This window comes from Limanda limanda, chromosome 6, assembly GCF_963576545.1.
Source record: "Limanda limanda chromosome 6, fLimLim1.1, whole genome shotgun sequence".
Lineage (NCBI taxonomy): Eukaryota > Metazoa > Chordata > Actinopteri > Pleuronectiformes > Pleuronectidae > Limanda > Limanda limanda.
The window spans coordinates 22,578,686-22,718,502 of record NC_083641.1 but is presented as its reverse complement, the minus strand read 5'-3'; the positions used below and the strand labels follow the sequence as shown (position 1 = coordinate 22,718,502).

At 41.8% G+C, this 139,817-nt stretch overlaps 16 protein-coding genes across 19 annotated transcripts; 13 read left to right on the top strand and 3 right to left on the bottom strand.

Annotated features, from left to right (window-relative positions):
* Nucleotides 1–11,564: 11,564 nt before the first annotated feature.
* Nucleotides 11,565–15,561, top strand: LOC133002959 (odorant receptor 131-2-like). The gene is made up of 3 exons (XM_061072549.1): nt 11,565–11,586; nt 12,728–12,747; nt 14,683–15,561. The coding sequence occupies exons 1-3, from the start codon at nt 11,565–11,567 to the stop codon at nt 15,559–15,561; spliced, it is 921 nt and encodes a 306-aa protein (XP_060928532.1).
* Nucleotides 15,562–21,998: 6,437 nt separating this feature from the next.
* Nucleotides 21,999–22,871, top strand: LOC133002958 (odorant receptor 131-2-like). Its single transcript, XM_061072548.1, has one exon. The coding sequence runs from the start codon at nt 21,999–22,001 to the stop codon at nt 22,869–22,871; it is 873 nt and encodes a 290-aa protein (XP_060928531.1).
* Nucleotides 22,872–24,267: 1,396 nt separating this feature from the next.
* On the bottom strand, nt 24,268–26,507 carry LOC133003341 (diablo IAP-binding mitochondrial protein-like). 2 transcript variants are annotated; one of them, XM_061073047.1, is made up of 6 exons: nt 26,183–26,507; nt 25,916–26,036; nt 25,654–25,779; nt 25,274–25,384; nt 25,070–25,166; nt 24,268–24,861 (listed from the first exon to the last, which is right to left on the bottom strand). In XM_061073047.1, the coding sequence occupies exons 1-6, from the start codon at nt 26,302–26,304 to the stop codon at nt 24,659–24,661; spliced, it is 780 nt and encodes a 259-aa protein (XP_060929030.1). In that variant the 5' UTR covers nt 26,305–26,507; the 3' UTR covers nt 24,268–24,658. The 2 variants fall into 2 exon arrangements, with proteins under 2 accessions (XP_060929030.1, XP_060929031.1); XM_061073048.1 differs by having other exon boundaries at nt 25,916–26,033.
* Nucleotides 26,508–32,157: 5,650 nt separating this feature from the next.
* LOC133002957 (odorant receptor 131-2-like) lies at nt 32,158–33,090 on the top strand. The gene has a single exon (XM_061072546.1). It carries the CDS (start codon nt 32,158–32,160, stop codon nt 33,088–33,090), a length of 933 nt encoding a protein of 310 aa, XP_060928529.1.
* A 2,265-nt stretch (nt 33,091–35,355) lies between these two features.
* On the top strand, nt 35,356–36,288 carry LOC133004035 (odorant receptor 131-2-like). Its single transcript, XM_061073901.1, has one exon. It carries the CDS (start codon nt 35,356–35,358, stop codon nt 36,286–36,288), a length of 933 nt encoding a protein of 310 aa, XP_060929884.1.
* Nucleotides 36,289–39,631: 3,343 nt separating this feature from the next.
* LOC133004028 (odorant receptor 131-2-like) lies at nt 39,632–40,564 on the top strand. Its single transcript, XM_061073893.1, has one exon. The coding sequence runs from the start codon at nt 39,632–39,634 to the stop codon at nt 40,562–40,564; it is 933 nt and encodes a 310-aa protein (XP_060929876.1).
* Nucleotides 40,565–44,503: 3,939 nt separating this feature from the next.
* LOC133002956 (odorant receptor 131-2-like) lies at nt 44,504–45,436 on the top strand. Its single transcript, XM_061072545.1, has one exon. It carries the CDS (start codon nt 44,504–44,506, stop codon nt 45,434–45,436), a length of 933 nt encoding a protein of 310 aa, XP_060928528.1.
* A 3,366-nt stretch (nt 45,437–48,802) lies between these two features.
* Nucleotides 48,803–49,735, top strand: LOC133004030 (odorant receptor 131-2-like). The gene has a single exon (XM_061073894.1). It carries the CDS (start codon nt 48,803–48,805, stop codon nt 49,733–49,735), a length of 933 nt encoding a protein of 310 aa, XP_060929877.1.
* Nucleotides 49,736–51,556: 1,821 nt separating this feature from the next.
* On the top strand, nt 51,557–52,489 carry LOC133002955 (odorant receptor 131-2-like). The gene has a single exon (XM_061072544.1). The coding sequence runs from the start codon at nt 51,557–51,559 to the stop codon at nt 52,487–52,489; it is 933 nt and encodes a 310-aa protein (XP_060928527.1).
* A 2,164-nt stretch (nt 52,490–54,653) lies between these two features.
* On the top strand, nt 54,654–64,301 carry p4ha3 (prolyl 4-hydroxylase, alpha polypeptide III). The gene is made up of 13 exons (XM_061073672.1): nt 54,654–54,826; nt 55,521–55,675; nt 55,804–56,027; nt 58,184–58,327; nt 58,412–58,463; nt 58,742–58,899; nt 59,175–59,351; nt 61,336–61,400; nt 61,535–61,694; nt 61,936–61,998; nt 62,417–62,485; nt 63,231–63,327; nt 64,231–64,301. The coding sequence occupies exons 1-13, from the start codon at nt 54,654–54,656 to the stop codon at nt 64,299–64,301; spliced, it is 1,608 nt and encodes a 535-aa protein (XP_060929655.1).
* Nucleotides 64,302–67,241: 2,940 nt separating this feature from the next.
* c2cd3 (C2 domain containing 3 centriole elongation regulator) lies at nt 67,242–82,671 on the top strand. Of its 2 annotated transcripts, none has more exons than XM_061073542.1 (33): nt 67,242–67,434; nt 68,225–68,494; nt 68,607–68,764; nt 69,171–69,349; nt 69,441–69,604; nt 69,687–69,819; nt 69,911–70,063; nt 70,143–70,290; nt 70,372–70,481; nt 71,023–71,205; nt 71,313–71,428; nt 71,527–71,645; nt 71,959–72,090; nt 72,606–73,055; nt 73,176–73,327; nt 74,136–74,379; nt 74,564–74,747; nt 74,834–75,017; nt 75,227–75,399; nt 75,489–75,624; nt 75,817–76,085; nt 76,347–76,427; nt 76,515–77,132; nt 77,236–77,577; nt 77,656–77,794; nt 77,898–77,962; nt 78,061–78,266; nt 78,367–78,485; nt 78,582–78,719; nt 78,809–78,999; nt 79,589–80,327; nt 81,739–81,847; nt 82,504–82,671. In XM_061073542.1, the coding sequence occupies exons 1-33, from the start codon at nt 67,380–67,382 to the stop codon at nt 82,639–82,641; spliced, it is 6,597 nt and encodes a 2,198-aa protein (XP_060929525.1). In that variant the 5' UTR covers nt 67,242–67,379; the 3' UTR covers nt 82,642–82,671. The 2 variants fall into 2 exon arrangements, with proteins under 2 accessions (XP_060929525.1, XP_060929524.1); XM_061073541.1 differs by having other exon boundaries at nt 78,355–78,485.
* A 1,371-nt stretch (nt 82,672–84,042) lies between these two features.
* On the top strand, nt 84,043–86,951 carry LOC133002954 (mitochondrial uncoupling protein 2-like). The gene is made up of 6 exons (XM_061072543.1): nt 84,043–84,478; nt 84,937–85,144; nt 85,916–86,119; nt 86,277–86,378; nt 86,584–86,764; nt 86,849–86,951. Exons 1-6 carry the CDS (start codon nt 84,353–84,355, stop codon nt 86,949–86,951), a joined length of 924 nt encoding a protein of 307 aa, XP_060928526.1. The 5' UTR covers nt 84,043–84,352.
* Nucleotides 86,952–93,161: 6,210 nt separating this feature from the next.
* Nucleotides 93,162–97,436, top strand: camkk1b (calcium/calmodulin-dependent protein kinase kinase 1, alpha b). The gene is made up of 14 exons (XM_061073144.1): nt 93,162–93,416; nt 93,513–93,560; nt 93,662–93,715; nt 93,805–93,856; nt 94,043–94,173; nt 94,770–94,806; nt 94,928–94,949; nt 95,059–95,147; nt 95,444–95,643; nt 95,788–95,841; nt 95,949–96,022; nt 96,362–96,449; nt 96,539–96,667; nt 97,329–97,436. Exons 1-14 carry the CDS (start codon nt 93,162–93,164, stop codon nt 97,434–97,436), a joined length of 1,341 nt encoding a protein of 446 aa, XP_060929127.1.
* A 10,518-nt stretch (nt 97,437–107,954) lies between these two features.
* On the bottom strand, nt 107,955–113,987 carry ywhag2 (3-monooxygenase/tryptophan 5-monooxygenase activation protein, gamma polypeptide 2). 2 transcript variants are annotated; one of them, XM_061073201.1, is made up of 3 exons: nt 113,901–113,987; nt 110,088–110,733; nt 107,955–107,974 (listed from the first exon to the last, which is right to left on the bottom strand). In XM_061073201.1, exons 1-3 carry the CDS (start codon nt 113,985–113,987, stop codon nt 107,955–107,957), a joined length of 753 nt encoding a protein of 250 aa, XP_060929184.1. The 2 variants fall into 2 exon arrangements, with proteins under 2 accessions (XP_060929184.1, XP_060929183.1); XM_061073200.1 differs by lacking the exon at nt 107,955–107,974 and having other exon boundaries at nt 110,077–110,733.
* A 3,246-nt stretch (nt 113,988–117,233) lies between these two features.
* Nucleotides 117,234–119,952, top strand: si:ch211-105f12.2 (RIMS-binding protein 2-like). The gene is made up of 5 exons (XM_061072542.1): nt 117,234–117,455; nt 117,817–117,973; nt 119,107–119,228; nt 119,314–119,385; nt 119,477–119,952. Exons 1-5 carry the CDS (start codon nt 117,234–117,236, stop codon nt 119,540–119,542), a joined length of 639 nt encoding a protein of 212 aa, XP_060928525.1. The 3' UTR covers nt 119,543–119,952.
* Nucleotides 119,953–123,737: 3,785 nt separating this feature from the next.
* On the bottom strand, nt 123,738–127,079 carry ca4b (carbonic anhydrase IV b). Its single transcript, XM_061072541.1, has 8 exons — nt 127,019–127,079; nt 126,780–126,824; nt 126,517–126,681; nt 126,037–126,182; nt 125,850–125,942; nt 124,984–125,050; nt 124,596–124,759; nt 123,738–123,923 (listed from the first exon to the last, which is right to left on the bottom strand). The coding sequence occupies exons 1-8, from the start codon at nt 127,077–127,079 to the stop codon at nt 123,738–123,740; spliced, it is 927 nt and encodes a 308-aa protein (XP_060928524.1).
* Nucleotides 127,080–139,817: the final 12,738 nt, after the last annotated feature.

Here is a 139,817-nt window from a genome sequence, read left to right as displayed (position 1 = left end):
TGCACTTCCTCCTCCTCATTCAAGGCCTCAGCTCTGTGCTCTGCTTTATTCTCTCACCGTCAACATCAGCATCTCTGAGCTTCTACAAACAACACAGGGTTTCCTCTGATGAGCTGTTCATCTTTTCACATGTGGCAGGGTCACTTCAGGTCTGCCATTGGTCCACCTTACTTCCTGATCATGAGCATCACCATTGTGTTTTCCTACGCTAAGATTACATTACATTACATTGTTGCGTGCAGTCATGGGTGTGTCCTCTCACCCAGTGGGTTGATGGGAAATGTAAAGGCTGAAGCTATATATACTTCCCGTATGGGGAACATGTGCTAGTTCTTCCTGTCTGCTTAATAAACAACAGTAAACAGTACCTGCGTCTCTGCCTTTCCTTGTCCTGCCACATTGGTGACCCCGTTTTTTGGACATGTTCGAGGTAGAGGAGGATTGTGTCCCTTCCTCATCGGGAGAAGACGTGTTTTCTTCCCCGGCTCCCGTGGACCGTGTTTCCACAACGACCATGGCGCAGCAGCTTCCACGAGCGACCAGCTCCGCGGGGCACGTTAAACTGCCGGAGTTTTGGCAGAACGACCCCGCGCCGTGGTTTCAGCACATCGAGGCTCTCTTCCATCTGCGAGGAGTAACGGCAGACGACTCCAGGTATTTTTTGGTGGTCGCGGCTTTGGACCAGCAATCCATCCGGCGCGTGATGCAGCTCCTGCGAGCCCCGCCGCTGCGGGGAAAGTACACCGCCATCAAGCAGCTTCTCCTCCGGCGCTACAGCTTGTCAGCCACGGAGAGAGCGGACAAGCTACTGTCGCTTCCCGGTTTGGGTGATGGTTCGGCAGTGGACCTGATGGACGAGATGCTGTCGTTGCTGGGCTCCGAGGATGAGGGTTTCCTGTTCCCGCACATCTTTCTGCGCCAGCTCCCGCTGCAGGTGCGCGCAGCCCTCGCCAACTCTTCTTGCTTGGCGGCCGGCGACTTCCGTGGATTAGCTGAGGAGGCGGACCGGATCCTGCTGACTTCGAGGAACGTCTCCGTGCAGAGTGTGGCCGTGGAGTCCTCGCAGTCGACGTTGGAGAACGAGGTTCCGGCAGTGACGGCTGCAGTCTCCACCCGCACACAGCGCGGCCAGCTGTGTTTCTTCCATCAGCGCTTCGGCAGCAAGGCGCGCCGCTGCGTTCCTCCGTGCGCGTTCGAGGCACCGGGAAACGGAAGAGCCGGCGCTCGGTAGCAGCCGTGGGCGCTGGTGATCAAGAGGAGCTGCTGTTCGTTCGTGACTCCATATCAGGTAATCACTTCCTGGTGGACTCCGGCTCGCAGAAGAGCCTTCTCCCTCCTGCAGCTACGGACCTCTCGGCCCGTGGCAGTGGTCCGCGTCTGACAGCGGCTAACGGTTCGGCTATAGAGACGTTTGGTACCAAGTCTGTGACTGTTTCAATGGACGCAAATTTCTGTGTGATTTTGTTGTAGCCTCCATTACGGTTCCTATTATCGGAGCAGATTTTCTGTGCACTAATGGGTTGTTAGTGGATGTAACTAATCGCAGGCTCATTGATGCTGTGTCTTTTGCGTCTTTTCCGTGTCAGTCAGGGGGACCCGGGCCGTTAACACACGCTAATTTCTTACTGGCGGAATTTCCTTCGCTGACAACGCCCGCATTTTCTGCCACGGTTACTAAACACGGCGTTGAACATTTCATTCCCACTGCGGGTGCGCCCGTTTTCGCACGTTCGCGTCGCCTCGACACCGTGAAGTTAGCCACCGCGAAGGAGGAGTTTGCTACCATGGAGCGTTTGGGGATCGTTAGGCGGTCCAACAGCCCGTGGGCTTCACCGCTCCACATGGTGCCCAAGGCGGATGGTTCTTGGCGGCCGTGCGGCGACTTCCGCCGTTTAAATAACATTACGGCCCATGACCGTTACCCAATTCCGCATGTTCAGGATTTTTCGATTCGTCTGGCGGGCATGACAATTTTTTCTAAAATCGATTTGGTGCGAGCGCCTTGATGGGCATGGTCTCATTGTCAACACAGCCAAGTGCCAGTTTGGGCTGTCTGTCATAGACTTTTTGGGCCATCGCATTTTGTCGCAGGGTGCGGTTCCTTTGCCCTCGAAGGTGCATGCAGTTGCGGATTTTCCCCGTCCGGTCTCGGTCAGGTCGCTACAGGAGTTTTTGGGCATGGTAAACTTTTACAATCGTTTCTTGCCTCGTGCGGCCCAACTCCTGCAACCATTGTATGGTGCTTTGAAGCTTAAGAAAGCCAAGGACCAGGTTGACTGGACCCCTGTGAGGATCCAGGCTTTTGAGGGGGCTAAGGCTGCCCTGGCTAACGCGGCGCTTCTGGCGCACCCCGCGTCTCGGGCGCCCATCGCCCTCACGACCGATGCTTCAGATGTGGCTGTTGGTGCAGTTGTTGAACAGCGTGTTGCGGGTGCGTGGCAACCCCTTGCATTTTTGAGCCGCGGTTTGCGAGACAGTGAGCGAAAATACAGTGTGTTTGACCGGGAACTGTTAGCGTTGTACCTGGCTACGCGTCATTTCCGTTTCCTGCTGGAAGGCCGCCCTTTCACAGCCTATGTTGACCACAAACCATTGACGTTTGCTATGGCGAAGGTGACAGAGCCATGGTCTGCTCGCCAGCAGCGCCATCTAGCGGCGATCTCCGAATTCACAACGGACATCCAACATGTGGCGGGTAAAGCGAACCCGGTTGCAGACTGCCTGTCGCGGGTGCTGGTGTGCCCTGTGCATCTTGGGGTTGATTTTTCCGCACTGGCTGCCGATCAACCTGGGGACCCGGGTATCGTTGCACTGAGAGCTGCGAGTACCGGTCTGGAGCTGGAGGAGGCAGTTGTGCAAAATGGTGGGCCTGCCCTCCTTTGCGACGTCTCCACGGGCCGCCCCCGGCCGGTGGTGCCGGTTGCTTGGCGCCGTCGGGTCTTTGATATGGTGCACTCTCTTTCTCATCCGGGCGTTGGTGAAGTTGGTGTCTTCGAAGTTTGTGTGGCCTGGCCTTCGCAAAGAGGTCAAGGAGTGGGCGGCCACGTGTGTGGCGTGTCAGCGCGCTAAAGTTCACCAGCACACTAGGGCGCCCCTCGAGCCATTTTTGATTCCAGCCAGGCATTTTGATCATGTGCATATCGACCTTGTGGGGCCTCTTCCCCCTTCCCAGGGTTTTACACATCTCCTTACCATGGTAGATCGGACCACTAGGTGGCCAGAGGCGGTTCCTCTGTCTTCCACGACATCTGCGGACGTGGCACGCGCTTTTCTTTCAGCTTGGGTCTCACGTTTTGGTGCACCGTCTGATATCACCTCTGACAGAGGCCCGCAGTTCATTTCGGAGCTCTGGTCAGCGCTAGCAAAGTCTTTGGGCACACAGGTTCACCGTACCACTGCCTACCACCCCCAGGCTAACGGTTTGTGTGAACGTTTTCACCGGTCGCTTAAGGCGTCATTGCGGGCTGCGCTCTTAGATGCAAACTGGTTGGATCGGTTGCCGTGGGTGATGCTCGGGTTGCGCTCGGCTCCTAAGGCTGACCTGGATGCCTCGCCTGCAGAGTTGGTACTCGGTCAGCCGCTCCGCGTCCCAGGGGAGTTTCTGCCTCAAAGCTCGGCCCCCTTTCCGCGTCCTGCGTCACATGCCCCTTTTGCACCGGTGCCCGTGCATCATTTTTCTCCTCGGTCTTTCGTGCCAACGGATCTCGCGACCGCTCGGTTTGTTTTCGTGCGTCACGATGCTCACCGGTTTCCCCTCCAGCCCCCGTATGACGGCCCGTTTAGGGTGTTAGAGGCGGGTTCTAAAAGTTTCATTCTGGACATGGGCGGGCGCAGGGAGCGTGTTTCGTTAGACAGACTTAAGCCAGCTCATCTGTTGGCCGGCGAAGAGGTGCTACCGGCCCGGGTTCCCCGTCGTGGTCGCCCCCCTTCTAAGACCCCTGTGTTGTTTTCTCCAGTTGTGCCTCCTGATCCTGTGCCTGTTGTAAATGATGTTCCTTCTGCTTGTTCCACCCCTGCGTTTGCGGACGGGGATCGGCGTAGCCGTTATGGTCGCCTCGTTAAACCCCCTGAGACGTACTGACTTTTGTCCCATTTTGTATTTTTCCCTCTGGGTGTTCGGGGGGGGGGCTGTGTGGCGTGCACTCATGGGTGTGTCCTCTCACCCAGTGGGTTGATGGGAAATGTAAAGGCTGAAGCTATATATACTTCCCGTATGGGGAACATGTGCTAGTTCTTCCTGTCTGCTTAATAAACAACAGTAAGCAGTACCTGCGTCTCTGCCTTTCCTTGTCCTGCCACAACAATACATTTACTTTAGCTGACGCTTTTATCCAAAGCGACTTACAATAAGTGCATTCAACCCAGAGGGAACAAACCCAGAACAACAAGAATCAAGACAGTAAAATTTTTTCGAAATAAAGCAAAACTACAAAGTGCTATTGGTAAGTGCAATTTTAGTGCTACCAAAGAGTTATTTTCAAAAGTGGTTAGTGTTTTTTTTAATATTTTTTATTCAAGGTACAGTCGGAAGAGGTGTGTTTTTAGTTTTCTGCGGAAGATGTGTAAACTTTCAGATGTCCGGCTGTCGATTGGGAGCTCATTCCACCATTTAGGAGCTAGGACAGCAAACAGTCATGATTTTGATGAGTGTTTAGCTCGCAGTGAAGGAGCAACGAGCAGATTAGCCTAAGCAGAGCGGAGTGAACGTGCTGTTGTGTAAAGTTTGACCATGTCCTGAATGTAGACTGGACCTGATCCGTTCACAGCACAGTACACAAGTACTAATATTTTTAAATGGATGCGGGCAGCCACCGGTAATCAGTGAAGGGAGCGGAGGAGCGGCGTAGTATGAGTGAACTTTGGTAGGTTAAAAGGTCCCATCGTATGCCCATTTCACCACAGTTGATATGGTTCCTTAGGGTCTTAATGAAATGTCTGTAACATTTTTTGGTCAAAATACCACAAGGATCATTTAAAACAGCAGCCTTCTTACCCTGTCTAAAACAGCCCTCTTCAGATTGACCTCTTTTGAGTCCCCCCCCCCCCCCCTCTCACCGCCCTGCCCCCCTCTTACCACCCCGCCCCCCCCCTGTCAATCACACACACACACATCCACTTTCACGTCTTAAATCTCTCCTTAGCATATGTAAGGTTGTTAAAATAATTTTAAGTCACTGTCCTGCACATATTTCTGTATTTGTTTGTTGTGTTTCTTCATTGAAGCTACAATTTTAAAACTACAACACCCTCTGATAAGGATGTACATTTATTTAAATACATGCATTAGATATGTGCATACAGTATATAATTGTATCTGAGCGCTCGCACACACACACACACACACACACACAGGCACACACAGACACACACAGATAGACACAGACACACACACACACACAGGCAAAGGGATGTGGGGGCTAGCTTTGGAAGCTAACACTGCTGCAACTTTTGCGGCGAAATGCACTTAAAACCCCGGTACGAGTCTATTATAAAGCGAGCGACGGAGGCGGCAGCGAGCTGCTGGTGACCGGCACCGGTTCGTGCAGCTCGGGGTGCGTGGAGCAAATCTGTAAGAGCCACAAAAGTTATAATGCGCAGCTCTCTCCCCCCCTCCTCCTCCTGCTCCGCTTCGCCACCCGGGCGCTGAGCGAGCCCCCCGGCACCGGTACAATGCAACCGGAGACCGGGGGGGGGGGGGTCCTTGAACACGTTCCGGTGCTAGTTTCTAACAAAGACAGACACACACAGAAGCTACGAGTCGGGTTTGCCTCCGAGTGCATTGTTTTCTATGTAAACGTGCTGCCTGCCCGGGACGCCACAAACATACACACACACAAGCTAGACTCCGAGAGCTAACACCGGCACCTCCGGGAAGCGATCACCGGGACGTCCCGGAGCTAACAGCGGCACCTCCGGGGAGCGATCACCAGGACGTCCCGGACCCGACAGCGGCGGTGCACGGTGGTGCCGGTGCCGCAGCTAACGCTAGGCTAGCGTTAACGTCGCTAGCAGCAAGCTAACGTTAGCTCCCGACAAAAAGCTGTTTTGTATACATGCTGCTTCTACCGGGGCAAAACACACAGACAGAAGCCAGCGTTAGCTGCTGCTAACAACAACAACAAAGTCACAGCCAGCTGAGGCACCACAACCACAGCATCAAAACAGTGAAGCAGCTCCGAGCTCCTACCTGGAAAAAACACCAACAGCTCGCTCTCCCGGCTCCGTGCTCTCGTCTCCCGGGCTCCAGGCTCCGGGCTACGAGCTACGCGGTGGCTTCGGGCTCCAGGCTCTGGGCTACGAGCTACGCGGTGGGTCCGGGCTCCAGGCTCCAGGCTACGAGCTACGCGGTGGGTCCGGGCTCCAGGCTCCGGTGGTGGCCATCATATATGAACTCAATCCATCTCAAGCTTGTGTCTTCTGAAGCTGGAGTCACATGAAGAGCTTTGTGCTGATTTGTGCAGCCCAGCACTGAGCATCTCGGTGGTCGAATTCGTTTCATGCTGCTTGATAGCTTATCAAAGAGTTTCCAAGGCTCACAAGAATGCAATGGCGGCGCAAACCGATGGACCGTCAATAAAGTGGGTGGTTCTTAAATCTATGGTGGTTCCATCCATTGGTGGGTCGAGCGATAGGGGGAGTGGTCTATAACTGACTTGACGTAACTATTAACAATAATCCCATTGGACGCACTCAAGCTTACAGTTTCTGACAGAGAGGAACCACAAGAAATCGCGGGAGTTGTGTTTTTCCACAGTTTTTGGGACGGTAGACATGCCAGATACCCAAATTAACGTGTAGAAGCACTACAAAGGTGGCATTTTCATAATATGGGCCCTTTAAGACCAGTTGAGCTGCTCTATCCTGGATGAGCTGCAGAGGTTGGATGGCACTAGCAGGTAGACCTTCCAGGAGGGAGTTACAACAGTCTAGGCGTGAGATGACCAGGGCCTGGACCAGAACCTGCGCCGCCTTCTGAGTGAGAAGGGGGCTTATTCTCCTGATGTTGTACAGCATGAATCTACAGGAACGTGTTGTTACAGTAATGTTGGCAGTAAGGGAGAGTTGGCTGTCGAGTGTCACACCCAGGTTCCTCTGAGTGGGGGTTAACACAGAGTTGTCAAAGAGAATAGTCAGGTCGTGGGTGGGAGAGCATTTTCCCTGGTTTGAAAAGTATTTCAGTCTTGTCAAGGTTAATTTTCAGGTGGTGTGCGGTCATCCACTGAGAGATGTCAGTCAGACAGGCGGAGATTTGTGCTGCTACCTGTGTTTCAGATTGGGGAAAAAATGATAAGTTGGGTGTCATCAGCATAGCTATGGTTAGGAAAAGCCATGTGAGTGAATGGCAGAGCCGAGAGAGTTGGTGTGCAGAGAGAAGAGGAGGGGACCCAGGACTGACCCGGTGCGAGTCCTTGCGTGTCTCTGAAAATGCAGAAGCATGCGCCGGCCTTTAATGTGAAAGAGTGCAAGGCCTTTGGTACCTACGAGTAGAAATGCGCAAGGAAAGTATACACATATTCAAATAAAATTAAAGAGCAGCTTAATACTCAGCCTCCCCGGAAGCCTCCAATGATAGACTCCTTTGTCTTTATCCTCCGAGTCTTCACAGACGCTGAAGCTGACGCTACAAACAATTCCTGGTTTTTAAACCAGAGTTGATGATGGTTGGCTACATCTGTGCTGACCACACCCCCTGCTCATGAGTCAATCAGGCACCAGGTGGTAATGGCCCAGCAATAGAAACTCAGAGTTCAACACAACAGAAACTTGTCACTTTAATCAGTGATCAGGTGAGTTTCACAAAATCTCCTAATTTGCCAACAACTGATTATGGATAAGTCTATTTACCAGAAAAGGTAGTGTCACAGCCCGGCTCGCGACTGCGACAAGGAGGAGACGACACCGGTGAACTGTTGCGTTTAAACAGGATATTTATTAGCCTTGGCGACAACACACAGATCTTTTCAAGACAGACTGGAACGGCTGGGAACCCCTGGGCGAGAACTCCTCGTCCCGGAAGCAGTGAGAGACCCTGGGAGACGGATCCGCCAGGCCTTTTAAGGGCAGAGCACACCAGGCCGTGGTGTGCTCTGATTGCCCCGGACGCCCACTCCGCTGGCAGCTCCAGAAGACCAGGGGTCGTCACACCCCCTCCCTTGAGATGGGGGTCCTTCCTTGGATCCCCTAAAGGTTATTACACATTTTAATTACACACAATTAGGTTCTTAATGTCCGCTCCTCCAGGCAATCTCACCCTTAGACATCATGACTCTCCCCCCTCAGCAACTTTGTAAACTCGGAAGCAATTTAAGAGGGAAGAAAAGTCGGACTGGGCAGAATAAGATCCTGCGGGGAGAGAACACAAGTTAACTCAATCCGTCATCGCCCGGGACATGGCATCGGCCACCATATTGTCAGTTCCTCTGACATGTTGTATGTTTAGATGATATGGCTGTAAAAAAAAACACCAGCGCATAAGCCTTTGATTAGGGTTTTGGAGTGAGAGGAGAAAAGTTAGGGGATTATGGTCGGTGTACACCACCAACGGTCTAACTCCCCCCCCCCCACATAAACCTCAAAGTGTATTAACGCCAAGATGAGAGCCAGTGCTTCTTTTTCAATAATGGAGTAGTTTAGCTGGTGTGAATTGAACTTTTTAGAAAAGAAACTCACTGGGCAGTCAACACCGCTTTCCGTAGTCTGCATCAGGACAGCACCAGCTCCCACCTTACTAGCATCCGTATACAGCACGAACGGCTGGTCCATCTGTGGGGCTGCAAGGACAGGGGCAGAACACAACAACGTCTTGGCAGACTCGAAAGCTTCCTGACAAGCGAGAGACCACTCAAACTTAACCTTCGGGCTAAGGAGCGAATTGAGTGGGGTAACCACTGTGGAAAAATCTTTACAAACTCCACGGTAGTACCCCATCATACCCAAGAAACGAGAGAGCTCCTTCTTGGTTGTGGGAACAGGAAACTGATCAATTGCCAATACTTTTGCTCTTACTGGGCGCACCTGCCCTTGGCCATCTACCTTTCCCAGGTACGTTACTGTTGCCTTAGCAAACTCACACTTTGCCAGATTAATGGTCAGACGAGCCCAGGTCAGACGGTCAAACAGGGCCCCAATGCACTGAAGATGATTCTCCCAGGTGTCACTGTAAATCACCACGTCGTCCAAATACACAGCGCAGCCGACAAACCGGACACCACCTTGTTCATTAACCGCTGGAAGGTGGCTGGGGCATTACGCAACCCAAAGGGCATAACGGTGTATGAATACAAACCACTGGATGTAATGAAGGAGGCAATCTCCCTAGCTCTGGAAGTTAACGGAACCTGCCAGTAGCCTTTAAGTAGATCAAACTTACTGACAAACTTAGCAGAACCAACCTGGTCCACACAGTCCTCCATACGTGGGAGTGGAAAAGAGTCTGGCTTGGTCACCTGATTAACCTTGCAAAAATCCGTACATGGTCTAAACGTACCATCAGACTTCTTTACGAGTAAGCATGGGGAAGCCCAACTGGATGCACATGGCTCACCAATGTTATTGTCCAGCATATATTTGACCACTGCTTCTAACTGCTCTTTTTTATCTGGAGACATACGATAAAAGCGTTGTCTGACTGGCTGGGCCTCTCCCACGTCAATATCATAAACAATAAGATGAGTACGCTAAGGTGTATCTGCGAACAGGCAGGGATAACCTTTTATAAGATTCACCAACTCTGTTCCCCCTTGGTTCCGGTAAATGATTCAATAGTACATCAAGATTGGAAAGTGACTCAGAATTTTTCAGACGCCCTTTCAACATACCATCATCTGGTGTATAACACTCCTCCTCCACCTCCCCTCGCGTATCAAGAGGTGGAGCTGAAGGACCCAATGGAACCGCTGCAGCAACAGATGACAAAGACAACCCAGGACCTGGCACAGGAGGGCGTGCAAAGTAGGGTTTTAACAAATTAATGTGGCAACTCTGCACAGACTTCCTTCGGTCAGGGGTGGAGATCAAATAATTAAGGTCCGATATTTTCCGGGTCACTGTATAAGGGCCAGAGAATTTGGCCTGGAAAGGAGAGCCAACCAACGGCAGAAGTGCCAGAACCTGATCTCCAGTACTAAATTCCCGTCGTTCCGCACGCCGATCATAAAGACTCTTCATTTTATTTTGAGCTGCTTGTAAGTTCTCTTTCGCCATTCTATTTGCCTGATACAGCCGAAGTTTAAACCCGTTTACATGATCTATTAGGTTTTTGGAGGCCTCCTGGGCTTGCCAGTCACTGTGCAGGGAGGCTAATGGGCCTCGCACTGTGTGACCAAAGACCAGGTCATTGGGACTAAAACCCAAACTCTCCTGGCACACCTCTCTGGCAGCTAACATTAGCCAAGGTAAGCCCTCCTCCCAGTCACGGTCCAATTCAGTGCAATATGCACGGAGGAGGGATTTCAACGTTTGATGAAACCTCTCTAAAGCTCCCTGGCTCTGGGCATGGTATGCGCTGGACTGAGAATGTTTAACATTTAACTGGTTAAGAACTTCTGCAAACAATTTTGAAGTGAAGTTAGACCCCTGATCGGATTGAATAGTTTTTGGGATACCAAAAATAGACATAAACTGTGTCAGAGCTTTCAAAACCGACGTAGCGGTGATGTTTCTGAGGGGATAGGCAGCCGGATAGCGCGTAGCCTGACACATTACTGTGAACAAAAAGTTACTGCCAACTTTGGATCGTGGCAAGGGACCAACGCAGTCAATGATCAGATGCTCAAAGGGTTGTTCCACAACTGGTATGGGATACAGAGGGGCCGGCTTAATGATCTGATTTGGCTTCCCCGTCATTTGACATACATGGCACGTTTTGATGAAAGCAGAAGTGTCTTTTTTCAAGAGAGGCCAGTAAAAATGTCTTCTAACTTTATCATAGGTTTTTCGTACCCCTAAATGACCTGCAACGCCATCATGAGCTGTCTGAAGTACAGCGAGTCTTACACTAGAGGGCAGAACAATTTGTAACATTTCATCCCCCATAAAACATTCCCCTTGGGGAACCCATTTCCTCGCCAACATGTTGTCTTGGAGAAAATACCCCCGGGCTGCACTCTCCACCTCATCCTCCCGGAGAAGCTGCGTGTACATAGCCTGAAGTGTTGGGTCGTCTTTTTGCTGTTTCACCAGGTCACTGCAAGATACAGGCAAGGGGAAACCAGGCACAACAGATACAGACTTTTTCTTATTGGAATGTTTAACACCCGAATCCCCCCTGGCCCGGCTCATGGCACGTGTCACTGCACAGGTGGGAGCTAGTTTGGGGAACTCAGACTTTTCTACCTGGGAAGAGAGAGTGTCCACTGGCACATCAGGCCAGACTCGACCACCAGCCAGGTAATTTCCTACGATGACCTGTACTCCCCCCATAGGCAAAGAAGGACGCACTCCCATGATCACATCCCCTTGCACCAGACTTGAGACTAGAGTCAGCTTATGCTGAGGAACAGAGCAGACAGTCAGCCCCATTCCCTGCATCAGAATGCACTCTCCCGTGTCTGTGTGCTGAGAGAATGGCAGCACAGAGCTCAGAATGTATGAATTGCACGCTCCAGTATCTCGCAGGATTTTCACTGGCACCTTTACACTACTGCCTACTAAAGACACCTCACCATCAGATACAAAAGCAGAAAAATCAGAACTCTTTTGTGTAAGCTCTACTGTAGGCTTCACTTGTTCACCTGGAGCCTCAACAAACGGTAATCTGGGACTCAGTGTTCTGACAGGAGCAGACAGTACGATCGGCCTCACGTGGCCGCATCCAAAATCACTTTTAGCCTCTGATTTAATAGGGCATTCCTCTTTCCAATGTCCTCTTCCTTTACAATAATTACACACTTTATTCGGATCAAACTGCAGCTGAAAGCGCGGGGACCTCTCTGGTTTATAAGGAAGCGGGTTCTCTGCTTCTTGCCAGCGTTTACCCGCCGTGCGGAAGTTGCGCTCATCCCCTCGGAACCCAGCAGCAACAGGCCCCCTGTACTCACCGTACCCGCGGTGCGTCAGTACGTACTCATCAGCCAGAGCAGCGGCCTCTGTCGCGGTTTTTACTTTACGCTCATTTAAATACATAGCTATCTGAGAGGGTACTGTATTTGCTCTAGAACGATTAAATTACACAAATCAACATAACTGTCCACGTTCAGTGAATTACACCAACGATTGAAATGAATGTTTAGTTCTCTGGCGAACTCAATATGAGTCTGTTTACCCGATCTCTCCCATGATCTGAATCGCTGGCGATATGCTTCAGGCACCAGCTCATATGCTCTTAACACGGCAGCTTTAACCATCTCGTAGATATTACTATCAGCAATACTCAGCGCGGAGTACGCCTCCTGAGCTTTACCTGATAACACGCACTGCAGCAATAATGTTCGCTCAGTATCCGTCCAGTCTCTACTGTCCGTGACGCGCTCAAAGAGAGAGAAAAACGTGTCCACATCCCGTTCACCAAACTGCGGAATGAGGCGCAGACAACCGGCCACATCAAAAGTGCGTAACGGCACCGGAGAAACAGGGACCTGGCCCCCAGCATGAGACAAACTCAGTCTGCGAACTTCCAGTTCCATTCGCTTAATTTCCCCATGAGTCACCTCCCGCTGTAACAATAGCAGTTCTTTACGCTGTTCAAACGTTAACACAGCCTCGGAGGCAGATTGTGCAGCAGCACCAGATTCTGGAGAAACCGCAGCCGTGAATTCCGTCTTAATTACTCCCATTTCCATCAGATTATCAGGGAGGATACTCCTGACATTTTCCTTTAAACGTTTATCTCCGACATTCATGTTGTAATGATCCGCAATTTTAATTAATTGATCACGAGAACAGTGGTTTAATAACTCCTCTGACGGAGCACTCAGAAACTCCTCCACAGTAGCCATGACTGAAAAACACAGCTGACCTGCCTGTATATGAAACAACTCTGTGCAACGGTGTTCTCACTTCCCAAACCGTACACAGCAACACCTCCCTGCAGCGCTGTCCCGCTAACTGCCTAACCCGAACCTGACTAAATCTCCCCCCTAGTCTTCAGGTGCTAGTTGTGGTGGGTATTTACGCACTGAATCCCGCAAACCCGGTGAAGCAACCAACCTGGCGACTCCACCTGCAGCCTCGGACGTGCTCCCGAGACAACTGCTCTAACCACTTTCACACCACACTACCGAACCCCCCAGCGAACTCCAAAGGAAGTCCGCCCTTCAGCCTAACCGGGACAGAACAGCAGCAACACGGTGAAACTCAACAGCCAGCCAATTCACAACCGCGTCAGTTCACTTACCGGAACATCTCCTCCACAACCAAACTACGCCGCTCATTCACAAAACACGAGGCGCACAGCTGAGTTGGCGTGTGACGTCAGACAACACTCACACATTACCCGATCATTCACAAACGCTTGAGGAAAAGCGGATCCCGAACGAGCCCCCATTTGTCACAGCCCGGCTCGCGACTGCGACAAGGAGGAGACGACACCGGTGAACTGTTGCGTTTAAACAGGATATTTATTAGCCGTGGCGACAACACACAGATCTTTTCAAGACAGACTGGAACGGCTGGGAACCCCTGGGCGAGAACTCCTCGTCCCGGAAGCAGTGAGAGACCCTGGGAGACGGATCCGCCAGGCCTTTTAAGGGCAGAGCACACCTGGCCGTGGTGTGCTCTGATTGCCCCGGACGCCCACTCCGCTGGCAGCTCCAGAAGACCAGGGGTCGTCACAGTAGAAAGTAAAATAGAACTTAGTCCTTAACAGAATTGGAATACAAATCAAACACTGTAACCTTAGCTGGTTCCCTTTTAACCCCCAATCACTAGAGTGAAACTATAAACAATAAACAAAATCCTAGCTCATACATTTCAAAGTAAGACCAAACAGGACAAACTATCAATGTAGTTAACCTAAGACAGCAGATACAATAGTAATCTAGCAGAGAAGCTTATTAAAGAATATACTTTGCTTAAATCCAAGTAGTCCAGTAATATGAAACCCCAGAAGTCCAATGTACATTTAACCCAAATGTATAAAATGAGAACATGAAAAAAGTTACAATGTGACAAAAGGGTTGTTGTGATGCTACAAAGAAATTTTACATCAATCATTTAGTTTGACCCTTTATATTCAACTTATGTAATAAAGTGACATGGAAATAGTTAAAATGCATGAAGTCACTGTTTTAGGAATACTTAGTTTTTGAGTGTGAATCCCTCCAACGGACAAAGTGGGTAACTATAGTTACTGTCGCTTTTGAGGTGTGTTGTTGGCGAATGTTGTCGCTTCTGACTCTTTGGTGATTTAACGTTCATATGACGTTGCCGATATAGTTGCCGATATAAAGCCCTCACTCACAGCTCCTGCTCAGAAGGCTGCACAGAGCTCAGCTGAACACCTTCACTCCAGGGATGGTTTGGTAAACTGTGTCTTGTTCTCTTATGTCTCCTTTTAATTATTTGTCCACGCACAATGTACTAAAATAATGTGTTTTGTGTTTGATACCTATTGATTCAAAGAGAGATCATCCCTTGTTGAGTTCTGCATCTGGTTTTAGAGCTGAATGAAGTGTGGAAGTGTTTGAAGGCTTTTTACATTTGGTTGTGACAGAGACAAAGATGGCTGCTAACATCACCACAGAGTACAAGATGAATGATAAGATCTTGTTGATTCAGGTGATTGTCGTCCTTTTTCTCTGCATTAACCTTCTGCTAATTACGACCTTTTTCACCAAGGAGGTCTTCTACACCACCATGCGCTACGTCTTATTTGCTGTCACGCTAATGTCCGACTGTCTATTTTTATTCCTGGCTGACATCCTGTTCATTTTGAATTTCTATCGCTGTACAATGAAAATGTGGTTGTGCCTTGCTATTTATATCATTTCGTCGCTGTACATGTTTGTGACACCGCTCACTCTGACGGCGATGACCCTGGAGCGCTACGTGGCCATTTGCCTGCCGCTGCGTCACGCAGAGCTGTGCTCCCCACGCAGCACTCTGCACGGCATCCTCATCATCCACAGCCTCAGCTCTCTGCCCTGCATTGTTTTTCTCTCCATCTTCTTTGCATCGGCCTCCTACAGCTCCTACACCCAGGGCAGAGTGTGCACTGTGGAAATCTTCATCCTCCACAGGTGGCAGGGTCACCTCAGTTCAGCCATTAATCAGTTTTACTTCCTGATCATGTGCATCACAATCGTGTTTGCCTATGTGAAGATAACGAGAGTAGCCAAAGCTGCATCAGGAGAGGACAAAAAGTCCACATGGAGAGGACTCAGAACTGTGGGGCTTCACGCTTTCCAGCTGCTCCTGTGTCTCATCCAGCTGTGGTGTCCTTTCATAGAAGCTGCTGTGCTTCAAATCAATCTCATTTCATTTATCAATGTCAGGACCTTTAATTACATTACTTTTATTCTTGCTCCAAGATGTCTGTCTCCTCTCATTTATGGCCTCAGGGATGAAATGTTTTTTCATGCCCTGAAAAGACTTGCTCTCTGTGGTTTGCGTAAGAAACACTGATCAGATTTGTATCATTAACAAATTGTCATGATGTTATATTATGAAACGTTTTTGTTTATTAACTCTGGCTTGATTTATGTTGCTATTTTAAAATAAAGAAATGTTTTCCCAGTGATGTCAGGTATTTTCCTTGCAGAGCATTGAGTATGTGCACAGCCTGTTCACATAGAGAGAACGTGCACAGTTAACATTTAAATCAAACACCAACTATGGTGACAGAGGAGCACATAAAAAGTTTTCATGAAAATGGGCATTTCATGTACCGGAGGGGGGTTATACTCCTGGCAGGTACTACCAAGCCAGGCAGTTTTCAGGTTAGAGGCCAGTCTAAAAGCAGCAGTGCCATCACCCATTGGCAGTGGGATGATTGGATGACGATTGGGCCGATGTATTTGTCATATATATGAATGGTGTTTCTGCCTATGCAAATTAGGACATTAAATATATATTACATATTTTTAAATAAGCGTGGAGCTCATGTGCATATTCAAATTCATTTCAAAAGAAACTTGTTATACAAAAAAAGTTACTTTTCATGTATACTTTTACCATGTAAAGTTTTATAGTGGTAGGAGTAAAGGAAAAAATTAAGCCTATTTGGGTGTATTTTGGACATATTCGATTAGTGTAAAGCTCATTTGCAAAATAAAATTCATTTTCAAAGAAACTTGTAATACAAAAAATGTTACTTTTCATGGGTAATTTCATTGTGTAAAGTTTCATTTTGATAGGGTTATAAGGAAAAAAATAGCCCCATTGGGGTGTATTGTTGCCTGGCCTTATTGGGCCACATCTCGTATTGATGACAATTGCACATATTTCCTCAAGTAGGATTTCTAGTATGTTGTTCTGGACACCTCATAGAAATGATCTATGCTGACAAAAATTATTTTACAATTACGATTATTGGCTCCAAAATGAGTTACTTTGCCTGGACTACAGTCCTTCGCATTTTTTTCTCTATGTGGCCCTCGGGGAAAAAAAGTTTGCACACCGCTGTCATACAGGGACAAAGACTGGTAATATATTTATTATTGATCAACTTGTGTACGATTCTCTAACAACAATAAACACACTAATGTCAAATGTAAAGCGAAAGACAAACAGATTTAATAAGTCAGGTCCGTCGTCCGCGCTGTTATCAAACTAAACCTTCTCATTCTCATCTTGACATTTATGGCTAAAAACAACTCAGATGGAGGGAGGCATTAATTACAGATTAAATTTAGTTCAGGTTTTCATCGCACTTTTCCTTCATCAACATTTTGCTATTCACAAATCTGGTTGTGTATAATTTTCTACATGTTTTCATCTGTGTACACTCTGGTCACACGTATTTCTCTTCATCACTATGCACTTCCTCCTCCTCATTCGAGGCCTCAGCTCTGTGCTCTGCTTTATTCTCTCACCGTCAACATCAGCATCTCTGAGCTTCTACAAACAACACAGGGTTTCCTCTGATGAGCTGTTCATATTTTCACATGTGGCAGGGTCACCTCAGGTCTGCCATTGGTCCACCTTTCTTCCTGATCATGAGCATCACCATTGTGTTTTCCTACGCTAAGATAATGAAAGTGTCCGTGCAGTGTTAAATCTGTGAAAACAAGAGGAAATCAGATCAGTGCATTTGCCAACACTCACCGTGGCTATACATTACAGGATATAACCTATATTTTTACATTACATTACATTTAGCTGACACTTTTATCCAAAGCGACTTAAAATAAGTGCATTCAACCATGAGAGTACAGACCAAGAACAACAAGAGTCAAGAAAGTACAATTTCTTCTAAAAAGCAAAACTACAAAGTGCTATGAGTGAGTCCCATTTAAGTGTTACTAAATTGTTGGTTTTAAAATTGTATTCAAGGTATAGTCAGAAGAGGTGTGTTTTAGTTTGCGGCGGAGGATTTGTAAACTTTCTGCTGTCCGGATGTCGATTGGACGCTCATTCCACCATTTAGGAGCCAGGACAGCAAACAGTCAGGATTTTGATGAGTGTTTAGCTAGCAGTGAGGGAGCAACAAGCCGATTGGCTGAGGAAGAGCGGAGTGAACAGACTGGGATATAACGTTTGACCATGTCCTGAATGTAGACTGGACCTGATCCGTTCGCAGCACAGTACACAAGTACTAATATTTTGAAACGGATGCGGGCAGCCACTGGTAACCTGTGAAGGGAGCGGAGTAGTATGAGTGAACTTTGGTAGGTTAAAGACCAGTTGAGCTGCTGCATTCTGGATGAGCTGCAGAGGTCAGATGGCACTAGCAGGTAGACCTGCCAGGAGGGAGTAACAACACTCTAGGCGTGAGATGACCAGGGCCTGGACCAGAACCTGCACCGCCTTCTGAGTGAGAAGGGAGCTTAAGGCTCCATTATGCTTGTACGTATCCGTTTCACGGAGAGGGATGCACGGAGACCAGAGAGTCTTTTTGATTTATGCCTTTCCGACGACCATCCGTCTGAAAACAATTCACCGCCAAACAGTAGGTGGTGCAACGGAAGACAAGCTTGGAGAAGCCTACCTCACGAGTAATCAGAAGAAGTCTAAGCTGTTTATTTACCTACTGCCCACTTCCCTCACACACAGTGTAGGCTACGATGGCAACTAAATAAAATAAAGTGACACCCAGCAGGTCAAAATGCTGATGTAATCGCTTCCTAGCGCAGCGGTTCCCCGGTCTTGTTTTCGAACTGTGTTGCTAATTCCACAGCTTGAAGCTCCGTGTAGCTTGAAGCTACACGGAGCTAGCTAGCTTCCCCCCCAGCTTCCACACACAGTCAGCAGGGACTCCCGATACTAACTACTACCCAGTGTTTGCTTCTAACCTGACGGTGTTTGAGAAACAGTGTCATGATAGAAGTGGAATTAAAGTCGTGACAGCGGATTTTTGCACTGTTACCACCGCAGTTAGCATGGTTGCTAGCCCGCTAGCCTAGCCCGCTAGCGCCGTTTTGAAAGCACGTCATAACCGTATGTGACCGTGCACACATGCCGTCAGTGCTCGAACGAGCCACCGTCAGCCGGACAACTCCGCTGGCTTAACACACACGTCACATTAATCGTAGAATCGTAGTTGTGTTTGTGTTTATTGTGAAGCAGGAAGTTTGACCTCCGGAAATGTGAAATCTGAAAATGACGTCGTACAGAAATTATGATGTTCGCGGACCAATCACAGCCAAGGGCTGTCCGTGGGGTCTCCGAAATAAACACGGACAGTTAGAAAACTCAGAGGTGCACGAAAAGCTGTCCGAGGCGCTCGAAGAGGGCGTTCCACGGCGGATAGGGCGGTCTTATCTGACGGTTTTAGAAAAAACGGAGAAGCAAAAATCGGCCTTTATTCTCCTGATGTTGTACAGCATGAATCTACAGGAACATGTTGTTACAGTAATGTTGGCAGTAAGGGAGAGTTGGCTGTCGAGTGTCACACCCAGGTTCCTAGCGGTCTGAGTGGGGGTTAACACAGAGTTGTCAAAGAGAATAGTCAGGTCGTGGGTGGGAGAGCATTTTCCCTGGTTTGAAAAGTATTTCAGTCTTGTCAAGGTTAATTTTCAGGTGGTGTGCGGTCATCCACTGAGAGATGTCAGTCAGACAGGCGGAGATTTGTGCTGCTACCTGTGTTTCAGATTGGGGAAAAAATGATAAGTTGGGTGTCATCAGCATAGCTATGGTTAGGAAAAGCCATGTAAGTGAATGGCAGAGCCGAGAGAGTTGGTGTGCAGAGAGAAGAGGAGGGGACCCAGGACTGACCCGGTGCGAGTCCTTGCGGGTCTCTGAAAATGCAGAAGCATGCGCCGGCCTTTAGTGTGAAAGAGTGCAAGGCCTTTGGTACCTACGAGTAGAAATGCGCAAGGAAAGTATACACATATTCAAATAAAATTAAATAGCAGCTTAAAAGTCACCCTCCCTGGAAGCCTCCAATGATAGACTCCTTTGTCTTTATCCTCCGAGTCTTCACAGACGCTGAAGCTGACGCTACAAACAATTCCTGGTTTTTAAACCAGAGTTGATGATGGTTGGCTACATCTGTGCTGACCACACCCCCTGCTCATGAGTCAATCAGGCCCCAGGTGGTAATGGCCCAGCAATAGAAACTCCGAGTTCAACACAAGAGAAACTTGTCACTTTAATCAGTGATCAGGTTAGCAGGGCCGGCCCTGGCAATGTTGGCGCCCTAGGCGGGATTTCATAATGGCGCCCCCCCCAACATACATACGCAAATTGTCATGCATCCCCAAGAACTTTTGGACTGTAAACAGATGCACAAACAGGCAGACAAAATTCTAAGCTATAAAAAATAATGAAAATATATAATAAAAATATAAAAAGTCTGAACTCAGCTGTAGTGACAGCATATCATGTCATGTCGACAAAAATAAACATTAATGATGTCCACAATTGGGGTGATTCTACCTCTATATTGTTCTTTCTTCTCCTCCCCTACTTTGCTGCGCTTTCTGAATCGTGCACCTGATAATTTAATCCTTTTTTGACTCATCTTCAACTCTTACCACAGTCTAACACGCCTCCCCACACACACACACAAGAGAGTATGTGCCTGTGTGTTTCTGTCTGTTTAGACACAACTGACAAATGTGTGGATTAAGCAGTGTTTGGCAAGTTACTGAAAATTAGTAATTAGTTACAGTTACTAGTCACTTCTTTTAAAATTAATTGATTTACCCCACCAGTTACTGTATATCAAAAGTAATTAGTTACTAGGGAAAGTAACTTTTAAGTTACCTTTATGTCTGCTTTTTAATTGTAATGAATATGAACAGTACTGAACAGTAAAAATTACCGGATCTTCTGCGTTATGACTCATGCTCAAGACCCTCGTCTCGGTCACGTCACTTTTTCGCTGAACACAAACCAGCACGGTATTTGTCGGACCCATTTTTCAACAAACCAGGTTAATCCAGCAGGTCTGTTTAAGAAGAAGATCAGCTGCTGGAGATCAAAAGTGACGGCGGCCTTAAAAGTATGTTTGAGAAAACAACTCTACCGGTGTCCTGGATTAAAGTCACGGCAGAATGCCCTGAGATCGCCACAACAGCACTAACAACTCTGTTGCCATTTCCGACATCATATCTGTAGTGACATGATAGATCGTATGAAATATATCAATTTTCAGTGTGTTTTCCAGCCCGATTTGCTCGCAGCGAGCGAAAACAATAGAACAGACCCCGGAACCATCGCTGCAGATTGCGAGCCGGCCGGGGCGCTGCCGGTGCGAACAGCCCAATTATTTAACATGGGCGCGGAAAGGAGGCGGACAGCTTTCGTGGCGCTTCGCGGCGCTTCCATCTCCGGTGCGTCCCCGGGTTTAGAAGATGATGTTGTGATGTGAATGTTTTGGTTTACATTGCATGTGTCACGTCATGATAAATCAGTCCCTTGTGCCGCCCTCTCGGCATTTTGCGCCCTAGGCAACCACCTACTTCGCCTATGCCAGGAGCCGCCCCTGCAGGTTAGTTTCACAAAATCTCCTAATTTGCCAACAACTGATTATGGATAAGTCTATTTACCAGAAAAGGTAGAAAGTAAAATAGAACTTAGTCCTTAACAGAATTGGAATACTAATCAAACACTGTAACCTTAGCTGGTTCCCTTTTAACCCCCAATCACTTGAGTGAAACTATAAACAATAAACCAAATCCTAGCTCATACATTTCAAAGTAAGACCAAACAGGACAAACTATCAATGTAGTTAACCTAAGACAGCAGATACAATAGTAATCTAGCAGAGAAGCTTATTAAAGAATATACTTTGCTTAAATCCAAGTAGTCCAGTAATATGAAACCCCAGAAGTCCAATGTACATTTTAACCAAATGTATAAAATGAGAACATGAAAAAAGTTACAATGTGACAAAAGGGTTGTTTGTTGTCAATCATTTAGTTTGACCCTTTATATTCAACTTATGTAATAAAGTGACATGGAAATAGTTGAAATGCATGAAGTCACTGTTTTAGGAATACTTAGTTTTTGAGTGTGAATCCCTCCAACGGACAAAGTGAGTAACTATAGTTACTGTCGCTTATGAGGTGTGTTGTTGGCGAATGTTGTCGCTCGTGACTCTGTGGTGATTTAACGTTCATATGACGTTGCCGATATAGTTGCCGATATAAAGCCCTCACACACAGCTCCTGCTCAGAAGGCTGCACAGAGCTCAGCTGAACACCTTCACTCCAGGGATGGTTTGGTAAACTGGGTCTTTTGTTCTTATGTCTCCTTCTAATAATTTGTCCATGCATGATGTACTAAAATAATGTGTATTGTGTTTCATACCTGTTGATTCAAAGAGAGATCATCCCTTTCTGCAGAGTTCTGCATCTGGTTTTAGAGCTGAATGAAGTGTGGCAGTGTCTGAAGGCTTATTACATTTGGTTGTGACAGACAGAAAGATGGCTGCTAACATCACCATACAGTACAAGATGAATGATAAGATCATGTTGATTCAGGTCTTTGTCGTTCTTTTTCTCTGCATTAACCTTCTGCTAATTACGACCTTTTTCACCAAGGAGGTCTTCTACACCACCATGCGCTATGTCTTATTTGCTGTCACGCTAATGTCCGACTGTCTGTTTTTATTCCTGACTGACATCCTGCTCATTTCAAATTTATATAGCATTACGATACAAAGGTGGTTGTGCCTTATTATTATTATCGTTTTGTCTCTGTATGCTTTTGTGACACCAGTCACTCTGACGGCGATGACCCTGGAGCGCTACGTGGCCATTTGCCTCCCACTGCGTCACGCAGAGCTGTGCTCCCCACGCAGCACTCTGCATGGAATCCTCATCATCCACATCCTCAGCTCTCTGCCCTGCATTGTTTTTCTATCCCTCTTCTTTGCATCGGCCTCCTACGGCTCCTACACCCAGGGCAGAAGGTGCTCTGCTGAAATCTTCATCATCCACACGTGGCAGGGTCACCTCAGTTCAGCCATTAATCAGTTTTACTTCCTGATCATGTGCATCACAATCGTGTTTTCCTATGTGAAGATAACGAGAGTGGCCAAAGCTGCATCAGGAGAGGACAAAAAGTCCACATGGAGAGGACTCAGAACTGTGGGGCTTCACGCTTTGCAGCTGCTCCTGTGTCTTATCCAGCTGTGGTGTCCTTTCATAGAAGCTGCTTTGCTTAAAATCAATTTCATGTTATTTATCAATGTTAGGTACTTTAATTACATTACTTTTATTCTTGCTCCAAGATGTCTGTCTCCTCTCATTTATGGCCTCAGGGATGAAATGTTTTTTCATGCCCTGAAAAGATTAGCTCTCTGTGGTTTGCGTAAGAAACACTGATCAGATTTGTATCAATAACAAATTGTCATGATGTTATATTATGAAATGTATTTTTTTTTCGTCTCTGGCCTGATTTATATTGTTATTTTAATACAAAAATATGTAAATGAAATATTCAGTTGGATTTGACCACGAAAATGCTCCAATAAATCATATAATATTGTATTAAACTCAGCCACACAATAAAAAAACTCACCCCCCATTTCAATTGCTAAACTTCAGCATGCTTATCTAAATAACTGAATGAATGGTGTTTTTATATATCAAATATTCCTTATTTGTAACAGTTAAAGCTGGTTTGAAAATAAAACGCTGTTAAATCTATATTTTGTTTCTGTGTGCGTCATTAACAGTGCAAAGTCTGTCAGGCACCACTGCAGTGACACAACATGTGGGCATACAAGAGCACAAAATTAAACTTTAACCTTTGGATAGTGCATTAAATCCACTTTGCATATCATACAAAGCCGGACCATTATGTGTGGGAGTAGAGATAGAAAGTTAAGCATGTCAGCATTGTCATTGTGAAACTTGTTGAAATGTAGAAAACACCCTCACAAAGCTGCTCTCAGGCTGCGTCACTCTCTACCACCGACCTGAAATGACCCTCAGCCCAATATTTGCACTCAGCTGTAAATTGTCCTTGTGTCGCAACAGCGCTGACTGCCACAAAAACAACATCTGCACAGAAAATAAATGAAATCCACCTCACACACATCTCTCCATAGGACTGTTTCACCTGTTTTTACTACATAATGTTTGATCTTGCACCGAAATGTTTGAGTCCTCTCATTTATGGCCTCAGGGATGAAGTATTATTTTTAAAGCACATAACATCTCTGTATCTTTTGGCTTGTGGGAAACAAAGAAAAGAAAAATCAATAATTTCGCAACAGAAATTTCACCATTCAAGTGTGAACCAATATTTTGTTATTTAAGTTAAGTTGTTAATTTGAGGTGAATTGTAGGTTTCTGCTCTAATTTTAAATTATATTACATTGATTAAATACCCTTTAGCATTTAAACGTACAAAGCAAATATTACTTATTATGATATGACTTAAAAGGAGGATTATATTAGAATCAATGTAATTCCTGTGTCTCACATTTGTTATCGATGCCTTAAATAAATATAATAGTTGTAAAGTGTTATGAGATATTTCATGAATAATGAATCTGTTGAAATCAAAATCACCCATGCATTGTATGGACACGTTTGTATTTGTGTGTGAATTGTTCATAATGATTAACTCAAGTGACGTCTGTTCTTTTCCAATATCTGCACAGAGTGTCATAGGTTGTGTTTTGTGCAACATGTTTCTGTGTCTGTAGATTAAATCAATCTGCTTTCACACATGTCATAATCTGGTTTAAACAAGGACCCATCAACATATATATCAAATTAAATAGGTTTATTTGATTGTTTAACACCATGTGAACAGTGAGGAGACATGATACAAACAATATTTTACATATATATATATAAAAAAGACTCAACTAAAACAATACAATAAACAATGTGGGACAAGCTTCAATGACATTCTGAAGATTTGATAATCAAGCAGACAAAATCTCATATTCACTATCAAAATAAATAGTCTTAAATAATGATTAATGTAATGATAAAGAATTATTGTAATATTCATTCTGCAAAATCAGATGTTCTTTGTGTAACATGTAATCATCATTATGGAACCCTTACAATGGAAATAACACTTAGTTTAAAGCTTTGGAAGCTGAATCTGTTTGACAGGCTCTCATTGTTTTTCCTGTTCCACAATATTTCCCTCAGTCCTCTCTTAGATAAGCTTCGTGCACCTCATGCTCGTCATCATCAAAGGAAGCAGCGTATTCAGCCATCCTTTGGATCTCCTCGACTTTAGTCTCGGCCAACTTCTTCTCTGCATCCGCCGAAACTCTGCGCGCCTCCTCCACCTGCGACTGGGCCACCTGAATGTTTGTCCTCACGCTGAGGGACGCCTGCTCGGCTCCTGGAAACACACAGACGAAAACATTGGTTTTTGTGAAACTGCTGAGAAAAGTTCAAAGGTCGTCGTGATACCAGCTTGAGCTCAAAGATTTGTTGTGGTCACACAAGTGTGTTTCAATTTGGTTTCAAATAAAGCTCAGCTGAGTTTCCAGCAGATCTGATTTTAATCCTTTTTTTTTTTCTATCATGATAATAGTGGATGAACTCACCAGAAGTGTTCGCTGCCTCAGCTGCCATTTTGCACAAGTTAACAGCATTGATCCAGGATGATTCAAAACGTTTGCAGTCATCTAGTCTGTAGGTAACCTGTCAGGTCACAGAGATGAGAGAACCTCAGTATCATAAATGTATTTATATATTTATGTTACTTGAATGCTATAAGTACGTGTGTTAAGTACAAAAAATAAACTAACCTCAGCACGCATGGCATTGATCGCCTGCTTGTGCAAATCCTCCTCTGATGAGGTCAGTTTTCCCACTGAAGCCAAATACCGTCTTTGGACAGCAATGCGTGTGTGAACAGCCTGAAAGCAAACAGAAGCAAAAAAGAGCAACTTTTAAAACAACAACCTCACTGCGGGTTTTTGAAAGAAAAAAAGTTACTGAAACATGTACATGTGATCAGACGAGGGTTATAACTGTTATGGTCCTGAAGTCATTCATCACATATGTTATTCCCTCAATAATACAGTTAAGTGTGGATGAAGAGATTTTGGATAATGTCTCATGTACTGTGAGAATATTTCTTTATCGAAATTATGGATAAAGTCTTTCCCATAAGATTAAAACCCACCTTAGAATAGTGTGTCAGGGCGTCTATGAGAGCCAAAGTGGTCTGAGAGAGGAAAGTACTGGAACTGTCTGTGACGACTGAGACTGCTCTTCTGATCAAGGAGTCGTGAGTGAGTGTTTCCACTTGCTACAAACAGGAGGTGAAACAGGGGAGAAATTCACTATTTCAACTCAAACAAAACATTTTCCAAGTTTTGCACACTTGGAGTTATCGGCTGGTGCATGTACCATGTTGTATTATTTCCAGTAGGAGAGTCACTCACCTGTGTAAAAAGCCCACGGGCAACACTTAATGATGCAATGCTCATGTGTGCAGCGCTGGTCCATTCCCCTGACTTCTGGACTCCAGACTTCCTGCTAATCAAAGGGCTGCTCTCCAAGCTGCTGTTCAGATATCAGGAAATCATATTAGTTTATATAATATAACGTTTTTATTGTGCTTTGAGTTATAATTTTGAGGCTGACGGATTTCCAGGTGATGTTTGAGAAGTTAAACCTCAAAAATAACATTGTTTATTAAAATAACTCACCTGAGGTCACGGCTGCAGACGGCTCCTCTCCTGCTCGGCAGCAGTGACATGTCTGTTGGATTTCTCAGAAATCCTCCAGCAGCACGACTTGCACTCGCTGAACACTGACGAACAACTTGCATTTTGCTGATAATTCCCGTCTAAATGCTACAATTGAGGAACGTATTTGCTAGGTGCTCTATAAAATGAGTTGCTTGCTACAGGTCTTCTATTTCAAACCAATCAGCTGCTAACTCAGAGTTGCTCTGTCTTTAGTAAAATCAGACAAATAGATTTTTTTCCTGTTGCTAAGAAGCTTTCTGTCTGCTGGTCAACTGCTGACTGTCACTGCCGCTGGGTATTTGTAAGACCCCAGAAACATTTGATTGCGTAAAAGGCATTGATCTGTTGACGCTGCCTGCAAATGTGCGCAATTGGCGTTATCTGCAAAAGCCCACAGAGACAGGAACTACGTGCAGGCTGCAGAACCTGATGTGTTAGCTGTTTGGCCAACACTCGCCGTCAGGGTCACAATAATCAGAAACTCTCTTTGGTTTGACTCTCATGCACAAAATTTTGAGTAAATAGCACATTTGACCAATTGCATACAACTGATAAAGCAAGTTCGCGTATTGGAAAACTATAACAATCCAGAATGATAGTGATTGAGAATTGCTTAGCCAATTTTTTTTTCTCAACACTCAAAGTTCAGCAGTGGCACACAATTCCTAACCATGTTCTTAACATGATGAAAACCAGTGGTTGGAAGTAACAAAGTAGAAATACTTCGTTACTGTACTTAAGTAGATTTTTCACATATCTGTACTTTACTTGAGTATTTATTTTCCTGACGACCTTTAACTTTTACTTGCTACATTTGAGGACAAATATCTGTACTTTCTACTTCTTACATTCTCAAAACTGGCTCGTTACTTGAGCAGCGGAGGTTGGCGCAACGTGCACCTCTACGCACGGCGCAGCCCTCTCTCTCTCTCTCTCGCTCCTGCAGGAGCTCGGTTCAGTCTCTATTATTAGGGCCCGAGCACTGACAGGCACTGACAGACATGAGGCCCTATTGAAATTGTAAGGATTATTATTCAGGCAAATTAATTAGTTTTCCCTTTCATGCTTCGTGTCAACATCTGCACATAAATACATAGCTCGAAGCAGCAAGTGGTTAACTTTTCTTAAAGAAATATTGGAAGTAGCTGGTTTAAACAAAAACTGTTGGCAAATAGACTATCATTGGTTGGCTGTGTCTACTTAGTCTTACACGTCCACGTAAACAAAACAAACAGATTTAAAACAAGTCGACTTGGAAAAACAAACAACACAACCAATTATATAAGCAAACGCAAAAACAACTTTCAGCCAACACAACCAAAAACAAACACTGTGTCGTGGACTACTGCATATTCACGCACACAATTCAGGTTTTTTAATGGACCTCGCCAAATGGAACCCTGGGTAATCAGGCCCAGTTTTCCACTCACTATAATGCCAATATAATTTTTTCAAAGATATTATATATCTATATATTGCCAATTCCAATCCTTAGTCGCCCTTTGTGCTGACTCAACACAACTTAGAAGCTGTTGAGTCTTTATATATGTATTGTACAAACTGGCTAATGTGTACAACTTCAAGCAGGGTTGTGTCTTCACTTTGTCGTCCCTACAGGCAAGATACCCTACAGGTGTATTGTCACCCTGCTGGAAACAAATGCAAACACAAACGTAGGCCCATTCAGTGAAGATAGTCTATTGATAAATAAACAGGCTTACATGTAGATCAGGGACAAGCTGGCGGGAGGTATACAGGCAGGTAAACATCCAGGCAGTTACAAAATACAGCTAATAGACACAAAAGGTTCATTTGGTCTATTAGTGGCAGGTCTATTAGTGTTCTTAGGTAGAATCAAGAGGCACTTGTTTATTCTGTTGTGTCGATTCTTTGTTGTCTCTAGAAGTTCAGATGCAGTTGTCCAATACTATTTTAACCTTAGCATCTCGGGTTCAAAATTTGTAAAATTATACATTATATATATAATGTTGTTATAGTTTTTCAGTCAGTTGAAATAAATCCTGAACTGAACAATTTTGGGTTGTTTTGTGTCTGTATAGGCCTACTATAAAAAGCACTTTAATTTTGGTACCTGTACTTTTACTTTTGAAACTTAAGTACATTTCAACACCAGATACTTTTGATACTTAAGTACATTTAATATGAGCAACTCTAAGACTTTTACTCAAGTCATTTTCTGACGCGTGACTTTTACTTTTAAGTAAGATATCTGTACTTTTACTTTTAAGTATGGCTTTCAAGTACTTTATACACCACTGATGAAAACAAACACACAGAAAAGTCAACAACAACTGCTGGATATCACTAAAGAATTCTATATAATCATAAACTTTTCATGAAGGTCTTATTTTTACACCATCTGGACTGTAGGTAAACATAATGAGACCATATTTTCTTGGGGTTTTCTTTGTATTTTTCAGTTGCACCCTTTATTAAACCCATTCTCTTATAGCGGTTTAGTTTATTTCACTGAAAATAGTTTAATTTGTATTCCACACTTAAATAGGCCATTTTATATTTCACAGATTAGTAAGAGTATAGATTCTGTCTAATTGCCTGCAAATAACTTTTCTGCTGAGTTGACATCCTCTGGGGTTCAGAGGCAGAAAGTTTGTTTTGCACAGTTTGGTCCAATCCCCTGCAGACGTGTCCTCTGACGCAGGACGCGTGTAAATAGCGGACGAGCCCCCTCTGAGCTGTTCTCTATAGAGTCAACTTGTTTGCCAAACAAGTGAAAACTTCAGGTTACGCAATTAGACTCGGGAGCTTTACGTTAATAATCAGCCAGTCTGTTAATTACTAAACAGGGGATATGAGACTTGTCCTCTAATTGTGCTCTGGAGATATCGCGCACTGCAGCAGCTCACTCCAGTGGACAACGTGTCAGGAAACACTCTTCATGTGCTTCATCATCTTTCTGAATAACAATACTGTTAATTGACCTGTAGGTTACAATTGTGCTGTGATGACTGACATGAGTGATGTGGTTCAAGAGGCTGACACTGGAACACTGTTGAAAAAGTGGCACCAGGTTTGTTTCAGATCAGTATCATATTTATTAGTCCAAAAAGTTAATAAACTTCGTGAATCCCAAATTTGAGTTTTTACTAGTGGTATTTACTTATACTACAATAAGAATAATTCCAGGATAGTAAGAAAACCCATTTAAACAAGCAAAAATACACAGTGCTGAAATGCACAGTAATGATCTTTACAACGACTGTCAATAATATTTACCTTCTCTCATATATGCTCAACCAAAGTCAAAGGTCCTCGAACCCTGAGTTAAAGCATCTTTCTGCCGTGCACCACACTGTTACACATGTTTACCATTCGGTACTTAATTCTTATGTTTTATTCCTATTAATAGTGACAATGTAATATGGGTCATGCAAACAACATCTTCTCAAATATTTTCATATTAAAACACGTGAGATGATGATACCTTCAGTGTTTCAGGAGCAACCTTCATGATAACAGTGCATTCGGAACATGTGTCTCAAACAGGTCTCAGGCTTTAGGGCAATTTGCACCACACGGCCTGGCCTCTGTGCAGTGAACACGAAATCCACTAAGAATACATTTTTAAATGAATCAGGTAACGGCTGCATGCAAACAGGAACATTGGAGGAGTAAGTCATCGAAGTATTGACCAAGTAATATTGGACTCGGAATATTTAAGGTAGTAGAAATGTTGCGAGTGCAATTTTACATAAAAAATTCTGCAGTGATAGTAACAACACTGCACTTAATCTCTTTACAGGCATCAGTGATACCCGTTACAATTAAAAAAGTAGGAATCTCGACATCTCTCAAAGTTCTATCATGAGGCCAAGCAATCTGGATCCTGCAGTAATAGACTCATCGTGAGAGAGAGACTCACTTTCACTGACTTTCGTGACATCTACAGCTCACAGAGCGTCGCCTGCATTGACGTCAGCACTGTGGGCTGAAGTAAGAAGCACTTCTGCCAAAAACACTTTGCTCAACAGTTCACAAACTGCCCTGAACGAGTCTGACCCAGCTCACATGGAAGTGTCTGCTCAGCAGAATCCTCTCAGTGCCAGCGATCGATACGAGAGCCGCCCCCATGACAGCTGGAAACGGCTCAGTTGAGTGACAGCACTACATCAGCTGGAAATAAATAGTTAGATAAATTAATTAAAAATACTTAAACAAAATCTGTCCACGTTTTTCAACTCTGTGCTGGAGCCATCTGTTTATTTTAATAGGGAAATATGTCCTGTTGCACAAAGTCTTCATGCACCTGTCGTGTTCAGGACTTTCACCCCACAGGGCAAACAGCATGGAGAAATAATACAGCTGTTCAAACAGGTTCTCTTAATATCCTGGTTTAATTCTGATCCTCTACAAACTGGTTTACATTCAAATGTGCTACAGCTGGACAACAGAAATGCACTGCTGCAGTGACAGACAAGACTCAGTCCGATTAAAGGTCCAGTGTGTAAGATTTATGTGAAAGGGATGTATTGACAGAATTAAATATAAAATAAATAATCCTAGTGTTGTTTCATTAGCCTGTTTCATTTAAATTGTACAAATTGTCGTTTTCTATTGAAACAGTCAATTTCCATCAGGAGCGAGTCCTCTCTACATAGGCCCCCATGTTTTTTACAGTAGCCCAGACTGGACAAACTAAACATATTTTGAGTTTTTATGACAACTGAAGCTACCACAGGTTCATGTTTGGAAGGGGAGGGTGAGGTGAGGGGTTCAGCTGCAAAATGCAACTTCACCACTAGAGGTCACTAGATTCTACACAATGGAACTTTAAGTTAACATTGACAGAAATATTCCAAAATCAACCCAATTAAGACATAAGTCTGAATAAGACAGTGCCATGTAAACATCATGCTCTGATGACTCTCACCGTCATAACCAGAATAATCAATAATTAAATCAAGGCATGAGGAGTAGTCACATGATGCACATGTATACGTCTTAATTGCATTATAACGTCTTATTTGAGTTTTCACAGCATCTTGAAACATCATGTACACGACAATTACCAACTGCTTGACGTCCTAATCAGACTTTGCTCTGTAACATGCAACCACGGATATGAATGGAATATTCTATTAGCAACTCATGTGAACATCATACTTAGAATAATGTAAATCATCAGCTTATTGTAGACAATGTGGATCATCAATTATTTGAGTGGCAAACACTGTAAATGATGTTTGGAATTGCGTTACTGTAAAAGTAATTACACTGCCAAGACTGGTTTGGAGATATAACTGATAATATGATGAGTTGTAAATATAAATAATACTTTTAAAAGAATCCCGTTTTTTGACTTTGCTTTGAAGGGGTTCTGAGGGTCCTGACCAAGTTCAGTGTAACATACCTTGTGACGGGTTCGTTCTGATTTTAAGACGATATGATTTAAGAAAAGTTGTGTGTCACAACACTGTACATGTTTAGAGTTTCTTTCCATAGATCTCATCTCAGCCCGTGAGTCCAACTCCCCACTGAAATCTGTTGATGATGAAAAACATAATGCTTAATGATGAAAGCATGAAATGACTTTATCTCTGGAGGAATGAGGCCTATATCAGACACAACATATAGGAACGAGGCCAGAGATTAGAGGAAGAACGTCTCAGGAACGTTCATCGAAAAAACATCTTATGATGAGAAGAATAGAAATCTGAACTTTGTTGACAGAGGAAGACATTTGTAGGTGAATTAAGTGCTTTGTTATTATGAAAGACGGATGTTCAAACTGCTTTAAAGTCAAAGAAGCATTTACAATGCTGGAAGTTTACTGTCAGTTATCAAGTAGATTATGTTGTTGTTTTTATGTGTGTATTTATTTGACTTCTCAGTATGTACATGGAGCTTTAAGTGCTTTAACATTTGTGCTCCCCGGCCTCCACAGCTGCAAAATGCAGAATCTGACTGAACTTCCAACCAACGCAACCTCCCACAGGAGCCTGTCTGTGATCATCAAGGTGTGTGTGGTCATCCCGTTCTTCTGCGTCTTCCTGTGCTGCATCGCTGTCATGCTGCACATCTTTGCATCCCACAGGCAGTTCATGGACACGTCCCGCTACATCCTGTTCGCCACCATGCTGGTCAACGACACCCTCCAGGTCATGACCTCTGTGCTGCTCTTCCTCTTCATCATGGCTCGGGTGAACTTTGCTTTGGTATACTGTGTTCCCCTGCTCTTCATATCCACCGCCACTTTCCATAACACCCCCTTAATCCTGGCCACCATGTCACTGGAGCGTTACATTGCCATCGTCTACCCCCTGAGATGTCCGGCCTCCTGGCGCTCAGACCGTATCTGGATCATTATTCTGTCTCTCTGGTTCATCAGCTGCATCTTGCCTGTCATTGACTTCTCCATCGGGAAACGTGATCCTTCTGTGGATGTCCTCTCCACCCCTGTGATTTGCAAAACTACTGTTGTCAACCCGTCTCCAATCCAGACGTTGGTCAAAGCTGTTGTCAGTTTGCTCTTCTTTGCAGTGGTCGCTATCATCATCCTCTTTACATATGTGAGAATCCTGCTGGAGACCAGGAAGCTGAGACAGGACAGAGTGTCCGTGAGCAAAGCCATGCACACGGTGCTGCTGCACGGCTTCCAGCTGCTGCTGTGCATGCTGGCCTTCAGCAATCCCATCACTGAGTCTCTCATAGTGCTGCACGCCAACTGGCCTCCAGAAGATATTGCCTTTTTTAATTTCTTCTGTTTCATCCTGATCCCACGTTTTCTGAGTCCGCTCATCTACGGCTTCAGAGACCAGAACCTCAGGGGCTACATCGGGAAAAAGTTTGTCTGCTGCTCAAAGAAAGTCAAACCCTGGTCGTAGAATTAATAAGATTCAAGACAGAAGTCAGGAGCCCATGTGAACTTTTGAGCAGGTTTATATTCTTACTTTTCACTCTGGCCTATAAGAGACCCTTCCTAATGCACTTCCCTTGTAAGTAATGGTGACAAAACACAAAGTCCTTGTTCTTCTGGGTAAATGTATATGCCATGTGTATCTGCCATTTTACTATGATATTTATTAAAAATAAGTGGGCTAAGTTATGACAAGTCCTTTCAAAAACCAAATTGAAATTTCTTTCCTCCAAAAAGGCCTTAGAGGGTATTAAGAATGTCTTATGCAGTCATTTTGTTTATGAAACATCATTGTATCTTAATGAAACAGTTTCAATGTGCTGCAGAAGATTTATCAATCCCTTTTTGTTTTGTGTCAGTCAGCAGCATCAGATCTGCAGCAAACACTGTCACAGCTGCTGCTTTAGGACGCTCATTGTCTCATGATGAAAGATGTAAGAAGAAGCTGAAAATAAATTGCATTGCTTGATTCATTGCCCATTTCATGAAACATATCTGGATCCACTGATTGATTATTATCATTGGAAATCCCTGGTCGTAGAATTATATAAGATTAAAGACAGGAGTCAGGAGCCCATGTGAACATTGGAACAGGTTTATATTCTTACTTTTCACACACACACCCTTTTAAGAGACTCTTCTTAATGCACTTCCATTGTACGTAATGGTGACAAAACACAAAGTCCTTGTTCTTCTGGGTAAATGTTTATGCCATGTGTAGCTGCCGTTTTATTATGAAATTCAAAAACAAAATTGAAATTTATTTTCTCCAAAAGGACTTAGAGGGTATTAAGAATATCTTATACAGTAATTTTGTTTATGTGTGTTTTATGAGTCCATTTGATATGAATTAAAATATTATAAGTCCTAATGTCCCAACTAGTTTTCCGTCATACTTTCAAATATGTGCCGATGTTATTATGAAACATATTGAAAAGTATTAAATTGTTTTATATACGACTGTTAAATGTCTTAAACCTAGTTTTATGAAATCTGCAGCAACCCTGTTCTTGCATATACATAAAGGGAGTGAACATTTCAAGTTATACTGATGTAATTCAAAGAAAAATGTGATGCGGAGAGAACAGAATGTACAATCTCTGAACAAGAAATAACCAGATACTGATTAAACCTTGTTTGTCCTCAATATAAATACATTCATGCATCCGCAACCAGAGTCAATGCAGGTTTTTGACAGTTGTGAGATTGAATTTTTGTTGTTATGACACAATCTTGCAGCTGCTTCAGCCTCTCTCTCTCTCTCTCCAATTGAGCACTGCTGATCCTGCAGGATTCATGAGCAAGTCTGTGACTGAGCTTCAGACTTTGTAATGAATAATATAAAAATGTAAATACCATAAATGTTTAAACAAAGTAAAAATCCATTGGCTGAAACTTCTATTTGAATATAAAATAAAAAATTATATTATCAACATTATCATTATAAAATAATAATATAATATAAATATAATAATAATATAATATATTATTATAAAATAACAAAATAAAATAATAATGTTGGAAAGTGATTTACTGTAAAAGTAATTACACTCTGCCAAAACTTTGGTTTGGAGATAAAGCTGATGATATAACGAATTGTAAATAATAAATAATACTTTTAAAACAATCCCACTTTTATGACTTTGCTTTGAAGGGGTTCTGAGGGTCCTGACCAAGTTTAGTGGAACATCACTTGTAACGTGTTTGTTCTGATTTTAAGACGATATGATTTAACAAAAGTTTCATGTCACAACACTGTCCATGTTCAGAGCTTCCTTTCACATATCTCATCTTAGCCCGTGAGTCCAACTCCCCACTGAAATCTGTTGATGATGAAAAACATAATGCTTAATGATGAAAGCATGAAATAACTTTATCTCTGGAGGAATGAGGCCTATATCAGACACAACATATAGGAGCGTGGCCAGAGATTAGAGGGAGAACGTCTCAGGAACGTTCATCGAAGACACATCTTATGATGAGAAGAATAGAAATCTGAACTTTGTTGACAGAGGAAGACATTTGTAGGTGAATGAAATGCTTTGTTATTATGAAAGATGGATGTTCAAACTGCTTTTAAGTCAAAGGAGTATTTACAATTTTGGAAGTTTTCTGTTAGTTATCAAGAAGATTATGTTGTTGCTTTTATGTGTGTATTCATTTTTTTTCTCAGTATGTACATGGAGCTTTAACTGCTTTAACATTTGTGCTCCCCGGCCTCCACAGCTGCAAAATGCAGAATCTGACTGAACTTCCAACCAACGCAACCTCCCACAGGAGCCTGTCTGTGATCATCAAGGTGTGTGTGGTCATCCCGTTCTTCTGCGTCTTCCTGTGCTGCATCGCTGTCATGCTGCACATCTTTGCGTCCCACAGGCGGTTCATGGACACGTCCCGCTACATCCTGTTCGCCACCATGCTGGTCAACGACACCCTCCAGGTCATGACCTCTGTGCTGCTCTTCCTCTTCGTCATGGGTCGGGTGAACTTTGCTCTGGTATACTGTGTTCCCCTGCTCTTCATATCCACCGCCACTTTCCAGAACACCCCCTTAATCCTGGCCACCATGTCACTGGAGCGTTACATTTCCATTGTCTACCCCCTGCGACGCCCGGCCTCCTGGCGCTCAGACCGTATCTGGATCATTATTCTGTCTCTCTGGTTCATCAGCTGCATCTTCCCTGTCATTGACTATTTCATCGGGAAACGTGATCCTTCTGTGGATGTCCTCTCCACCCCTTTAATTTGCAAAACTATTGTTGTCAACCCGTCACCGATCCAGACGCTGTTCAAAACAATTGTCAGTTTGCTCTTCTTTGCAGTGGTCGCTGTCATCATCCTCTTTACATATGTGAGAATCCTGCTGGAGACCAGGAAGCTGAGACAGGACAGAGTGTCTGTGAGCAAAGCCATGCACACAGTGCTGCTGCACGGCTTCCAGCTGCTGCTGTGCATGCTGGCCTTCACCCATCCCATCACTGAGAATCTCATAGTGCTGCACGTCAACTGGCCTCCAGAAGACCTTGCTTTTTTTAACTACTTCTGTTTCGTCCTCGTCCCACGTTTTCTGAGTCCGCTCATCTACGGCTTCAGAGACCAGAGTCTCAGGGGCTACATCGGAAAAACGTTTGTCTGCTGCTCAAAGAAAGTCAAACCCTGGTCGTAGAATTATATAAGATTAAAGACAGGAGTCAGGAGCCCATGTGAACATTGGAACAGGTTTATATTCTTACTTTTCACACACACACCCTTTTAAGAGACTCTTCTTAATGCACTTCCATTGTACGTAATGGTGACAAAACACAAAGTCCTTGTTCTTCTGGGTAAATGTTTATGCCATGTGTAGCTGCCGTTTTATTATGAAATTCAAAAACAAAATTGAAATTTATTTTCTCCAAAAGGACTTAGAGGGTATTAAGAATATCTTATACAGTAATTTTGTTTATGAAACATCATTGTATCTTAAATAAAAACAGTTGAATGTGCTGCAGAAGCCTTATGAATCCCTTTTTGTTTTGTGTTAGTCAGCAGCATCAGATCTGCAGCAAACACTGTCACAGCTGCTGCTTTAGGATGCTCATTGTCTCATGATGGAAAATGTAAGAAGAGGCTGAAAATAATTGCATTGCTTGATTCATTGCCCATTTCATGAAACATATCTGGATCCACTGAATGATTATTAACAGTGGAAATGTGTGTTATATGAGTCCATGTGATATGAATTAAAATATTATAAGTCCTTATGTCTCAACTGGTTTTCTGTCATACTTTCAAACATGTGCCAATGTTATCATGAAACATATTTAAAAGTATTAATTTGTTTTCTATACGACTGTTCAATGTCTTAAACCTAGTTTCATGAAATCTGCAGCAACCCTGTTCTTGCATACACACAAAGGGATTGAACATTTCAAGTTGTACTGATGTAATTCAAAGATTAAATGTGATGTGGAGAGAACAGAATGTACAATCTCTGAACAAGAAATAACCAGATACTGATTGTTTGTCCTCAATATCGACACATGTATGGATCCACCCCCAGAGTCAATGCAGATTGTTGACAGTTGTGGGATTGAATTTTTGTTGTTATGACACAATCTGGCAGCTGCTTCAGCCTCTCTCTATCTCTCTCTCCAATTGAGCACTGCTGATCCTGCAGAATCTATGCGCAAGTCTGTGACTGAGCTTTAGACTTTATAATGAACATTATAAAAATTAAAGTACTATAAATGTTTAAACAACGTTAAAATCCGTGAGCTGAAACTTAAATTTGAATATAAAATCAAATAATTATATTATCAACATTATTATTATAAAATAATAACATTATTTGTGCTCTCCACCTGCAACATTATTATTATAAAATAATAATGTTGGAAATTGATTTACTGTAAAAGCAATTACACTCTGCCAAAACTTTGGTTGGGAGACATAACTGATGATATAACAAGTTTTAAATAATAAATAATACTTTTAAAACAATCCCAGTTTTATGACATTGCTGTTTTGCAATAATGGTTAGGAGTGATACCATAAGATGGTGTGGTTATCAAAAAAAAATATAAAACAATAATATTTAAAATATTAATATTAAATCATAACTTTAGTTTATCAAAGCTCTCTCGGGGCACAACCCTTCACAGAAAGGAAAAGAAAGCCAATTTATTGATTAAGATCAGTCTCATTTAGATCTAGTTCAATTAGAAATCTCAATATTTACTATTAAAGATTATATAATGAACAGTGAAGGTTTATAGAGTTCTTGACAGTGTAGAGGTTGGCAAAATTCACTTATGCAACATTAATGAAAGAACATTTGTGAAAGAAAACATTTATTATGAACATAATAAAGTATAAAAACACAAATTACTAACAAAACGTACTAACTAACGAAGATGTGTATGTGTACTGTAAATGAAGGTGTTCTCAAAATGGTGGCTGTCCAAAGTTCATATCTTGATAAGCATGCTTTTAAAATGGTGGTTTGGCCAACTAAGGTTAACAGCCCCCCACCCCCTTCCCTCAGAAGTGGTTTTACGACATTTAGCGGGGGTCTGAGCTAATGAGGTGAGGACATATGCGTGTCTGCGTGGATGCTTATCAGATAATGAAAGATTCAGGGAGAGAGAGCCTGTGAATAGCATTACAAACTAGCCTTACTTTCATTTAACTTTAACACAATATCACCACATACATCAAACTTATAAACACTACCCAGAATCAAAGAAACAGTCTTGCTTAGTCTAGTATAATAATTAATCCCAGTATGTTACCAGTCCTTAGAAAGGGAGAAAGTTGCTGTGCAGTTCGCCGTTTGTCCTTGCTTTGTGTGAAGTCTCTGGTTGGTTGTAAGGTTTCTGCTTTCGGGGTTCTGTTGAGCTGTGGGGCTCCGTTGCTTGCTCAAAGTCCTTACCTGCAGGACACAGAGTCGCTGTTAGGAGTTGGTAGAGCTTAAAAGGCAAGGAGGTTTCCTTGAGAAGGTGAGCTGGAAGCTAGACATTTGCTGCTCCTCCTGTAGATTTGAATGTGAAGAGAAGATGCCAGGCTGGAGCAGCCAGGCCCCTGCTAGGCGATGCAGGAGAGGAGAGGCTGGACAGCCTGCTGTCCTTGAAGGGGTTGATGGGAAGAGCGAGAGAATTGGACGAGACGTTCCCTTATATTGGGCCGGTGACCTCACAGGTGATGGGCCAGAGTGACCAATTGGAGTTGACCCTGGTGGCAAAAGTTTCCACCTCTTGGCATCCTGGGAGAACAATGAGACCTGTTATCCCCTGGGAGATTGAGTTTCTTGGCCTTCCAAGAACAAAAAAAACATGTTACACCCAGGAAGACTGACCTTACTCCAGAACATGCTGCATGCTTGTTTCAAGTTTTGACCACACATGTAGGCCTAGGAGGCCATGTGGTTCCACAAAGACATTGCCCAACATTGCTTTGAAAGGGTTCTGAGGGTCCTGACCGAGTTTAGTGGAACATCACTTGTTACATGTTTGTTCTGATTCTAATACGATATGATTTAAGAAAAGTTGTTTGTCACTCACAACACTGTCCATGTTCAGAGCTTCCTTTCAAATATCTCCTCTCAGCCTGTGAGTCCAACTCCCCACTGAAATCTGTTGATGATGAAAAACATAATGCTTAATGATGAAAGCATGAAATAACTTTATCTCTGGAGGAATGAGGCCTATATCAGACACAACATATAGGAACGAGGCCAGAGATTAGAGGGAGAACGTCTCAGGAACGTTCATCGAAAAAACATCTTATGATGAGAAGAATAGAAATCTGAACTTTGTTGACGGAGCTAGATATTTGTAGGTGAATGAAGTGCTTTGTTATTATGAAAGATGGATGTTCAAATTGCTTAAAGTCAATACAGTATTTGTAATGTTCTTTCTGTTGTCAATTATATTATGTTGTTTTATGTGTGTATTTATTTTACTTCTCAGTATGTACATGGAGCTTTAACTGCTTTATCATGTGTGCTCCCCGGCCTCCACAGCTGCAACATGCAGAATATGACTGAACTTCCAACCAACGCAACCTCCCACAGGAGCCTGTCTGTGATCATCAAGGTGTGTGTTGTCGTCCCGTTCTGCTGCGTCTTCCTGTGCTGCATCGCTGTCATGCTGCACATCTTTGCGTCCCACAGGCAGTTCATGGACACGTCCCGCTACATCCTGTTCGCCACCATGCTGGTCAACGACACCCTCCTGCTCATGACCTCTGTGCTGCTCTTCCTCTTCGTCATGGGTCAGGTGAACTTTGCTCTGGTATACTGTCTTCCCCTGTTCTTCATATCCTACGTCACTTTCCAGAACACCCCCTTAATCCTGGCCACCATGTCACTGGAGCGTTACATTGCCATCATCTACCCCCTGCGACGCCCGGCCTCCTGGCGCTCAGACCGTATCTGGATCATTATTCTGTCTCTCTGGTTCATCAGCTGCTTCTTACCTGTCATTGACCTCTCCATCGGGAAACGTGATCCATCTGTGGATGTCCTCTCCACCCCTGTGATTTGCAAAAATATTGTTGTCAACACATCTCCGATCCAGACGTTGGTCAAAACTATTGTCAGTTTGCTCTTCTTTGCAGTGGTCGCCGTCATCATCCTCTTTACATATGTGAGAATCCTGCTGGAGACCAGGAAGCTGAGACAGGACAGAGTGTCCGTGAGCAAAGCCATGCACACGGTGCTGCTGCACGGCTTCCAGCTGCTGCTGTGCATGCTGGCCTTCAGCAATCCCATCACTGAGTATCTCATAGTGCTGCACGCCAACTGGCCTCCAGAAGACATCGCCTTTTTTAATTTCTTCTGTTTCATCCTGATCCCACGATTTCTGAGTCCGCTCATCTACGGCTTCAGAGACCAGAGCCTCAGGGGCCACATCGGGAAAACGTTCATCTGCTGCTCAAAGAAAGTCAAACCCTGGTCGTAGAATTATATAAGATTAAAGACAGGAGTCAGGAGCCCATGTGAACATTGGAACAGGTTTATATTCTTACTTTTCACACACACACCCTTTTAAGAGACTCTTCTTAATGCACTTCCATTGTACGTAATGGTGACAAAACACAAAGTCCTTGTTCTTCTGGGTAAATGTTTATGCCATGTGTAGCTGCCGTTTTATTATGAAATTCAAAAACAAAATTGAAATTTATTTTCTCCAAAAGGACTTAGAGGGTATTAAGAATATCTTATACAGTAATTTTGTTCATGAAACATCATGTATCTTAAAGAAAACAGTTGAATGTGCTGCAGAAGCCTTATGAATCCCTTTTTGTTTTGTGTTAGTCAGCAGCATCAGATCTGCAGCAAACACTGTCACAGCTGTTGCTTTAGGACGCTCATTGTTTCATGATGGAAAATGTAAGAAGAAGCTGAAAATAATTGCATTGCTTGATTCATTGCCCATTTCTGAAACATCAGGGTCTACATCGGGAAAAAGTTTGTCTGCTGCTAAAAGAAAGTCAAACCCTGGTCGTAGAAATAAATAAGATGAAAGACAGAAGTCAGGAGCCCATGTGAACATTGTTGCAGGTTTATATTCTTACTTTTCTCTCTGGCCTATAAGAGACTCTTTTTAATGCACGTCCCTTGTAAGTAATGGTAACAAAACACAAAGTCCTTGTTCTTCTGGGTAAATGTATATGCCATGTGTATCTGCCATTTTACTATGATATTCATTAAAAATTAAGTGGGCTAAGTTATGACAGGTCCTTTCAAAAACAAAATTGATGTTTATTTTCTCCAAAAAGGCCGTAGAGGGTATAAAGAAGGTCTTATACAGTAATTGTGTTTATGAAACATCATTGTATCTTAATGAAACAGTTGAATGCGCTGCAGAAGATTTATCAATCCCTTTTTGTTTTGTGTCAGTCAGCAGCATCAGATCTGCAGCAAACACTGTCACAGCTGCTGCTTTAGGATGCTCATTGTCTCATGATGGAAAATGTAAGAAGAGGCTGAAAAAAAATTGCATTGCTTGATTCATTGCCCATTTCATGAAACATATCTGGATCCAGTGAATGATTATTAACAGTGGAAATGTGTGTTATATGAGTCCATGTGATATGAATTAAAATATTATGAGTCCTAATGTCCCAACTAGTTTTCTGTCATACTTTCAAACATGTGCCGATGTTATCATGAAACATATTTAAAAGTATTAATTTGTTTTCTATACGACTGTTCAATGTCTTAAACCTAGTTTTATTATAGCTGCAGCAACCCCGTTCTTGCATACACACAAAGGGATTGAACATTTCAAGTTGTACTGATGTAATTCAAAGATTAAATGTGATGTGGAGAGAACAGAATGTACAATCTCTGAACAAGAAATAACCAGATACTGATTGTTTGTCCTCAATATCGACACATTTATGGATCCACCACCAGAGTCAATGCAGGTTGTTGACAGTTGTGGGATTGAATTTTTGTTGTTATGACACAATCTGGCAGCTACTTCAGCCTCTCTCTCTCTCTCTCTAATTGAGCACTGCTGATCCTGCAGGATTTATGAGCAAGTCTGTGACTGAGCTTCAGACTTTATAATGAACATTATAAAAATTAAAGTACTGTAAATGTTTAAACAACGTTAAAATCCCTGAGCTGAAACTTCCATTTGAATATAAAATCAAATAATTATATTATCAACATTATTATTATAAAATAATAACATTATTTGTGCTCTCCACCTGCAACATTATTATTTTAAAATAATAATGTTGGAAATGGATTTACTGTAAAAGCAATTACACTCTGCCAAAACTTTGGTTTGGAGACATAACTGATGATAAAACAAGTTGTAAATAATAATTAATACTTTTAAAACAATCCCAGTTTTATGACATTGCTGTTGTGCAATAATGGTTAGGAGTGATACCATAAGATGGTGTGCCTTTAGGCATTCAATAAATTGGGTTATCAAAAAGAAAATATAAAACATTAATATTTAAAATATTAATATTAAATCATAACTTTAGTTTATCAAAGCTCTCTCGGGGCACAACCCTTCACAGAAGGGAAAAGAAAGCCAATTTATTGATTAAGATCAGTCTCATTTAGATCTAGTTCAATTAGAAATCTCAATATTTACTATTAAAGATTATATAACAGTGAAGGTTTATAGAGTTCTTGACAGTGTAGAGGTTGGCAAAATTCACTAATGCAACATTAATGAAAGAACACAAGAAAACATTTGTTATGAACATAATAAAGTATAAAAACACAAATTACTAACAAAACATACTAACTAACGAAGATGTGTATGTGTGTGTAAATGAAGGTGTTCTCAAAATGGTGGCTGGCCACAGTTCATATCTTGATAAGCATGGTTTCAAATTGGTGGTTTGGCCAACTAAGGTTAACAGCCCCCCACCCCCTTCCCTCAGAAGTGGTTTTACGACATTTAGCGGGGGTCTGAGCTAATGATGTGAGGAGATATGCGTGTCTGCGTGGATGCTTATCAGATAATGAAAGATTCAGGGAGAGAGAGCCTGTGAAGAGCATTACAAACTAACCTTAGTTTCATTTAATTTTAACACAATATCACCACATACATCAAACTTATAAACACCACCCAGAATCAAATAAACAGTCTTGCTTAGTCTAGTATAATAATTAAGCCCAGTATGTTACCAGTCCTTAGAAAGGGAGAAAGTTGCTGTGCAGTTCGCCGTTTGTCCTTGCTTTGTGTGAAGTCTCTGGTTGGTTGTAAGGTTTCTGCTTTTGGGGTTCTGTTGAGCTGTGGGGCTCCGTTGCTTGTTCGAAGTCCTTACCTGCATGACACAGAGTCGCTGTTAGGAGTTGGTAGAGCTTGAAGGGCGAGGAGGTTTCCTCGAGAAGGTGAGCTGGAAGCTAGACCTTTGCTCCTCCTCTTGTAGATTTGAATGTGAAGACAAGATGCCAGGCTGGAGCAGCCAGGCCCCCGCTAGGCGATGCAGGAGAGGAGAGGCTGGACAGCCTGCTGTCCTTGAAGGGGTTGATGGGAAGAGCGAGAGAATTGGATGAGACGTTCCCTTATATTTCGCCGGTGACCTCAGAGGTGATGGGCCAGAGTGACCAATTGGAGTTGACCCTGGTGGCAAAAGTTCACACCTCTTGGCATCCTGGGAGAACAATGAGACCTGTTACCCCCTGGGAGACTGAGTTTCTTGGCCTTCCAAGAACAAAGAAAACATGTTGCACCCTGGAAGACTGACTTCACTCCAGAACATGCTGCATGCTTGTTTCAAGTTTTGACCACACATGTAGGCCGAGGAGGCCATGTGGTTCCATAAAGACATTGCCCAACATTGCTTTGAAGGGGTTCTGAGGGTCCTGACCAAGTTTAGTGGAACATCACTTGTTACGTGTTTGTTCTGATTCTAATACGATATGGTTTAAGAAAAGTTGTGTGTCAAAACACTGTCCATGTTCAGACCTTCCTTTCACATGTCTCATCTCAGCCTGTGAGTCCAACTCCCCACTGAAATCTGTTGATGATGAAAAACATAATGCTTAATGATGAAAGCATGAAATTACTTTATCTCTGGAGAACTGAGGCCTATATCAGACACAACATATAGGAGCGTGGCCAGAGATTAGAGGGAGAACGTCTCAGGAACGTTCATCGAAAAAACATCTTATGATGAGTAGAATAGAAATCTGAACTTTGTTGACGGAGCTAGACATTTGTAGGTGAATGAAGTGCTTTGTTATTATGAAAGATGGATGTTCAAACTGCTTTAAGGTCAATATGGTATTTACAATGTTCTGTCTGTTATCAAGTAGGTTATGTTGTTGTTTTTATGTGTGTATTTATTTTATTTCTCAGTATGTACATGGAGCTTTAATTGCTTTAACATTTGTGCTCCCCGGCCTCCACAGCTGCAAAATGCAGAATCTGACTGAACTTTCAACCAACGCAACCTCCCACAGGAGCCTGTCTGTGATCATCAAGGTGTGTGTGGTCATCCCGTTCTTCTGCGTCTTCCTGTGCTGCATCGCTGTCATGCTGCACATCTTTGCGTCCCACAGGCAGTTCATGGACACGTCCCGCTACATCCTGTTCGCCACCATGCTGGTCAACGACACCCTCCAGCTCATGACCTCTGTGCTGCTCTTCCTCTTCGTCATGGGTCAGGTGAACATTGCTCTGGTTTACTGTGTTCCGTTGCTCTTCATATCCTACGCCACTTTCCAGAACACCCCCTTAATCCTGGCCACCATGTCACTGGAGCGTTACATTTCCATCGTCTACCCCCTGCGACGCCCGGCCTCCTGGCGCTCAGACCGTATCTGGATCATTATTCTGTCTCTCTGGTTCATCAGCTGCATCTTCCCTGTCATTGACTTTTCCATCGGGAAACATGATCCTTCTGTGGATGTCCTCTCCACCCCTGTGATTTGCAAAACTACTGTTGTCAACCCATCTCTGATCCAGACTCTGTTCAAAGCTGCTGTCAGTTTGCTCTTCTTTGCAGTGGTCGCCCTCATCATCCTCTTTACCTACGTGAGAATCCTGCTGGAGACCAGGAAGCTGAGACAGGACAGAGTGTCCGTAAGCAAAGCCATGCACACGGTGCTGCTGCACGGCTTCCAGCTGCTGCTGTGCATGCTGGCCTTCAGCAATCCCATCACTGAGTCTCTCATAGTGCTGCATGCCAACTGGCCTCCAGAAGACATTGCCTTTTTTAATTTCTTCTGTTTCATCCTGATCCCACGTTTTCTGAGTCCGCTCATCTACGGCTTCAGAGACCAGAGCCTCAGGGTCTACATCGGGAAAAAGTTTGTCTGCTGCTCAAAGAAAGTCAAACCCTGGTCGTAGAATTATATAAGATTAAAAACAGAAGTCAGGAGCCCATGTGAACATTGTTGCAGGTTTATATTCTTACTTTTCACTCTGGCATATAAGAGACTCTTCTTAATGCACGTCCCTTGTAAGTAATGGTGACAAAACACAAAGTCCTTGTTCTTCTGGGTAAATGTATATGCCATGTGTATCTGCCATTTTACTATGATATTCATTACAAATAAGTGGGCTAAGTTATGAAAAAAAAAAATTGAAGTTTCTTTTCTCCAAAAAGGCCTTAGAGGGTATTAAGAAGGTCTTATACAGTAATTGTGTTTATGAAACATCATTGTATCTTAATGAAACAGTTGAATGTGCTGCAGAAGATTTATCAATCCCTTTTTGTTTTGTGTCAGTCAGCAGCATCAGATCTGCAGCAAACACTGTCACAGCTGCTGCTTTAGGATGCTCTTTGTCTCATGATGGAAAATGTAAGAAGAGGCTGACAAAAAATAGCATTGCTTGATTCATTGCCCATTTCATGAAACATATCTGGATCCACTGAATGATTATTAACAGTGGAAATGTGTGTTATATGAGTCCATGTGATATGAATTAAAATATTATAAGTCCTTATGTCTCAACTGGTTTTCTGTCATACTTTCAAACATGTGCCAATGTTATCATGAAACATATTTAAAAGTATAAATTTGTTTTCTATACGACTGTTCAATGTCTTAAACCTAGTTTCATGAAATCTGCAGCAACCCTGTTCTTGCATACACACAAAGGGAGTGAACATTTCAAGTTGTACTGATGTAATTCAAAGATTAAATGTGATGCGGAGAGAACAGAATGTACAATCTCTGAACAAGAAATAACCAGATACTGATTGTTTGTCCTCAATATCGACACATTTATGGATCCACCACCAGAGTCAATCCAGGTTGTTTACAGTTGTGGGATTGAATTTTTGTTGTTATGACAGAATCTGGCAGCTGCTTCAGCCTCTCTCTCTCTCTCTCCAATTAAGCACTGCTGATCCTGCAGGATTCATGAGCAAGTCTGTGAGCTTCAGACTTTATAATAAATATTGTAAAAATTAAAGTACTATAAATGTTTAAACATTGTTAAAATCTGTGAGCTGAAACTTACATTTGAATATAAAATCAAATAATTATATTATCAACATTATTATTATAAAATAATAACATTATTTGTGCTCTCCACCTGTAAATAACAAATAATGTTGGAAATTGATTAACTGTAAAAGCAATTGCACTCTGCTAAAACTTTGGTTTGGAGATATAACTGATGATAAAACGAGTTGTAAATAATAAATAATACTTTTAAAACAATCCCAGTTTTATTACATTGCTGTTGTGCAATAATGGTTAGGAGTGATACCATAAGATGGTGTGCCTTTAGGCATTCAGTAAATTTGGTTATCAAAAATAAAATATAAAACATTATTATTTAAAATATTAATATTAAATCATAACTTTAGTTTATCAAAGCTCTCTCGGAACACCACCCTTCACAGAAAGGAAAAGATAGCCAATTGATTGATTAAGATCAGTCTTGTTTAGATCTAGTTCAATTAGAAATCTCAATATTTACTATTATAAGATTATATAATGAACAGTGAAGGTTTATAGAGTTCTTGACAGTATAGAGGTTGGCAAAATGTACTCATGCCACATTAATGAAAGAACATTTGTGAAAGAAAACATTTATTATGAACATAATAAAGTATAAAAACACAAATTACTAACAAAACGTACTAACTAACGAAGATGTGTATGTTTGTGTGTAAATGAAGATGTTCTCAAAATGGTGGCTGGCCACAGTTCATATCTTGATAAGCATTCTTTCAAAATGGTGGTTTGGCCAACTAAGGTTAACAGCCCCCCTTCTTCAGAAGTGGTTTTACGACATTTAGCGGGGGTCTGAGCTAATGAGGTGAGGACATATGTGTGTCTGCGTGGATGCTTATCAGATAATGAAAGATTCAGGGAGAGAGAGCCTGGGAAGAGCATAACAAACTAACCTTACTTTCATTTAACTTTCACACAATTGTACCACATACACCAAACTTATAAACACCACCCAGAATCAAATAAACAGTCTTGCTTAGTCTAGTATAATAATTAAGCCCAGTATGCTACCAGTCCTTAGAAAGGGAGAAAGTTGCTGTGCAGTTCGCCGTTAGTCCTTGCTTTGTGTGAAGTCTCTGGTTGGTTGTAAGGTTTCTGCTTTCGCGGTTCTGTTGAGCTGTGGGGCTCCGTTGCTTATTCAAAGTCCTTACCTGCAGGACACCAAGTCGCTGCTAGGAGTTGGTAGACCATGAAGGGCCAGGAGGTTTTCTTGAGAAGGTGAGCTGGAAGCTAGACCTTTGTGGTCCTCTTGTAGATTTGGATGTGAAGAGAAGATGCCAGGCTGGAGCAGCCAGACCCCCGCTAGGCGATGCAGGAGAGGAGAGGCTGGACAGCCTGCTGTCCTTGAAGGGGTTGATGGGAAGAGAGAGAGAATTGGGGGAGACGTTCCCTTATATTGGACCGGTGACCTCACAGGTCATGGGCCAGAGTGACCAATTGGAGTTGACCCTGGTGGCAAAAGTTCACACCTCTTGGCATCCTGGGAGAACAATGAGACCTGTTGCCCCCTGGGAGACTGAGTTTCTTGGCCTTCCAAGAACAAAGAAAACATGTTGCACCCAGGAAGACTGAGTTCACTACAGAACATGCGGCATGCTTGTTTCAAGTTTTGAGCACACATGTAGGCCGAGGAGGCCACGTGGTTCCACAAAGACATTGCCCAACATTGCTTTGAAGGGGTTCTGAGGGTCCTTACCAAGTTTAGTGGAACATCACTTGTTACGTGTTTGTTCTGATTTTAAGACGATATGATTTAAGAAAAGTTGTTTGTCACAACACTGTCCATGTTCAGAGCTTCCTTTCACATGTCTCATCTCAGCCTGTGAGTCCAACTCCCCACTGAAATCTGTTGATGATGAAAAACATAATGCTTAATGATGAAAGCATGAAATAACTTTATCTCTGGAGGAATGAGGCCTATATTAGACACAACATATAGGAACGAGGCCAGAGATTAGAGGGAGAACGTCTCAGGAACGTTCATCGAAAAAACATCTTATGATGAGAAGAATAGAAATCTGAACTTTGTTGACGGAGGTAGACATTTGTAGGTGAATGAAGTGCTTTGTTATTATGAAAGATGGATGTTCAAATTGCTTAAAGTCAATACAGTATTTGTAATGTTCTTTCTGTTGTCAATTATATTATGTTGTTGTTTTATGTGTGTATTTATTTTACTTCTCAGTATGTACATGGAGCTTTAACTGCTTTATCATGTGTGCTCCCCGGCCTCCACAGCTGCAACATGCAGAATATGACTGAACTTCCAACCAACGCAACCTCCCACAGGAGCCTGTCTGTGATCATCAAGGTGTGTGTGGTCGTCCCGTTCTGCTGCGTCTTCCTGTGCTGCATCGCTGTCATGCTGCACATCTTTGCGTCCCACAGGCAGTTCATGGACACGTCCCGCTACATCCTGTTCGCCACCATGCTGGTCAACGACACCCTCCAGGTCATGACCTCTGTGCTGCTCTCCCTCTTCGTCATGGGTAGGGTGAACTTTGCTCTTGTATTCTGTGTTCCCCTGTTCTTCATATCCTACGCCACTTTCCAGAACACCCCCTTAATCCTGGCCACCATGTCACTGGAGCGTTACATTTCCATTGTCTACCCCCTGCGACGCCCGGCCTCCTGGCGCTCAGACCGTATCTGGATCATTATTCTGTCTCTCTGGTTCATCAGCTGCATCTTCCCTGTCATTGACTTCTCCATCGGGAAACATGATCCTTCTGTGGATGTCCTCTCCACCCCTGTGATTTGCAATACTATTGTTGTCAACCCGTCTCCGATCCAGACTCTGTTCAAAGCTGCTGTCAGTTTGCTCTTCTTTGCAGTGGTCGCCGTCATCATCCTCTTTACATATATGAGAATCCTGCTGGAGACCAGGAAGCTGAGACAGGACAGAGTGTCTGTGAGCAAAGCCATGCACACAGTGCTGCTGCACGGCTTCCAGCTGCTGCTGTGCATGCTGGCCTTCACCCATCCCATCACTGAGAATCTCATAGTGCTGCACGTCAACTGGCCTCCAGAAGACCTTGCTTTTTTTAATTACTTCTGTTTCGTCCTTGTCCCACGTTTTCTGAGTCCGCTCATCTACGGCTTCAGAGACCAGAGTATCAGGGGCTACATCAGAAAAACGTTTGTCTGCTGCTCAAAAAAGGTCAAACCCTGGTCGTAGAATTATATAAGATTAAAGACAGGAGTCAGGAGCCCATGTGCACATTGGAGCATGTTTATATTCTTAATTTTTACACACACACGCTTTTAAGAGACCCTTCCTAATGCAAGTCCCTTGTAAGTTATGGTGACAAAACACAAAGTCCTTGTTCTTCTGGGTAAATGTATATGCCATGTGTATCTGCCGTTTTATTATGAAATTCTAAAACAATATCTAAATTTCTTTCCTCCAAAAAGGCCTTAGAGGGTATTAAGAATGTCTTATACAGTAATTTTGTTCATGAAACATCATTGTATCTTAATGAAACAGTTGAATGTGCTGCAGAAGATTTATCAATCCCTTTTTGTTTTGTGTCAGTCAGCAGCATCAGATCTGCAGCAAACACTGTCACAGCTGCTGCTTTAGGACGCTCATTGTCTCATGATGGAAAATGTAAGAAGAAGCTGAAAACAAATTGCATTGCTTGATTCATTGCCCATTTCATGAAGCATATCTGGATCCAGTGAATGATTATTAACAGTGGAAATGTGTGTTATATGAGTCCATGTGATATGAATTCAAATATTATAAGTCCTAATGTCCCAACTGGTTTTCCGTAATACTTTCTAACATGTGCTGATGTTATTACGAAATATATTTAAAAGTATTTAATTGTTTTCTATACGACTGTTAAATGTCTAAAACCTAGTTTTATGAAATCTGCAGCAACCCCGTTCTTGCATATACATAAAGGGAGTGAACATTTCAAGTTGTTCTGATGTAATCAAAGATTAAATGTGATGTGGAGAGAACAGAATGTACAATCTCTGAACAAGAAATAACCAGATACTGATTGTTTGTCCTCAATATCGACACATTTATGGATCCACCACCAGAGTCAATGCAGGTTGTTGACAGTTGTGGGATTGAATTTGAGTTGTTATGACACAACCTGGCAGCTGCTTCAGTCTCTCTCTCTCTCTCTCTCTCTCTCTCTCTCTCTCTCTCTCTCTCTCTTATAAAAATTAAAATACCATACATGTCTAAACAACGTTAAAATCAGTGGGCTGAAACTTCCGTTTGAATATAGAATAAAATAATTATATTATCAACATCTTTATTATGAAATAATAATGTTGGAAATCGATTTACTGTAAAAGTAATTATACCCTGCCAAAACTTTGGTTTGGAGATATAAATGATGATATAACGACTTGCAAATAATAAATAATACTTTTAAAACAATCCCAGTTTTATGACTTTGCTTTGAAGGGGTTTTGAGGGTCCTGACCAAGTTTAGTGGAACATCACTTGTAACGTGTTTGTTCTGATTTTAAGACGATATGATTTAACAAAAGTTTCATGTAACAACACTGTCCATGTTCAGAGCTTCCTTTCACATATCTCCTCTCAGCCTGCGAGTCCAACTCCCCACTGAAATCTGTTGATGATGAAAAACATAATGCTTAATGATGAAAGCATGAAATAACTTTATCTCTGGAGGAATGAGGCCTATATCAGACACAACATATAGGAACGAGACCAGAGATTAGAGGGAGAACGTCTCAGGGACGTTCATCGAAGACACATCTTATGATGAGAAGAATAGAAATCTGAACTTTGTTGACGGAGGAAGACATTTGTAGGTGAATTAAGTGCTTTGTTATTATGAAAGATGGTTGTTCAAACTGCTTTAAATTCAATACAGTATTTGCAATGTTCTGTCAGTTATCAAGTAGATTATGTTGTTGTTTTTATGTGTGTATTTATTTTATTTCTCAGTATGTACATGGAGCTTTAACTGCTTTAACATTTGTGCTCCCCGGCCTCCACAGCTGCAACATGCAGAATCTGACTGAACTTCCAACCAACGCAACCTCCCACAGGAGCCTGTCTGTGATCATCAAGGTGTGTGTGGTCGTCCCTTTCTTCTGCGTCTTCCTGTGCTGCATCGCTGTCATGCTGCACATATTTGCGTCCCACAGGCAGTTCATGGACACGTCCCGCTACATCCTGTTCGCCACCATGCTGGTCAACGACACCCTCCAGGTCATGACCTCTGTGCTGCTCTTCCTCTTCGTCATGGGTCAGGTGAACTTTGCTCTGGTATACTGTCTTCCCCTGTTCTTTATATCCTACGTCACTTTCCAGAACACCCCCTTAATCCTGGCCACCATGTCACTGGAGCGTTACATTGCCATCGTCTATCCCTTGCGACGCCCGGCCTCCTGGCGCTCAGACCGTATCTGGATCATTATTCTGTCTCTCTGGTTCATCAGCTGCATCTTGCCTGTCATTGACATCTCCATCGGGAAAAGTGATCCATCTGTGGATGTCCTCTCCACCCCTGTGATTTGCAAAAATATTGTTGTCCACAATTCTCTGATCCAGACGCTGTTCAAAACTATTGTCAGTTTGCTCTTCTTTGCAGTGGTCGCCATCATCATCCTCTTTACATATGTGAGAATCCTGCTGGAGACCAGGAAGCTGAGACAGGACAGAGTGTCTGTGAGCAAAGCCATGCACACGGTGCTGCTGCACGGCTTCCAGCTGCTGCTGTGCATGCTGGCCTTCAGCAATCCCATCACTGAGTCTCTCATAGTGCTGCACGCCAACTGGCCTCCAGAAGACATTGCCTTTTTTAATTTCTTCTGTTTCATCCTGATCCCACGTTTTCTGAGTCCGCTCATCTACGGCTTCAGAGACCAGAGCCTCAGGGGCTACATCGGGAAAAAGTTTGTCTGCTGCTCAAAGAAAGTCAAACCCTGGTCATAGAATTAAATAAGATTAAAGACAGAAGTCAGGAGCCCATGTAACAGGTGGAACAGGTTTATATTCTTACTTTTCACTCTGGCCTATAAGAGACCCTTCCTAATGCACGTCCCTTGTAAGTAATGGTGACAAAACACAAAGTCCTTGTTCTTCTGGGTAAATGTATATGCCATGTGTATCTGCCATTTTAGTATGATATTCATTAAAAATAGGTGGGCTAAGTTATGACAAGTCCTTTCACAAACAAAATTGAATTTTTTTTCCTCCAAAAAGGCCTTAGAGGGTATTAAGAATGTCTTATACAGTCATTTTGTTTATGAAACATCATTGTATCTTAATGAAACAATTGAATGCACTGCAGAAACCTTATGAATACCTTTTTGTTTTGTGTCAGTCAGCAGCATCAGATCTGCAGTTAACACTGTCACAGCTGCTGCTTTAGGATGCTCATTGTCTCATGATGGAAAATGTAAGAAGAAGCTGAAAATAAATTGCATTGCTTGATTCATTGCCCATTTCATGAAACATATCTGGATCAACTGAATGATTATTAACAGTGGAAATGTGTGTTATATGAGTCCATGTGATATGAATTAAAATATTATGAGTCCTAATGTCCCAACTGTTTTTTCCGTCATCATTTCAAACATGTGCCGATGTTATCACGAAACATATTTAAAAGTATTAAATTGTTTTCTATACGACTGTTTAATTTCTTAAACCTAGTTTCATGAAATCTGCAGCAACCCCGTTCTTGCATATACATAAAGGGAGTGAACATTTCAAGTATTACTGATGTAATTCAAAGATTAAATGTGATGTGGAGAGAACAGAATGTACAATCTCTGAACAAGAAATAACCAGACACTGATTAAACCCTGTTTGTCCTCAATATCAACACATTTATGGATCTGCCACCAGAGTCAATGCAGGTTGTTGACAGCTGTGGGATTGAATTTTGGTTGTTATGACACAATCTGGCGGCTACTTCAGCCTCTCTCTCTCTCTCTCTCCAATTGAACACTGCTGATCCTGATCCTCAGTCTGTGACTGAGCTTTATACTATATAATGAATGTTACAAAAATGTAAATACTGTTAATGTTTAAACAACACTAAAATAAATGGGCTGAAACTCCCATTTGAATATTTATATATTTGTATGTAAGTAGACTAAATGCAAGTTTCCCTTGATCTTGGTAAAGATGTGTCAGAATTGTGTTATAGATAAGCCAATTGTCAATAATAAATAAAAACACAAAATGGAACCCTCCAAGCCAATCTGTTCTCTGAAATACACAAATTAAACTTTATATATGTTATTTTTTGCAATGTCCATTAGAAGGGAAACTATATTGAACATATGCCCATGGGCCAGATATTACTTATATTACTCACATTTTCTTGCTTTTATTGCACATTTTGTGAATCCCTAAATTGTTTGGAGGGGGGGGTTAAAAAGTGATTAACAGTATATTTCTTGTGAACTGGTTGTTTAAGTTAAGGTTGTAAAGCACCACATGCAGTGAACATGATTAACATGTAATAATAATAATTACTAGAAAATTCCTCCTGCCGAGAAATAATAATAATAGCCTAATTACACCAATAATAGATTAATCTCTCTTTTAGTGTATGGAGCTTTATTGCAACAGATGTGTTGTTGTACAGCGCTGTCGCCTGCAGATGTCGCTGTGACTCCAAACTTAATACCCTTATGCACCTATCGTTGTGATTTATCGTCACCTAAAAACAAATAAATCAAATTAAATAAATATAATTATATATATATAGGCTATGAAAAAGGTGGCAAGTTGATCTAAGTTTATCATGAAATAAGTTGTTTGCAGGCAAACACGCTCAAATTTAATAATTTAATCAGATTAATTTGCACAAACAATCTAAATCAAAGTTTGGAATATTCCTGTTGTTGTTGTTGGAGGGGAAATAAACCAGTGTGATGAATGAACTCGTGTAAAACCATACAGTCTATGTGTAAAACCCATCTCCCCAGGCTGTGGGTGAAAGCTGATCTCACATGTGAGGAGGATCTGGAGGCAGGTTTGACTTTGACAGAGGAGCCTGCAGGAGGAGGAGGAGGAGGAGGAAGAGGAGCTCAGACTGTCGAGCTGCTGCAGGAGGAAGGACATTTAACTCTTTGCTGTGGAGATGAATCTTCTCACACGTGTGTTGTTGGGCTGTGCTGTCCTGACTGTGTCCGCAGGAGAAATGTACACGTCGCTGCTGAACGTCCGGCAGGCGATCAGCGTGGAGAGGAAGCTGATCGATGACCTGAGAACTTACATCGACCACGAGTTCGAGAGGCTGCAGGACATCAGGCGGTGAGTGATGGTGGAGGTGGATGGTTTCTGAACAAATCTCTACCTGCATGTTGGATATTCAATAAACAGAGATTCCCCCAGAGGTTTGTGACTGTGAAATCCTCACAATCAAGTCACTTACCAATAAATAATACTGACGATTGATCAGTTTCCTTGTGGGGAAAAAAATGAAAATGTGTGGAGGAGTCACTTTGACCGAGACACTGAAGCTTCAGTGATCTGTCATCATCAAACATCGATTTGAATTTCTTCTCCTGGTGTCAGAACAAAAAGCAGTTTCCTTGTAGCCCAGCTCTGAACTTTCAGAAGTTTAAAAGGTTGCTATTATAAGATGTAGAGAAGTAAAATGTAATTAAGTGAATAAAGACTACTACATAAAAGGAGATAAGTTAATAAATAAAGTGAGTGTTGGGGTTAAATCTGAGTCGCTTCGGAGTTAGGTGAACTGTTAAGTAAAAAGGTATCTCTTGATTATCTCATTATGTGATGATCTGTCTATATCCTGCGTGTTGTTTGTGTTAAGTACCACCTATCATTATGTATTTGGTATTTTCACTCTGACGAATAACAGAGGTTAGTATAACTCCTATCCTGGTTCTGCCTGAAGAACAGTTTTTAGCTCACGAGCTTCTAACCCACATCCTAATTGAGTGCTTGTCCTCTTCTTTCCCTTTATAACCACACTTTAACGCAGCTTCTACACCAAAGTGTCTGACCTGCACACTGGACTTTACAAAGGCCCGGCAGCTGCGATGGCGAACCCGCTGGTGGCCTTCACCCTGATCAAGCGGCTGCACTCAGAGTGGCTGAACGTCATCTACAGCAGCGAAGCCTCCGAGAACGCACAAGGTTGACCCACCGCCTCCTCACAGACACATCTGGTGGTGATAACTTAACACCCCCCCACCCCACTCGTCCTTCTTCTCTGCTGTCACCTCCCAACCCCCAAGCTCACCTTTTGGCCTTCTGCTGTCCAGCCCTCAGGTCCAGTTACGAGAAGGAAGAGGCTGAACTGCCCAAACTGGAAGACCTCCAGGGGGCCGCCAAGGGGCTGATGAGGCTGCAGGATGTGTATGGTCTCCAGGTGGAGAGCCTTGTCAGGGGTCGCTTCCAGAGAGTCACAAATGGAAAGCCTGCTGATATCTGCGTTCCCGCGGTCTCTGTGCCACTGTCTGGGGATGACTGCTTTCTGGTTGGAAAGGTACACAAGCCATTATTTTCCCTTTTATTTGCTCCTCATTTAAATCAAACAACCTGAGAAGTTTAAAGTGGAAATCACTCTTTGATGATATAGTCACATCCATAGACTGTAAATAAAGATGGACAACATGACAGCTGCCAAAAAGTAAAGCCAAATCTTGTTCACCCCCTGGTGGCTGGCTCATGAACCTCCTCCGTGTTAATTGATGGGATGCGGACCAAACTAAAAAGTATTTGTCTCCCATAGAGACGTGTTGTCTTTATTCATTTACAGTCTATTGTAACACCTCATCGATGTCTAACAGGTAATGAACCAAAAAAGGTTTGGAGCTTGTTCGACATCCTCATCTTCGTATTTGATTTTATAATAAACTTAAGCTTAATCTGCGAAGTCACTAGTAACTATGACTGTGCGAGTGTGCGAATGATGAGTATTAAAACGTAAAAAGTAGACTCTCTCCTTCTTAAATGTGGTGTTTAAAGGAACATAAAATGGAAATAGTACAGAACTAGAGGCTCAAAATTGTAGGCTGCTAAAGCTGAGTAGAGTTGAGTAAATCTATTTTGTTCATTCCACAACTGCTTATTTATCACTTCTGTATTCCCTGAAAGAACAGTGGTGTAAGTGTGTTGGTCTGTCTGTCCTCCTTCTGTAAGAACAAATTCAAACTGAAAAAGGCTGGATGACGTTGCTGTGAAAGTTACCCTCCCTGATTATCGGCCCCTTTCAAAACTCTGTCAGTCATCGGGTGGTGGTGAGAATTCCGACCGTCTGTCTGGAAAAAAAGTTCAACTTTTCCCATTCTGCGCCTGGGATTCCATTCCACATGACGATGAATATACATTTCTACAAGAAGAAAAATATTCCACTGTTTATGTACAGTGGTGATGAGTCGGGGCAGAGGGAGGGAGAGTCATCCAGGAGCATGGAAAATACATTATCTCACACAGCAGACAGTTCGAAGTGTTTGGGGGGGGGGGGGGACCGGCAGAGCTTGTCTTCACTCACACTGAGATTATCTGAGACTCTGTGTAAATGGAGATACTTCGTTTTAGGGTGCCGTAAGTAAAAGAGCCGCCCGCACTTGCTTTTATATGGTCGTTAAACCAACCGGGCGTGTTAACAGATACTTGAAGCTTGTCAGTATCTTTGGGAGGAATTTTTAAAGCAGTTTGAAGCTTCACTCCGGCAAAAAAATCCCCTGAGTATAAACTATCTTTAAGAAATCAATGGTTCTTCAACAGCTGCAGAGACTAACAGCTTCCACATGACAGGGTTTTATAGTGGGTAGTGTGGGTGTGAAGCTGTATAGTGGATAAGTTGGGGTTTGAGAAGTTGAATGGTGGCATGTGTGTGTGTGTTTGTGTGTGTGTGTGTTTATGGGGTCAAGTGCCATACTGGAATTTGTGTTTGTGTGCTGTCTGGAGGGGTTGTGGATATAATCTGTGGTGGGAGGAGCCTCTCTGTGTGTGGGTGCTGTCAGAGCTTCTCTCAGCACCTACTTGATTCAGTGGAGTCAGCTCGGTGAAAAAACAGGTGAAGAGTTAATCCTGTGTTCCTCACTTTCTACATGTAAAACTACTGCCGTTGTTTTACTGGATCTCCACACACGTAGCCAACGTCATCATTAGTGCATGTGAATGAGAAGCCAACATTAATTGAGCCTTTTTAAAACTAGTTATGAATGATAAATTCATTCATAACTTCTGTTCTGTTGTGTATTCTTTTGTATTACGGCCGCCTGGTGGCCTGGATTGGAACAGCATGTTGAAGCTGTTTATCCAATGTTCTCTCCATCGCGTGTCTGCATCTGTAATCAGTGAAAAATGCATTTTTTTGTAATTTAATATGGCGGCTTTGCCCTCACGCAGCCTGAATCCTGCTCGCTGGGCATATATAATTATACCAGCTGCATGACGTCGTAGATTCGGCAGAAAGAAATTGGTCTAATTCTCGATGCTGATGTCGACTCATAACAGCCTCACCGCGGCTGAATGGATGTGATTCCTAATATAAATCATCTCAAGTCTAAAATCCCCCAAAACCTCACAAGCTCTGGCAGCCGTGCACCATCTGGCTGATGTTGGGTTCTGAGACAGATTCTTATAAAGCGACCCACTATTGATGGAATGTAACCCAGGTGTTGTTGTACACAGGTGGCCTACGAGCATAAGGACTACTACCACTCGGTGCAGTGGCTGGAGGAGTCGGTGCGTCTCTTCAGAGGAGTGGAGTGGAGCCCTGAGAATGAAGGCACTTTGGAGGATGCTCTGGATCACCTGGCCTTCTCTCACTTTAAGGTATAAGAAGGACAAACTCACAAAATGCACATTGATAACACGGCCGATGCTTCGTGCTGCTCTAAGCTGCTCTCATTGTTTCAGACAGGAAACGTCTCCTACGCTCTCAGTCTCTCTCAGGAGCTGCTGCATCGCGGTAAATCTTTTTAGACACTTATCATTTGCATGTGCTGCATAAAAAAACACAACTTCTGTACCGGTTTTGTCTTTGCTTCAGTGAAAGGTGGCTCAGGAGGTAAAGAGGGTCACCCTTTAAACCTCCAGGGAGGAACTCAAAATGTCCCCCGATGGCTGAGCTGTCACTTTGTGATACTGGAGCACTATATATTGAAGAGTGTTAAATGGGTAAATTTGACTTTTGAGTAGTAGTAAGACATTTATTTAAAGTGTGATTCTACACGTGTTTCCGCTCAGATCCAAAGAATTGGAGAGTTCTGCAGAATGTTGAGAAATACGAGAAGCTGCTGGTTTCTGCGAGTCCACACAGCAGCAACGGGCTGAGGAGACCTTCATCCGATCACTTGAGGACCAGGGATACTTATGAGAATCTCTGTCGGACCCAAGGCTCTCAGGTATTCAGCACAATTCATTCTGGACATATACTGTTTCAGAAAGATATATGAAATGAATCATTGAAGAGTCAATTCAAAATCCACAGTATTTTTATAGAATACATACAAATTCATGAAAGTAAGATGTTTTTCATTCCAACGTCTCCATGTTGTTAATCAAAGATTTGACAGAGCTCTCAGATTCCATCCTTTATCCAAGACTTCATCAAGATCCAATGCTGAGATTTACAGTTTGATTTTGTTAATGGACCTCAGATGCCTGTTTCTCCTAACAGCCAATGCATTTTGAAAACCCCAGACTATTCTGCGACGACTTCACCAACGGCGACCCGGGCCTGCTGCTGAAGCCAGTGAGACGCGAGGTGCTGAGCCTGCAGCCGTACGTGGTCCTCTACCACGATTTCATCACTCGCTCGGAGGCTGAGGACATCAAGCAGGTCGCCCAGCCGGGAGTAAGTGGCAGCACTGGGCAAATTTCTCATAATTTTGCAGGGGGGTAAGACGACAAATGTGTCCAATATGACAGATTTGTAAGAATTAAGACAAAGAGCAACTTCTTAAATCCTGACAAATCTTCTTGTGTGTTTTTGGATCCCATGTTTTATAGCGTTTTCGCAATAACTACAGGAAATGTGCTGTTTCTTTCACATGGGACTCACAAAGCGGCAAAGTTGTAGTATGAGTTCAACAGATTTTGTGGAAATAAACAAGTGGATTAACATTAACGTCTTGTGATGTTGCCATGTGAACACCTTGTTGTTTGGTCTCACGTTTTGAGAATCAGATCTTATTTGTTTCACCAGTGCCAGGGTCACAGTTTTGAGAATATAATTTGTCTTTGTGGTTCCTCATAAGGAAACCACTGCAACATCTACTGGGATGGTCTTCAATACTGGGGATTCCGGGTGGTTTCCAAACACATTTTTATTTTCCTCAATCCCAGATGTTTTCTCTCCTGAGAAGCTTCATCATATTTGCAGCCTTTGAGCAGTTGTCATTTCACTTCAAGGCAATCTGACATGGAGATAATTACAAAAGTCCATGTACTAAAGTGGACTTTAACTATTTGTTGCTTTCACTTTATAGGTTAAGACCTTGTGCACGGACAGAACATTCAAATATGTTGATTAGTAATTGTCTAAATTACCAGTATATAAAAAAGTTTATATTTGCTCCACCTGGACAAACATCCCAGTTAGTGCAGCTGTTAGTGACCAGTTTGCACAGCGAGAACCTTCTTTTGATACTTTAAATACATTTTCAAACATCCCTATGGTTAAGCACATTGAACTTGAAAAGTATTTTTTTCTATCAGATGTCGATCTGAAGGCTTTTCTGGTAAATATTACTTTTGCACATATTTCCTGTTAATGCGCTCTGCTGTGGGGCTCTGCTGTGGGGCTCTGCTGGTGTCTCATTCAGCCATGTAGCTTTTCCTGCTGGACAGATCCTGGAAAGACCCTATGGAAGAAGAGTTGGTCCCGTTCCAACCATTTAGAACCATTAAAGGAATGAGGGATGCATTACTGTGAAAACTTGGCAGAGGGTCACGAAACTGTCAATGAGCTTCAGCATCTCTCTGAATGTGGACCATCGAAAAAAAACAAAGTTTAACAGCACAAGCTCCGAGCTGCTGACTCACTTAGAGAATAGTTGGTGGGCTAGCTCTGCTGCTACCCTATAGTTTCTGTGAGGCTTTGGCTCTGTTCGATGACTTTTCCATCCTGTGTTCAGATGGAAACCCCTTTACTTAGTTCATCATTATGTCAGATTGTGGCTGGATTGAAAACAGGCCCGGGACCACGGGCTCATTCACAAACCATGAGCATGGTTTACTCTGTGTTCTGTGCTGGATCCTGGAAGAACACAGGCTCTGTTTCGAGTTAACAGCTCAGCCATTGTGTCGACTTTTATGATGAACTGAAGTGTGAAGTAATTAGTCGACGTTTTAGTATTTCGCCTCTTTTGACCTGTAGCCTGGATTCACTGTTGTATAAAACACAACAGTTGATGGACCCGGTGCAAACTGGAAAACACTTATGATTTGAGTAGAACGCAGTGTGACCACTCGGCTGTACAAATAAATCTCAGGATCAGTTTTAAGAAAGAAGACTGGGTCCAAAACATCTGGACCCAGACTCCCCCCCTCACTTTGACAAACTGCGCCGGGAGACAGAATGAAACTTGACTCTGTTATCTGTGGGGAAAGCTGTGAAGTCTCTATATTCTGGTTGGTTTGCAGTCAAGAGAGATATTTTACCATGCAAAGCCAAATGGAAAGATTCAGCCTTTGCACTTTTTGTTTAGTTTTTCATTTTGAACGTGTAATTTGAAACTATTTTCGGGCCACTCACACTTTGTTTTAGCCGAATGTCAAAGCTTGGCTCCGGTAACACTCACAAACACGAGATGCTGTTTTCTGTCTTTGCTAACAAGCTGAGAAGGTCTGTGGTGGCAGCTGGAGAGAAGCAAGCGACGGCAGAATATCGCATCAGCAAGAGGTACAAAGTACTGGAAATAGTTACTGTATTAGTATTAGCAGGTTTAGACGGTTAGTCTTGCTAACACACATTTGCAGGGGTAATCAACAATAAAGTAAATGATCGATACCTTTATAAAAACGTTTTATTTCCAGTGCCTGGCTGAAGAACTCAGCCCACTCCACCATTGGGAAGCTGGACCAGAGGATCTCCATGATCACAGGCCTGAACGTACAGCATCCGTACAGCGAGTACCTCCAAGTGGTGAATTATGGGATTGGTGGCCACTATGAGCCTCACTTCGATCATGCTACAGTAAGTCGATCGTCAAAACTCTTTTCCATGGCAATTTTTATAGTTTTGATCAGATTATTCTTATCTCTTTAAGTCTACTCATTTTAATCTAATCTTTTGAATGTACCTCTTTGTATGGTAGGCTCTTTATAAATAAAATTGCCATGCCTTGACTTGTTGTACTGGTATATTATAAACCTTGTACTCTGATTACATTTCTAATGCTGCTTTCTTATACCTGTTTACATTTTCACACAACCAGTCACCTTCCAGTCCTGTGTACAAGCTGAAAACTGGGAATCGAGTGGCAACCTTCATGATATATGTGAGTGAAGTCTTCTCCTTTTGACCCTGAATGAACCAGCTAGAGGTTCCTATGAGATTAGATAAGGTCCCATGTCTAAGTTAAAAACAAAAGGTCAGTTTTCAGGACTTCGGAACCACCAGCCTGAAAATCTCAGGATGTGAAGTACATTGTTATTAATGTTGTATAATGCAACAAACCCGCAGCTAACTTAAATTCAAATTGCAGTACACAGTGTACTTATACATTTTTGCCTTTCAATGTCTTAATTGTTCTCTTTTGTATTATCATCACTTATAATCTAATATGGACATGTGAGTAAAATTGGATTGTGATAAAGAAGAGACTGGCTCTTTGTGAGGCTTTGGAAACAGTGCTTTTCTCTAACACAATCACAGACACACAAGACACTAATGTGAAGGAATGTCCTTTTCCACAGCTCAGCCCTGTCGAGGCAGGTGGCTCCACGGCCTTCATCTACGCCAACTTCAGCGCTCCTGTCGTGGAGGTAAACACAACGCGATTCACAGAGATGAGCGTCTCTTGTCTTCAAGAAATGTTTTGCCTCAAGCGAGAACGTTTTCCTATCATTCACATTCTGCGCTGCAGCTGTCAAAGTGCTGAAAGATCATCGCCACAGTACTGCGGTTGTGTAGTCGAGCCTCAGTGGAGGTTGGAGGTGTTACTGGGGCTGATAAATGAGCTACAGTGGAAGGTTTACCAGACCATTCCTGGGGTTTAACCCTTCACCTTTAATTTCACTGACACCTAACTTCCTTGCTGTTTATACAGAAAATAACTGAGGCTCGTAAACTGATAAAATGACTAATAAAATAGTTCATGCATGAAACTCAACTCTGTCTGAGATAAGTAGAATGATTCATGGCAGAAAATACACTTCTAGCTCCAAGAACATCCTCATTTACTGTTCTCTAGCTGTAATTTGATTTCATTTAATTTAACTATTAAAACAGCATTGCTCAGCCAACCTGCTGTCTATAAATTAATTCATCATTGGATAATTGATTGGTGAGGATTTCAATTTTTTACTTAACCTTTTTTTCAGTTTTTTACATTATGGTAAACTGAATATCTTTGGATTTGGTTGCATTTTGATTCATGGATTAACAAGGAAGATAATATTGAGCTTAATCAACGATTAAAATAACAGTTTGGTCCAAACTCAGTTTGGACTAAAGCACTATTTTTAAAACTCAATTCGACTTTACCTTTTTGTCTGTTTCTTATCCCAGAGAGCTGCCATCTTCTGGTGGAACCTCCACAGAAACGGTGAGGGAGACGCTGACACCCTGCACGCCGGCTGCCCCGTGCTCATTGGAGATAAATGGGGTATGACTCCGTAGATTCAGGGTGTGATGTGATGGTTGTGTCAGCGGGAGCCAAACAGTGATGGAAGAAAGTCAGAGCAGTTTATGAGACCTCATTGAGATTTTTCGCAATAATCTCTATTTTCCAAAGTCCCTGTTATACCGGAGTGAACAGCTTGACCACATCTGTGCTGCATTATGCATTTAAAGATGTGACTGTTGAGACACTGAGCTCATCTTGGAAGCTGAACATCTGCTGCTGGTTGGCCCGGGTCGTCAAACTCCCAACGCTGAAACGTGTGTCACAGACCCAGTTAAAAAAACAGGAGCATATTAATCATCACAAAGTAGCTGCAGGAGCATTCGCTGGCTGTGTTGTTTCTAGCGACTAAATATATATCTCGTCAGAATGAATGTTAATGCTTTACTAAGTGGAATAAATATTTGTCCTTTGGTTAAAGCAACAATGGTGCAATCTAGAAATAAGTCCTTCATTTAGTATTTTAGTTAAGTAAACATATTGTGGTTTTTCAGTTTTCATGCTTGTTCAGCAGACATGCCACATTTAAAGTATTTTATTATCCGGTGTAATGTTATTGGATTGTTCTTATTATTGTAGGCAGCATTTAAAGTATAGCTTTTAGAGGCTCTGCAAATTTTAACAAATGTTTACATATCGTGGATTCAGAAATATTTCCCATGGGGAATATAAAAGGTAAAACTAAGTAGAATGAAATAGAAATACTTACTTGTTTTCAAGTACATTTTATACATGTACATTTTGTACCCAGGTATTAACTGCATCAAGGTATATACTTTTGTACTTTCCAAATCCAAAAAAGAAAAACTTCATTAATCTCTATTTGCCTTGAAATATATATATATATATATATAAAGATAATTTTAATCTGTTTGTATGTTCCAGTGGCAAACAAGTGGATCCATGAGTTTGGTCAGGAGTTCCTCCATCGCTGCAGCCTGAATCCTGAAGAGTGAGATGCGTGCAGCATTAGCTGGGCCCCTCGGGGTGCAAGAGCCGGCCTCTACAATTGAGAGGCACACTTACAGGCGAAGAGAGGGAGGCAGCCAAAAAGTGAGCACACAGGCAGGGGAGCTGAGAGGCATGAAGGGGGGGGGGTGCCGCCTGTATCTGTGATTGAAGCCCCCGCACCCAGGGCCCAGGGAGCCTGGAGCGTACAGCGATCACTGCTGCAGTGCACATGGATCGCACAGCGCTGAGAGGCGGGGTGGGAGAAGAGTGGGGCGGTTGGAAGATGGGCCCCCAGAGGCCAAAAGCTGCTCCTGCAGATGGAGAGAGGCCTCTGCCTCTGCACACTGTGCTGGTTTCAGTTAACCGTGCAAAGGCTGTTTACCTCCCGCCTGCTTAAAAACTGAACTTCTCATGCAGCTCCTTTCCTACGCTGGGCCCACTCCAGGGTCTGTCATTACAAATCAGCACAGCAGAACTTTCTGGATACTCAGGATAAATGTGCATAAGCAGATGCACGAGACATTCACAAATAACTGTGTGTGTGTGATGGTGTTGACAGAAATAAAAGTCTCTTCTGGATTTAATTTTATTGCTTATGTTTTTTGTGTTTTACAGGGAACAAAAAACACTTTACGACTTATCTACGGAGAGTTTTTGTTGAGGTTTCCCTCTGGTCATCTCAGACCTCAGGACTGCAGCTCAGACTGGTGCTTAGTGAGTCATAGGAACCTTTCATTGTGAGTGTGCCTGTTAGGTCCCAGCTGACTAAGCTATGTGGTCATTGCTGCCTGTGCGAGACTCTCTCAGTTTAATTTCAAGTAACTAACTGGCTAATGGAACAAATGAACCGGATTTGTCATCCTATTACGGAGCTGCAGAGCTCAGTCGCCATTACTCATTCGTCTACACGCCCCGTGATCGCTCCGGATTTCATGTCTGGACTCACACAACCAACGCTGTGCACATACCACCCAGATATCTGTGTCTAACTAGGTCATAACACTTCTGAAAACAATGTGGGATGGGACTCCCAAAGTATTATAACTCATAGGAGCTCAAGGAAACAGCAGACATCTCTATGTTTTAATTTTTTTGCAATGGTGAAAGTCGTCACAATCACAAGTTTTCTTTCCAGCTCACTATGGTTTGCACAAACAGACACACACACACACACACACACTAACATACAGAAAATATATGCGAGGGCCATATATACATGATACACATTCCTGGGTGCAGGCGAAACAGCAGGACTTGATTATTTTCCCTCCGAACCGATGGATGAGAACGCTGCTGCTTTACTGAAACTCTTTCACATCTGTTTCGCTGCAGTTTAATGTGAGATTTGCACTGTCAAAAAAACTGTTTTTAATTATACAGTTAAGTAATTATACAAATAGACCCAGTATTGTCAACATGTTGTCTGCAACTCAACTGCCTGCAGCCACTACTTTGATTGATAGAAACACACGTTGCGGCTACAAGTCGTATAAGTGACTTTTCACAGGACCGTCTTACAATCTGAAACCTCACTTTTTCCCAGAAGTCAAAGGGCTTCATTCTGCACTCTGCCCTCAGCGGCCCTCACTGTTACCATGAAAACCACAACAAACACGGGGGACTTGTTTGCTAAGAAGGAGACGGCCGGCCTACATCACAGGTCAACCTCAGCATATTGTCAAGTACACACAGTAAACTGCACTTTAAAAAGCCTGAGTTTTTAACACTTGGTAAACTTCCAACCTTTGGAAGAAGTGACTGACGGCCAAACAGAAAAAATATCTGTAAAATATCTGTAAAATGTTAATGCAACAGGTTCAGGACTGAGAGAAAATCACTTTCTAGGAACGTCAGCAGCTTTGAAGAGTTTTAGAAAGATCAGTGCTTCCCTCTGCTGGTGACGGTAAATAAGGCTGCATGTATGAGAAATACTCACACTTTCTCACTATTCAAATACTCATGTTGCTTATGGTTTAAGTTCAAGTTTATGTGCCATTTTATTTAAGTGGATAGATGCAAAGCTCTGTGCTGTATTTTATATCTGTCATTATACAATATGGGCGCCTGAAACACTGACATTTCTTTCTATCTTTATTGGAATTGCACTCAGCCCTGACTCTTTTTATTTAATGGCCTATTTTTTCCTCTTGCCAACAAATGTTTAATAATAATAATAATAATAATAAGATACAACAAAGGTAAAATATAAACGTCTTGTGACAATGTGATTCATACAAGAGAATATATTTAAAATAACATAAGATTGTGTTAAAATACATTTAAAAGAACAGGAAATAAAAATAAATAAGGTAAATTAAATACAGAAAATACAGAACTACAGAAAAGTAGTAAAGAAGATTATTTGTGATGATTTGTAATTTCAGCAGCCAGTTTATAATTTAGAAGAAGTGAATATATAATATCATTTATATTTTAAATTGATTCACTCAACTACTGTAGTAGAATAAATCATCATTAAAATAATTGCATATCACTTTTCTTTCATTCTTCATATAGTGGGAGAGAAATTGCATTAAATTAAAATTTACTAAGAGGTTAACTTAGTTTAACCTCAGTTGTCACCAGAGTTACTTTTACTTTTACACACAACAACACACACACGCAGCTGTTTTCCTTGTAAATGAATATTAACGGTCACCGCCTATTCCAGAAAATCTCTGCACCTTAGCACTGTACGTGCCCATAACTCTCTCACTGTATATATATTGTTTCGTTTTATATTGTTTTATATATATATATATTGTTGTTTAATGTCTGATTGTTTTATGTGCACCAACCACACCAAAGCAATTTCCTGTATGTGAATATATACTTGGCAATTAAAAAAAAATTCAGATTCTGATTCTGATACTGAAAACTAACGTTAAACTCAATTTCCCACAATGCACCTGTGAGTGGCGGCGGCAGCGGAGGCGGGACGGAAGTTGTGCACAGTGTGTTTATGTGTTTTCTCTGTTAAACGGATTATAAAGTTTATTCGGAGTGAGACTGAACGATGAGCATCGACCACACGGAGGCTGCTCGGAGGAAGAGGAGGTTCAGCTCCTGAGTTCCACTGAGGGATGAAGAGCAGGAAGCAGAGAGTGACGCCAGCAGGAGGAGGAGGCAGGAAGAAAGGTAAACTGCTGTTAGCTCAGCTAGCCGCTAATGCTAATGTTGTTAAGTAGCTGCCCAACTGTCACGTTAGCCTCGTTTGTGATGTTGTGTAGATAACGTGTTGTTCGCTTTCTCCTTTGGTTTGTGTGACTGTTGTTGTAACGTGTGTTGACAACGCTGCTTGTTTGTTTGTTTGCGTCATTTTTAAACTTTGTGCCAGTTGTGTAGCAGTTTGTTTTGGCTATAGATGCTGCAACTGACTTATAACATCCTCTTCGTCTTAATAGCAAATATTTAAAAGTTACCTAGAGGCTAAAGCTAGTTTCATAAAAACACTTCCCACCCCCACAATCTAAAGTTTTAAATGTATTGTTGAAAAAGTTTTTTTTAAATCATCCCCATTGTGAGCTATTATTATTTTTATTTCTTTTATTTTGAAATTTTCAGTGGTAAAAAACAAGATAAGAAATTGTTTTTCAATTCTACTACAATTGTTTTGATCAAGTCTTTTCTTTCGATTTAATTAGTAAAGTAAAATCACAATACATTGGAATATGTTATGTAAACTCATATAATAATATACATTCACAATTTCTAGACTGTCTTTACACCGATTACTTTTTTACAATGGTGTGTTTTCAGGTATCCATCATATTGTTTCCTATGGAGTCCATAAACAATAATAAACTGTTCCCAGACCTAGTGAACAGAACAGACTGTCAACATAGAGCTCTCACCTGTTTCCTGATATGATGACTTTGCTATTTACTATGTTTTCCTTCTGGTCATGCATTGCAATTCTTTTTTGCAGTCCCCACCGATGTGTCCCCCTCCACCAGCCTCCCTCCCCTGGTGGAGGGTCAGCTGAGATGCTTCCTGCAGCTGACGATAAGCAGAATATTATGGACGGTTCACAAGCCTCCGCCCGCAACGTTCGTCAGGCTTCGCTGGTGGGGAGAGTCGACCGACGGCACCCACTTCCTCCCGAGGGACGGCTCGCAGCTCTCGCAGAAGACCGTCAAGATCACAAGTCGCTTTGCCATCCGCTGTGGTCCGAAGCAGTTCACCTCATACCTTACAGGTAACTAAGAAGAATAAATCAGGATCCAGGATTTCACATGTCATGGCGTGAAAGGCTTGATTTTACAGCTGTTTTTCTGAAGTTAAACAACTAATCTGTCATTCATGAACAGATATGGGCTCATTGGTGCTGGAAGTTCTGACAAAACAGGATCATTTGCCGATTGCACGAGCTGAGGTCGCTGGCATCTCTCGTCTTTCTCTGTCACATCCCATCAGCGGGTTTTACACCATTGTATCTCCGACGTCTGAAAAGCTGGGAGAGCTACAGGCGAGTGAAAATATGAATTTACTGCAACCTGCAAACTGCTTTTCAGTATTACCACCTGCGAATTGTGTTGGATATACTAACTTTATTACTACTGTTGTTTTTCTTTCACTTAAAACTCTGTGTGTTGCAGTGTTGGCTCACAAATCTGAAATTGTGCAAAATACAAAATTAGTTATTTCATATGTTTTTATAAGAAGTGTAAAATAAATTGTATCACTATGAAACTGTTGCGGGACAAATGAGACTATGGATGCTGCCACTGTGTTGGTAATGAATGCGAAACACCGACTGAATTCCCTTTTAAAAGTTTCACTTTGTTATTGTTTTGTACCTGCAGTAATAGATAATATTGACCAAATATATTGCTATTACTTTTTAACCACAACTTTATCTTTTACTCCCTCAGGTTTCACTTAACCTGGAGCCTCTGACTGAAGCCTATGACAGCAGCAGCTCATGTCCGCCCACAGATATCAGTGGTGAACACCCACAAGTCACCACACTGACTGTGCCCTCGAGGCCCAGATCACTCTCAGCCGGCAGCGGGAAAGAATCGGTTCGGAGCAGCAGCGGAAACACACCAAGGTCTGAACTAGATGTAATGTTGTTGCTTTTCATAATCAAGTACCTGTGTTTTGTTGTAAGATCTCACCGGTTATAGTTTTCATGTTTTCAGAGGGAAAGACCACTTATATTCCCAAAACCCCCAAAGAGATGAAGGCAAAGACGAGTTTTTGGAGAATCAGATGCCGACAACGAACAGATCTCAGGACAGTCAAAGGGCTGTGAATCCTTCAGGTCAGGAGCCTCGTGGACAAACTACCAATGATATCCTCTCAGGTTGGTCCCAGCGCTACTTTACATCAGATGTTCTTCGACAAATTTAACAATGGTTGAGCAAACAACACCTTTTTCACCTCAGTTATTTTAGAGCGTGGGAACAAGCTTAGAAACGCCATGGTGCTGTCATCTTTGACATATGACATGGATTCTGCTCCAGCTCTGAAAGACGCCCCCCTCCCGCTCCCAAAGGACAACATCCTGCCACCTTTCAAGTTAGTGTTTCAAAGGTTCACAAGAAATAAACTTCATCATTTTCTAACTATCTTAAACACAGTTTATAATAATTCATTTCTGTGTCCACAGGCCTGTGCTGTCTCCCTCTGGAATGTTTCTTCAAAATATGTTGCATGCTGACTCATCTCTTAAACCCTCTGATGACCTTGCTTTAGTCCCTGAATGTGACTATGACTATATCGCTGATATAGACAACAGAGCCATAGATATTCTCCTCGGCAGGTAGCTGTTTCTTTATTTACTTTTAAATGTGACAGAAAATGTAAAGATTTCTTTCAACATTGTAATATATATTTTTTAGCTTGAACACATCTCCTCTGCCTCTGTGGGATGGAGAATGCTTCTTGCCTGAGACTCTGTCTGGCTACAGCAGTGTTTGTCTGGATAGTGAGCTCAATGATCCCCAGTACGATACAAGCTTACTGGAAAACCTGTTCTACAAAACTCCTGTAAGTAGAAGATTCAACAAATGTTCAGTTTGCTGGGTTTTTCAGCAGAAGTTTCTTTAAAAGCTGTCTTGTCTCCTTCAGATGTCAGATACCAGACCAGATGACACAGAGCCAGAGGGTCAAGGACCAGGGTCCTTGAGTAGAAATCCGCCCACACAGCTGACACAGTCTGGACCCAAGATTAGTGGAAGGTGAGGGCCTTTACATGAGTCTTAATTTATGCTGCTTGGAGAGTGAAAATCTCCTTCTAGTGTTTTTTGTTTCCACCTGTAAAGGTCTAAATGAGATCTTAGTGACCTTGTTCTATAAGGACATGTCTTCTCCATAAGGAAATTTACCAGGTTAATCAACCAGTTGCATGTTTTGTATGAGATATGCACAGGGTACCAAAATAACATGTATATAATGGACAAAGTATACATTATATATACACACAATTAACCAATAAGTGTATATAAAGATGGTCAAACGACAGCTCCCATAAGTGAACCCAAAACATCTTGAACGCCCTCTAGTGGCTGGCTGCAGTATTGGTCATAAAATTTGCCACCTTAATGTTAGCAGATAGGACAAAGTGAAAAAACATGTACATACTAATATGTTCATGTTCATGTTCAATAGGTTTTTCTGATAACTTGCATTTAATTAGTTATTCAGTGCTATACAAATGTGATGAGTCATCATGATTAACCTTTGAGACAATTTTTTTGACCATATCTCGACTCTGTCCAGTCCAAATCCAGAAGCTGGTGAACTTCCCGGCCTGAGTGCAGAGCAGTTGTCTCTGCTGAGTTTGATCCGAGAGGCAAGAGTGACCATTGAATCCCTGACTGTACCTACACACAGCAAAACCACCTCACCCAGGAAGACGTCCAGTAAAGGGAAACCTCCTCGACCATTAACCAGCAAAAAATGGTAGGAAAAATATAGTTTTTATGACATTATGTTGATCTCATTTAAAACTGTAACTGTTCTTATGACTAACAAAAGCCTGTGACATCTTACCCTTTTATTTATTTCAGCACTTATTTTGTTGAGTACTCGTTACCGATGGCATCCACTTCCAGTCGACATGATGGTGGTAAAGCTGGAGATGGGGAGGTGATCAGAGCAGTTTCTAGTAAAGTCACAGAAGGAGGTATGACCCACTAGAATCTGCCTTTATGAAACCCACCTATCTTTTTCACTCTGTGGTTTATGGCTGTATCTGAAACATATTCTATTTTTGTTTTAAAGCGGTGAAGTTCCTTCAGCACTCTGTGTTTCCTGTCCACTTCAGCACAGCTACAGTTAAACGTTGGTGTCAAACTGATCTAATTTTCAAGATTTACTCACGAAAGAGCGACCAAAAGAAAGTAAGTAGCTCGTAACTAAACATGAGTTGTAATGTTTATCACAACACACAACACAGTCCAGAAAATCTATTACGGCAGTGTTAACACAATAACACAAACATTCAACATTAGTTGACACTGTACGTTATTTGCTGTATTTTAAAAGCCATTAGTGAATGTTTTGATTTTCAAATACCATTTCTGACATGTTTTTTTTCAGTGAGATTTCTGTGTGAAGTAAAGCTTTTCCTTTTTTCTGTGAAATGCTTAGAAACTGAGATATGCATCATAATAACCGCACCACAATATAAATGAATGACTTGTCTTGTTGCAGGCTGTTCCCATCGGTAAAGCAGTGCATCCGCTGCGTTGTCTACTGCAAAGCAAGCAGCTGAGTCAGTATGTCGTCTTACCCGTGCAGAGGCTGGAAGGAAACTTGGATTTGCAAGAGATCGGACCTCTTGTGGTAATATAGAGTTTTTTTAACCTATGAAATAAAGAGCATAATGAGAAAATGTTACTATAGAACAATAGCTTCTAAATATATGTAATGGTATATGACCTCTTGTTTAAGTGCAGAGCTGAAGTGTAGTTGGTGACTTAAACTAGTGTAATGAGTCACTGACAAAAATCTTCTTTAAGTGCTTTTTTCAAATATCCAGCAATGACATTTTTTTAATATGAAGAATTCCAAAAGAGTTTGGTGTGTTTAACAGCTCTTTTAGTTCCTGAAGCAGAGGATCATGAAGACTATAGAACTCAGTTGGGCTGTGTTTCAGTTCAGTGAGTGAGACAATGCAGCCTGAGCTCCAGTCAACTCATTGACTGATCAGATTTGGAGCATAACCAACTTAATTACAACTTGTGTCAGCAGAGGCTGCTGTTGCTCAGCAGAAGTTACCAAGGTTTTCTTTGATGTTCACAAAGCCTGATGCTTGTGACCCCAATGAATGTCAAGGTAACTGTTATTTTTCTTTTTAGGTTTCACTGGAACTTTCAGCAGGTGGCAAAGTTAACTTCTCTGGAAAAAGCAAAAGCAAGTTGCCTCGGAGAGAAATGTCACCCTCACAGACTGAACCCATCCAACAGAGAGATCCCACCTTCAGATCTAATCTTGTTCAAAGTGGCAGAGAAGAGTCACCTGCTATAGAAGAGTCCAGGTTAAATGTTTGGACTCCACAGAAACCCTCAAAAGGACCCTCCTCCCATCCTGCTGTCAACACACCACCTTATGAATCATGGCAGCAGGTGGATGAGAACCCCAAGGTTCTGCTTCATACACTACTCATGGTGCCAGATGGAAAGAACTTCAGCTGTGGGCCCATGCAGACTCCAAATGTCTACTTGAACTGTAAACTCTTTTGGTGTGATGAGATGGCGAGATCTGTTGTCAGCTGGGGTCAGACTAACCCTTCGTTCAACTTTGCTCAGGTCAGTCCTGGAGATCAGGAGTCGTCTAACGATATCTCAGTGATAAAATTAAACTATGAGGGAATGTGAATTCAGGATCTCATTGACCCCAAAAGTTCTTTTCTCCATCTTCTGTGTTAGGTGACTCCTGTGGCTTTAACTACTAAGCTGTTGGATCGCATGAAGAATAACTTGATGGTGATTGAAGTGTGGCAGAAAACAGGAAGCTCAGGGCAGGATCGACTCTTGGGCCTTGTTAAATTACCTCTTCACCAGTTCTACATGTCATTTAGGTAAGTCAGGGAAAGAGAAAATACACACGCTGCAGCCCATGAAATTCAAATACAAGTGTGATATCTTGTATCCTTTTTTATTCAACTTGCCTTCTCAGAGGGCAAAGTGTTACTTGAAGTGAAAAGGAGAACAGTCTATTATCCTCTTGATTTCCACGGCAGTGTACATTGATAGGATGTCTGTCTTTTTATAAAACAATGTCAAAGTGCTGTGCATGGTAAGAAAAACCACAACGATATTTATTTATTGATTGATTTATTGATTGATTTATTACTCTTCCTTACCTTAACTTTCCTGGAGGTAATCGACTTACTCAGGAATTCTCAATTGCTTAAACAGGTTTCCATCAATTGGACTCCAGAGATGCAATAAATGAGATCGGTGTATGTGACACTGTGAGGACAGAGGCTGAGTGATTTGGATTGTTGGTGATTTGAAAAGTTTACAGTTAGTGACTCAAAGGCAAATATTCCTCTAGACTTTCCATAGGTTTTTATGCAAAAAAGAAAATCAACAAAACCCTTTTTTGTTGATTTTCTTTTTTGCATAAAAACCTATGGAAAGTGACCATAGAGCTTTCCATTGGAGCAGGAGTCCAGCTGTATGATTTTACTATAAATATTTTCAGAGCTAATCAAATAGTTTTAATTTTCAAGTTTCTGATGCTCCAGATGGAAAGAAAATTTTGCATTCATGGGACTAATTAAACGCCAAAACTGAAAATGTTCAATGGCAAGGTCAATTAACTAAAATGCACCTGTCACAGTGAAACCGGTGACCCTTTCTTCTTCACCTCCTCCTCACCAGAGATCCAAAGATTGCCCACCTTCTTCTCCAGGCACAGTACCCTGTTCTAGGGGTCGACTGCTACATGCCGATCATGGATGTGTTCTCAGGAAGTTGTAGAGGAAACCTCAGGGTTGTTTTGGCCATGGGGGGATCAGAGCAGATAGTTGCCCTCCAGCGGACGAGGGACGACGAATACGACAATCTGTCTCATCTTGTGAAACCAGTTCATCTGCTGGATCATCAGGCACGTTCACAATCAAAGGTCCGTGTTAATATTTGCTTTGCGGTATAATGCTCTCGGTCATTTGTGTATGTTGCTGTAGCACAAACTAAAAGAAATCAGTCCTTTAAATATGCCACATTTAAGTGTGTTTGAAGAATCTCTGATCTCATTCTAATGTCATCTGAACATGATAAACAATGTCATTTAACACTTCCTCCCACAGGTGACGGCAGCAAAAGGTGAAGCTATGAGAGAGCATCTGTTTGTGATCAAAGTGGAGAAAGTCAATGGGCTGACACCGCTGCAGTCTACAGTGTGGGGAGAAGCTGACTGCTACATCCAGTACAGTTTCCCCTGTCAGGACGCTGACGCAGCTGCATCACTGGACCAGAGCATCATCGAGAGCAGTAAAGCCATTTAAAAACATACTCAAATCCCCTGAGAATCCTTTCTTCTCTGTGCATCACTATAACCTCTGTCTCATCTCTGACAGGTGTGAACCTGAAGCCGTTTCGTACCACCACCAGTCTCTGTGTCCCCGACCCGGAGTTCGGCCACACTGAGACTCATGTGCTCGTGGTCCCTGAAGGAGTTCCCATCCAGAGGCTGCTGCTGAGCTCTCTTTCCAGTCAAGGCCTCTGCGGCGGGGGAGGTGTCCAGTTCGAAGTGTGGTGCAGGTTTGTGGTTGTTACTTTTCTATGTTGAAAACACTATTACTAAAGGTTTGAATGCACGTTAATGCCAGATGATATACATTTACTGTATGGTGTAACTGCTCGATGCAACACTTCAGTGTCAAAGTTATCAATCATGTAATTTTGATTGAAATGTAATAACTACAATATTAAAATGCTTAATTCATACTTCCTAATCCGTGTTTCTGCAGATATTATTATCCAAATGTCAGAGATCAGCTTGTGGCCAAAGGTTTGCTTCCATTGTCCAAGCTGTGTGCCATGGTCACCATGCAGCGACAGCAACCTAATGAGGCCCACAGGTTCTCGTTACCCCTGATCCCCAGGACAGATGATCCCACGGGACATCAGCCCCATCCGTCAGGTACACAGACTCACACAGCAGTGGCATCATACTGTACGCACACATATTTAGTGTCTTTAATGTTGTGACTGGTCTGGTTTGTTTCTCAGGCCTCTTAGATGTTTGCATTCGGTACAAGCACCGGCCGCTGAGACGTGAAGGACAAACTGGTCGAGGAGCTGCCTCTCGTGTTGTGACACTCGTGGTTCAAGTGCACAGAGCATCCGGTTTGCAGGCAGCTGCAAGGTACATCTCCAGCACTTTATTTGTTTTACAATGTAACAATTCAGCATTCAGTTACTCTTTAAAACAGTGATATTTTAACCATCAGTTAATTTACTTTATAATTAATGTGCTGAGTCAGAGCTCTGCTGCTGTCAGAGCCTGTATCAACATTTCACTGCATCAAACTGAAAGTATTCGCATCTTCTGTTGCAGGTTGTTATCAGAACAAGATGAACGGTTCAGCTACTTTGCCGATGTGGGGGTGAACATCTATGTCACAGTCCAGCTCTCCGTCTTGCCCGAGAGTGAGAGGAGGTGCACCCGCACAGTTGCCAGGACCTTCTGCCCTGAGTTCGATCACCACATGGAGATGTCCTGTGATCTGCTTGTTCAGAGGAGCAGTGGAGAAACGTACAGCCTGGCTGAGCAGCTGGAAGAGGCTTCTGCTGTCTTCACTGTTTGGAACAGAGACAATCGCAAAGGTTCAAGAGAAGTCATCATGTCTATAAGGCACTATTACAGATTGATTAGAATGTTAAACAGACAGTTTTATTTTTTACTTCCTGATTAGTCGCTGGAGACAAAACAGTTTTATCATCAGATAATTTTTTATCACGTCATAGTTAAAAATGCCAAATTTCTTTTGGTTTAAGCGTCTCAAGTGTGAATATTGGCAGATTTTCCTAATCTTCTGTGATGTGAAAAAAACTTAAGATCTTATTTGTTTGTTTTGTGTGTTGCAGCAGTGAACATTTCCAAGCCTAAAGATGCGATGTTGGGTACTGTGAAAATACCACTAGCTGATCTCATCCATAAAAGAACAGGTATGTTGAACCCTTAGATATCGTTGACCAAGAGGATGACCATAGTTGTGTTTGTATCATAATTGTTTTTCTTCTCTGAATTTAAAGGTATTTCTGGCTGGTTTGGTGTGTACATACCTCAGGAAACCAGCTCTCAAGATGTGCACCAGCAAGTCTTGGTGGGGGGCCTCGAGATCTCTGTCAACTTTGCCCACAACTCAGACAGAGAACGAGTCATTAAAGCTGCTCAGGGTTTGGGCTGGGTACTGAACCAGAGCGATCACGAAATGCAGGATGAAGAAGAAGCGTGGGAAGAAAGCATGAAGACACTCTCCTTGACCTTTTCAATGCCCAGAGTCTGGATGCCAGTCCACTGTTTGCTGTTGCCGGGCGACAGTGATCTTCAGCGCTCCACCTACTGCTACTTCAGGTACAAGTTTTACGACCAGGAGGCCGTCTGCTCGCAGATGAAACACCCGTGTGTCGTAGAGGGGGGGGAGGACACCCAGGCCACAGTGAATTTTGAAGGAAGTGAGACTTTGGAGCTGAGGAGGACTCAACCTTTACTGTGGTATCTACGAGAGGAGAAGCTGGAGGTGCAGGTGTGGGTTGCCTTCAAGAAGGAGAAAACCAGGAGACCCACGGATACAGACCGGCTGGTGGGTTCTGCATTTGTCGATCTGTCCTCCCTTGCAAAGATGCCCAAGAAGAAGCTGACTCTCAGCGGTAAGAAATGTTGAGCTGTGTCATAATTTGACCAATAGTTACAGCTTAAATAAAAAACAGTGGTTATATTTGTTTGATTAATCACTGATTTGTGGCTTCACAGGCGTTTACCCGCTGTTCAGACGCTCTGCAGCAGATCTGCAAGGGGCAGCTCTCAGGGTTCACATCACCCTGACGGCAGCTTCCATCCCCAGGGAGGCGTCTGCTGCAGCTGACACCCAGATGGAGTCTGACAGCCAGGGGGAGCACTTTTCAGAAGAGGATATAGCGACAGATCAACCCCCTTCACTAAGTACCCCCAAAAAATCTGCACAAAGTGGACACAAGACTAAAACCTCTAGAACGACTGCGGACATCACATCTGTGCAGCACACAGAGATGAGCTTGGATGAATCTTTCCCTGTGACAGTCACAGTGGACCAGGCCATGCACCTGAACCTGGAAGGTGAGCATACAGTCCATACAGTGTTTTTACTTTGTTCCCCCTTCTTTCCGTAAAATAAAACCTGTCCCTCTCTGGCAGGCTGTCCTCTAGCAGAGCGCAGTGAAGGGACACCATGCTGCTGTGTTTCCTACATCACTGTTGACTCTACTGAACCAGTGACCACGGCTGTCATAGCGGACACTAACTCCCCCATGTGGGATCATCAACACGAGTGCAGGTTTAAATATACAACACACATTCACTTAAATCTTTAAGAGCATGTATAGTTAATTCAAAATAAAAATGTATGTATGTTTGATGTTTTCATTTAAAATCCCCAGGCTTTCAAATCAGCTACTGGTTGATCCACAACAATCTCTTGTTTTCAAAGTCTGGCACAGAGGAGGTAAAGGAGCCACTCTCTACTTTTTAAAAAAAATAATTTTTGTAACATTGATCTGATCTGTTTGATACTTAAATTCACTCTTTGTTTTGTTTCTGTAGAAACTGAGAGGGTGCTGGGATTTGCCTCCGTAGACCTTTCCCCTTTACTCTGTGGCTTCTACTCTGTGTGTGGCTGGTACAACATCACAGACTTCGGTGGTCAATGTCGCGGCCAACTCAAAGTGTCTGTCACTCCGCTGAAGGGGGTCCAAGACCTCCGAGGACAGAGGAGAGCCATGAATGAAGAAGCTGCCAAAAACCGATCTGTGAGAGAATTTATTCAGACATACACAATATCTTTCAGAATAAAATAATCACATACAATGTTAATTTATAAGATGAATGTGTAAACAGACTTTATTCCAGGGCCGACCTCTCAGCTATCACACCACAGCCACATATAGTAGCTTCCCCTCTCACATCAGCCGCTTCCCTGAGCAGAAGATCTCATCACCTGACTACACAGACAGGCTCTTTCCTAAAAGGTTTGTTGAGTACATGTTTGAATATATATTTATATGAATATTTTATACATGCATATAGATTAAATGTTTGTTTTTATGTCATTTACAACTGCCCAGCTCCAATGAGAGAGACTCTCACCTGGAGCACATGGAAAAAGTACGTCTCTACCATCAGAGTCTGCAGGAACAAGCAGCCGCTCACTCGGTCTGTAGCAACCTCAGTCCCTCCCGCTCGTTCCTGTTCTCAGCACTCAGGTATCAGTCCTCAGTTAGACGCACCAACAGCTTTGCTCTGCAGGCAATTTGCATTTTATTCATCTTATCTTTGACTGTGGCCGTTACAGGAAAAAACTCAGCGAGCTCGACAACATCCAGAGATATTTCAGTCATAAGCCTTCTGCTCCCACGCTCCCGTCTGTGACTGAGCAGGACCGTCACAACAAACATGAGGAGCAGGGGACGTCGAGGACGGACACGAATCAGCTTCTTCTGAAGTCCAACCTGTTAGTCGGAGAAGTCAACAACATCATGAGTGGTGAGCTTCTTGTCCATGCTGAAGGGGGGGTGGGGTTCACTTAGTCAGACAAGCTGCAATTCCGGCAAAATGTTACCATTAACGATCTGAAGTGAAAAGTTAATTTTGGGGATTTAAAGATCCTTCTCTGCAGGTTAACCGTGCTCTAGGTTTTTCAACCACAGCAGTTGACCCAGAGTTCACAGAGGACACAGTTAACTGTGTAGAGAGCTCACTGCTTCCATAAAAGGAGGCAGGACTAACTGTGAACTCTGAAGGACCAGCGGTGCTGAAATGTCAGCCAATGGAATAAAGTCAACGCTGCATCGCTGTCACACAGAAAGGGCTGCTGCTATTTATATCACATTATGATTCAGTACTTTCAGGCCTGTAACTTACTCTTAATTTTGTTGTCCTTTATGTTGCTGATCATTTTCTGGATTAAGCTAATTATTGTTTTGTCTAGTCGCAACGCTTAATCAATTAGTATTTTAGTAAGTCCGTTTAAAATTCCTCAGCTATACAAAATAAGTATTAAGAAAATAATGCTGATCCTCGCAAGAGCATTTTGGCTAAAATCTTCACTGTCCTCTTCACGTTGCCCTACAAGGAGATGACCTGGAAACGATTCCCTCAAACCCTCAGAGCGACTCAAGAACTTCCTCTGGTCCCGACCACAACCCTCAAACTATTCCTGAGAGTAACTCCAGGTTCACTTCTTCCCAAGAAGATGTGTCCCTTTCTCTTCAAAAGATGTCTGACGACCATCCAGACTCTGGGGCTGAAGAAGAAAATAATGGACAACACCACAAAGTTACTCAGTCGGAGGATGAAAACGAGGAAAGAACAGATGAATATGAAGATGGAACAGCCTGCGCAAGGGACGTGGGAGTTGATGATGACGAGGAGGAAGATGAAGACTATGACGAGGTTGTGGTGAAGCCGAGGCATCTCAACGAGGTGACTTCTCTAACAGACAGAACCAGTCCTTGGACCAGCATCCACTCAGACCCTGACATGGTGTCACTGGAGAGTCTGGAGGCACCAGAGGATTCCGACCGGAGCCAGGACGAGGACGACAAGGAGTCGGTGGTAAATCTGGAGACTTGTGACTCTGATAGAAAACATCAAAGCACAACACCAGAGGAAATTGAGAGTTGCAATGGATCGGGAGATTCAGACGCAGAGAGAGACGATGGAAGGACATTACAAGCTTTAAATGAGAGACGAGCAAGAGATCCCCAAAGCCCCAACAAGGAGTCAGGTGACGAAGATGCATCACCCGCGTTACAGTACACCACAGACTCCCCCGACTCTTCTCTAGACGATGAAGATTCACAGCTACAAACGTATCCTTGACCATTATTTGCTGATGTTGCCGTCTTTTGTATTAGATCTAGGGTTGCAAAGGGGCGGAAAGTTTCCGGTAAATTTTCGGACACTTTACGGAAACTTTCCGTGGGAAGTTGAGCTCGGGAATTTGGGGAATTTTGAAAAAAATAAAAAAGTAAGCTAATTAAACGCTTAGCAATAAAAACATCATACAAAACTCTTTTTTAAAGATGTATGGAATGCAGCACACGCTGCATGTTAAATTTCAACCCTCCACTGTGCTATTATAACTATTTATATCTCTGGCATTGCATCAGTGTTTTTTTCCAAACTTTTTTCTAATCATATTCTACAGAACAATTCCACGTGCACTATCTCATGTGTGGAGACATTTCACTCCATCCAATGTAGAAGGAAAGGCTGTGTACATTAGCAAATACTGTGCAAAGACCTATGTTAAGAATTACATAACGATGCAGAAGCCTATAGCCAAGTGCCAAAAGTTTCGTCAGGGTTCAAATCAGCCTATAACAAAACAAAATGTTTATATTTATGTCTGTATATGACAAGGTAAATACAGTTAGTATAAATTACCTACAACATTTCCAGTTTATTCCCATTAATTCCCGTTAATTCCCATGGAAAGTTTCAAAGTTTGAATGTTCCCGGAATTTTGGTTTAGACCAAAGATTCATGACAGAACTGGTTGAGAGTGTGAACACATGTAGAGTAGGTACACAGGATGTTTAACACAAACAGACCCATGTGGTCATATTTGCATGAATGAAAACTGTTGTTGACTTAGAACAGGGGTGTCAAAACTTTTTATCCCGAGGGCCACATACAGAAAAAAATACGAAGGTCTGGGCCACTCACGCCGCCACGCCCCCCTGCCCTGGAGCGGACTGTTGACAATCGCGTCGCTCAGGGTGGGGAGGGCATAACGGCGTTAACTGAGAAGTACAATACAGTGGGCCATAGTCCATTACATTACATTTAGCTGACGCTTTTATCCAAAGCTACTTATAATAAATGCATTCAAGGGTACCCGAGGGTACAAACCCAGAACAACAAGAATCAAGAAAGTACAATTTCTTCAAAAATATAGCAAAACTACAAGTGCTATAAGTAAGTGCCATTTAAGTGCTACTAAATTGTTAGTTTCAACAAAAACTTTTGTTATTATTATTTATTTATTTTCTTTTAATTTTGAGGCGGGCCAATTTAAAATGGATGGCGGGCCGCAGATGGCCCGCGGGCCGTAGTTTCGACACCCCTGACTAAGAAGAAACACTGCAGTGTGTTTTTAACATATTGTTTTTGCTATTTACCTGTTTCTTTTCATCAATATTTGATCTCAACTATTTGTGTCCATGAAACCATCGCGTTTTCTGTACATGTTTGTTGTCTTTAACCTTTGACCTCAAGCTCGGATCCTGTGGAGGTCCCGAATTTTTTCCTGCCCTCTCACCAAATGGAAGCGTCTATGAGAGCCATTCAACTCGCGCCGTCCTTCTCCAACCCGCCCAGTGACCCAGTGAGTTGATGTCACCGACTCAGCTTTTTCTGACCTTCACACTCACTCTTTCACTCCCTCCACCTCTTTTTCTTTTCACTCATCTCTCACTTGTTTGCTTCGATTCTCGTTAAAAATATAAAGCTGGAAAGTTGTGTCCTTTTCTTCCTGTTCACAAGCAGAATTCAGCTGAGGTGTGTGTGTGCCTGCGTGTGTGTTTGTGTGTGGAACCGTTATGTAGTCTGTGGATTGACAAGGATTAGTTATTAGACATGGTTTCTTTTTTAATGGTCTGGCTGGCTGGAACAAATGATTCATTATGGAATAACACCTACAATACTAATGCATCATTGTTGATTCATAATGGTGTCAGGGAGTGTGTGAAGGGAGCAGACGTACAGCACGTGTTGGTGTAGAAGTTTGTGGAGGGTGTGACCATTTAAATAGGTAGTTACATGATATGTAGCCTGAACCCTGTGTACTCTACCTGACAAGCCTGTTTGACACAGTGACACTTATACCCTCACTATAGAAAGGCTTGTGTTTGCGTGGTGACTCAAGCTTTACTCTGCACTTCTCTTTTGAGTACTCAGTGTTGTTGTTTGAATAACGTCTCGTAATTCCTTTATCTTCAGCATGTTCAGTACAATATGAAATAGTCTTGTTCTGCGTTCCAGGGCCGGATCTCTCCACTCCAGAACTTTCCTCGTCGCAGAGAACGTCCTCAGCGGCCCGACCTGTCGCCCTCGTCCATGAAGAAAGAGACTGAGAGAATAGCAAAAATATTCGCAGCTCACTTCGATAAGAGTCATTAGTGTGTATTTTATAGGATTGTGACTGTTTTATATTTGTAAATTTTAATTTAACATTTTTGTATTTTTATAAATAAATATTCTATGTTTTAAACACTTGAAGCCTTGTTTGTTTGTTTTTATTTTATGTCATTTTGCGTGAGATAAGTGATCCGTCCGTCCATCTGTGTGACTAGTCACTAGACTCCACAGTTTTCTTTTTACAGTGTTATGGGTATAAAGGGATTAAATTCACCTGCACAACCAATAATAAATTATCTGCTCTCCAGGATTTGTGGGCGTGATATGTGTTTTTCTTTTGTGTGTGTTTGTTTCTTGGAACTGGCCTCATGTTGAGATTTGTCCCAACTTTCTGAACCTAACGTTTGAAAGTACAAAAAACTTCACAAAAGGGGCATTTATTTAGCTTTTGTTGAACTGACTGAAGACATTTTAGTTTTAACTCGAAATATGAACACTCAGAAGTTCACTCTCCATTTCCTGTTATTGACATTTACACGTGTTCAACCTTTTTTTTTTACTGCCGCCTCTTTGACTTCCTGTTTGTTTTTGTGGCGTTTCTCCCTGAGCTTTCCGAGTCAGGAAATAGATACAGCTCTACCAGGTTAAAGTCTTGTGATCTACTTTACCAGCATAAAACTCTGCAAGGTCTTTTCTTGATTTGGATCATTGCTTTGCTGCGTGAGTTTTTTTGTATGTAATTTAATGACGTCTTCTCCCCGGCGCTTCACAGATGAGCTTGTTTGTTTTGGATCATGTCCAACTCTTTGCCTTCTCTGCGCCGGAGGCTACTCTTGTTCTCTTCAGACCAGAAAATCTCGAAACCTGTTTCTCATCCCGGCATTTCTTTGTTAATCCCAGTCTGGTCTGTCTTACTTGCATATGACCTGATGAGACAGTAACATCAGCCCTGCCCTGTGTGGGTGGGAGGTGATGCCAGGGACACTTGTTTGATATTTCTTTAATCAACTGTCTGTTGTTGTCTTTGGCCGCCATGTTCCACTTTCATAAGATCGGAGTCAACTTCATTGATGAAGGTGTCACTAAAGTCAGTCGTCCTACAAACCTGCACATACTGGCTTTAAAACAGACTTTATACTGACTGCAGTAACTTTTCTACATTAAGAAAGTATTTATTTATTTGTTTAACTTTTTTATCCATGACATTTACACTTTTCTAGACATTTCAACTTTTAATTTTCTAAATGCTTCCATACGTTTACTCTTCCATGCTACATTCCTGCTGGTCATGTAGGAGCCTCTTGACATTCCTCATAGCTGCAGCAGAGTGTTTGCTGTCATGTGTCTGCTCATGTTGGGCGGTAGAGCAGCAGCAGAGGCTGGTGTGTGTCTACACTCAGTCAGGTGTGTCAGTGGCTGAGCGGCTTCTCGAGGAGGCAGACTACTTCCTGCTTTGTTCTTGATTTCATATTTTTGTGGTGGTTTGATAGATCAGAGTTTTTTATGGCTCACCTGCGCTCCTGCTTTTCAACACACTTACTTTTCTTACCTGGGACTTGACTCTGGCTGAGGCAGCCAGCTCACCGGCATCTGATCCTGGGACAGGACGTCCTGACAGGGACGGCGTTTATATGATGCATTACAGGTGACACTGGGCTTAAGCTGCTTTATCGGATGCCGATTGATTGATCGATGGGCCTGGCTCGGTGTTGAGGTGGATTAAATTTAGTTGATCGTCTGAGCCGGGACAGTTATGGCTGGGAGAGGGACGGTGGATCTGGCCCCTTCAGCTGCTGTCAAGGTCTTCTCAGCAGGAACAGCTGGCTGCGTGGCCGACCTGGTAACTTTCCCCCTGGACACAGCCAAAGTCAGACTGCAGGTGAGCTCATCAATACCCAACCACCCCCAGTGGTATTTCAGATTAGATAACCCACATGTCTATGTTTGGACTTCTCTGAGTTAACTGTCAAACCAATTCTTTTTCTAAAAGTGTCTCTGCATTGAATCTATTTGCTGTAAAAGCACTTTACACAATCACAAAATGTAATAATCTCCTTGAACCAACATAATCCATTAAAACTCACTAATTCCTGTGTTATTGTTATTATAGAAAGTAAACACCTCCTTATGTTGTTAAACCCTGCCCTGAGCCAGGAGTATCTCACCATGTGCAGTCAAGTTACCATAGACTGTTTATCATCAATGAAAACTTACATATAAGAACAGGCTTTTAAACTTTATATGGTTGTATATGAATTGATATGATTACAGCCAGTATTTTCACTTCAATCTGAGTTGAGCAACGTAAGACTTAAATAATTTTATGGTTCATTCCAGATCCAAGGCGAATCCAAGCCCTCAGTGGGAGTCCAGAGGGCGAGATACAGGGGGGTGTTCGGCACCATCTACACCATGGTGAAGACCGAGGGCGCGAGGAGTCTGTACAGTGGACTGGTGGCCGGGCTGCAGAGGCAGATGAGCTTCGCCTCGGTGCGGATCGGCCTCTACGACACCATCAAGCAGGTCTACAGCCGAGGATCAGAGAGTGAGTCATCAAGCAGTCCAGATGTGCAGCCGCAGAAATCTGTTTCCATTCAAATCGATATCCCAGTTTGCAACAACTTTCTAATTGGACATTGTGCAAATTATTAAACCCTTTTATTGACATAGTTCAATCAATAATCCTCGACAAGTCACACTGGGTAATAACAACATGTATAGTATATCTATAGGAAAACAATAAGTTATGGATACAATTAAATAAGTTCAAAAATAGAAACGAGCCTTCGGTTGCTTCGTCAACAACAACCTGTTCGACCAGTTTACCTTCAGGCTGTTGAAGCACTTTCCCCAAATGAGAGAGAACATCACCTGCACTGGAGAAACTTAAAGACAAGTCAAGTAACTCTAATGTTTTGGTGCATAGAAAACTGACTGAAAAAAAGAGTTGCATGTGCTAAGAACTGGTTTTGCAGAAACCTGCTACAGGATGTCGGTCACAGGGCAGATTACTTTCCCGGGGGACAGATGTTTATCCCGGAGGCTCTACCTGTCAGGGAGGCTGGGAGACACATGGGAAGACAGACAGAAAAAAACGACTCTGTCAAGATAAATACAGAAATATAAAAGCAGATAGAAACACAACTGCACTATACTAGGTGCAATGATAAACTCAAATATACTACACATATACTGAATATCAATATTTCACAATTCGCATATGAGGTGGTCGATCTGGAGTAAAACAGATCTGTCTGTTAACAACACTGCCGTCTGTTAGCGTGTGCAGTCTAATGCGTGTTACTTGTTGCAACAGACGTAGGAATCGGGACTCGGCTGCTGGCGGGCTGCACCACGGGCGCCATGGCGGTAATGCTGGCTCAGCCCACTGATGTGGTCAAAGTCAGGTTCCAGGCTCAGGGGCGCCTGCCGGAGGGCAGCTCAGCGAAGAGATACAGCAGCACCATCGACGCCTACAAGACCATCGCCAGGGTGGAAGGGGTCAGAGGGCTCTGGAAAGGTGCATTAAAATGTGTAGCTAAAGTAACTGTCAATGTTATTGTTGTAAAGTTAGTGAGTTAGGCGTCTAAGATTTGAGCAGCACTGACTTACTGGATTTTGCTTATATTTATTATATTCAGGTTGAATATAATTCCTAAAAAACTTTTGTTTTTCAGGTGTTTTCCCAAATATAACTCGTAATGCCATTGTGAACTGCTCCGAGCTGGTGACCTATGACATCATCAAAGAGCTCATCCTGCAGCACAAACTGATGACAGGTGAGTTTGATCCCTCGAATACAAACCTGAACATTACAGATGTTTCCCTTCCCCTTTGTTGCTCCACACGAAAAGGGATTAAGAAAAATACAAGGCAATATAAAATAGTAGAGATTACAGTGAGTTTTCAATGCAGTGTGAGATGGTATAGTAGAAATACTTCTTTGCTCTTTGTGTCCCTGATTAAAGTTTGATATTTCCACAGACAACATGCCGTGTCACTTCACCGCAGGCTTCGCCGCAGGTTTCTGCACCACCATCGTGGCGTCCCCAGTGGACGTGGTCAAAACACGCTTCATGAACTCAGTCCCCGGGCAGTACAGCGGGGCCATGAACTGTGCCCTCACCATGCTCGTTAAAGAGGGGCCCACAGCTTTCTATAAGGGGTACGTTGCTGCAGCATAGATGCAAAGTTATATGTTGAACAAAAGTAAATAGATTTAAATGTCAATCCTTTCTAAATTCTTCAGATTTGTGCCTTCGTTTCTTCGCCTGGGTTCCTGGAACATTGTGATGTTTGTGAGCTACGAGCAGATCAAGAGAGCGGTGGTGAGGTTTCAGCAGAGCTGCTAGTTCTCGCTGGCTCCGGGCTGACAGCTGCTGAGGCACCGGAGCGATGAAGCAAGACGTTCTTAAAGAGAGAGACGATGTCTGCTGCCGGTCTGGACCTGCTCCTCCTCAGGGATGACCCTGTTCATCTGCACTGACTGTACTGTCCATGAAGAGTTCCTCGAAAAACTACAGGGATGGTTCATGAGTTTTCTCATAACATGAGCACATTGTTATACATATTAATACTTATTTTATATGTTGTTTTAGGCCGTTTCACAGAGGACATTGTAACATGCTGCAGTAATTGATTCAATGCATTTCCATTTAGCTGCTTCAGTTTCAGGGTCGGGTGTTTAGCTACGAATCAATCACCAAGATTGATTTTAAAACCTTCCTGAATTTGAGCGAGACCAAGATGGGTCTATGGCCTGCTTGAACCTGTTGTTGGCTGTTTTCATGAGCAGTTTCACCACCTATCAACAAATCAGCAGTTGTGTAATACTTTACATGTTGTAGACATGTCAGCTGGGGCGTTGCAACAGGGTATAGGCAGGTAATGGCCTTAGGGTCCTGAGAACAGCCGTTATGTAATCTATTTTCAGAAGACTGTAATGACCCCACTGTCAGAAACCTCTAATCTGGCCCCATGCCAGTAGCTTTCCATTCTTTCTTTCGTCTTGATAAGAGAACATTACAATTTAAAGTGTGAGTGAAGTCACAGGTTCTGATTGAGATTAAACATGAGGATTTCACACATCTTGCAAGTGGCTCCTCAGCTTTACTGGGACACTTGAATACAGCAGATCCGTGCTGTTAATAACTGGGCTTATCCCACTATGACAGATCAAAAGGTCAGCTGTGAAAAGGCCAATTTACTGAATCTGGTGTAGGTGAGGATAAAAGGTTTCCTCCTGTCAGCCGACTTACTACTTTTCTAGGTTTTCTTGGGGTTTTGTATCTAATGGCTGGTTTCAGGGGAAACGTTCCTGTTGAATGTGACAAGACACTGTCTGTCATACGCACATTGAGACTTTAGGTTTACTTCTGTTGATTGTTTTGTTTTACAATTAATGACTTGTAGTTGTTTATAAAAAAGGTTAAAAATGTTAATGAAAATTTCAAAAAACTTGTTTTCTTTGACTCATGTTTACCCAATATTACCTAAATATTCAATTTATTGTCACATAAGACAAAGAAAAGCAGCAAATCCTCACAACTGAGAATGTGGAACCAGGAGTTATTCTTAATTTGCATCAAAAAAAAAGTATGAATTATCATCAAAATAGTTGTGTTGTATTGATCCAGTCCTATTAGGAATGAGCCAAAGCTAAACGTTTTTATATTTGAATAATTATTTAAATACAGAAACACAGCAATTTTTTTTTTGTTATGCAAACTGTGAATTATACACGATATATGGATTTTATATTTCATGTTACGTCCTATACAAATATGCATATTTGTGTTTGTTCATTAGGTAAAATGTTACAAATTAAGCAGGACACTGAAACCACATCCATAGGATTTATTTCACATATCAAATAAAGTACCCAAAAAAATCAATTTCTGGTGTTGTTTATACCTTTTGAAAGAGCAGATTAAACAAGGGGGGGGGGGGGCATTTTCAGAGTATAGTCTTTAGTCAGCTTGTTACAATTGTAATGTTTATTCTTCAGTGTACGTTGGCTTTGCTGGAGCATTAACGAGTCTTCGCATGAGACGCTGAGGTGAATGAGGCGAGAAGCACAAAACGATGAGCTGACAGACGAGAAAATTGCCCAATTTGAGTCTTGTGGGACAAAAGCGGCTGCTGACAAAAGATGTAACTGAAGTCTGTGGTGTCACATGAACAGGCTCCGCCTTGCTCGTCATCTCCGGTCGTGCCAGCGAGGTTCCTCCATGGGTGAACTGGTATGGCGAGCTTTTCCCGGGCCATATGGCACCCTGGGTAACCTTCACCCGGAGTCCAGCTGAGTCCACCGGGAGGGAAACTTCAAAGACAGAGAACTAATGATGGATTTTACAGGATTATTGTTAGACTTAAATATGTCCAGTTACATGCGAGGATGAGGAAGGGTATTGGTCAGATTAAATAAAAGTGGAGTTAATGGTCCTTTGCCGACGTTGGCCAGACTCTGTGCTTGCTAATTACCAGAGATATCAAGTTTCTGTGAGAAGTTCAAGTTCACTGTACTGTTCAGTATTTTTCTGACACATGTTCTCACCAGTCAAGTTGTATTTTGTTCAATCAGCTGTTTACAATCCATGTTATTGTTCATTTATCAGATAGAAGCGGTTCCCTCCTTTTCGGTAGCAAAATAAATATTTACGAGAGTAGTTTAGCTGAGAAACTCTTTATGCACAAAATTATCCAAATTTGGGATTTCAGTCAATAACAGTTATTGATGGAGCACAGTCATGGACAAAGTTTTTCATCATTCATTTGGGGGCCATTGTTCATTTTACAGGTGCAGTGGAAACACAGGTATTTATGTTTTTTTTATTCAACACAAAATTCTTTCTTTAGGATTGTTGGACAGATTAGATTTTTCTATTAGTCTTATTAACATAAATATGTTGTACTGTAAATATTCTGTGTTACATAGAATGTATACTGTATGTTTAAATCCTAATTATGGTTATTTAGATGGAACTTCAATTTTTTATTTTATATTAAATGTAACTCCCTAGCCTCCTCAGTGTTACAGTAAAAGATGTATAGTTGTAGACATTTTGTATTTTAAAGAGCTTTGGTTAATGTAGAAAATCACAAATTTCAACAAGACAAAGTGATTCTAAAAATGTCTGTATCTCCAGACTTTGTGTTGGATTGGTTTGAAATTAAGACGAATAGAAATACAGTCACGTTGAATATTTCTAACCAAAACTTTCAGACTGGATCAAACATCACTGTGGGGCCTGTTGATGCCTCCTCTGCTTCACCTTCAGTGGCTCAAGACGGACGGGGACTGTCGGCCGCTTGGGGCCTCGTCCGTACTCTCCTGGACAAAAATACTGAAAACACATCGGTAAGTGTGGGATGGATAGATATCGGGCAGAGACTCCATGGTCACCGAAGGGCAGGAGAGCAGGGTGGCAGCAGGATGGTAAGAAGACAGCTGTGGTTAGACTGCACACTACAGGGAGGCAGGGGTTGTGCATCTGCTCAGGAAAGATCACTGAGAAACCCTGAGCTTCAGGGAGAAACTCCTTGAGTCTTGATGTCTCTCCACATTGAATCGATTCCTCGAGTTTCTTCACCATGATCAACCTGATGTAATGATGTCTGCGCAGGTTGAGAAAAGAATCCAAGAAATGTTCCAGCTGCATTTTCCTCTCTGCAAACCTTTGGAAGAGCAGCTGTCAGGAGACATATTTCATTATTGATCATCTAAATATTATACCTCTCATTAGCTTCTGACATTTTAATGGTCTTGGCTTAAACCTGGATGATTTTGATCTTATTTATCCGCTCCCCTGTTTCTCTGGTATTGTCATTAAACCCAAATGTTACTGCTCTTCAACCCTTTAAAGGACGGTGGTTTTGCCAGAGGGTTTAAAATCATATTACCTGAAAACAGCTGGATTTGGCAGCTTCTTCTTTGAAACAAATTAATATCAAGGCGCTTGAATACATCCTGCCATTAAGACATTATTAATATTTAAAATTACATTAGAGGCCAATATGCTGACTTTTAAAACAGAAGTGCATCCTTACCTCACACTCCTCCTCTGCATGATTTATCTTTTTCAGGAGACACAGTTGTGCATAGTAAACACTGTATTTCTCTGCTGCAGAAGGAGGAGAAACTATCTTCACAATGGCAATGCATATTCAAAACAGCCATAGGAGAACAAAATCTATCATAATACATTTAAGAACTCACCGAGTTGTTCTTGTTTGGCCTGAATGATGATTCTGCGTCTTTCTAGTTCCTTGTATTTCATCGCGAGCAGCAGCTTAGCATCTCTGAATTTTGGTTTTTGGGAAAGACTGAACTTTGCCAATCTTTGATTTGAAACCAGCGTCTTCTCCACAGCGTTCTGAAGTCCCTGAAACTGGAAACAAACACACATTCAAAACTCTTGTAAGATTTAAACACATGTGGGACCCCTGTCATTTTATATATAGTTTCTCACAATGCATATATTTACACACACATTTTCCATATATCTTTCTGGCTCTCACCTTCTCACTGCAGCTGATGATGTGATGTATTTTGTCTTCGTCCTCCAGCAGCTCCCGCAGCTCTCTGGTCCTCAAACCTCGGAGCTGAACCTGCGGCAGAGACATGATGACCCTCGGCTCTGGGAGCTCAGAGTTTGGTACCTGATGCAAGGTGAGCTGTCAATGCTGCATTCAGGGACTGTCGGAAAACTCTCAAATATAAGACCAGAGCACATAATGAGCTTCAATAGACCAAAGGTTTCTTCGTAACAAACATTACTGTTCAAAAGTTAAACACATTATTGTTGCTCAGTGTAGCTATAGTATTTTTAAAGTAGGTGTAAATTGAAAATTCTGCTTTCTGGATAACTTTAAACTTAACGACTGAAAGTTTGTGTCTCGGTCATTCTGTGTCTTTCTGTGGTTGTTTTTGTTCTTGATTTTCACATTTCTTCCAAGCTGTTCTACATCTTTCAAACTATAAATATTTACTGGCACTTCTACAGAGGAAGCAGATCAGCCACAACATAAACCACATCACACAGGCAGGTGAAAAAATAAAAGGATAAAACAAAACGTGCATCAAAACAATGTTTTTTCTTCGCCTATCTTATTTTTAAAAAATGTAATAAGAAATAATGTGTTCTCAGTGGGTTAATAAAAACATTTTCCAACTGCACATAGAAGTATTGGATTAATTCTGTCTCATCTGAAACATGCAAGCATTGGTAAATAACAGCACAGCAATTCATTAATCTGCTCATGCATTATATTGGACCATACATTTTTCAATTTAGTGATGTGTAATATCAACAACCTATAAGATGTGCTGTGTGTTGTGCTGTGTTTTTGCACTCACTGTCCTGGAAGTGTTTGTCCTTTGTGGGACAGGGTGGAGCCTGGAGGAGGGAACACAGCCTCCCTCAGAATAACTCCTGAGTCTATATGTGGCCTGAGCTAATCCTTAAGACGAGCGCTGCTGAGGTCCCTCCCGGCTCCTCAGTGAAAGTCCTGCACTGAGACATGGAGGAGTTTCCCCTCCTGAGAGCAGCAGGACGATATGCAGATTAACCCCAGCCGCCCTCGACACAGGACAACTCCACTGTGTGAGTCCAGTCAACTATCTACCTCTTATATTCAAATTGTAAGGATTAGTTTATCTGTGGCATATATGTTGAATGGGATTCAGAGGGATTGTAGGCTTTTACTGCTGATTTTTAATCGACCAAATTTAGAGCCCATTTTACTTATTGCAAAGACATGAATTTTTATACATACATATTCACACAGAAATATATATACACACACACACAGAGAGTTTACAATGTGTGTGTCTTCTGCTGTATTGTCAGTTCACTTGCCTTACCTGTAAACTCGTTCCTCTATGTGACATAAGAAGCTTTTCAATCCTGCACTCTTACGAAACAGCGAGTCGAGCTCACAAGGAGTTCATCGTGAAAATCACACATTTATTTGCAAGTTCAGCTCATGAAATGTTAATAATACTAAAGGAAAAGTGGTTTGAAGTTCTGAGACCAACAACAGTTAAAAGTCTTATAATGCCTTCATTATAGCTCCTCTTGAGCCGCAAAATATGCCATTAAACAAACCATGCATGTTTGTATTGACTTTTTCAGCTCAGACGGTGATTGTCATTCATGTTTGGCCTGAAGATGCATTTGCAGAAAGCAGAAACCTGCTTGAGACGAATCTCCAGTGATAAAAAGCTCCTAAAAAGCTTTACGTTGGCAGACAATGGTGTAAAAATAAAATATAAAGTAGAAAGAAGATATCAACTTGGTTTCTTGCATTAAAAGGTTTGGTTTATCAGGTTTAGGTGTTTGGATTTTGTCTCCACATAAGTTCACCAACAATGAAAATTACAGTAGTCAGGCAAGTGTCAGATCACTGAATCCAGCTTTGTGGTTCTGTACTTGTGAGTGTGTGTGATTTCATGTCTTCATTTCTGCTCCCACACGCCTCAGTGCAGTGATGCCTCCTCAGGTACCTCCACCAAACCACCTCAGGGCCGTTCAGCTGTAAGTGAAGGAGCATCCACCACCATGAGTGGAGACACTGCCTGCAGGGCGGAGCCGGATTCGGAGCACAACGGGGAGCTGGCCGACCTGGTGGCTGCCATGAACATGGCCTCCAGCCGGGTGACATCACCCAACGGCAACAGGGCCGGTGCTCCGAGGCCCAGCAGCTCTCAGAGACCTCGGCTCTCTGACAGGAAGATGTCTCTGCAGGAGCGTGGACCCCGCATCGCCCGGCAGCCCACCATCGAGACCAAACGTGTGTCCATCACAGATGCTGATGTGAGGAGTCCTGACCTTGCACAAGAATAATTGAACAGATTATCTATTACACCTGAAATGTGTCACTGATTGAATTCTCCCTTACAAACTCTGCAGGACTGTGTCCAGCTCAACCAGTACAAGCTGAAGAACGAGATTGGAAAGGTGATTAATAAACATGTTATATATTAGTGATCCAGATGAAACAGATGTGATGACTTACAGTTTAAACTAAGTAATGTACACTGGTTGTTTTTACTCTGCAGGGTTCATATGGAGTGGTGAAGTTAGCTTACGATGAAGATTCTGAACAGTACTACGTGAGTCCAAGCTCCTAAATTGTGCATTAACGGTCAAAGTGTTAACCCAAGAATTTGTCCAACTTTTGTCCAACAACTCGTTTGCTCAGGCGATGAAAGTCGTTTCAAAGAAGAAGCTGATGAGGCTGTGTGGATTTCTGCGTGAGTGAAAATCTCCCTCTCTACTAACATTTAAATAACTTTTCTCTGGTGATAATCTGTGTGTGTGTGTGTGTGTGTGTGTGTGTGTGTGTGTGTGTGTGTGTGTGTGTGTGTGTGTGTGTGTGTGTGTGTGTGTGTGTGTGTGTGTGTATGTGTGTGTGTGTGTGTGTGATTGTTTGTTGTCAGGCCGCCTGCCTCCTTCGAGATCAAGCTCACAGGATCCGTTGCCCAAAGCCGCGCTGTATCTGGAGAAAGTGTACAAAGAGATCGCCATCCTGAAGAAACTCGACCATCATAATGTTGTTAAACTGGTGGAGGTCAGTCACATGACTCTGAGCTCGACATACATGCTTATTTAACGTGTTCAATTAAAATCCTTCCCCTACTTAAATACTAGTCGGGTATGTTTCTGTAAGAAGATGGATATATCATGGTGATGGACTGCAGGTCAAATATGGAAGGAAAAGAAAGGGTGATATACTTACGCTAAAGGACCAATACCTTTTAAAAGGAGTGTGGAATATTCTTTCTGATCTATTTGCAGAAATGTAAAATTCTGAAATATGTTTCATCATTTCAATCTTAAACTTGTAGAGTTAGTTTTAATATAAGCTTAAAAACACATACAACAAAAGAGTCTGAACTAAAGAGATGTGCAGAGAAACATGTGTTTTGGGTTTTTTATTGGATTATATGTTGTCACCAAAACTATGAATAATGATACTGTTGAAGGTTTTCATTTAGACCCGAGAAGAGCTATCTCTGTTCAAACTAAATTAAGTCATCTGTGGAGTTTCATCACAAGTATTCATGGCCTTTAAAACCACATGATAATTCTTCCTATAGCACAAATTACGACAGGATTTGTTTAAAAAAGGCAGAACACAAGACCTGGTAATAATGTGTTTTGCAGGTGCTTGATGATCCTGATGAAGATGGACTTCACATGGGTAGGGACACATTCATCCACACTGCAGTCACTGAACTTAGCTCCTTGTGTATCGATAGGATATCAACACAATATCAGCACAAATGTAGGAAGTTGTGAAAATCTGATTATTTTTCCTCAAGCCTTCGAGTTGGTGACTAAAGGGTATGTTGTTGTTTTTTTGTGAATTCACATGTTTGTTTTTTTTCATTCCACCATGAGATAAAGTGTGAATCTTTAATTTCTCTATCTCCACCTCTCATGTTGACGTCAGCCCGGTGATGGAGGTTCCGACAGACGACCCGTTCACAGAGGAGCAGGCTCGCTTTTACTTCAGAGACATTGTCCTGGGAATAGAGTACTGTAAGTTATAATGATATTAAATATCACTTAGCAGCTTAACGTAAAGGACGCCTATTTCAGTAGTTTATAAGCCTATATTAAATTGTTTACAACCCACTATAATGTGGCTGTGTATTTATTGAATATATACAAAGTGCTTATAAATTCTAAATAGTGATGCAATAATGATTTTGTAGTCTGATGATCTGTTTTAATTTGCTGCAATGACATTTAAATTCTTTAGAAATCAGGATTCATCTTGATAATAGCGTTCAGGGGATGCTGAAAATAATATTTCTCTTGATTATTTTCTGCAGTGCATTACCACAAGATCATCCACAGGGACATCAAACCCTCCAACCTGCTGCTGGGAGACGACGGCCATGTCAAGATCGCTGACTTTGGCGTGAGCAACGAGTTTGAGGGGGCGGACGCCCTCCTGTCCAGCACGGCAGGGACCCCGGCCTTCATGGCCCCTGAGATGATGAACGAACACGAGCAGGGCTTCAGTGGAAAGGTGAGACAAACCGTCCCCTGCTGGTCGGCTGGTGACCCGACAGTGGTCGTCATCAGTGCACTACATGGGGTCTGACTGTGACTCACACTGTTGTCTCCCCCCCCTCTGAGAGCTTTTCAGTACTGACTTGCGTTTGTTTTCCAGGCGTTAGACGTGTGGGCGATGGGAGTCACACTCTACTGTTTTGTCTTCGGGAAGGTGAGTGAGTTAACAGCAAAATGCACGAAGAATAAATAATTACATAATTACATTTTAACATGTACTTATAATAATGATATCATTAAGTGTTGTTTGTCCTGTTTCAGTGTCCTTTTTATGACGAATACATCGTCGCCCTGCGAATCAAAATCAAGAACAAACCTGTGGACTTTCCAGAGACGTGAGCAAAGAGTCGACCTATTGATTCTTTACAGTCACGCTAGTCATTGAAAGTTTAAAAGTCACTTGCCTGTTGATGTGAGCATTAAAGGGCCATGTTTATTTATCTTGCTAAAAATAAATCTGACTTTTTTCACAACAGAAACTGACTCCACAGAAATGTAATGCATTAAAAGGTGTAATCATTGGGTCATTTACTCACCCAGTCAGTTTCACAGACAAGTTCCGCTTCTTATTTCTCTTTTGAATCCTTTGCCAGTTTTTTCAGTCACAGCTAAAACATATTTATCTGTAAAACTGTAAAAATAATTGTGCAATTTCTCTTTTTCTATCTACACAGACCATTGATTTGTAGCGAACTGCAGGAGCTCATTGAACGGATGCTGGATAAAAACCCTGAATCAAGAATTACCATTCCTGAAATCAAGGTCACAAAAGAAGGAGGAATCACCTAATGTGATTATTATTTTTATAAAACACCATCTGTAATGAAGGTGTTTTGTTAATGTTGCTACAGCTTCATCCGTGGGTGACGGAGGACGGCTCGGATCCTCTCCCCCTGGAGGAGGAGCACTGCACTGCGTTGGAAGTCACTGAGGAGGAGGTGCAGAACAGCGTCAAGCTCATCCCCAAGCTTTCTGCTGTGGTGAGTCCAAGGCTGCTGCTTGTCTTTCATCAGTCAACACTTTAGAGATCACTCTGCCCCAAACTCACGACTCAGTGCATACTGACCATAGACTGTGTATAAAGATGGACGACAATACAGATTCAAATGGTGAAGCCAAAACATCTAATCGCCCCCTAGTGGCTGTTTTTGGAAGGAAGTGGAGATGCATCGTCCATCTTTATTTACAGTCTATGATACTGATTTGTTTTCTTTTGTTTATCACAAATTGGGTTCAGATTGTTTTAGTTTTTTGAATCCCAACCATTTACCTCACTGACACTTTATTGCATTACAACATAAACTGTATAAAGATGTAATTTTTAATATATATTTAAGTATTTAAACTTAAAAAAGTATAGTTTAGTTGCAAGAAAATAGTGAGTTAACAGTTAAAAGTTGGCAGGCAGGACAAAAATACATATTGGTTCATAGAGGACACAATAAATCAAATTTCTCTTATAATGTTGCCTGTCAAGTTGTGACATTTTAGTACAGCATAGGTGATGTAGACATGAATAGTTATTAAAAACAGTTTTAGATTGTAATAGCTATCTTCTTTACAAAAAACAAGCTATTCAAATGTGTATCTTTTGCTGTGGAGACTTGTCTTTTCTCTGAGACTGTGTGATGTCCACTGCAGATTGTGGTGAAGAACATGCTGAGGAAGCGCTCTTTCAGTAATCCCTTTGAGGTTCTGGGCAGACGGGCAGAAAGGTCCATGTCTGCCCCCGGAGGTCTTCTTACGTAAGTAGCCTACTCTGCAAATCCTTCCTGCTCCACTCAGCCAAACTGCCAGCTCTGCGATTAGGCCTCTAACAACACAAAGCAGCGAGCAAACGCTTGAACAAAAATAGATCCGCCAGTCGAAAACTTCACACGTTGTGGTTTTGCCTCTCACACATTGAACATATTAGATCAACAATCATATCTACGCCATTAAACTCTGAATAGTGACGTGCTAGGTTACAGTTTGTTTTGGTCCAGATAAAAGTGTTTGTCCTGTTCTTATTAGCTAATTGCAAAACCCTGCAGCAGCAGTAGCGGTGATAATGGTCGTGCTGCTTTAGATTTCCATTAACAATCCAGGGGGACAGCAGCTAATTACACCTCCATGTAAAGAGATGTGAAACTGCAGCTACATCCTCCTCCACACGACCACACCAACACCAGTGCTACAGTGTTCACAGCACTGCAGTCACCCACACACTGAAATCTGTGGAGACCAGGCTCTCTGTCCATCACATGATTCTGTGTGGAAACGGTCCGACAGCAGTTGGGACTGAAAATGAATACTTTGCTGATAATGGGTTTGTTGAAGTTGTTTCTGAACACTTTGAAAATACACATTTCACAATTTGAAAGGCGTAGTTTGCTGCAACCGGTTTGAGGAAGAAGATAGAAATGTTGATGATGTTTGCGGGCTTTGTTTGATTAATTAATATTACAATATCCTCCCCTGAGTAGAATAATATAATCAAATTAATAAATACATTTGACAATAGGAAATGATGCTTGTACGTGGACAGAAATATTTCAATAGTGTGAAAATAAGAAATATAAAAAAACTTAACTCCTGCATCAATAAACAAGCAGGTTAAAATAAAATATCAGATATGTAGCTAAGTTTCAAAAAGTATTAATTGTATTTATTCATAATTATCTATTTTCTAAAGTATTTTTAAAGTATTCAATATTGGGCACTTTGGCTCGTGGCATCTTCTCAGAAGTTTAAGCACATTTCGTCTGATGGGGGCGTTATAAAAAAAAAAGATAGATTTCAAGATGGTGTTGTCATTATTAAAGTTTACAATGTTAATGCTGATGCTTAAAGGAAACACAGTTTTGGAAATGAATAAATTGTAAAAGTATTTGCTGTGCTGTTGAGACTCGGATGAGAAGATTGATTTCACTTTCATCACAGCTCAGTAAACATGAAGCTGCAGCCAAACAGCCCGTGGCTCTGTATAAAGGCTGCAAACGGTCTGGCCGTGTCCAAAGGCAACAAAATCTGCCTGTCAGCACATCTGAAGCTCACTAATTAACATGCCGGATCTTGTTGGTTTCATTTTGTACTAAAACCGTAGCATATAATCAATCCTTTTGTGTTTTAATACCTGAAAAACATAAATTGTTTTTGTAATTCAGCGTTTCTGCGGATTAAACTAAAAAACATAATAAGTAATCATAATCATGTCGATCGGCTTTCTTGATGGACATTGTCAGCTTTAAACATGGTGAAGTGAATTTACAGTCTTTGTGCTAAGCTATATTAGCTTTATATTTATTGAAATAACATTAACAACTGAGTCTGTAAAAATCAAATAAGCTTATTTAACCAAATGTTTGACTTTTCATTGAAACTGCCACAGTCCTGCTACGATAAAGTTTGTGTTTAACAGTGATGTAAGCAAACCCAGTGTTTCTGTGATTCTGAATCTTACGTCACGTCTCCTTCTTGCAGTGGTTCATGGGGCTTGAGTTCTTCACCTCAGCTTCATCCTTCCTTGAGGTAAAGTTTTTTTAAAAGCATTTATGTTGAGCTCTCATATGCTCCACACACACACACACACACACACACACACACACACACACACACACACACACACACACACACACTCACACACATACACACACACACTCACACCATGCAGACACACACACAGCTCATCGGTTGTTCTACCTTAAGAGGATTTCAGAGAAGCAAGACAACACAAATCTCTCAACAGCAAGCTGTACCTAAAATAACTGGAAACACAAACACACACACACACACACACACACACACAGAGGGTTGTTGTTGAGTGCTTTGTGTTTCCTCCTTCTCCTGTGTCCTCTTGAGGTTGATGTGGATAAAAAGTGATGAGCTGTCCTGTGGAGGACATGTTCTCTGTGACATTTTTAGTCTAGTGTTACCGCTCCAACCCTCCTCCTCCTCCTCCTCCTCCTCCTCCTCCTCCTCCTCCTCCTCCTCCTCCTCCTCCTCCTCCTCCTCCTCCCTTCAACAATGTGACGTAGAGTATTTGTCCACAGGAATATCAGCAAAGAGGGGAGCAGAGACGGAGAGCTGGAGGACCTGTATGAAGAGGGCACAGATTAAGTCCACACATGCTTTGACACAGACTGGAATCTTAGTGCTTTGCCGTCATGCTTGCTGTGCTCAATTGTTCTTTATCACTTTAGTGCAAAAACTCTTCTGTGATTAAATGAATATTTAAAGATGGGTAGTGCAATAAATAGATTTTAAAAAAGTAGCAATTAACACTGGATGATATTCTCACTATTCTCCTTGTTGATATCCAAATTACAGGGGGCATCTGTTGTCCATGAATGTAATAAGATTTATTTTCTTTTGATTGTTCTTAAAAATGTAAATATGCTCGATACACAAGATATTTTGACACTTTCCTACAGCTGTTGAAGATGATAAAATAAATCCAATTTCAAACGGTGACTTTGTGGGAGTGCAGAAGGGAGCCATTGCTGATTTCGTGAAAATGCAGTTTCTGCTACAAACATTAATATTGCTGAACCACTAGATGGCAGCCTTGTGGCAGCCTGAGTATTGTTTTTTCTTCTTTTCTTTGTTCTGTCCTTAGATTCCTTCATCAACCCATTCAGCAACGGTCTGTGCTTTTTTTTAACACAGGAATTGTGGTATTTTATTTGTCGCATTTAATATTTCTTAAATATGCTATTTAATCTTCCTGTAAATACATATTCCTACATCACTGTGGATTCTTCTTCACCCTCCAGAGATGCTCAGAGGCTTCTCTAAGGATCTCACTTCTTTAAACACTGAACCTGCAGCCAGATTATATTTCCAAGGCCTGATTTTAATGCCTTTAATGCCGTAAGAAATGCACTTCATCCTCCAGGCCAGAAGAGAGCAGCATTGTGTTGTAAGTAAAGAGGCCCTGAGTTTGAGCCCTTGATGACAGCAATAACTCTGAATACTGTATAAACTCAAGCTATGAAGACACAATTAATACTAATACAACCATGTGTTTCCATGTTTTCATCCACTACATTGTCTCCTCATAGGTGTACACTGCAGAGTTAATGTTTGTAACTAATTCTACAGAGTTAAATCTACTTCCAACTACACCATAGTTATATTAAATGTATTAAATATCTCGAATAGTTTGTTTAAATCATTAACATTTTAGAAATTAGGTTAGAAATCCACTAGGGAACCTCTGAAGCACTGTCCAATCGGAAGCTAATTCTGTAACACAGGACACCACAACTTTCAAAAAGTAATACACACTAATGATATGCAATGTTTTGTAATACTGCATAAGGTGGGGCTAATTTCAACTACTTTATATGCTGATGACTTGCTCAAGCTCTAATAATACATTCATTACTTAATAAAAAAATAGTATTTTGTAGTACCTCGTATTTACCTCGGAAATGTGGCGACATAAAAGTTTGAAGTAACAGAAATATGTAACACTCAAACTATTAGTAGGCTTTTAGAGGATTTAGTTAAATGCAAATCCCACGGCAGCTCCTTTTCTCTCCTTTGATTGTGCTGCAAAAATAGATGTTTCAGTTCAGAGGAGGAGGAGGAGGAGGCATGATGCGGCAAAAAGTGAAATGCCTGCACGAGGGCCACTGGCAGTCGCCATCACAGCTGTTCACCGAGCGTCTGCACAAAAACCCATCAGCTGTGGAGAGAGGGAGGCTTCAGTGAGCCGGCCTGAAGGTGGAGGAGTGTGGTAGGAGGAACATCAGATGATCAACAGGATGGAAAACAAACGCAAGCACAGCACAAATTATATCGAACACATCTGCTACTTAAGAGAAAACCACGAAAATCTAATTGTAACGGACTCGTGGTGAAATAATTGAGCCGTACAGGATTACGCGTGATTTAGCTAATCCTAGCCAACGTTAATTTACTAATGAAGCATTAGCCCCATCCAAAACATTGACCATGCTGTTAGCTTATTTTAGCATAATTACTGAAGCAGGGGAAAACAGCTGGGTTCTGTCTGAAGGTTAAAATGCCCCAAACAGCGTCGCTAAAGCTACACATTTTACAAACTGCATCTAGTTTGTTCCGTTTGTTTTAACTGAATGAAACCTGACAAAAAAACAAGTTGGAGTTTAAAGCTAATGTTCATAATCACTGAACATAACATAATATCCTGTTGAATTGTTTTATTTCACTGTGGGCATGAGGCTAAATTACCCCAAATTTAAAAAATTCTTATGTCTTTGTTTAATGTGAAAATAGAAAACCAGATAAACTCCTGCTAAATGCTAACTAGCCAAGCTAGCAAAGTAACAGTATTTCTGTAGACCCAGGATTCATACACTTTGGTGTGGTTTAAGCTAACTTTAAATGACATATTTACATCTATATAATGGCGGGTTATTTAAGTAGCTCATACATTTATATTTTAAATCCATTAAGGTAAATAAAAACGTTCATATTCACATTCATCTTTGAAACATTTCCTGGAAGGACGTCATGTGAGACAAGATGTGTAAACACAGACGTGATCATTTCATAAAATGATAAAATCCTTGTACATCATGCATTATTGATCATACATCGTACAGAGGGCAGAATTATCAAATACAATAATTATCGTACATCTGGCAACACGGATGGTTTTGAATGTTATATCTGAGAGCCTCCAATCTTCAAAGCCTTTATCCTGCTTTGAAACAGCGCAGCCCCAGAACAAAAAGGCAAGATTATAAAAACATTGAATTACATGAACTCTCACGTTAGTGTACATGTTAGCTGAATTCAAATTCACTAAATACAGTTGGACCATGCCATCTAAAATGGTTCATGAGACCATTTGTATTCCTCCAGTCAGCCCATTTTTCTGCTCGTTGCAGTTATGTGAAGACCAACGAGGAGTGTTTCTGAGCAAAGATTTCTGTGGAAACTGTTGCCATGCAACAGCACAATACTGAGCTCATACCGAGTTGTAACTTCACTGTACGACTGCTCTTTTTCCTCAGCTCACACTGAACTGAGTAGTAATGCAATATTCTACTCTATTCTATACTATTCTATATTATACTTTTCTATTCTACACTATTATTTTCTGTTTAATGTATGTCCAAATGCACAATAGGGCCTTTATTTCCGGGCTGTACTGTGGTGTCATTGTTTCATCGATGGGCAGAGGAAACTTTGCCTCAGCGTCTGGTTCCACACCCAGACTCGCCTCAGTTTCCAAATCCAGAGCCAGCTGCAGTTCAGCCTCAGATATTTAGTTAAACACTGACCCTTACATCTCTCTGTTAACCCTTTATTCCTTTCACCACGCCACGTCTTACAGCCGTAGCCTCAACCGGCTCCACGTCACTTCCCGTCCTGCTTTTCACCGCAGCTGACCCAACTGACCCGTTGTTAACTGAGCTGTACATTTCTCATAAGGTTTCAGAGTGGAGAGAGGCTTTCTACTCCCTGCTGCTACTTCCTCACTCTGTAAGGAACCCCCCTGTGCCCACATTCATGATGAGTCACCTCCTCAGATGTCAGGCAGACCCACAAACACTCAAGGATATAATTTGTCAACCAGTTGGCACCTGCAGGGCTAATTTTAAAACAAAGCATGACTGGTTAGACCCTGTTTAAGGTAAAAGGACACACAGGAAAAAATGTCATTCAGAACTGCTTTGTAATGATTTATCCAATCCACCATTAACTGATTACTAAACAAATCAGAAAACGTACATATTACATCCAAATGAAATAATTTCCTCCATGATTATGAGAAACGCCTGAGAAAAACACATGAGCTGAAAAGCAGAAAATAATAACTTTCTAATACGGATGCTGCTAATTTTAGCACATTATGGCTGGTTCACTTTGATCCTATTTAATAATGTTTAAAAAGTTTACAAAGTAACAAGTACAGCTCAAATGAATGTCAAAACGTAGAAATATAAAGTTGCATGAAAAGAAAACACTCAAGAAGAAGTACCTTTAATACATTTTCATGTCAGGTTATTGTTCTCAGTGGAGAAGTGGTGAGAGAGAAAACATCCTCTGAAAGTGTGTTTTAGAGGAAATTGATAATATTATATGAGTATTTTTCTCAATAAAGTAAAAAGTCCTCATATCTTATGTAATAAACAGTTTAAATAATTGAGTTTGCACATACTTGTGTTGTTTTGTCAGGGAACGTGGGGGAGGCCTTGGAAGAAGATGAAGTGTGATGTAGCTGTGAGACTAGAGACGGTGGGGGAGCGACTGGGGGGGGCGATTTAATTTTAGACTCCCTTTTTACAAACTTCTGTTCATCACACAAGCCTCTGTCATTATGAATCTTCACCTATAGTGTGTAAATAGCATGTGACCCCACAATGAAACGAACAGACATCAGTGTTACATGTTGCAGCCCGATGCAGAGGTTTTCTATCAGATCACAGGCAATGTATCCTGCAATGTTTTGGGACAAGTGCTCCCTGAAATAGTCCCTTAAAACCCTCAGCCGAACGCTGTGGCACTTTTCGATAAATAATACAAAAGTCTAAATGTTAGCGTGAATAATTCATTTTTGCAGCAGTCATGCATAACAGCTGTCTTTGTGCCTGAAAGAGTCGGCAGTGCTCTAAATCTTCATGTAACGTAAAGCTGCAAGAAAAGAAAAAACAGTTCTTAAAACGACCGATATCACAGTGGATGATTTGTATTACCTGTGTCATTGGTGTCATGTGTTTGCTCAGTTGGAGGTAAAACTGGTGAATCGGACTGTAACTGAAGATATGAACTCCGGTGGTCCATACAGAGGCAGATAGTGTCTATAGTGGAGAGGCTGTCACATTGATGTCTCTGGTCTACTCACTGTCTACTCACAGGCTGCAGGGAGGCCTATTTATAGATCTGTCTCTGTTCTCTGCTTCTACATCGGTCCCCTCTTTCTCTCCGTCTCTTTTTTCTCACTCCTCCCCTCCCTCCTAATGGGGTGATATTTCTGGAGCTGTGCAGCTATTATCTTCTGAGCATCTTTGAGGTGCAGATCACGTTGCGTCGGATCTCAAACTTTTCAAAAATCCGACGTGTCTGTCTGGGTTGGGAGTGCGCTGCAGAAATATGGTGTCATCGTGTCTGCACGGTCTCAGCGCTAAGGAATTAATCCAGGGTTTTATATCTCTACCTGATCGGTCATAAGCTGCCGTGTCTCAGCTGACTTCCAGAATCACAGAGCGGTCAATCCTTATTTGTCCTGTTTCAAAAGTGGCCAAAAATGTTATTTCAGGGAATGTGTGAAGTTCTCTTGTTGCTGAAAATCAGTGTACAGTCAATTCCTCTGGACCCACAGCCCCAAAACTAGCCACGTCATTCTTGTCCCCAGGGCAAAGATTGACTTTGAGCCCCTACTGACTCTCCACCAAGAGACCGAATAGGATCCGACAGCTTAAATGAGCTGATAGACAGATATCTACTTTCATCCTTTGATATTTGTACAATCACAATTGCCAAGAAATTCTGCTGAGAGCTGTTCAGACAGAACAGCTGTTTGGAGACGTTCAGTTGAGCTTCAGGGAAAATGTTCTGACATTAAACCCCCTTAACAAATTTAGTAGAATAGAATGCCCTTGGGTAGTTGTTCAGTTGTCTGCATTTAGTGTGTTAATGCAAATCAATAAACTACAACAATGATCAGACCATGTGACGTTGTTTTGACAGAAGTCGCTGAACTTGTGTTGTCTGAATTAAGTACAGAAAACCTCAGACTTAGACCCAGAACTTTCTGGAGGGACTACATGTCCCATCTGGCCTGGGAACGCATCTGGATCCCCAGGGAAGAGCTGGAAACTACAGCTAGGAAGAGGAATGTCTGGAACGTGACTGCCTCCTAAACCCGATCCCGGATTAAATGCATGGATGGATGGAAACCTTGGACCAAATCAAATCAGGTAAACTAAAAACACTTAAATAAACAAGAAAGATATCTCTTTACCGTTGTTTCGAGGCTGGAACCAGCTGCAGGCAGTGGCCAACATATTTGAAAGTGGTATTTTTTTTCCAGGTCTCAGCAAGCATATTTCACATAATGTTGACTATTACTTTGAATGCAGCGCATAACCTACATTTCCCTTGCGTGAATCCGTCATCCTGACCTAAAAAGAGAGGGGGGTTCTTGAACTCTCCTTCCACAAACTGTAGAGAGCTCATGGAACTCCTCTGGATTTATCTGTTATTATTTCTTTTATATCATTCTAACCTTATTAAAAAGAGTGTTGGAAAGTTACCTCACAGTGGTCGTCCAGTGTTGCAAATGAGGAAATCGATGCAGTGATTCAGAGGGCGTTCGCCTTCGGATGACATAATGATGGCTCGATGATCACTTGTGACTTCACATCCTGGCCTCCCCCCCAGGGAAGAAAATGCTTCATGTGATGAAAGTGATCAGACAGAGCCGTTTATTGCGTAAGTGGAACATGGCAGCATTATCTTCCTGTTTGGTGCATATCCTGTGGATGTGACCTCTCATCATCTCCAGGGATGTTGATTGCATCGATTACATAAACTGGTTTAACTGGATACGTATGTTTAATGTGACCAGCTTGAATTTCACGTTATTTCATGTGAAATATAGATTTTACTTGAATTTGACATGAAAAATACTAAATTGAATTTGTAGCTGCCGGCTGATTGAATTACATGTCCATCAGGATGCCCGGGAGTGTTTTGGGGGGTGCAATGTCACCAACATTTACCAATAAAGACGACACCAATGTCCCTGAAAGTGTAGCAGTGAATTAAAACACAGGCTGGAAGATAGGTTGGCGCTGAATCCTGATACCTCCTGTGTGCTTTCAGCTTTCATTTTTTTACAGGATGCAATAGGTGTCTGAGCAGTGCAGCAAGGAGCCGGGCTAATAGTGGGATACTTATCCTAGCCCTAGCAACAGGAACGGGATTGGTGGCTGCGGAGAGTGTGCCTGTCAGCTATTGGCTGGCAAGGAGGACCGTTCAAAGCACAGAATTTCATCTCATGAAAGGTTCAGTGCAGCAAGCTGCAGCAGGAGGCTGCAGTGTGAGGGTGGATGATCCAGCAGCTCGCTACTTCAGCTTTAATCAATCCAATTTGAAACACACATACATGCTTATTACCAAGATAAACCCGACCCTCGGGTGTGAAACAACGTGAATTTAAAGTGACACATTTATAAGAAGCAGCTCCCTCCATCCACTGTTCATCATGAGATGCAGGATTTTTTATTATTATTATTTTATTGCAGCGTTTCTCCGCGTGATCATAAAATCTGTCGTCTATTGAAGCAACTTTCTCTCATCTGTGCACTAATTCCGTTAACGATTAGCAAAGAGTCTCATTTAAGACATACTGTGGTTGTGCTGTGAGCCGCCAGCGTCTCTGCACTGCAGCTCATACAGACTCCATCTCATATGTTCCCCCACAGACACTCAGCACATGCAGTTGTGCAGGCACACACAGCACACACACACACACATACCAATCCAGATATGGATGCAAACACTCACGATTACCACACACAGCAGATATGTGACCTACAGAGGGTTACATAAGGTCGTATTGACTTCTCGATCGATTAGAAGGCCGCACACCTCGACAGAAATGTGGAAAACCTCCTCAGTCGTTAACGCAGAGAATGAGGAAGAATGTGCTCCGGTGTTTTCGCTCAAATATGGGGAATTCATGAAAATATAGAAAAATACAGATAAACAAATAACTTTAATGGGCAACAGATGGCAACCAAAACTTCCTCAGAGCATACAGTTTATATTCCATTTTCAGCTATTGCCCCCCCCCCACTTGCTAATTTCCAGTAAGTCAGTTCTATCTAATCTAATTCTTTCCTTGTCAGAGCTTGTATTTGTGTTTTCCTGTCACTGAAACAAGACACAACATCTGAAAAATGACAACAACAAAAAAAAAATCATTTTAAAAAGGAACACAATGCATGTGTTCTTGGCAATGAGTGAATGTCTCCTGACATGGTTTTGCAAACAAATATTCAATCAATGAAAAACAAAGAAATATTCAGTTTGCATTTGTTTTAAAAACACATGACTTAAAAAATGAAATCATATAAGATTCAACTCCGTTCCAATATCCATAAGCCGCGTGAGCAGTTTGGCATCGGGAGTTGATGTGAAGCGTCAGACGAGCCTTGGAGACCATCAACCTTATACGCCGTTTAAAAATAAATCAAAGCAGCTGTGACATAAATGTGAGCTCATGGAGGTTGACTCATGATGGTGACATAATTGGCAAAAGTGAACAAGGGTGTGGAACTGACCTTAAGGCTTTTGGTTTCTCTCTTAAACCATCGCATCTGAAGAAAAAAGTAAAACTGTCATCGATAAGGAAAAATAACCTGCCCCTCTGTCTGAATATATTAATATAGTCATCTATAGAACTAGCAGCAATATGAAGATAAATCGGCTCAGCAGCTTTCCGTGCTCTTGCGCAGCTTTTCTATATAGTGTCTAAATGTTTGTTCTGAAGACGTGAATTCTCACATTTGACTAATCAATAACCAGTTCTAGTGAATCGCCTTGTGAGTGTGTGTGTGTGTGTGCATCGGTGTTGAATATTCATATCTATAGTGTGTGCTGTACAGAGAGCAGACACATTGAACCACAGACGGGAAAATATTGCGTTACATCTTGCACACATGCTTGCATGAACTTAAAATACTGGCAGATATATTCCTCTTTTTTTCGGGTTAACTTGCAAATGATGCATATTAAATCATAACACAGGCACAAGAAGAAAAAAGCACATACTGTACCACAAAACAAAGCGTTGAAAACATGTTCTCAATAATATGGGTTTCCCTTAATAAACAAATTTACTTATGGGTGACAGTACAACAATACACTAGACCACCACGGAAATGGTGCATGTATAATTTAATCATATTCTTTTTTATTATCATAGCTATTATTTCGGTTTTCTTGTGCAACTGCTACATAATGACTCACATTCAAGATATTTTGTCACTCGGGAACAGCTAAAAGGTATAAAAACAAACAAACAAACAGAAAATGTATACTGTCGGAAAGTAAATATGGTCCATGTTAGTGAATCATAAACAGAAACATTGAGCCTGAAAACTTCACCATCATTAAAACTGGATAGCATGACAGAAAAAAGTACTCAAATACTGTTCAAAGAACAAAATATATCATAATCATACGCCATCGTGACAAACACCAGCTGGTAAGATTAAGTGATCACTGGTGGGTTTTTATTTTCCTTTTTTTTTCTTGCTTTTATTAACAAATTAAATACACCTATTGCATGTCACTATAGCAACGCCCATTACAGTGTCAATTTTTACGATCACCATTTTGGTATAGCAAATCAAAAAAACCATAACAAAATGAAATAAATTAGAAATTAGAAATCAACATCAGACAAAGCCTGTTTTTCTCAATCATATGAATACTTAACACGCACAATATAAGTTAATAAAGTCAAGCTACTGTATATAAATACATCACCAGCATGCACAATATTGAATAATCGATATTATTGTTGTCATCATCGTACACTGAAGAAACAGTATAGTAGGCAAGTGCATTTAATAAAACAAACACAGAAGTAAACCACAAACTCTGAAGCTGCTTTTATTTTTCATTTTTTGTCTTATTTTTATTTATTTTTTTTATCGTTTTTAATATCGTTAAGTCTCTGCCTTTAGTAATCTTCACCTCCAAAGAAATCTATGGTTCCAGTGACTAAACAGAATAATCTGTGAGATGCCAAATACACTTTAGACAGAAAGAGGGGAATCAGTTTTTTATAACTGTCCATAATTAACGCTCCCATGTAATTAATCCTTGAAAATTTTGGGGGATATTTTAATTATTATTTTTTATAACTATAATCAGTTTGAAACTTTTCTCTTTTCTCAGTGTTTGGTGTGGGTTTAACATCCCTGGCTTTCAGGGCCCGTTCTCATACTGTATGTGGACTACTGCTGGAACCAATGCAAACTAGTTTTTGTGAGGCATTCCCATTCAAGCATTTTCTCTCTCAAGTGACTCAAATGCATCTCTATCACGCGAAAAACCTAACTAAGCAGCTTATCTTGACAGAACAAGATCAGTTCCTATGCCAGTGTGAGGCTGCCATTTCAATCCAACAACAACCACTTCAGGCTGATTGACTGACATATCAGTGGTTTTGGCAAATGTCAAAGAGAAAATCAAGAAGACGGAGGCCCCTTTCAACTGTATATATATTTCTATATATATTTAAACTAAGATTTAACCTCCACTCTCACCTCTCTTTTGATTCTTTTCTTTTAACACATGGAAAAATAAAGAACTGCTGCTGCGGTAGCATCATCGGCAAAAGCGGCTGCCAAAGTCCACCGGCCCTTCATATTTTTTTTCAAAGTGTGGTTTCTCTTTAATTGTTGCCCTCCCCTGCCTCGTCATCCTGCTGGTCACTTGTCCACAGTGTCAAGTTGTCTCGGAGCAGCTGCATGATGAGAGTGGAGTCTTTGTAGGAGTCCTCGTTGAGGGTGTCGAGCTCGGCGATGGCGTCGTCGAAGGCGGTCTTGGCCAGATGACAGGCCTGCTCCGGGGCGTTCTGGATCTCGTAGTAAAACACAGAGTAGTTGAGAGCTAAGCCCAGGCGGATGGGGTGGGTGGGCTGCATGTGCTCCTTGCTGATCTCGTGGGCCTCGTTGTAGGCCTTCTCCGACGACTCCACCACGGTGGCTCTCTTCTCGCCTGTGGCCACCTCGGCCAGGTACCGGTAGTAGTCGCCCTTCATCTTCAGGTAGAACACTTTGCTCTCGTGCTGCGTTTCGTTGCAGTTCTTGACCAGGAAGTTGTCCAGGAGGTTGAGCACGTCCTGGCACACGGCCTCCAGCTCCTTCTCAATCTTCTCCCGGTAGGCCCTGACCATCTCAATCTTCTTCTCATTGCCGTCAGCCGAGGTCTTCTGCTCGATGCTGGAGATCACTCTCCAGGAGGAGCGGCGGGCACCGACCACGTTCTTGTAAGCCACAGACAAGAGGTTCCTCTCCTCGTTGGACAGGGCCTCGTTCAGCTCTGTTACCTGGAAGACGGAGAAAATGGGACATTTAGGCAAAAGTTAAGAGCTGAACCCTTGAGTAGCCACACGGAGCTGGATATACATTATAGAAAAATCAATATATCAGAACATATAATGTGCGAAAAAGCATTATTTCAGGTAAAAAAGCTGTATACGCCAGCTTCTTTAAATCAAGTGTAGCTAAAGGGAAATCTCAGTCCCTGCGGCTTTAATATGGAAACCATGAACTGCAACGCCCTCGAATAGAGTCCTTGTTTCCTTTCACCTTCCAACAACTGTCTGTGATAGAGGCGTAAAAAATCCAAAGAAAATGTACTTATTAGCAAAAGCAAAGGAAGTCACTCTGGAATACAGTAACAGACACTTTTCTCACAAACCAATGAACTAATCAACTAATAAAAACAATGATGAAAATAACAATAATCATCATTCAGCCCCTATTATAACGAAGCACAGTGTTTGTCTATGAGAGGATCTGGAGTAACGCAGCAGATAGAAGACGGGCAATATTTCACTTGTCATGTACAATTCCCAGTTTCCATGGCAATCCATTAATTTAGTGCACCAGTAGCTCCGGCTGTCACGTGGACGACAGCTAATGCTAGTTAGTGAGAAATGATATTCAAGATAGTCGGCAGCAGCGGGGGGTGGGGGGGGTGGGGGGGAGGCCGGGACAGGAAGGAGGGAGGGAGGGTGGGGTGGGGTGGGGTGGTGAGAGGAGGGCTGGGGGAGGCTAAAATGTTCCCACAAGCACTTGGCGGGCAGCTGCACTGTAAATGAAAACCATCACTGCACAGGCGGTTCTCGTGTCCCAGTGACCTTCTCTCTGGCTGTAACTGACCTTTTTACCTGTCTCTAACACCACGCCGTGACATCACACTTAGCTTAGATTGTTAAATTTAGATTTTGACTGCGTTGCTATATAAAGGACACATCACTCGGGGTTATTTGATTGGAACGTGGCTCCTGTCAGATCAATGACTGCACTGAAATGTACTGATATAACATAAAGAAATAGGCTTCTAATATTTTTAATCCTTGAGGGGTTTTATTTTTAATCTGGAAATCTGCCTGATGAGCAAACGTTTTTCGCATATCTCAGTTTTGACATTCTCTGCTGAGACAGAGGAGCACAAAGATGGTGCAGGATCGCCGACGTCACTCAGCTGAGTGGATGAAGAGGAGGGTTGAACCTGGAGAGATGGAGTGGCCTTCATCCGTCTTTCAAAATCTGAAGCACGCATCAATATCAGTGACATTTACTGCAAAAGGAAGCAGATTTCTACCACACTAATGAGCAATGCATCATTAAATATAATGAAGCGATAATTAGGAAGCTTATTGTGTGTTCGATTTATGATGATTTATTGATGAGACTGACTCAGATATATGATATTCTGACGAGCAATAGCTAGACAATAACATGTAAATCTAGAGCTGATGTTGGCCGATTACCAGTTTGACAAAGTTAATAATCAATCATTCTTGATGTTTTTTTTAATGGGAAATCGCAAAACTTGTAAATTTTTAGCTTCATAAACGTGAATATTTTCTGTGTTTCTAAACTTGAGTTGTCAAAAACAATTTTGGATGACCAAATCAAGATATAATGAATGAACACGGCAAATAACCGTTAGTTGCGAGTTTAGCTTGTCCTTAAAAAGCTGCATTATAAGGCAGGTATTTCTCTTGAGGACCACAAAGGGGACGGCCTTTCGTTTAGTCAGTTCTGGCCGCAATGGCAAGGGGTTCCCTGTGATTAGAGGATAAGAGAACACACCCCTGCGAAAGGGCCCAGTTTGGACCGCACTGACATGGCAGATTGTTGAAAGGGAAAGGAATCCCTCCCTGCACACACATCGTCCCACCCCCTGCAACCAGAAACCCTCGATGACAAACGATCCATGGGGGCTTGCTCGCTCCATCTATCCCGAGGAGCTAAAGACATAGTGTTCTTCCTCTTTAAAGATCATAGGATGGTTTCTGATCCTCCCGTGACCTCAAACTGGGCCCGGCGAACACTCCCAGGGTTCAATTGGTTCCAGTAGGAGCTGGTGTGACACAGCAGTTTTTTTTAACCTACTGGTGAATCCAGGTCCCAGGATTTCTTAAGGGGACAGACAAGGAGGAGGAGGAAGAAGAAAAAACCCCAGACGGGGCTATGTCCTCAACACTCTATGCCTCCAATATAACATAACCTCCTCAGACTCATTAACCCACAATGGTTTTGTGTCGCTGCTGGATATCAGGAGGAATCTGCACATCCGCAGATCGAGAGGTGGAGAAATATGAGGAGTAAAGTGGACGAGCGAGGAGGAAACAAAGGCTACAATCAAATCTGATCGTACTGACTCACTGCAATATGACAAAAGAATATTCTAGAGAGATTCTACTGCCTCCTACGTTTGTTGGGAGGAAAGAGCAGCTTCAGGGCTCCTATTGTGGGGGATTTTCTTTTTTGTCTTTGCGTGAGGCACTCCTGCTTCCAAAAGAGAAAAAAGTCTTGTACTCTGCTGGGACACAGAGGCAGATGCTGATAATGTACATCATTTTAATTAATGTGACAGAGAAAGGAGGAGGAGGAGGAGGTGGAGGATGAGGAGGAGGAGGTGGGAGAAGAGGAGGAGGAGGAGGAGGGGGTAGCAGCAGTTGATTCCCGAGCAACCTATACCTCACATGGCTCCCAGCAGCAGAGGCGCTTATGAATTCGGTATAATGGGAGGGGGGGGAGGTGGGGTGGCAAAAGTGGGAGAAGGGTGAGAGAGGGAGGTGGGGGGGACCCAGCAGATACAATGGAGCAGGGGCCATTATCTGATAAGAGCCCCCTTATTAACTGAGTCGTAACGTGCCCTGACAGAAAGGCACCGCCCAAGGAGCGCAGGAGTTGGACTTTCCTCCTCAGTGAAACAACACAATAAAACGCACTGGGCTGAGGGTGAAGTCTGAGAGGAGATATCTAACACATGTCCCCTGTGGTCCCTGCTTGTCTAGTGCGGTCACATCGAGTGAGACCCGGACCCAGAGACCCTCTCTCAGAGACCCTCTCTCTCTCTCTCCGCGGTGGAGCCAGCCAGCCGGACGCGCCTTTTACGCACGGCGAGCATCGGTTCAAACACACACACTTCACACTCCTCCCTGTCAAATTTACGACTATTTCTCAATGAACTTACCGATTTCATAGCTGCAGCCATGTCATCGTATCTCTCAGCCTGCTCAGCCAGCCTGGCTTTCTGCACCAGCTGCTCGCGGTCGACCATGTTGGTGGATGAGGTTTGGTTCGCTTCTACTCGGCTGTTTGGGGATGAAATGATTGATATTGTCAATCGCAATGCAGTGAAATCCTACGCGAGCCTCACGCTGCAGCTGTTCCCTGCTGTCTGTCTGTGCTCCTTGCAGACGGGACACCCTCTCTCCTCTCTCTCTCTCTCTCTCTCTCTCTCTCTCTCTCTCTCTCTCTCTCTCTCTCTCTCTCTCTCTCTCTCTCCCCCTCCCTCCCTCCCTCCTCCCTCACTCTCCCTTGGCTGCGTCATCTCTCAGAAAGGTGGGTGTCTGTGCCAGTGATGTAACAGCCCGTACATGGGAACCAGAGGGGCCAGGGAGGCATGGATGCAATGGAGCAGCCCTGGTCGAAAGGCCCTATGGGAAATTGAGTTCTGTGGGGGGTGCCAAACTGCAGCCAGGAGCAGTCAGGAGCCTGATAAGTGTGATCAGAGGAAGGCCATACAATCTGCACTCACTGAGCACTTAAAGAACTATTCACATCATGGGTGGGGCCTGGGGTCTTTGTGGCAAGGATTTCACAGCCACTTAGAAACATTCCTCTGAGGTCCAGGCTCATGTTGGCATCATGACTTCGCATAATTTCTGCAGATTTGTCTGATACACACCCAGGCAGACTCAGAGTGGACAGTCAGGAGGATAGGGAAGATCGTTGGTGGATTATTCTGGTTGTTCGGCAAAGAAGCGCCAGGAGCACAATCTCTTTAGAAATAGAGGATAACACTACAGCTTCCAGATGTAAGGGAACTTAATCACGACCAACTCCACTGAACCCCCCACACCTCAAGCATGACGATGCAGAACGTCACTCAGCATTTAGATGACACCAGGGGGATGGAAGTGAGGAAGAGGAGAATGAAAAGACCTGGTGGAGAACAGAAAAAGGAGGGGAAGATGAAAAAGGCCCAAGCTGATGTGAACTAAATGTGTCAGCACGTTGTTTAAAACAAGCTCACAGGTTAGTGAAGAGCAAGAAGTTGATGGTAAAGAGGCAGGGATACATGCTAGTTCATGTCTCACATAAAGCATATCGAGAATTTGTGCTTTGTTTAATACAAATTATATGAATGACACCACCTTTGTGCAACATTAAGAATTCGTTGAAGGTGCAGGAACCGCCCGGCAGTTTTTATATTTATTCATGTGTAAGGGTTTTGTATATTTGTTGGTTCATTCATTTGTAGTATAAATAGATTTTGAGGATCTTTGAAAACTCACTGTGAGGTGGTTTAGAAAAGTGCAGTATCAGAGCTTCTCTGTATAATCACTAACACAATTGTACAGCTGCACTTCATTGCACTGAATTGGAGATGATTTTCCAGAAAGTATTGTGATTCACAGTTTGTGCAACTTATTGTCTTTTCTTGTCTTTATGAGATGTGCTCTGTCATTGTGCTGGAGGTAGAAGTTGTCAATAAATCCAAAGAAAAGACACAAACCACAAACGAGTGTCTCCAAAACCAGATTGACATTTTTGTGAGTAGTTTTTGTGATATTTTAACTTTTACACAAGGATCTGAATACTTCGACCTTCCACCCTGAAGGAATCTGTTTAGCTCAATGAGTCATTCAAGTCTCTGTGTGGAGTCCTTGGGCAAATTAGCTGTAGGAGCTACTTTAGCAGCTTACAGCTCTCTCTTGTGGACAAAAATGGAAGTGAAAGTCTGTGAGAATAAACCATTAAAAATGATAAATCCATTTAACAAGAGACCATTCTCAGGTCTTAAGCTCTGACCTAGAATATCAACTCAATGGCAGAGGACAGTTCAATACAGTTCAACTTTATTTATTCATTTTGGGACGATTATTGGCAGAAGCTAAATATACACAGCGGGTGAAAGGAGGAAGAATAATTTTGATTCACAAAACAAAATTAATCAACTTAAAAGGCCTATGAAATATATAAATAAGTAAAAATATCGAAAGAAGATACACAAAGTATTGATGCAACAAAAACAAATGAATGTGGAGGAAATTAGAAACTCACAACAGGCTAAGAAAGTGGTCAAACCAATTTTTCAAAGGTGGGACTTTAAATGAACAAGGGACATGAATACTACTGTTTCTTTATTTCCCCTATGAGATAATTATAAACATCAAATGTGAATCAACCCAAATAAGAATTACAGTAAAATATACAAATAATGAACACTTGGTGTCAAATGGATGACATGCTGTCAGCCGCTTTCATCCTTGGTTCAACCTGTCGGTGTTCTTACAAGCAGTTATCTCACTCACAGATAAAGGTATAAACAAATGCACACACACACACAAACACACACACACACACACACACACACACACTCACTCACACACACACTGATTCGTTAAACCTCTCTCCCTCTCTGCAGCAGGAGATTATCACCTGCCGACCCGCTCTTAGGTCAAGAGGGGTTGACTTTCAGTGACACGTAAACTGGGTCAAGTCACTGACAGAAGTTCTTTTTTCAATCGCTGCTGCCTCATACTTAAACACGTATGAATATTTTCCTTAAAGTGTTTGATCTATAGAAGGAAAATTAGTTTTATTCCTCAGTTTTTTGGAGAGTAGATGAAGACAGGCCTATAAGACCTGAAAGTATGCAACAAATCTTAATGTTTCCCTATACTTCAACTTGTTCTCTTACTTGTATATTCCTCTCCTTCTTCATTATTAGCTTTTCATCTGAGCCTGCCTTTTGGACTGATTTCAAGCCAAGTCATCATCATGTGCAAAAACAATGTACCAAGAATGAATAGGTTGCTGTTCCTCAACTCTTTGAAACGTTTATTTTACAACCAAACAGTCAGAATGAGATATAAGTCTTTCAACTTGTTTGGCATATAAATATACAATCCAAGGCCTCTAGTTGGACATTTAGGGACAAAAACAGTCTGGAGGCCTAAAGCGAATTCTAGCTGAAGCATCCGTTCACAGATAAATGAGGACGTGGCCATGAGGACATCTCTCAGCAGCCACACGTCGGTCAGAAGCAGCACAGTAAAACTAAATAACCTAACACTAACAATACAGAAAACATGTGTCTCCCATTGCTTTGCATGATGAGTCCTTGCAGTGCAATAGGCAGTGCTGAACTAATCAATGTCCACTTCCTTCAAAGAGGATTACTGGTCCCTCTGCTTAGCTGAGTTACCTGAAATTAGGATAAGAGTAAGGAGCGGTCGTCTGTCTACAGCGGCCATCTGTCTGCAGAGTGGACAGCCGAGAGCTCCCGCTGCTGTCAATGGAGACGAGGCTGGAGCTGGACGTTGTGATTTACCCCAATGAAGTGAGGATCGCCTCTCCGGAGGAGCTGTGGGAATGGGAGCTGGAGACTGCGAGCCAGGTGTCCACTCCCCTTGTGCGACTCTTTGTGGCACTTTACCCATACAACCCTGCAGCCATGTCTCCCAACTACGAGACCGCTGCAGAGGAGCTGCCTTTTGTACCAGGACAGATAATCAAGGTAAAAAAAACAAACATGTTACGTCGCTCACTTTTGTAATTTCATGTGAAAGCAGTGGACAATTTGGTGCACAGTGATATCTCTTGTGATTTGAGTTGTGTGTTCTCACTGCATCAGCTTCTTTGGAAGGGCGTGATGATGTTTCCTGTTTGTTCTGTGGAATCAGGCCACATGAAAGTGTGCGAAGACATGAGCTGTTTTTTTCTTTTCTGTTTCCTGTCACTGTTTTTTTAATGTTGCCTCCTTGTAACTGAACCTGATAACTGCTGCAACACGGACATACACACACATTTGCTTGATTTCCCCTCTAATGCTTTACGATAAATAAAGCAACCAAACCGCCTGTTTCTGCCTCTGTTAGGTGTTTGGAGATAAAGACCGTGATGGTTTCTATGACGGGGAGTCTGGTGGGCTCTCCGGTGTTGTGCCAAGTAACATGGTGTCTGAGATCCCAGTGGATGATGAGTACCTGAAGCATCTACTCATGCAGCAGAACTTCCTCCCTTTGGACAACACAGGTATGAGCCCCTCTGAAAACACACTGACGGAAAGACAGCAGTGGAAGAAGAAGCCGTTTCCTTTTCTTAGAGTAAAAACAGCAATACCACCAAATACTGTTTCAATTTAAAGCCATGCATTCAAAAATCTACTTCAGTAAAATACCACATATGAACAAACTGTACTTGAAGTATCCTAAGAAATAGTATTGCAGAATTTTGCAGAAGAGTGTTGAATTGACTAGAATATATTTTGTACACAGAGAACAAGTAAGTATATTTTCTTGAGACTTCATGATCTCTTTTGGTAATTTGTAACAACTTTATCACTCTTATTGGTGATTCATATGTAAATATCTAATAATAATTAATATCTTATAAGTTAATCATGTTTTTCATATGAAATCAAAGTAACTTGTCATTATATACATAAAGTGAAGTAAAAAGTGTTTTTATCTATGTAGCAGATGTATAATGAAGTACATCAAAATGATTGTGTGAAGTCCTGCATTGAAAATGTCAAAGAAAGAATTCAAATGAACTCACAATTTTAAAAGCAGAGAAAGGCCCCAAAGATAAACAGTAATGTATAATATAAAGACATATAGCACATGCATCTGATCATCATAGTCATTATAAATTAGTTTTATTATCGATAAAGCTTCTATCATCATATTGTGAAAGTGCTCTATAAACTTGTATATAGGGATTGTATATCTCAAATCAAGATACCATCTTGTAGGTAGTAACAGTATCCATCAGATAAAAGTATTTCACTATTAATGAAATGTCATGAAACTCAAGTAAAGTACAGATAATTCTAAATTGTACTCGAGTAAAGGTACTTAGTTATGTTTTAGCACCCCCATCAATGGTCTCCTCCTTCAACGGTTCTTGTCGCACGAGATCAGAGAGGATGTTTGCACCGCGCTGCTTCCTGTTGTGACAGTGTTCAACTTTCACGAGTTTCTATAACTAAAAAAAGATCCAACAACATATAAGAAGTAAAGTGATTCACAAATCTTTATTTGAAACGTTACGATGGCTTTATCTGGTGCGTTCACTGACGTATGTAGAATCAGATTTTCTATTGCAGCGTTAATGTTGTGGGATTTCAAATCAAGGAGAGATGTTTTTTGCATTTTGGCTGACAGGTTTCTATCCAGCTCCAGACATGAGTGATGTTTCCAGTGTCAGTGACGAATTGGTTGTTCAACGAATGGTGGCCTTATTTGATTATGATCCATGGGAGAGTTCACCCAACGTGGACAGTGAAGTAAGCACGGAAATCCCTCATGAACAACATGATTTTAGTGTAATACTCAATATTTTTTTGACCCTGACGTTTTTCTCTCTTACAGGATGAACTCGGCTTTCGTTCAGGAGACATTATCTATGTGTTGGGGGACATGGATCAAGATGGGTTTTATTTTGTGAGCATCATCTTTACAGTTTGAATTAAGTCATAGCTGCTTTGTTCTTATGCTTTTTCACACAAGCTTTTACTTTTATTTTTAATTTCAGGGGGACCTGCACGGACGACGAGGTATGGTTCCATCAAACTTCCTGCAGCAGTTTCCGTGGGATTAATAGAAAATGCTAGGACACGCCATGTTTGCTACAGATGCCAAGAGTCAGACACAGAAAGAAATCAGCCACTGGTTAAACCATTATTATCAGTTATACCAGTGATGTTGTGGGCACTGCAAATACTGCACATACAAATCTCAGAAAATATATTTTATTAAAAAGTTGCAAATCATTTACTAAAGAAACAAAAAACAAAAAATTACAAAAATGATGGTTAGAGGTCACTTTGGCTTAAAATCCCAACATGAGCAAAAAAAATGCATTTAATATTTAATAATAATAAAGCCTATTCACAAACTATAGATTATTTTAGCCTTAATGATACATTAACAGTCTCAGTTTTTGCAGACCAGAGTGTATTAAAGTTGTAAAGTTGCCTTATACTCGCTATATACAGTACATTTTATATTATCAGCTCATAAAGGAGTTCTTAGGAAAGAATATTTTTTAATTTTTGAGTTTTTACAGCAACTTTAATGTAAAGTACAATAAAAATGTTGCATAAAGGAAATTGTTAATGTTCTGATAATGTGTCCACTGTAAAATAAACTTTGAATATCTGCAACGTTTACCTGTGTTCTTTTAACCATATGTCTCAGCTACTTGTTTGTACTGGTACATGATTCTACTGCATATAAATTAATTAGTCTCACTTTTATCATATGACTTTGTGATATATGAGCACAGTATGAATCTTAATGAAAAAAGAAAAAGAAATGACAGAGAAATTCAACAGGATTTCATGATGGCGGCAAAAAGTCTTTGACGCAGCTCGCTGGTCTCTTCTTGTATTCTCTGCAGCCAACAGTATACTCATCCATAAAGTAGGAAACACTACACTGTGTAGAGAAGTTTAGTAGTGCTTTCTACTTTATGGGTGACAACACTGTACATCGGTAGATCCTGGTCGCTTCACCTCGAACGCCGACGGCACGATGGGTTGAACAATGTCAAGTTTTCACAAGTTAAATATGACACAAGGGAACATGGTGAAACAGAAACGTGAAAAAACATGAACTTTTCCGATCAACTGCTACTTCAACATTGTTGCCAAATAAAATGCTGAGATAGCACATTGACGAAATTGCTCTATATTGTTACAGAAGGGATACAACAAATAAAACAAAAGCAACGATCATTAGTTATCACTGTAAAAAAAGTCACTTGCTGTCAGGGTCTTACCAGTGTCTGGACTCGGCAGAAGAAAGAAAACCCAGAAGTGAACGAGATCTTTTTATTAACCCTGTCTGAGCCACGTGGTTTACACAGGAAAGGCTCTGACACACACACACACACACACACACACACACACACACACACACACACACACACACACACACACACGCACACACACACACACACACACACACACACACACCACAGTCTACAAGCAGGGAAGTGAATGCACACATGCATGTTTCTATATTCACACAGCACTGAGGGCAGTTTTAAACAGTATTGTATGTGTGAACTTGTAGCTGCTGCAGATGATTATAGGTCCAACTACTTTAGAAACTTTTCGGGAAGTCAACATATGTTTCATAGTATTCTTTATATATCATATTTCATATTTTTGTATATAGATCAACACATGTTTCATTGTATTAACTGTTTCTGGTCCCTGTCTCCTCTCTCTCCCCCTCTCCTCCTCTACTAACCTCTCCCCTATCTCTCTCTCTCTTCTCTCCCCTCTTTTCCACCAATCTCTCTTCTCTTCTCCATTTTTCTCCACTGGTGCTATACAAATAAAATTGAATTATATTAAAGTATTTATAGAATATATTTTTATATACAGCCATAGACATCAAATAGCGTTTCGCAAACTATAAATACTCATAGTGCCAATGTCTCAGAATTTACTTTATTTTGGGAAGTGCACATATTTACTCTCTCTTCACACAGTCACACACACACACACACAAACACACACACACACACACACACACATGAACACTCACAGTCTCACAGTCACACAGTCACACACACACACACACACACACACACACTTATTCTGAGACTAAATTCAAAGCCTACGCCCATTGTGAGTGGCCGTACTGCACCACTGCAGCGTGAGCTCATCCCTTATAAGGACAAACAGTACACCTGCTTTTAAAAAAGAAGTTAGACACTAAAGGAGATGAATATTGATCTACGTACTAATTGATGTGGATGTGTTCTACAGTATTAGATGCAGCATTAAGAGGCATACATTGACTGAAGATAAAAATATAATGATAAATCAAAGATTTTCAACAGACTAAAATTCGATTGAGGGAGCTCATGTAAAGATGCTGGGGCTGTTAAATGTTTATGAGCAAGTATCACGTCATATCATCAAAGTTACTCTAAGTCTAAAATTTCCTGGGCTGATAACAGGAAGCTTCAAATCTCCTTTACATTTCTGAGAACTCATTCACGCCTTGCGTGTATCTGATGAGGTGTGGGTGGGGGATGGTGCTGCGAGGCTCTTCCCTATCCTGGCGGCAAATGTGCAATATGCTTGCAACAACAGAAACTTTGCAAACAGACAAGAGACGGGCCTGTGTCTTCTGTTGTCACGACAACACAAACCTCAGAGTCACACCAAGAGAAATAAGAGGAAGTGGGGGATGGGCGGTTTGCACAAACCGAGAAAAGCTGTCCTTGTGAGAAAAAAAGAATAGAAATGTCATGCACACAGTCAAGCTCGCAGTTGCAGGTGTTGATAACACAGTTTGGTTTTCTGTAGGGAAACTGGGGCCTCAAGCCTTTTTCATGATGAAGAACACATGCACACACATGCTTTTGTGTCCTTTCCAAGAAAGCAGGGGTTGGAGCTCTGCAGCAGGCGAGCATGACTGTGCATCCTGCAGATTATCTCAGCACTGATGCTGTGCTTGCATCAGACATCTATTCCTGTGCAACATGGGATTATATCCAAAGCGATCTGCTTGAGCACTTAATGTGATAGGGATAGTGTCCGCGTGCCAAAAACAAGCACAGCATCTAATGACACCAGTGGGTATAATCCTGCAGGTCACAGTGTAGGACTGATTGAATTATGTTTCACCTATAATGATTGATCCGAGACAGGAAAATCAATATTTATCTCCTATGTAACAGTTGCATTGCAATTAATTATCTTTTTTATTATTCAATCATTTGATATATTTGTGAGCATCTGCTGGAAACTGTGACTCTACCACCTGTGTTTCTGCACATACTGTCAACAACAATTATTTTTGGTTTTCTCATTACATCATGGTTGTTGCCACACGAGATGAAACTTCCTCTTGACTCCTGAGGATAAAAAATAAAAAGTCTGAGGACATTCATGACGCAATGCAACTGCTACCTGAAACCAGTGCTTGGTGCTGCCACTTAGTGGATGTTAGTGGAGGTGACACTGAAGTTCATCCAGGCAAACTGTAGTCTGTGGAGGAGAAATCTTTCAGAATACAACGAACCCTTTCACAGATTGTTAAAGTTGAATATTTTGTATCCTTTATTTTCACATTACGCTTTTTTTATTACACACACACAGACATACACACAAACTTGGCAAATAACAAACTGCACATGATTAATAGTAACATTATTTATTCAATGCAATGGATGTTACGCTAATTACTTTAAATCTAATGCGAATAATATAATCAAATATATTCCAAATATCTATTAATAGATAATGAGACAATTCTTGGAGAAGAAGAACACAAAAAAGTAAATATATGTTTTTTTTTTACCAAGCAGGAATCAAACTTTGGTGCGGGACAAAAGGTCACGCAGCAAAAGCTTAACCTATTGTAACCCAACAGCTTGAACGTACATGATGTGCCATCACTCAGGTCAGAGTGCAAATGTCTGTAGAACAGGAAGGAAACTTGACAGGAAAGATAACATATCAGATAAGAATAAAATAATTACCAGCTTTTCTGGTGCAATCAAAAGTGGTGCAAATAATTAATAGATCAATAATGTCAGTAATCAAGATTGCTTTTGTTCTAGAAATCAAATAAAGCCTTAAACTACGGATCCTAAACTTAAATGAACAGCTCAAGTATAGAACAAATAAAATTTATTTTTAGCGGAACATAAAATCGCACACAGTGCATACAGTAGACTCACACATACTTAATTTAATTTTAAATACATTTCTTGTATTTGCAGTTCTTGTATGATCAGTATTTATTCATCAAGGCTCATTCACTAAGGTTCATGCTGTGGTTTGCAGGGAGAGTGCACTGGGAACCAGCGCTGCCAGTATGAGTAACACAGTGCTCACTGCTGCCACATGGCCTCTGGAGTAATACACCTGCCTCTCATTCAAGGGCTGCACTGGTCTGTAGGTTCTGACCATTGGCTTTCCATCAGAGAACTGGAGCTGGGAGAAGGCAGTGAGCTGTAACAAGAAGGGAATCACAGCACTGGGGTCAAATGTGCAACGTTCTGCATGAGCACGAAACAGCTGTTTTTAGCAAATTAAATAAATACAAAAATATTAAAATTGGAATAACCACTTCAGTGTTTCATGCCAAAGTATGAGTTTACATCTATGTCTGTATGGACTTGTATGTTATATGTGGTGACAAAAGTAAATGTCGTAATTATCATATCAATGATTGACTAAATGACTGTATGAGTTGTGACAATGCACCAAAAGAATAAAGAGACAAGGAAGAGATGTAAATTACTTTATGATGATAACCCAAACTGATTTCAAGGTCCAGTGTGTAAGAATTGGGTGAAAGGGATCTATTGACAGAAATTGAATATAGAATAATTCTAGTGATGTTTTCACAAGTGTGTTTCCTCTAACTTGTACGAATTGTTGTTTACTTTACCCTAGAATGGGTCTTTTATATTAAATACTTTATACTTTACGGAGGCCGTAGAGTGGACCCACATTTGGAATGGGAGGGTGAGGTGAGGGGTACTGTTCTGCAACATGCAACTTCACAAATAGATCTAACTAAATTCTACACACTGAACCTTTAATGTTGTATCACCTTAAGTGCAGTACTTCAGTACTCTCCTCCTGGGGTTCCAGAGGCAGTATTTTTAATATAATTACCTGTTGCCTGCTCAGAGGAATAGTGTCTTCAAACACAGTCCAGACGACAGCTTCAGCACAGTCCGGTGTAGTGAGGGAACCGTCATAGCGAAAGTACTTGGTCATGTTTTTCTGCGGCGGAGTGAACATGTCCAGCGACACCCCCCTCAGTGTAGTGCTGTTGTCTGTTTTTTATTAAACATTGACAAGACAAACAAGTAAGCAAGATATCTAGTATCAAACAAATTAGTTCAAGGTGTCCGATTTATTTCATTAGGAAATGTGTTTATGACACTTTGTTATCTCTAAAATTGCACTTTAGCCTGATGCTGGAACAATCAGCAGAACAATTAGATCCATGGCACCCCAGGATAATGAAGTACAGTTTATGTCAGCAAACAAGACTTACTGGGTTGTTGGATGTATTTCAGAGCCTTTATAATGGGACCAAATTTCTTATTTACAAATTCAGACTCCTGCAATGAAAGGATAGAATGTTACCTCGCTGAAATAAATAGAAAATATAATAAATGCACAATTAAAATAACGTTAATTATTTGGTTTGAAGAGTTCGATATGTCATGAGGGACTTTTTATTAGTGGACTGCAAACTGAAGCAGTGCAAGTCTCTTGAAATATATATTTTTTTTTTCTGGTAAATTGATGCTTTGTGTGCGCTGATGACAAAGAACAATGACGTTTATTTAAGGCCTACGTCCTATCTCATCCTATCTGGGTCAGGTGTTAAACTATCCCCTTTTTAAAGTTTTATCGAAGTTTATTGCCCTTGACTTTTTTTTTTTTAACTTAATAAACACAACAATAAAACAAACTGCCCATTATAAAGCTACTGGTTACCTCACAAAATGGGTGTCATTGATGATGACGCTTACTTCAATTCAGAAAATTTCCTTTGAATTTGAACCACCATGTGCCACCAGTACCACCAGTGCCAACAGTTATATTGATCCTTATCTTTCATGAGCGTAAAGTCCTGCTCCTTTGTCTTATTGAAAAAAACCATATTAAGTACGTTCTTTGAGGTCAAACCTGAAACATGCTTTCATTGACACTTTGAACAATTACTAAACCCAAAGAAATCCAGAGCAACATTTTTATGTAGTATTTTGCCAAACAGTATTTTTAATAAAAACTACTTTTGTTGCAAGATATTAGAATAAACAAAAAAATCACCTGAAAGAAGAATTTTGCCAAACAGTATTTTTAATAAAAACTACTTTTGTTGCAAGATATTAGAATAAACAAAAAAATCACCTGAAAGAAGAATCCAAGCACAGCCACACCTGTGCGGTCTGTGACGGCCTCAGATAAGGAGACATATTTTTCTTTTATATGAACAATATGCATCTGTGGGTGACATATTAAGTTAATGTAACATTTTTATAGATATAATTGTTCCTACATTTATCACATGTAGGGATTGTTATAACACATCTCATACCTCCATTGGGAATTGTTCTCCATCGATTAAGTGCTCAGAACCCGGCCCTCCATCTTTGCCCCAATGCAGGTGAAGTTGAATGGCCTTGTACGTGGCAGGTAGCATTCCTCCGTGGATCCTCATATTGCTGGGCAAATCCAGTTTAACTGCAAAACATCAGTCAAACAGGACAAAATGGTTCATGGAGACCCCACCCAGACAGTGCGTCATTTGTGTTGACTAGCAAATCATTCTGGTCTATTTGTGACTCATTGTGACCACTGATTCCGTTGGTGGTTTTATTTTAGAATCTATTTATCGCAATCTTGCATCTGTTTGTGGTATTTTGTGTAATTTTGTGCTTAGTTTATGTCTCTTAATGTTTTTTTTTGCTCTCATTTTCTTAGTAGAGTTAGCATCTCTTTCCAAACTGATTTAAATCATCCACAAGTGACTAAATGTTTTTTTCTAAGTTAACCTTCAGTGATCACAAAGACATACCACCGTGTCCGGTGTTCATGATGTGGCTATGAAAAGTCTCTTGAAAGCCTGTGAGGTAAAGAGGAGTGAGGCGTTCATCTTGAAGTGCTCTCCTCGTCACGATGTTAACAGGAGACTGAGATCTGCCGCTGCAATTCTGAGCCACAAGTCCCCATGTCTCTGGACCTGTGAAGGCAGGCGCATAGAAGAACTCAGATGCTGCATACACTGCTTTCTGCATTTCTAAAAACTGTTAATTGTCAGTGTTTAGTCTTAAGCTTTACCTGCACAGGTGTGATTGCATGTGACTTGGGACTGGTAGCACCAATCTACAATGAAACAACAATGAAAAAAACATTTGCATTATTTTTCTTAATATTAATAAAAGCACAAAAACTTTCAGATGAATAATATTTGATTATTTGCAACTAATTTACTAACAAACTTTCACAAATCCAAACAATGCATGCACTACACTTTTTTCATATAATTGTAATTATTTGTTTTTATGGCACAAACATACCTGAGCCTGAGACAATCCTCAGGAAAGATGCAAGCAAAAATAAAACAGCTACGAGCAGCATTGCAAATGTCCTGCATGTGCCCATGTCTGTCTGAGCTGATCGTTTCAAGGGACGATGGCAGAAACCAGCCGGTTATAAGACAGGTAGGCCCACCTCTTTTATGACCTGTGATTTCTGTGACCACTCACACATAGCAAACGCTTGGATAAGAAGACTGATGTCCTCAAGATACACCAATCTGCTTCTGTGTACTTTAGATTTATGTAAAGCTGTTATCATTATAATAATTATTATTATTATTACTATACACTTGCATATTGTTGATCCAAGAACTCTATTAATAGCGTCTGGAACAGTCCATATTATTTAGATTTTCACTTTACCTGTAGAATTTTTAAGCATTAGTTGTTTTGAATGCTGTTACATATGTGTCCCTCCCTATGCACAAGTATGTGATTTTTAATCTTGTGTACATGTTCCAGGGCTTTCTCTAGTGACTCACTTTTTACCCTGTCACTTTTGAAATATCATGGGTAACCTATTATGAGACACCCTTCATACATCTCCCCTCTCAGCCTGGAGACATTCGGGTGTGACCTGTACATGTCGGTCATGTGATGGCTGATTGCTGATTGTACTCACACATTCTTCATCTGACCTTTTTATGACTTTTGTGAAACTAATGATCTGATTGTGTTTTTCAAGTGAAAGGACATGGGTTCATGGTTCAGAGAAACACATTTGTTGCACTTCAAGTTCAGATTGTATAACATAGTTGTCGAATCAAATTGTATTTTAACTGTGATACAATTAACCTTTTGTATGATTGAACAAACGCCAATTAATTTTATCATGGAAAGTAATAAAATTAAGTGAAAGTTAGTCAAATTAAATGTTCTGTTTACTATGCTTATATATCACTGAATCATTATTACTCGTGTCTGAATGTGTGAATAACATTTTACTAAGTGGTTCAATTGGAGCTGCACTAATAGTTAAATTTTAAAATTATTTGACTATTTGCCTGATTGAAGTATAATCTCCACTGAGTGAGTTTCATTTAAGACTTTCTCCACTAGAGGTCCCAACAAGCACAATTTTAAACACCTCTGGATTATTTATCTACTTCCTTTATTAAAATTATAAGCAGTCAGTGGTGGAGGAAGTATTTAAATCCATTCTTCAGTCAAAAATGAAAAATGAATATTTAGCTAAGTGTACTTTGAGTATGAAAAAGAGATGTACTTGTTCTGCAGAAGAGTGATCCAGCTGAAGTTATACTTTGACATTATAAAATCATCCGCACTAACAAAGCAACCTTTTCAGTTGTGACTTGTCAACTAACTAATTTGGTCTAGAGGTTAATCCTCCAGTGGGACAGACACAAACGGACACGAGTGAAAACATATCCTTGGTGAAAATGTCCTCGGTAAATATATCGGTCACAGAAAAGCCGCCTTTTCAGTACAACACTTTTGTACTTTCACATAAAAAGGATCAAATATTTTTTCCACCACTGCATGTTAACATGTTAAAAACATTGTTGATTAGTAAACTTAAATTTTTCTTCAGATTTGATAACGTTCTCGCATATTTATTTAGAAATGCAACAGTTGTGACAGAAAGGGAGAATTCTGTTGAAAGTCTGAAGCAGCACAAAGACATTGTTCTGTATATGATACTTTAATGGTCATATGTTCAATCCAACTCAAGCTCACAAGCTGCGTTTTAGTGAATAAGAAGGTTCTGAAGACAGAGACCAACTTTCATCTGCTTCTGTGTTCCTGCCGCATCGAGCTGCCAGTGAAGTTCCTGTTCAGCTTCCAGTCCAACAGAAGCCAAGGGACGCCGGTGCCTGCCAACCACCCCCCACCATCTTTCTGATGTTAATGACCATCTGTCTGTGTGGAGACTGCACATTTGTAGAAATACACAAATGTTGCACAGTGCACTTTGCTCCATGGTTTTGTCCATACGTACTCCACTTTGTTTATAGTCAGCCCCGGTGCCAGGATCAGGTTCCTCGCACCCAAACAGAAAAAGGGTGTCAGAAAAAGGTGGGTTGTCTTTTCCACGATTGTCTGGTAGAAATTGTTGTAAAGGGCGTGGACAGAGGAGTGGCCATGGGTGGCATGATGTCCCCAGGTTAAGACGATGAAAGGAAGATGGATGACTAACAGGTTCAGGTCACTGAACAGGAAAAAAATCTAACAAGTGAATCAACCAAAACCTGATAGTAGTCACGCCATTGGAAAACTGGCAAAGGGTTGATTTAAATATTCAAACAGTTGTTGAGTTTATTGTCTGTGAAGCACTTTGTTGGCCTGTTTGTGCGTCATACTTAACTTTGTTCCTATGGAGACTGTTGCTGCTGCAGGATTGTCTGAATTTGATGAGCTTCCTTTCTCCTCATTTCAGAAACAAGAGAACGTGCACTTCCTCATCCGTCAATAACACACAAGCCAATTTGACCTCTGTAGGTTTGTTTCTCTCAATCAATAAATTCTCCGCTTTGTTGGTGACTATAATAGGTTATTGGATTCTCTGCCGCTGAGTGTACGTCCTCTCATTACCGTGTCCTTCTCTATAGCACAGATTGCATTTTCCTTTGTGTGAGAGCCCACTCTCAGATGTTCAGAGCCATCGCCGCAGCAACAAGACAATACAGTGTGAAGGTGGTATCAGCTGCGCCTATCAGCAAGGTACGGGATATTGCAGTATGTATATTGCTGTACTAATAATCCAGAGTAGGAAGCAAGATAGATAGATAGATAGATAGATAGATAGATAGATAGATAGATAGATAGATAGATAGATAGATAGATAGATAGATAGATAGATAGATAGATAGATAGATAGATAGATAGATAGATAGATAGATAGATAGATAGATAGATAGATAGATAGATAGATAGATAGATAGATAGATAGATAGATAGATAGATAGATAGATAGATAGATAGATAGATAGATAGATAGATAGATAGATAGATAGATAGATAGATAGATAGATAGATAGATAGATAGATAGATAGATAGATAGATAGATAGATAGATAGATAGATAGATAGATAGATAGATAGATAGATAGATAGATAGATTAAAATATCCACCTGTATTGGTGTCAGATAATTTTTTATTTATACGTGTTTACTATTGTGTTACTAACATTATACCTGACCAAAGTTGTGTTCCACAGAAAGTTGACCTGAGGAATGATGGCCTCTGCAGGAATGCTTTAGATTAGATGTTTTATTTTTGGTGCTGGAAGTTGCCATCCTGAGTCTGGTTTTGGGATAAGTTGAACCTTGAGACTCTAATCTCACGAGGATAATGGGAATCATGACATGACTTCAAGTGAACTAGACAATTACTGTTCATCTGTGCAGAAGATCTCTCTTCATCCTTTTGGTAAAAATGTTCTTCATATTTTGGCTGAGGTTCTGAGTCATTGGAGTTTCGAAACGTACACTTTCAGTCTATTGGATGATGTTTCACGTAAACTTACCACAAGGCCAAAACATTGTCAAAGGTCATACGCTTACACAAGCATTTAAGTGTTCTGCCAATTTTCCCGTCTCTTTGTGAGAATCGGCTTTACCACACATCTAATTGTATTAGTCACTTTGCCATTTCAGCTTACGATTGTGTCTGAATGCTAAGCCCCTTTGAATGCTTGGATGTCCTCCAAAAAATCTGCAAAGTTGAGCTGCAGCATGAAAGTCTGCATTGTTTCATCGCTCCCACTGGTTGCAAGACTAAGGAATGGGAATATTCTCAGAAAAGATTCTTCTTTCCTCAAAAATGCCAACATGCATTTTCATTGAGTCTAATTTTGAACATTTCGGCCTTTGAAACACGTCCAGAAAAATTCTTCTAGTAAGAGTGTGAGAATCAGCTGACCTGGAGGATTTCAGCCAGTGCACTGGGTGTTACAACCCTCAATAGTGGGAGGTGAAAGTGTATAAGTGAGCTCCTAATCTGTGTGGAGAATGTGGCCCTGTCTCAAACCACACAGCCAGGTGGCAGCTATAAGATCCTCAGTGGCCTGGAGCAAAAGAGCACGGTAAACACACAAACGTTTTCTTGGCACGGTTTCTGTGCACAGTACGGAATGAAAGGTTCACAAAAAAATCGGATTAAGGAGATTATGTGTTGAGCCTCGAGGTTTTCTTCCAATATTGATTAAATAATTCCAGCTGAGATAACAGGGGGGATGTGGACATAAAAAGATTTAACTCCAGTAAAGTGTCACACGTCTCTACTGCTATTCAGATATCAGTTAGCTACAGATAATTTAAAGGAAATAATAAAATGTTTTCAAAATGTTTTCCTTTCTTGTCTTGGGTTGGATCTCTTTTTATAGTCTATGGGTTGGATCAGTAGGCCACTCTCATTCATGTCTGTATTCTAAACAAGCGAACCCATTGTTAGCTGTAAACTTAGCCAGTAAGCTAACCAACTGATAGCAGTTAGATAACCAAATAACCTTACCAATTGCTAGCAAGTAAGCTCAGTTAGCGTAAAATTAGTTTTTTTAATTCATGCAAAACCCAACATGTAAATAAACCATATGTTTTAAGCATGTAGTTTGTGTGGTAGCTAGCATACAGGAATGAAAGTAGCATTGACCCTCTAACTCTCGAAAAGGGAAAAAAGAGGCATCATTCTCAAATGTAAAACTATTGATGACTTTTTTTTTTCTTTATTCATATTTTCACTCAACATAGCTACATGGAAGCACTGTGAAATACATCATGATCATTCAGAAAATGTATTACACACATTCATACGAAGTATATAACAGAACATGATCCACACTACACAATCTAAATGATTTTCTTCTATATCTGTGATTTTAATGTTGAACAAAGAAGATTATATTTTGAATATGTATCATTTATGTCATTATGAAGCAGATTTTTCTGATTGACAGAAGCTAGCATAGCCAGTGTGGCCTTTTTGAAGCAAATCCCGCTGTTCTCACACCACATGGCTCATTGTTGTCTGGTAGATAGCGCTGCTGCTTTCCTCCTCTTCTTCCTGGTGAATTGTGCTCTCACTTTCTCGATCGTGATCTGGATCGGGCTCATGGCGGGAGGAGCTGAGGTGGTGACGAAGGGCTTGTCGGACGTCTGTGGACCGAGCTCGTCAGCAGAGGGGATTTTGGACGGCGTGGTTGTAAATGTCATTGGCATGTGTTCAGTTTGTTCCAGGACAGAAAGTCCATTGCTGAGAGTAGTGGGCATGGCTTTCTGTCTCGACTTCCTGTGCCGCCTGATTGTTTGCCTGTGTCGTTTTGCACTGACAGCAGGGGGCGCTGTTGTAAAAAGCCTCCATACACTTTGAGTTGGAAGACTCTCTGTGGATCGAATTGCAAGAGTGTTGCTACCCGGCGCTGGAGTCGTGGGAATAGGGGCCAAATTGTCAGAGATGTTGTGATAAGATGGTTTTTCACTTGAAAAGGGCAGATCCGTCTTCCTCCTTCTCACACCCCTCTTCTTTGATCTTCGCCTTTTCAAAACACTAAAGGACGAGTTCCGAGCTGTAATTTGGTCAGATGTTTTCCCTCCATAAATGTCCAGCCGGTGAGAAACCTGCGGCTCTGCAGTGGAGACCGGTCTTACGGTGGGAGCCCTGTTGAGAGGGATCACATTCAGATTGTCCATGGAGGAATTTTCATGGGCAACAGCCACAATGGGGGAAGCTGTGCTGACTTTCCTCCTTTTTTTCCTCCCCTCTCTGTCTCCCCTCTCCTTTGACCTGTTCCTTTTGACTTTGCCGATTCCAGTGGGGGTACCAGCAGAGCTGACGACAGGTCGCTTTTCAGGGTCGCTCTGAAGGCTTTGTTTCTGGGGTTGTCCCATCGGGCTTATGGTAATGAAGGTGGGGACACAAATGTCACTTGACTTGTCTGTTGTGCTTCTTACAACCTCCTCAGGAGAAGGAGGAGGAACTTTCTTGCTCTTCTTTCTACCCCCCTTTCTTATCCCTCTGGTTCTTGCCTTACGTGGAATAATGGTTGTGTTTGTTGAAAGAGGACCTTCCTCTGCTGGCTTCTTCCCGACTATCGTTGATGGCGTGGTGGAAACCGTCTCCTTATCCATAGCTGGTTCATCTTTCATGACTTCGTTGGAGGGCTCCTCTTTTCCTTTGAGCTCATATTCATTGTCCCCGGCTCTGTTTGTACTTGACTGGTCATGTTTGTGTGACTCACTGATGAAGTTACTCAGGGCGATGACTTCCCCTGGTGTGCTGCCAGAAGGCGAAACCGCAGCTCTGTCGTCTGTTTGGACACCTGCCTCTGCTTTCTGCTTTCTTTTATTCCCCTTTCCTTTATGCTTTTTAGGGTTTTTCTTCTTCTTCCCTTTGTTCTTCCTCTTCTTCTTCTTCTTCTTCTCTGAGCCCTGAGTCTCTTTGTCAGAGTCGTTGGTGGAGCTCTGCGAGGTGGAGACAGTAGCAAGGACCTTGATGAAGTCCTCGGCTGCGTTGACAACGTTTGTGAGTGAGGGATGTTCAGGGCCTGGCATGGTTGACTGAGTTGGACTTTCCGGTTTCTCTTCCTCCTCAGTTTTCGCGGATTCTTTATTCTTGGGAGGAGCCACTGTCAGCTCATCGATGACATCAATACCACCAAAGTCGTATGGGACCGCCTCTTTCAGCAGAGCAACGGGCAGATTCTCGTATCGTTTACAGCTATTACAAAAAAAGAGAGATCAAAGGGAAGGGGGGGGGGGTTAGTGTGCAGATATCAGGGGGTAATACTGCTCAGTATGCTGCAAAGCTACTTAAAAGTTTAACTCCGTACTTACAGGCCATACCAGTGCCGCTCTGCACATTGCTCCTCATAGGTTAACTCAAAGCAAGGCGCGTTGAGAACGTTGAAGAACGCCTGGCCGACAACCCTGGAAGATGTGTCGTTGACTTTCCTCAGACAAGCTTTCAACCTTCGGAGAGATGGACACAACAAAAAGTCTTGTTTCATTCAATTGCAAAAAGAAAAAAAAAAAACATTGAAACGAGGCGTTAACATACACCTATCCTGAATTGTCATGCATCTGCATGACAAATCTACAAGTTATGGTCATTAATTCTGAAATTTAGATTTTACTAAAACCTTTTTTTTAGGTGTCCATACGATGACTGCAATATTGATATGACTAAAAGGGACATAAATACCAGTTGGTTCTCATAGTTACAACTTGACTTGATTCACTCATCAATAATCGAGTAATTCTGATGTAATTTCATTTTTTGTAAATCTGCTTTTAAACTCCCACTGCGCATTTTTGGACAGAACAGGTTTTTCAATATGACTAAACGCAGGTGACTCAACACATTCCAGCCTTCTTTTTTTTTAATAATCCATTTAACTGTGAGTTGGGTTAACAAATCCTAAGCAATCTGGGTCTGACAGAAGAATAAAACCCTTTTTACTCACGTATTATCACAGTCACAATTGCAGATGGAGTGCCACTTGAAATTGGTGTGGCCATATTTTGAGGAGAAGGCGTGGATGACGTGAGGACAGTGGTCGTGAGTTCTGCAGCAGCTGTCGGTCTCTGCGAAGTCTCCTGCAAAGAGGAGGTCACTGATAGTAAACCGTGCACAAACACTCTTAATGCACACAGAATGGAATTTGCTGAAACATGTAGAAGTTGTATAACCTACCCAGCTGCTCATAGTTATCAGCCATGTTACCGGCTCCACACCACAGGGTCCCGGGATAAGTGAAGCCCCTCTTGGATCTTTTTAACACCTTGTTCTGAAGCGAGGGGTCATCGCTGCCCCCCCTCTTGACGCTGCGCCCGGACCTCTCTCTGAACTCGTGGCAAACCACTTTGGCTTCCTCCATGCGTGTGAATCGCGTCTCCAGCTGGCGCCCGGCTCTCTGCTCCTTCAGCCCCAGCCTGCACACATGCATGAAGGACTTCACCTGCATCTGGTTCACTGTGACGGTGCAGTTCACCAGCTTGCCGGCGGGACTCACGACGGAGCGCACCACCTCGGCTCCGTCTGACACCTGGTAGAGGAGGTTCTCCCCCACGCTGGACATCTTTGTGCAAAAGGTGCCATTGAGCATGGAGAACATTTCTTTGCTCTCCTTCTCCGCGTCCTGGAAGTCTCCCTTGACGAAGTTTCTGTCCAGGTAAGACAGAAAGACGAAGAAGACCGACCACATGATGCTGCGTGTGGCACTTTCAGCACCACGCGTAACGGAGACAGCTCCTGGCGGATTGCAGCCCTCCACCCACTTTTAAGGCGAAACTCGAGTGGTGCGATTATTAATACGGTAAATGACATCACTGGGAGGAGTCAGCTGAATTAACCTCTCTAGATTTCCATCGGGTTTGAGAATCTTCATCTGTTCCACTGAGCGCCAGTGCGCACTGAGGGCGCGCAGCATCCATCAGATCAACCCACTGGGTGAAGCCCTGCAGGAGTAGAGGAGAGGGTTAATTAGTGGGTGTGTGGATCGTGAACCTCCAGCACCTTCCACTGCACATATGACCGCTAGTTACCTCCCAACCCCCTCAGCCTCAACCCCCTGGAAAGGGGAGATTTACTTTGGGAACGCGCACGGAGGAGGTTCCAGCTTGCCCTGCTCCCCATGGTAACAGGCATGGGGTGATTGTGCCAACCCTGGAGATTGGACATCTTTCAGATGCCACAAAACAGGCGCTGAATTGGCGATGACCTAAATCACAATGCGGGCCAGGGACTAAACTCTTTCATTGTGGAATGTGGAGAAAGGTTTGGTGCTGCACGCAAACCCCACGGACTGACTGAGAGACCTCAGCAGCCCACGAGCCTGAGGCTGATACTGAAGTGATGGTGATTAGGACAAAACTCTGCATTATAATTATCACTGTGCCCTTTTTACTCAAATTAGTACAACATTAGCCCAAGTTGCTTCTATAGGTGCTTGTTGATATATTATTTAATCCTCTAAATCAGTTTTAATTGTGTGTTAGGACAATAATGTTTATTTGAATGGATTTGGTAACTCTTCCCTCATATTGATCAAACAGTTCCCTGTCCAAATGCTCCAATTTTGCTTTTCTCCTCTATCGCGAAAAATAGTTTTGAATGTCGCATGTGAACAAAGGTTTTAGAGCAGTTTAATTGTTTCTGTTTTGATTGAACATTTGTCAAGGTTAACCCAAGGTTGAGGTAGTAAAATCAAAAATGTATTTTAATTAAACAAAAGTTCTTGCAGAAAAGCAAGCATGGAAAGGTTATAATCCAAAGTGTCCAACAAAAATTCCTAAAACACTTTATCTCAGAGTTAAGAAGCGTGACAACATTCAGTTGAATCCAATGAACAATGTTTGGCACCAACTTAAAAATTGCACAAAGATAAGTGTTTAAACTGCCAAAAAAAATAAATAGTACGTACAGTTTTCCTCTAACAAATGAAGACCGACTGATTGGTCAGAGGTTCATTGACCCAAAACATCTGAAAGACCAGAGAGTGGCATCAAATAATGAAATACTTGCACCTGCACCAAACTCGTTCTCCAATGAGTAAGAAATTTAGATTAAGTTTAGTTAAAAATACAATTCCATGATCATCAATCTGCAACTGTACCATTATTCTGAAAGACAATAAACTGTGTAAATTTAAATGACAGCTGAATGACTGAAAAACTTTGGACCGGAATCCAAATGCATGTTTAAACCTGCCTAAATAGAAGCCACATATCGTTTGTGCCACAGTTGAGAAGAAACACTTATTTTCTTTTATATTGTACATTTTGTGTGATGAAACAACTGGAAAGGTTGTAAGAGTTGCAAGTGGGATTGTTTGCTGAATTATGTTCCACCTTTGTCGTCAACGTTGGAAGACCTTGAAGATCTGAAAACCTGATGTATCTTTCATGTGATAATTGGTGTTTGGAAATGCGGATCAGGATCTGGCCCGCATTGTGGTGTCAAGCAAGCTGCCTGCACACTGGGCTTAGACACAACGATTCAAGAAAAAAGTTATTCAGTCATTAAAGTGTCAGCGGCTGCACTTTATCTCATCCACTCAGTCAAGAAACGTATTTTTTGTGGATTGGATTATTGTCCATCTGTGTCTGATCAATACCTTTGTGGGTTTACAAAGGACAACTTCTCACAGTTGAGTGCAGAAAAGGACGAAGAACTCTGTGAACAAGGGACTGTTCCTCAGAGAAAAGAAAATCTGTCTAATCAGCCCAGTGTTATGTCACATGGCTGGTCTTACTCAGAGCTCTGGAGGCGGAGATCCAGCCTACTCAAGCCACTGAAATCGGATTGTAAGAAGGCGGAGAGAAATGATGTAAAATCACCAGAGGCAACATTCGACCAGATCTTGAAAGAGTGGGAGGAGGATTGGGGGGGGGGGGGGTAGTTTCTCATGAATCAAAGTGGAGGAGGGATTGAGTGCGAGAAGACGTGAGTAATCCTGCTGTTCATCAGGAGATATCTGGAGTCAACTGGCATCACCCAGTGAAGCAGAAAGCTGACACTTGTACTGCTCTGTGTACTTTAGGATTCCTGCTGGGTTACATTTTTCTCATCCCCAGACTGGCCGGCAGCTTCAGAACAGCGCCCCCTGGATGAGCTGAGGTGTCAGGGCCCCTTTGTGAGAGCAGTTGTGTTTGCAAAGTGTCCAAAAAAATGACTCTTGTAAATTTACACACTTACAAGAGTCCTTTTTGGGAAACTTGTTCAATAGAGTCATACAAATAAAAGCTGTTGATCTGTATGAAATGTGCTGCAAGTATCGGTAACGCTGTAAGTATTTTTATAAGCAGCATACAACAATGGTTTATTACATATAAAGCGTTAATTAATGCATTTCTAAACACTTTTAAAGTCTTCTGTGTGAATGTATGAACACATAATAAATGGCCCTTTTGACCTCCACTGTACATGGCACTATGTTCATTTCCTAAAGTCACCAGGTAACACACCAGTGATGATTTGTAGATCAATCGATCAGTTATATAATGGAAAATTAATCTGCAAACATTTTGTTCAGTAAATTATCATTTAAGTAATTTTAAGGTTGTTGAGGGAACCAAAAACACATAAATCTTATGAATCAATTGTTGTTAAGCCGGATGTTAGTACTGACAATGAAACTACTTTATTTTATAGTTTTACTTTACAGTTATACTTGCTTACTACATTTTAGTGTGTAATAAACCAATCATTGAAGTTTCACATACTGCGTATATAGATGCTAAATGCAGTAGTTAAAGTAAAGTATTCTCCAAGTAAAAACATGTGTATATTGATCAAGATATTTATGAATATTATATAACTGAAACGTATATAGAAGTATAATATTACTCTGTTTTCTGAAACGTTTTCCGAAAGAACTTAAGAAAAAAGCTTATTTTTGTAAAAGTTTCAGACTACTATTCTCCTGATGTTGCTCCATGTCTTCTGGATGTGTACATAATCATCTGTTTGTTTGCTATAAGGTGATAATACTCTTATGTCTATGTTGAGTTTACAGCCTGTTTACACTGCCACCAGGTGGCTAAACACATGTATTATAGCAGGTCTAGGCATTTCTTTATAAGATACTTCAAAACCTCTTATCAGCAGAATCCTTCAAATATCGTTTATATCTTGTCAGGATTATTATCCTGTAAATTCCTGTGCAAATGCAAACGTGTTGAAGAACTGTACAGTAAGTTCACTGGGTTCAGGATGCACATTAATCAGAAGTGTGAGAAAGTTACTGTTGGCAGAAATGTGGACACGCAGTTTTGAGCTCAGTTTGAACTCCATTGCACAAAAAAGGGCCTGAAATTTCATACATGAGTTTATTTTATAACAGTGATGATCTGTTCAGTCTCAGCACTAGGGCGTGAAGGGTCTCATCATGGATTCCGTGTCTCCTGCAGTGAGCACCGTCGCAACCTGAGCCTGTTTACACGCCGGTCATCTGAAGGCAAACGCCTCAGGACTGCAGGCGTGGAGGAGAGAAAATATTAACATGTTCATAGGATCAGAGGAGGACATTTTCTGTATGTATGTATCTCATTGAAGGGAAAATCACAAGTATGTATGTAAAAACAAAACGGATTAAATAAAATAGTTAATGAAAGCAAGTGAAAAACAGGAATAAAAGCATCAGTCAAGAATCAAGAAGTTCTCATGTGATTTATGAGCAGTCAGGTCAAGACTGATTAGATTGAGCTCCTTTGATTTACAGAAGTAACATTTGTGAAAGAATCTGTAGTTGAAAACATTTCCTAGTAATTATCATCACAGGCGTTTAGCCCGAGGATCAATATATAAATACCACCTGTTGTTTTTTCAAGTTTTTGCCAATTTCCTGAAAATCACTCTTTGCCATTTTATCTGCATGCCAAGAATCACCTTCTCTAAAGTCACTGGTATCATCTCAATATAAAATGCATCATTCCAACGCTTCATCATATGGTTACAGCTGCCCTCTGACCTGTGTTATACAACAAAAAGGTCCATCTGACACATGTAAACATTGAAACTCCAGGAAGTTTTAAGTCTCTGCAAGATGATTATTTTCCTACTGTTGGGATTAAAGGAATTTAAACACTCTGGCTGCTTCGGACAAAGGTCAACAGTGATGGAAAGTGCGAAGGAATTTAAGTAAATGAGCTAAAACCCTCACGCTGACGTCTTTTGTTTATTCTGTGTAATTCAGTTGTGTCACAGGTTTTTCGGGGAGAGGTGTTTGTGAGAAGTGTTGTTTACATTGAAAGGTGTTTTTGTCATAAAAACAAACATATATTTTATTGTTAATGTATCTTTACTGCACAATTAAATAAC

What these genes read in the sequence shown, in the direction of transcription:
- p4ha3 (XM_061073672.1), top strand. Translation starts at nt 54,654, where the DNA reads ATGAATCTTCTCACACGTGTGTTGTTGGGCTGTGCTGTCCTGACTGTG. An exon ending in ACTGCTTTCTGGTTGGAAAG is followed by an intron (nt 56,028 to 58,183) that starts GTACACAAGCCA and finishes TGTTGTACACAG; the next exon opens with GTGGCCTACGAGCATAAGGA. An exon ending in GAATATCGCATCAGCAAGAG is followed by an intron (nt 61,401 to 61,534) that starts GTACAAAGTACT and finishes TTTTATTTCCAG; the next exon opens with TGCCTGGCTGAAGAACTCAG.
- LOC133002959 (XM_061072549.1), top strand. Translation starts at nt 11,565, where the DNA reads ATGGCAGCACAGAGCTCAGAAT. An exon ending in GGCAGCACAGAGCTCAGAAT is followed by an intron (nt 11,587 to 12,727) that starts GTATGAATTGCA and finishes CAGCAGCACCAG; the next exon opens with ATTCTGGAGAAACCGCAGCC. An exon ending in ATTCTGGAGAAACCGCAGCC is followed by an intron (nt 12,748 to 14,682) that starts GTGAATTCCGTC and finishes ATCACCACAGAG; the next exon opens with TACAAGATGAATGATAAGAT.
- LOC133004028 (XM_061073893.1), top strand. Translation starts at nt 39,632, where the DNA reads ATGCAGAATATGACTGAACTTCCAACCAACGCAACCTCCCACAGGAGC.
- si:ch211-105f12.2 (XM_061072542.1), top strand. Translation starts at nt 117,234, where the DNA reads ATGGAGACGAGGCTGGAGCTGGACGTTGTGATTTACCCCAATGAAGTG. An exon ending in TACCAGGACAGATAATCAAG is followed by an intron (nt 117,456 to 117,816) that starts GTAAAAAAAACA and finishes TGCCTCTGTTAG; the next exon opens with GTGTTTGGAGATAAAGACCG. An exon ending in CACCCAACGTGGACAGTGAA is followed by an intron (nt 119,229 to 119,313) that starts GTAAGCACGGAA and finishes TCTCTCTTACAG; the next exon opens with GATGAACTCGGCTTTCGTTC.
- camkk1b (XM_061073144.1), top strand. Translation starts at nt 93,162, where the DNA reads ATGAGTGGAGACACTGCCTGCAGGGCGGAGCCGGATTCGGAGCACAAC. An exon ending in TTCGAGTTGGTGACTAAAGG is followed by an intron (nt 94,950 to 95,058) that starts GTATGTTGTTGT and finishes TGTTGACGTCAG; the next exon opens with CCCGGTGATGGAGGTTCCGA. An exon ending in AGCAGGGCTTCAGTGGAAAG is followed by an intron (nt 95,644 to 95,787) that starts GTGAGACAAACC and finishes TTTGTTTTCCAG; the next exon opens with GCGTTAGACGTGTGGGCGAT.
- LOC133004030 (XM_061073894.1), top strand. Translation starts at nt 48,803, where the DNA reads ATGCAGAATATGACTGAACTTCCAACCAACGCAACCTCCCACAGGAGC.
- ywhag2 (XM_061073201.1), bottom strand. Translation starts at nt 113,987, where the DNA reads ATGGTCGACCGCGAGCAGCTGGTGCAGAAAGCCAGGCTGGCTGAGCAG. An exon ending in TGGCTGCAGCTATGAAATCG is followed by an intron (nt 110,734 to 113,900) that starts GTAAGTTCATTG and finishes TCCGTCTTCCAG; the next exon opens with GTAACAGAGCTGAACGAGGC. An exon ending in GGATGACGAGGCAGGGGAGG is followed by an intron (nt 107,975 to 110,087) that starts GCAACAATTAAA and finishes CGATGGTTTAAG; the next exon opens with AGAGAAACCAAAAGCCTTAA.
- LOC133002957 (XM_061072546.1), top strand. Translation starts at nt 32,158, where the DNA reads ATGCAGAATCTGACTGAACTTCCAACCAACGCAACCTCCCACAGGAGC.
- LOC133002955 (XM_061072544.1), top strand. Translation starts at nt 51,557, where the DNA reads ATGCAGAATCTGACTGAACTTCCAACCAACGCAACCTCCCACAGGAGC.
- LOC133003341 (XM_061073047.1), bottom strand. Translation starts at nt 26,304, where the DNA reads ATGCAAGTTGTTCGTCAGTGTTCAGCGAGTGCAAGTCGTGCTGCTGGA. An exon ending in GTCTGCAGCCGTGACCTCAG is followed by an intron (nt 26,037 to 26,182) that starts GTGAGTTATTTT and finishes ATATCTGAACAG; the next exon opens with CAGCTTGGAGAGCAGCCCTT. An exon ending in TCAATGCCATGCGTGCTGAG is followed by an intron (nt 25,167 to 25,273) that starts GTTAGTTTATTT and finishes GTGACCTGACAG; the next exon opens with GTTACCTACAGACTAGATGA.
- LOC133004035 (XM_061073901.1), top strand. Translation starts at nt 35,356, where the DNA reads ATGCAGAATCTGACTGAACTTCCAACCAACGCAACCTCCCACAGGAGC.
- LOC133002958 (XM_061072548.1), top strand. Translation starts at nt 21,999, where the DNA reads ATGAATGATAAGATCATGTTGATTCAGGTCTTTGTCGTTCTTTTTCTC.
- ca4b (XM_061072541.1), bottom strand. Translation starts at nt 127,079, where the DNA reads ATGCTGCTCGTAGCTGTTTTATTTTTGCTTGCATCTTTCCTGAGGATT. An exon ending in ATGCAATCACACCTGTGCAG is followed by an intron (nt 126,682 to 126,779) that starts GTAAAGCTTAAG and finishes CTGCCTTCACAG; the next exon opens with GTCCAGAGACATGGGGACTT. An exon ending in TGCTTGGATTCTTCTTTCAG is followed by an intron (nt 125,051 to 125,849) that starts GTGATTTTTTTG and finishes CTTTCATTGCAG; the next exon opens with GAGTCTGAATTTGTAAATAA.
- LOC133002954 (XM_061072543.1), top strand. Translation starts at nt 84,353, where the DNA reads ATGGCTGGGAGAGGGACGGTGGATCTGGCCCCTTCAGCTGCTGTCAAG. An exon ending in CAGCCAAAGTCAGACTGCAG is followed by an intron (nt 84,479 to 84,936) that starts GTGAGCTCATCA and finishes GGTTCATTCCAG; the next exon opens with ATCCAAGGCGAATCCAAGCC. An exon ending in GGTCAGAGGGCTCTGGAAAG is followed by an intron (nt 86,120 to 86,276) that starts GTGCATTAAAAT and finishes TTTGTTTTTCAG; the next exon opens with GTGTTTTCCCAAATATAACT.
- c2cd3 (XM_061073541.1), top strand. Translation starts at nt 67,380, where the DNA reads ATGAAGAGCAGGAAGCAGAGAGTGACGCCAGCAGGAGGAGGAGGCAGG. An exon ending in GGACCCAAGATTAGTGGAAG is followed by an intron (nt 70,482 to 71,022) that starts GTGAGGGCCTTT and finishes GACTCTGTCCAG; the next exon opens with TCCAAATCCAGAAGCTGGTG. An exon ending in CCATTAACCAGCAAAAAATG is followed by an intron (nt 71,206 to 71,312) that starts GTAGGAAAAATA and finishes TATTTATTTCAG; the next exon opens with CACTTATTTTGTTGAGTACT.
- LOC133002956 (XM_061072545.1), top strand. Translation starts at nt 44,504, where the DNA reads ATGCAGAATCTGACTGAACTTTCAACCAACGCAACCTCCCACAGGAGC.